The 128,323-nt window shown below is 37.6% G+C and overlaps 2 protein-coding genes across 2 annotated transcripts; both read left to right on the top strand.

The window, feature by feature from the left end:
• Positions 1–8,478: 8,478 nt before the first annotated feature.
• LOC113530281 (formin-H) lies at positions 8,479–45,330 on the top strand. Its single transcript, XM_026920120.3, has 17 exons — positions 8,479–8,650; positions 10,622–10,747; positions 11,964–12,038; positions 12,720–12,893; positions 13,879–14,030; positions 15,058–15,252; positions 15,379–15,931; positions 17,156–17,318; positions 26,044–26,155; positions 30,497–30,587; positions 31,608–31,694; positions 37,861–38,013; positions 40,619–40,748; positions 40,842–40,874; positions 41,307–41,404; positions 42,539–42,622; positions 43,921–45,330. Exons 1-17 carry the CDS (start codon positions 8,618–8,620, stop codon positions 44,023–44,025), a joined length of 2,364 nt encoding a protein of 787 aa, XP_026775921.1. The 5' UTR covers positions 8,479–8,617; the 3' UTR covers positions 44,026–45,330.
• A 5,863-nt stretch (positions 45,331–51,193) lies between these two features.
• Positions 51,194–60,793, top strand: cbln4 (cerebellin 4 precursor). The gene is made up of 3 exons (XM_026920121.3): positions 51,194–52,081; positions 58,532–58,648; positions 59,969–60,793. Exons 1-3 carry the CDS (start codon positions 51,812–51,814, stop codon positions 60,164–60,166), a joined length of 585 nt encoding a protein of 194 aa, XP_026775922.1. The 5' UTR covers positions 51,194–51,811; the 3' UTR covers positions 60,167–60,793.
• The last annotated feature ends 67,530 nt before the right edge of the window (positions 60,794–128,323 follow it).

Here is a 128,323-nt window from a genome sequence, read left to right as displayed (position 1 = left end):
CAAAAATAATCCTAGATTCTTATTTAATACTGTAGTAAATTTGACTAGGAATAAGACTACAATAGAAACATGCACACAGTGATGACTTCATGAATTTTTTTTCAACAGTAAAATTGAAAATATCAGACAAAAAATTCAGACTATTAATTTAAAACCAAACAGTTTTCTAACCTGTAGATAATTATATAATATCAGATCAACGATTAGAACGTTTTACTCCCCTTTGAGAGACCAAACTAATTTCCCTAATTTCCAAAAACTTCAACTTGTACAAACCTCCCCTTTATTTCCAAGATCCTAGAAAAGGTTGTAGCACAGCAGTTATGCTCATACCTACATAGGAATAATATTCATGAAATGTATCAGTCTGGATTTAGGCCTCATCATAGCACAGAGACAGCACAGGTTAAAGTGGTAAATGACCTACTACTGGACTCTGACCAGGGTTGTGTCTCCTTGCTTGTGTTGCTTGATCTTAGTGCAGCTTTTGATACCATTGATGTATTCTCCTTGATAGACTAGAAAATGTTGTAGGCATTAAGGGAATGTCCCTCTCCTGGCTCAGGTCTTATTTGACTGTTCGTTATCAGTTTGTAGATATAAATGGTGACTTCTCGACGCATGCTAAGGTAAAGTTTGGTGTTCCGCAAGGCTCTGTCTTAGGCCCACTGCTCTTTTCTTTATATATGCTACCTCTGGGCAAAATTATTCACAAACATGGTATTAGCTTTCACTGTTATGCTGATGACACACAGTTGTATGTTTCAGCAAAGCCAGGTGAGAGACACCAGCTTAATAAAGTTGAGGAATGTGTAAAGGACATTCGACACTGGATGCTTATTAGCTTTCTTTTACTTAAAGACAGAAGTACTTGTACTAGGATCACATGCAGCTAGAAGTAAGCTTTCTGATTACATAATAACACTGGATGGCCTTTCTGTTTCATCATGTGCAGCAGTAAAATACCTTGGTGTGATTATTGACTCCAGTCTTTCATTTGAAGCTCATGTAGATAATATTACTAGGATAGCTTTCTTTCATCTCAGAAATATTGCTAAGAAATATAATGTCACAACACAATGCAGAAAAATGAGTTCATGCTTTTGTTACCTCTAGGTTGGATTATTGTAATGCCTTGCTGTCTGGATGTTCCAGTAGATGTATAAACAAGCTCCAGTTAGTCCAGAATGCAGCAGCAAGAGTCCTTAATAGAACCAGAAGATATGACCACATCACCCCTATCTTATCCACACTGCAATGGCTCCCAATCAAATTTCGTATTAACTATAAAATACTACTATTGACCTATAATGCACTGAATGGTCTCGTGCCGCAGTACCTGAGTGAACTTTTGGTCTTTTATGATCTGCTACACCTACTTCAATCAAAAGGTGCAGGCTATTTGTTGGTACCTCAAATAGTGAAGGCTACAGCAGGGGATAGAGCTTTCTTTTACAAAGCCCCACAGTTAAGGAACAGCCTTCCAATTAGTGTTTGGGGCTCAGACACAATCTCAGTGTTTAAGTCTAGGCTGAAAACATAATGTTTAGTCAAGTCTTTTGTGAATATTTTTCTCTTGGGTAAAGGAGCAGGTCTGGATGTTTGGATGCTGTCCCCCCCCACTCTCACATGTTCACTCAGGTTTGTTGACGGTGGAGTGGCTGGCCTCTTTATGTCCCAGGGCGCCCTCATGTCTGTGTTACCTTCTGGCTCTTCCTTTTAGTTATGCTGTCGTAGGTAGTCTTGCCGGAGTCCCTGCTTGCACTCTGCATGCAAAGTACATTGTCCTTAAACATTATGATACAAAAGCTTACTTAACAATCTTTCTCTCTCTCTCTCTCTCTCTCTCTCTCTCTCTCTCTCTGTCGAGCTACACATGCTACACCTGAGATATGAGTGATCCTGACCCCTTCTGCTCTCCAGACCTGCCTGATCTATCCCGATGCCCTACTTCTGGTTGGAGTTCTCATCGGTTGAGATCGCTTGCTTCTGCTGGGGGTGGCCCCACATGGACGGCCTGAAGATCGTTGGGATTGCTGGGGATGGTGCCACTTGGAGGCCGTGGAGATGGCTTGGGGACCTCATATGGGGAGGTGTACTGTGATGGCTTGGGACTGCGATTGCTGTGATGGCTTTGGGGCTGCAGTTGCTGTGAGCAGATTTGTACTCGGGTCAATTAATTCACTATTCAGTATTCACTCAATTACACTATTTGTCCATGTAGTACGCAGTTTTAGAAGGGATTTATTTATAATTCCACTTTCCGTTATCACCCAGATGAGTATGGGTTCTCTTTTGAGTCTGCTTCCTCTCAAGGTTTCTTCCTCATATCGTCTCAGGGAGTTTTTCCTTGCCACCATTGCCTCTGGCTTGCTCATTAGGGATAAATTCACACATTTACAGTGTATCTTGATTTAATTTAATTTGAATATATTTATTTCTATAAAGCTGCTTTGTGACAGTGTCCATTGCTTATAGTGCTATACAAATAAAATTGAATTGAATTGAATTATTTTTCTTTCTACTTCCTCTGTGTTGCTGTTACTAGTAATTACTACTCTCAGAGAGTCTAATATTGCACTCCAATAGACAACATATCCCAACTTAACTACAGTCAACTCCAGAATTATTGGCACTCTTAAAACACATTAGGATTATTGTTTGAAAGGAATGTTACAAACACTGATTTATTTTTCACTTAAACAATTGAGAATGCATATTTGTTTCCTCTAATAAAAATTTCTTTACAAGTCATATGTAGCACAATTACATGCAGAGATAAGGACTATTAAAAAAAAGTCAACCAACTGTAAACCTAAAAAGAAAATCTTTATTATTATTATTGGTCTCAGTAGCCAGAAACTCTATTGCATATATACAGAACATATAGTGATCAGCCATAAAATTAAAACCACCTGCCTAATATTGTGTCCTCTTTGTCATGTTCCTCAAACCATTCCTGAACAATTTTTGCAGTGGCAGGGCACATTATCCTGCTGAAAGAGGCCACTGACATTAGGGTATACCACTGCCATGAAGGGGTATACTTGGTCTCCAACAATATTTAGGTAGGTGTTATGTGTCAAAGTAATATCCACATGAATGCCAGGACCCAAGGCTTCCCAGCAGAACATTGCCCAGAGCATAACACTGCCTCCATTTCACATTGCCTCCATTACCTTCTTCCCATAGTACATCCTGGTGCCATCTCTTCCCCAGGTAAGTGACACACACACGCACATCCACATAACGTAATGGCTGTCAACATAATGTAAAAGAAAACATGATTCATCAGACCAGACCACCTTCTTCCATTGCTCCATGGTCTAGTTCTGATGCACACATGCCCATTGTAGGCACTTTTGGCAATGGACAGGGGTCAGCATGGGCACTCTGACCAATCTGTGGCTTTCTGTCATAGCCAGCATTAACTGGGATTGCCCCAGACGGGCTAGCCTTCGCTTCCCTTACACATCAGTAAGCCTTGGGTGCCCATGACCCTGTTGCTGATTCACCGGTTGTCCTTCCTTGGACCACTTTTGGTAGGTACTAACCACTGCATACTGGGAACACCCCGCAAGACCTGCCGTTTTGGAGATGCTCTGACCCAGTCATCTACCCCAGTTGTCACAATTTGGCCCTTGTCAATGTTGCTTAGATCCTTATGCTTGCCCATTTTTCCTGCTTCCAACACATCAACTTCAGGAACTGACTGTTCACTTGCTGCCTAATATATCCCACCCCTTGACAGGTGCCATTTTAATGAGATAATCAATGTTATTCACTTCACTAGTCAGTGGTTTTAATGTTATGGCTGATCGGTATGTATATGCAGTTAATAATACACTAAGCATAATAAAGAAGCTTACAACTGAAATATTCCTAGGCTTTTAGCCCAAAATACAATTCTGGGCTAATAGTGGTTGTGCCTTTAAGGTCATGTATGATTTTGACATATAAGATTATTTACTTAAATTATTGACTTATGAATCTTATAGGAAATCTTGTCAAATTAGCTGAAGTAAGCTAGCTGGGTAGGATTAGCAGTGAAAATGATAACAATCACGAACAATCATCTGAGTGTTGACTTGACCTTTGCTATTGGCTACTATCTAGTGACATTTTAGAGCAACTCTGTAACTGGTTGAGATTTGACCACATACACTCATCCAGCATACAGTCTAGTAGCTTATTTTGAGAGGTTTTAGATGTATATCTGTTTTCAAAACACCAGCGTTGTTTCCTGTGAAGAGATAATATCATTATTTAGGGTTGCCAAGTTTCAGCAAATTTCTAGCGCAACTACATCTCACAAAAAACACACCTGAAACTAGGCAGGAAATTTGGGCACTGGAAAAAGGAGACACATTTTCTTCTTTCTCCATCTTTGTGTGGGGAAAAAAGGTTACCTTGGTGAACACTCATTTCTGATGTATGAACATTATCCATTCCATAATCTCCCTTTTCCTCTCCCAATCTTACAATATATTTTACAGTAGAAATAATTCTGTAAATCATAAGTACACTGTCTGCACTTACACTCTGCCTTTGTTTGTGAAAATATATTAGATTTAATTCCAATTATTTGCTGTAAAACAAGAACTTGACAGCCACAGAGTATTTTTAAACTATCCCACTTTGGTGTAAAAAATGCAACCCTGGCAACCCTGCCATTAACTTTCTTGTCTGCTGATTCTCCTCCAGTGAAAATGCTTATAGAGCGAGCATGGGGCAGTGTGCCACTGGTTAAATTAGCTGAAGTTAGCTATATAACTCTTCACAATCGGCACAAATGGACATCATTAGTGAGTTTTGAGACCCATCTGGAAAAAGGTCTCTAGTTCTTCTGTGGAAAGAAAGGCCACCCAACACATCACTCAATGTCCAGTCCAGTACTACCCAGTACTAAGGAAGCTAAATGATTTGAATGAGAGTGTGAGATCTTTATCTACCTTCCTCACAAGACGAAAAGACCATCATGGTTGTCATTTTTCAAAGTCCCTCACTCTTATTCCAATTTCTGCCTTGCCTACAGTATCTGAAACAGCAGAGCTACTATTTCACCATGTTTAAGATATCTCATCCCAGACGATGTTGTGTCAGACATAGGGCCATAATTTGGAAGGCATTTATGGAGAAGCTAACAGTATCTGTTAATCTGACCTCATCATCCCCAGACTAACAGACATGTTGAGAGATTTCTTAACACTTTCTACCATGATCACTCAGAGTAATAATCCTTCCATGAGCTGAATATGCTCAAAGATTGTTGATGTTCAGAATAATCCACTAAACCACCAAAGTAATTAACAAGCTAGAACAATGCCAGGTCATTACTGCATATTCCCTAGCATTGTGTTTTTCGTCTCAATCCTGTTACCCCACTTTCTTCCGCTGCTAGTCATACAGGGAACATCAGCATATTCTGTCAGGTTCATCCTTGACCCTCATCATCAAACTCCAGTGCCTCAATGACTATTTCCCTTTACTCCTACACCTGTATTCAGGAATGATTTATAATCTCAGTATCTGGAGTTACCTGGTAGAGGATAGATTCCCTTTTGACTCTGGTTCCTCTCTAGGTTTCATTCTCATGTTGACTCAGGGAATTTTTCTTTGCCATTTGCTTTGTGAAACTGTTAAGAGTGCTATAATATAAAATGTATTTGAATTGAATAAAAAGTATACTCTGCTGTTCCTTTCTATATGAAGATGTTTTTGACAAATGATGTTTTTGACAAATGATGTGAGTTCTCACTGTATTTTTAGTGTTGATCCTGGCATAATTGTTTTTTTTTTACATATTTTTTATCACCCAGATAAAAAAAAAAAAACCCACCCTGCATTTGACACCAAATGACACCCTGTACAAAAATTAAGGGGTTATACCTGGTGTACAGATATATTCCCACTTACCAGTGTATGAAGGAAAAGCGTCTCTGGGTGTTTTTCTGTAATACCACCATGACTTGTGGTAAACAGACTCAGTCCTTGCATCAGTACTTTGAACTGGTATTGATGTAAGCTGTTCATGACGGAAAATTATTTTCAGTCTATGTAATTCTTTTTTTGTGTGTTTCTTATTGTCTACACAAAACTACTATAATCAGCTGGTTGAAAACTCAGAGCCTTTGTATAAACTGTTGATAATCTGTGAGTCCTGTTTTTCGTTACGTATCATAGATATACTGTACCTATGATAGTGAAAGCCACTGTGATGTTGTTCAGAGCAAAATAAAAAAAAAATTTAGTATGGTTGTTCAGTAGCTATGTTTTGGTTATAGTAATAATAATAATAATAATAATAATAATAATAATAATAAAGATCTTGGTTAGGTTATTAAATGCTTTAAATGACTTTGAAAACCAAGTAATGTAGCTTGTATGGATATTGCTTATGTTAATATAATTTAATTTCTGTTAATATCTCACTACATCAATCAAAACAAAGGGCAATGGGGGAAAAGAGAGAGAAAATGTAGTGCAACAGCGCCATCTTATGGATACTATGAGCAACAAAAAAAATCAAATGAGACTGTTCTCTGCTACAGTTGAGAATATGTTGTTACATATGAAATGCTATTAATGATTAGATTTATAAGATTCCTATTCTTATTTTTTAATCATAGTGTTTCTTTTAAAATCATACACAAGTCCAACACAAAATGTAACACATTGGTTCATTTCAAGACCAAAATGCACTACATCAATGTGACATCCAAAGCCCATTTCATTTGGTTTTGAACTTGATTGTAAGCACCTTTGAAATAATGCATGCAAACATCTGCAAATTGGGCTGTAGAAATGAATAAATACATAGATTTCCTGGTGGTAGAGAATGAGTGAATAAAAATGTATGCAAGTCTTTTGAAGATTTTTACTGAATGCATTTTGTGTCAAAACAATAATAATAAAAAAAAACCCATATATTTACAGTTTGGTCCACACAGAACACTGTTGTGCTAACTATGTGAAGATCCACCCATCCATTTTCCATACTGCTTATCCTATACAGCTTTGCAGGGGAGCCTGGAGCCTATACCATGGGAACTCGGGGAACAAGGTAGGGGACACCCGGGACGGGGTGCCAACCCAACGCAGGGCACAATCTCACACACATTCACACGCTACGGACAATATGGAAACGCCAATCAACCTACAATGTACGTCTTTGGACTGGGGGAGGAAACCAGAGTACCCGGAGGAAGCCCAGGGAGAACATATACACAGAGATAGGATTTAAATTCCCAATCCTGGGGGTAATCCTAACCACTAAGCCACTGTGCCACCTCTACGTGAAGATATTTAAAAAAAGAAATATCACATTAGCCTACTTTCTCAGAAAAAAAGGTATTAAAATGTACTTTTTCCTGTCGCTGGCATGGTACCATCAAGGGTACACCTTCTGTACATTTAGTAGGTAGTGTATACTATGTAACCTACCTAGAAATTACCTTTAAATTTTTACTCTAGAACTAATTATAGTCCATGTGTGTGCCTTAAATCATTTTAAAGGTATCATGTGAAACATATCCAGTAAAGGTACAAAGGTACGAAAGATGGCCCCAGAGACAAGGAAAGGTAGACGTTATCATGCTCCTTTAAGCAGGTTCAAAGAATTTGAGGTATTTGCATTCTTATGTGCTGAAAAATCCAGTGTGACAACTTACTCACAGAAGGGGCAAAAAAACAAAAAACAAAAAACTTAACTGTCTATAATTTTCCATAACTTCCATAACGTACTGCAAAAACTGACATATTACCAAGTGAAAATCTCTTGAATATAGACAAATTTATCTGAACCTATTTCAAGACATTTTTACTCATTTTCAGCTTTACATTTTCTTATTCTATGGGCAGATAATTTTGCTTCTTTCTAGAAATAATAAAATAATCTGCCAACAGATCAAGACTACTGCAGGCTTAAAATTAGAGCTTAAAGTCTAGAAACAGGTTTAATGATCTTATATTTGGTTTATGGTAATCTTATAATAGGAAAAACTAGATACACTTGAGAATATTCCAGATATTTTCACTTGCTAAGATGTCCTTTTTTGCGGTGCATAAAATAAAAATAATAAATACAAAATATGTGCCTGAGACTTCATTCTTTCATTTGGAATTACATTCTATCATGTGTAACACCCATGAAATGGAAGAAACAGTGACAAGTGTAAGTAACAACATGCCCCTACACTAGTACCAGCACAAATTAGGACTAATAATAATAATGATAATAATAATAATAATAATAATAATAATAATAATAATAATAAAAACACCAGGCACATTTAGAATGCATTTACTGATCATTATTTTGCCAGAAAAGCAGATTTACATTTTCATCTTTTCTCTCCACAATGAGATTTTAGCCTACATACTATTTATACAGTGCCTACTATCCACCTATTTCCAGAGAGTACTATGTAGTAGGCTAGTACGCAGTGCTGTTGTGATAGCTGTAGGGAAAAGCGCGGTGAGTGAATTCACAGCTTGCTTCCTCTACAGTTAAGGACGTTGCTAAAGAAGGCTAAACTAGTCAACCTGTCGGGTGCTTAAAAGCACATCTATCTTTTTTTATTCGTGTCATCGCTTGTAGTGACTTTCATCCCAGAGCATGAATAGCATAAAGATGCAGGATGTCCCTCAGGTAAAGCGCACTACATTCTAAAGTATGTATCAGCTTTAGGCAGGTAAAGTCTGGCATTAGGCATGAGTCTAAGACACTACTGACTTGACAACATTAATGACTAGTTTTGTTTACTAACATAGTTAGTAATAGTTGAACATGGAAATGTATCTCATGGATTGATTTTAGACTAATATTCTATAATAATCTGTTTATTTAATAGTATACACTATTGTTTTGGGTGAGCTGTATAAATGTATGTTCACTCCAATGTATGTAAACTAAATATGAAATGAAGTCTAAACTCATGCCATTAAAAGCAGTCCAGTTTTAGGTTGTTTGAAATGTTATCAGTGTGTTTGTGCTGTCAGAGCTTTTGTATACAGTGTAAGAGGAACTTGTACAATGCAGCAAATCATTGTCACCTTTAAAACACTTGTAGTTCCTGTTATAGTTTGTTAAGCACAGAACTGTGAGTATATCACTGTTTGATATTGGCACATAAAGATACAAAAGAGATTATCTTTGTTATCTGTATAGTTTCTCGTATGCGATTAGATCAAACGGAAATCAAAAAGGTGCTCTGTGCTGAAGTCGCTTAAGTCTTCTGTCTCTAAGCTTTTCCTTCTGAGACGAACCACCCCAGTAATCTCATATACAGTACATCTCCTCTTGAGTTGCAGTAGAGATCTCAGCAAAGTCACACACTCTTCTCAGACACATTCTCTGCCACGTTCATGATGCGTCTAGATCATTCAAATATGATACAGGTTTACTAAACGCATACTACTATATATTTTTAGACAGTACTTTTGTTACACTATCATGTCTATGTATTTCTGTACAGTACAGTACAGTATATCCTTTTAAGTACTAGTGCAGTAGAGTACTTTTTTATGTTTCACTTGCACTCTTCAAGTACACTTGAGAAGGTCTGAGGCAGGTCTGAGAAGAGTGTGTGAGATTACTGGGGTGGTTTGTCTCAGAAGGAAAAGCTTCTTATTCTTATTATTATAGTTGTAGATGTCGTAATGATGGTATAAAATGTAAATGAGTATAAATATAAATGAGTATGTTAAATACTCATATATTTATTTAATGTCCACATGAAGTTTGTAATCCAGTACCATCATACTAATATGCTACAAATACATGTTTACAAGCTTTTAAAATTGTATGCGGAGAAGAGATTTTCAATTTTCAAGTATTTTACTGTGCAGCTCTTCAGCCAAACCTTGAATAATAACTTGTCTTAACAAACCAACCAGAGTTTTTTATGCATCAGTTGATAAATTCCCAAATCATGCAGTAATATAGCATTTGCCTTACGTTCAGGAGATTGTGTTCACGTCCTGATGATGCCAAGTGCGGCTTTTGTCGCTGTTTTCTGAGAAAGATGATTATTTTTATCTTAATCTATTTTCCTTAAAGAATTTTAGGAGAAAAATTTGTGACAGTATTGATACCTAAATGAAACACAAGTCAGAATCTCCATGAAATCCCCTTAGACATCAAAGAGAGACTTTTAAGCAAAGAAATGTTCATCGTTTACTCAAGTCAAGTGGCTTTATTGTCATTTCAACCATATACAGCTAGTTAGTACACAGTGAAATGAAACAACGTTCCTCCAGGACCAAGGTGCTACATAAAACAAAACACAGAACTACAGGAGACATTACATATATTTACATAAAGTGCACAGTGCAAACATGTGCAGACGGCACAAGACACAAGACGGCACAAAGACAAGACGACACAAGATGGCACAAAAACTGTCAAAACAAGACAATGTGTCATCATTTGTCATGAGTTCTGTACTTGTAATTATTAGCACTTCTCAGGTCTTTTAAGCAATTATCATCTTCACTGTAGAACAAAATGAAACAGAGCTTTTTCATCTGTCTGACCCTATATTTGAGCACAATGTGTTAATGAGTTACAGTGTGGATTGGAATAGCTTGTGCAGCCCTCACTGTTTATTGTATTTTGTAGCTTAGTAATGAGATGCAGCTGAAAATTATGCACATGGTGAAGAGTGGAGAGCTGAGCATCGATGATGCTCTGGACCAGGCCAGAAGAGACAAACTGCAGCTGCTCCAGAGGAACTTTGATTTAGAGGTACAGTGGCAAGAGCTCTATATAGTGCTTGAAGCTCGAAGCTCTGAGGGAATAACACCAGACAAGTGTATGTTTTTGCTTCTTTAACTTAATACAGAAATGCAGACTGCATGGTGTTGCAGTGGGTAGCATTACTGCTTCTCTGATCTAGGGTCCCTGGTTTGAACCTGAGCTTGATTTACAGTGCACGATGCAGTTTCGGTGCATATTCTCCTCATATGGCTTTCCTCTGGGTTCTCTGGTTACCTTCCACTTCCCAAAAACATGCCAGTAGGTAGACTGGATAAGATAAATTGCCCCTAGTGTGTGAATGTGTGTGTGCATGGCATCCAGCAATGGACTGGCATCTCATCTAGGGTGTATTCCTGCCTCACTTCCCAGTGTTCCCAGGATAGGCTCTGGATTCACAGCAATCCTGGTCAGGATAAAGCAGTTACTGAAGATGAATTAGATTGTACATCAGTGTCATATAGAGTAGGGTACACACATTTGTAGATTATTTGCTTTCATGCTTATAGTAATGAATACAGTGAAAGGGTATTTTACAATCCATTATCATGAGCACTTTTATTCCAGTAGTGAAAATTTTCATGTAGTTAACTGTCAGATTACTATTAAATTAAAGCATATTATTCACTAACTACACTGAAACATATAGGAAAAATATAAATACTTTATTAAATATCCAGTTTAGTGAGGAAAATGGGTGAGGAATGTCTAGACTAGACAATAGATCCTGAGAATTTAAGGAGTTAGTGCCATTCAGAAACAAAAGCCTCAAACCTGTCTTGTAGTCCTTCAGATATGAGGCTTCTCATAGACAGCAATCACGATAATTATTGTCTCTTACGTACAGGGCTTTTTTTTTTATCTTTTATTTTAGATAAACTGTTGCACAACAGCAAGTAAATTTAGAGCTCCTGTGTGTGTTGAATTCTCAAAGACAATAGAAATTTATGTTAATTTGTGATGCTAAGACGTTTGTTTATGTGTAATGCAGTGGAATTTGATAAATGCATTGGCATGCTTCCCATAAGGAACTAAAGAAACTGGCTAACCCACTTTTCAAGGGACTTGCCCAGCTACAGCTGGAACCAATCACAGGCAGAATACACCACCTTTATTTTTCTTTATTTTTTTGCCAACAAAAGAGGAAGTTGTGTTACTGTAGCCATATTAATGATTATTTTGGCTGTTATTCATTGTTTTATTGCAGGAAAAACAAGCCTCGCAGTACAACTTCAGTGTGCACAAATTTAATTCTTACAGATGGCAAAAAAGGGTACTCCAGGTATGAAAAAAATCATGCATATTTAATGTTTTATTGTGATGTAATGAGAGAATACAAGTAAAAATGACCAAAACGGTGTTTACCATATGGCCAAAGGTTTGTGGACATCTGACCATCACACCCGTAGGAGCTTTTTGGACATCCTCGTTCCACATTTAGTCCGCCTATGCTGTTAATAACCGCCACTCTTCTGAAAGGCTTTCCAATAGATTTTGGAGCGTGGCTGTGGGGATTTGTGCTCATTCAGCCACAAGAGCATAAGTGAGGTCAGGCACTGATATTGGGTGAGGAGGCCCTGGGGTGCAGTCGGCATTCCAGTTCATCCCAAAAGTGTTCAGTGGGGTTGAAATCAGGGCTTTGTGCAGGACACTCGAGTTCTTCATGGACCTTGCTTTGTGCACAGGGGCATTTTCATGCTGGAACATGTTTGGGCCTTTTAGTTTTAGTGAAGGAGAATTGTAATGCTACAGCATACGAAGACGTCCTGTACAATTGTATGCTTTCAACTTTATGGCAACAGAAAAACCACATATGGGACTGATGGTCAGGTGGCTCCAAATGTATGACCATGTAGTGTATGTTGGATCTACAATATACAGTATACAAGCTGCCCTTACTGCTTGTTACTGTGAAATTCCTCAAAGTATCTTTGTTCCATTAGAGGAATGTGTGTCTCCTCAGATCGATTTCAGCACAAAGATGGTTTGCAGTATTGAGAAAGGCATTGTGAAGAGACAGTTTCTTTTTGAGGAAATAAAAAACTGCCATGATGCTGCAGGGACCAGGTTCACAGTGTTGTTCAAGGACCACCATGAATACGAGCTGGAGGCTATGTCTCCACAGGACAAGCAAAAAGTGAGTTCGGACATTTTTGATGTTGCAAAGACACTGGCTGGCCAATACTAATGCCAAACCAATGGTTCTCTGTCCCTATCCTGGACACTGTCTGTTATTAATTATCCAGCTAATTTAAGGATGGGATCCTCAGGATTGGGACTGGAAACCACTGTACAACAATTTCTATTTCAGTTCCTTTCACTATATATTTATGTAAATATTTATAGCTGTAAAACACAGAAGCTTCATTAATTATGAAAGGTGACATCATCTGTCATCCTCTCCACTAATATGTGCTGAAGGGATGTAACCCAATATGAAAACATTATTCAGAATGAACAGATAATATGTTCTAAACAGATACAAATACAGATAAAAATAGGAGGTGTATCCTTTCTAGACAACTTGCTAGAAAGGTCCACAGGGCATCTAGTTGAGACTAAATTTTTTGCATCATGATTGGGCTCATGCTGGACTTGACAAAAAAGTTGCAAAAGTGAGAGGGAAGGTTTTTCCTTCGTGCATGCATGACCACACAGTCATTTTGGGAAATAGAATGAACAAAATTCATTAGAAAATATCGCTGGCAGGAGCAAAATAATTACAACATGAAAAAATAGCCCTGTGCATTACAACATGAAAATTACAACAATTACAACATGAAAAAATAGCCCTCTAGTCAAAACCAACCATGAACTCGTAAGATGTAGCTGATGTTGAGGAACTGTTAGAGCAATAATTCACAGAGCGTGCTGACAGTACTGTATTTCAACCTTTGGGTTTCTCCCAGTGATATGGTTCATTAAAAAAAAAAAAAAAAGAAAAAAAAAAGAAACACGTTTTGGTTTAGGCCACATATATTTGGAGCAATAAATAGATACATATACAGATAGTGGAACTGTGTTACCCCTCAGTGTGCTGGGGTTCGTTTCCAAGTAAACAAGCTCCTTATATACGTATATATATATATTATATATCATTCAAGTATGCTTGCTCTCTCTAGATGCTGGAACTAGTAAATCAGATTATCTACAGGAATATCCAACCTCCAGATGTTTATGAGAAGCCTGAAGAGCCACCAGCGTCCCAGAAAAGGCTTCATGAGGGCCAGCTGCTTCTGCAGCGAGGAGGGCTAGCATCGTTCAAATGGAAGAAGTATGGACATGTTTAGCTTCATTAATTCTTGTCTAATTTAGCATCATTAATCAGCTCACTGGCTTCGCAGCTTTAGTCACACTCAACGAAAATAATATTACTATTGTTTGCTGTAAGTAGTAGAAATAAACTTTGACCAGCTGATGATACTATGTATAGTAAAGTTCATGCAACAATAAGTATTATTTTCATTTAAAACCCACAGGGGCAGGCAAAGACCCGGAGTCAAAAAATAGGTACAGTGACTTGCATTAGTATTCAGCCACTTTGCTGGTTTAGGTATGTTTTCGAAAACTCTGGGGCCTTCCAGGATCAGGTGTATTTATATTGAGATGACGTGGCACTTAATTGCACACATTTAACTAATTATGTGACTTCTGATGGAAACTGGTTGCACCAGAACTTTTTTAGGTTAGAGCAATTTAGGTGAATACTTATGCAGTCACAAATTTTTTTGATTTATTGTAAATAAATTTGCAAATTAAATAGACCTTTAAAAGCCTACAAAATGTGGAAAAATTCAAGCAGGGTGAATACATATTCAAGGCACTGTAATAGTGAAAATTATGCAAAAAGGTAGCACCTACACTATTTAAATACAGTCAACTATCAGATATAGTTAAAGGCATACAAAATGAAGTAAAAAAATAGGCAAGTACTTTTGTGATAAGAAAGAAATGGCTTGAGAATGCAAAGGGAAATTGCAATACTTTGCAAAGGGAAATGAAAAACATGAGGTACCTACACAAGGAAGTAAATGACTTCTAAAGGAGAAACAGGTATAGGTAATAATGGGTAATAGTTTCGCTAATGATACTGACAGTTTTAAAGTGTGTGTGTCTACAAAGCATGACATTGAGGTGTTATAATAATAACTGGCTTATGATATGACATTAATCCATTGTTAAAGCTCTATAATGAAGAACAACTTCAGGGTCAGTAACACTGCTGATGATTCGATACATACTTATAAGCTGTGAATGTTCTGGGCTTTTATGTGATTCTGTATTAATATTTTGTTGGCCAGGTATGAGGCACATCTTTATACAGGACACCTGACCCTGCTCTCGACAGGGCATTGCCAGTATGAGGATGAGGCAGATGTCCCCATGTCCTCCAACCTGCCAATCATCATTCACTTCTCCGATGGCAATGCCAGTGTAGAGAGCAACTGCACCTGTGACTCTCTGTTTATGCTTCTCACTAACAATAATGAGTACCAGTGAGTTTTTTAGATCTTAGATAAAATCTTCACTAAGCTTATCAGATGTGATAGTTTTTTTTGTTCAGCTCAGGATATGTTATGAAGAATCTGATCGGAGAATCTGATTTCTGTTATCTTTTCTAGTTTCCGGATTCCAGTAGATGGACAGATGAGTACAGAGGTCATTAGGAGTGAAAGGGATGCCTGGGTTAAAGCTATTAACAAGTTATGCATGGACTGGAAACATAAATCTCAGTCTGAGCATGTGTATGAAGAACTCACAGAATCTTCCAAGATTGCAGAAACCAGTAAAGAGTGTCAGTCTGAAGGGGAGAGAGAAAGAGAGACTGACAGGATGCAGAACAATCAGGAGTCTGTTTTAGTGCCACCGCTGCCAAGACCTCGTTTATACGCTGCAAAAAGTGTCCCTCTTCTATTGCCGGAGCCAGTGCTCGAACCGGTGTGCCTTCCTGCCCTGGGGCCAGAGCAGGTGCCTGAGTTAAAGCTACCATCCACATCAGTGAAAAATCCAGAGGCAGAGCCAGTACCACAACTTGCAACCGTGACACTACCAGTGCCTACTTCAGCCTCGACTCCTGCTCCTCCCATGCCACCTCCCCTGCCCAAGAAGAGCAAGCCAAAAACACTGACAGAGAGAACCAAGGCCTTTCACTGGGATGTCATTGTGCAAGACAAGGTATTGTATTTACAATACTATGCTAAAGGCATATGTAACAAAATTCTGTAAAGCTAAAAAGCTTCCAAAAGTAATTAAATGAAAAGTTTCTAAATATAACGAATACTGTAAAGAAAGGTAAATAGTAAAAATGTAAATCATATATATGGTGTGTAAACTGTATCAGTTCTCTTAATTCTACTTCCTTTCATTCCGGAGCAATAGGACAGTTTCCTTAGGAGCGAGTATTGCAGTTTACTTGTTCCCTTACTGAGTACCAACAAGAAGTTATGGCAATAACCATAACCTCACGCTACGTAGCTTATAAAAGGTCCTCACTACTCATTCCCATTCTGGTCTTGTCTATGAGTTGAGAAAGTGGATTCAAGATGTTAAGTATTCATTCTAACATTTATTTCTTGCTTATTTTGTTATTGTTAAATCTGAACCATCAAAGTACTATGCATTGATGCAAACCTTGGACAAGCAAAGTAGCCTGCTTTTAGAGGCAACCCACATGGGGTCATCATCATAATATAATGGCTTTGCTGTTGGTACTCTGCAAGAAAACAAGCAAGTGGGAATACTCCACTAATTCCAAAGGAAGTCACCCTGATGAACCAGTTGATGATGAGAACCATGGTTACATATAACCATACATGCACCTTATGGTACATATGTTTTTATATGAGAATTGCTTGCTAGGTTGTTTCAAGACTTGCTCCAGTTATTGTGCAGATTTTGGCTTTTGCACTTGCTTCTGTAGTACATAGATGGTTTTGGTGATGTTTTCATCGGAAAAGTGACCTGTGACTTAATATAAATGCAAACATTTGTCTTACACATTGTTTTAGAAATCTGAAATGTGTTTTTTGGCTGCAACACTAATGTAGAAGACTTTAGCATAGTACTGTGTATTGGTTTGGATACACAACAACAGAATATAGTGTGAGAACATAAAAATAATGTTAGACTTCAGAGTCTCTGCAAGATTATATTTACCTCTTATAGATTTGGAATTAAAATTATTCATAGTCCTGATTCCACACTGGCCCATTTTCTTTGAACAGAACGCTACATTTATTATGTTTCCCACCATGACCGAATGCTTTGTATTTTCCCTGAGCTCATATATTCAAGGCAGAGTGTGTGAACAGCGATTTGGATCGTTCATGCCCATGGTTTATTTATTGCAGGTTCCTGTGGGGAAAATGAAGATATTGACTGTTTTTGCTGCTCTTACAGATTGCGAAGTCATTGTGGGCGCGGGGAAGTCCTCGAGAAATTGAAATCGACACATCACGTCTGTATGAGCAATTTGGAGTCAAAGACTTGGGGCACTTTTCTAGCGCAGAGTCCAGTAATCATGCTGAAATCCTGCTGAATGCGAAAATCGCACACAACTTCAGTGAGTATTGGAGTTACCACAAAAAAACACCTTACACCTTTGTTACGTTGTGCTAAACTATATTTAAATGAGAGAAGTGACCATATATATGGATAGTGTAATTAAAATGATCATTTATCTTTAAACATGTATTTACATTTATTTATGCTTACATAAATGAATGTAAATACATCATAATGTTTAAAGGCATACATATTATATGGCTGCATTTATTTCCACCTTTTAAGATAATGGGCAAAAGTGACTGTCAGTAAAATAAATTAGACATCATGATTTAAAGTTTCCACTCAAACAAGTGGAGCAACTATGTCTGCTTCCTCTAGCAACAATATTTTAATTAGATCGTCTTGTTGACATCATGGAAGATTTTGTTATATCATGTTCCCACAGAAAGACACCTGATACCTGTCATGAAATATGGTGGTGAATCATTGACTGTTTTGCGGATTTGAACCATGTTGAACTCTTGTGGTATGAAAAAGGAAGTCCATGTTCACAAACCTAAGATTATAAAGGAGTGTGAAATGTTCCGCATGGAGTCTCATGTTAATCAATGTTAAACATTACAGGAAGACAGTCAGGCGGTTTTTCTTTCCTTGGAAGGCTTCATGCATGTTTAAGCTTAAAATATGTCACATTCCTTTCATTTCATGAAACTTCAGGAAGCTGCACTGAGTCTTGGTCTTTAATTTAGGCATTAATAATCTTCACAATCGATTAGTTCTAATGCCTGGGAATTGAGAGGATGGCCTGCATTGTATTTTTGGTTTGGTGAGTGAACTTGACTGTGAGGTGAGTATTTGTGTATCTTGCAGAAGCAATCATGGCAGATGTGTTATTGATCCCTCTGGAAGGATTAGGGCAACAGGAACAGCAAAGCAGGCCATTAAAACCCAACGGCGGATCACCTAAGGATAACGTCACATCTCACAAAACTCCACTCAGATAACTTTTCAACATATTGTTAAGCAAGACAGATAAAGACAGGCTTTGAGAGCAAGTCGATAGTTTTTCTGTTTGCAGTTGAAAAAAAAAAAGGTAAACTGCTTAAGCCATTTCTTGCATCAGGCTGATTCTTTTCTGGTAGTTCTGGTTTGTAATCAGCATAGAAGCGCATTTTGTGCACGAATAATTATTTCACACACCAGTGGTCTTGACATTTTAGATATTTTTCAAAGCTTCGAGACCTCCTGCGACTCAAACACCTAAATCATATAAATTATAGTTGCGTACACTATATGGGAAGCCTGAGTAACAGACTTTGTGTCTTGCAGATGGCAGATTTTGTGACTGCCACCAGATGGCATCATATCAACAATGACTGACAGTGTAATGCTGAACAATATTGCAATATTGGAAAAAAAGGTTACCTCTGTGGTTTCAAATGATTACATTTTATGGATTCAGGCTGATAGCACTGCAGGAAATACACTGGTATCTTTGGAAAGGGGGCAAATATTAGAGCAGAAATCTTTTCCCTTTGTGAATTTGTGAATGAGTCACCCCCTTTGATCACTCTTAGATGATGGATTGAAGATGTCATTGTATATGCTACTACACCGCCACTGTGCTTCTAGCAATTTTTTTAGGAAATCCAGGAAGAAGCTTATTGCAGGATAAAACAGAGCCGTGACTGTTGTTATTGAACTAAGAAACATGAAGCTTCTGCCATCAAGCACTTTACTGAGTGGGATGACAGGCATATTCAGGCATATTCTGCTCTTTTCTTGCATCCCTGCGCTGAGCTGTGATGTCTGAATTAAAAAAAGAAGTCTAAGCAGAACCTTGAATTTGCTTTCAGCTAGAATGTACATCACGTAATAGTCACAGTCCTAATATCCTGAACATTATTAAGGCCAGAATATTCTACACACACTTTTATTTTGTGAATAAACATTTTTAAAGCATTGTTGCACTTTAAACATCAAATTACCCATTTCCATTTTATTTATCTGTCTCTGAATTAACTTATAAAAATCGTGTAAAGCTACATTATTTGGGAGCTACTAAGCATACTCAACCATTAGGCTATAATATACCAGATTTCAGGATCGTTTGAACGAAGGCGTAAAATGGAAATTAGCTTTAAAGCAGCATTTTTGTACATAAGCCTCTTCTAACGTATTTGCAGTGTATATGCAGGACAGTTACCAGAAGCAAAAAAAATGTATCACATTTCCCTGTAATGAGAGAAACCCTGAACTCAAAACATGACAGAAAAGACATGACAAAAATATTTTACCAAAGGTGTTCTTATGTAGTTTTAGCCAATACTGAAGCACTTCATTCATTCATTCATTCATTCATCTTTAGTAACCACTTTATTCTGGTCAGGATCACAGTGGATCTGGAGCCTATGCCTGGACGTGAGGAGTGAATACACCCCAGATGGGAAGCAAGTTGATCACAGGGCACCATGCACACGCATTCATGCGCATTCACACCTTGGGGCAATATCGCGTAGCCAGTCCACCTACTGGCATGTATTTGGGAGTTTAGAGGAAATCGGAGAAAGCAAAAATCTGTATTTTGCATGCCTGTACTGACACTCCAACATCTGCTTACATTATAATGGAGTTTTGAGTAAGTGGCTTTTTCACTCTTTTCTCAGTACAGGGAAGCTACTGAGAAAATTACAGAAAATTACAAAATTACTGTTTGTAGAACTCACCCATAAAATTCAGAAGGAGTAGATAGTGATTATATTGAAAACACTGTAGTATTACTTTAGTATGCATGAATAAAGTTCTACTGTGCCTTTTCAGAAGTCCCTATCATGTGCACGTCAAACAGGAGGTTAATCTCTGGCATGTCCAGCCTGACAGTAAGAGCGAGAGAATGCATGAGCCGCAAGTGTCTCCACACCAGCATGGCAGAAAAACTATGTCAGCGCACACAGCACAGATAGGAGATGAGCATGAAAAATGCATGACACCCTCACTGGCCTGTTTGTTGGCCTCCGACACAGGGTATCCCTCAGGCAATCTGTCTTCCGGCAAAGCTGTGAGAAGGAGAACAGCCCAAAGAAGGGTTCATAAATGTAAAAAACATGTCTACCAGTAGTAACTTCACTAACAGGTGTCAGCCAACCATGTGAGAAAAAAAGCACTGATTCACATTATTCATAGAGCATTTGAGGACTATATGAATTATAAGGGTTTTTTTTCTCAGTAATTACTTAAAAGTCGTCTACGCCTCATTCACATGGTACTCCTTTTAATGTACGCCTTTTTCCTTAGAGACTTTCAGTGCACGGTAAAGCTTAATGTTTTGAATGGACACAGATGACAATGTGTTAATTTAATACAGAATAACCTTGAAGAGGTTATTTGAACTGATATATATCTTTTGTGTTGCTTATAAGGCAAATTGTATCAGTGCACACTTGAAGGTAAATGCCAGTCAGTTTGTCTGGATAGTGCTCATATGTTAGATTTATAACCAAGTTGTTGTTAAACAAGCATGGCTCCCCCCATGACTCCTCCTTTCCTTCTAGCAGCAAGGTAGACACCCAAGTACTAAGAGAATTACTGAATGATAAATCAAGCATGTTAATAAACGATAATACGTTTGTCCTTGCATTGACAGAGTTCTAGCTAGCATTCAAATGGATCCTGTCATCCATTTGTAAATCTGCTGAAGGCAAAATATTAAAGCTCTATTATAGAAAAGGACAAACTCTATCAGGGGTATTCTCATTTATTACTTATTTAAAGTACTCATTCACAGAGTTCTAGCTAGCACTCAAATGGATCCTGTCATCCATTTGTTATTCTGTTGAAGACAAAATATTAAAGCTCTATTATAAACAAGGACGAACTCTATCAGGGATATTCTCATTTATTACTTATTTAAAGTACTCATTCACATTGGATTGAAGTAAGCTGTACAGAACACAGCTTAATGTTTTGACACAGATGACAATGTGAAGAACATACAGATGGTAGAATGATCAGGTTTGAGGCACTCTTTTCCACTGGATTGTTAGTTTAACTCTGAGGTCTGTGGTAGTTTCAGGAAAACTTATTTCAAGGCACCATAGCAAGAAAGTTTAGTAAGAAATAAACTCTTACTGTAGGTAGGTAGATTATGAGGCATATGCCTTGTTTCTTAGTTCTCATTGGAATTCTGTAGTTACATGCTTGCTCTATAAATATTCCCCATAAAAGCTTAAGGAGCATGCATGTAAGCTTTAAGCTTAAAAGTGCTCTATGATTAAATGGAGGACCATCAGGGTGGCTTTCTTTTGAACTGGTGGGGTTTCCTGTGTGCTTGTTTCCTTGCCATGCACAAATAACATGTGGGTAGTGGATAAAAGGACTCAGATTTGCTAAATCAGCTTTGGTTATTTTTGTCAGCCTGAGTCAATAAGGTGGTCCTCCAGTTGCAGAACCATGGTTACTTACAGACTCATTACATTCCAGACTGCCAGGGTGATTTTCTTTGGAACTAATCTAGACTGCATATCAAATTTGCCACAAGGGTTCCTAACATATCCTATTAGTACACCCCTGAGACAATAATACCCACAATTAGTGGAGATACCATGTTGAAGAAATGAGAATCACTCAAAATTCTGACATTGTCCTCTACTGAGGTTAATAATTGCTCAAGGTGCAAGGTGACACTGTTCTCTATTGTGGATGAGAATCACTCAAAGTTAGCTCCAGGTTGGCATGTCACAGAGGTCTGAGAGTGACGCTCCACATCAAATTGCATTTAATATGAAGACGACACTTCTTGACAGGTCCAATCTCGGATAGCAAGTCCAAACTATAGGTACCAAGTACAGTGGACGCAACTGTAACATTAACAACAGATTTGACCAATCATAGTAGTTACAAATTAGCTGAACTTTTGAATTTACCATTTTTCTTTTTCCAGCACATCTGTGGCTGTATAATTGTATCAGCATTCTAGGTTGGAAGCTCAGGGTGAACTCAGGGTATTTGCACTTGCTCTGTTTGTACACACTTAGTGAAAAATGCTGGGTGCTAGACCTAGTCCAAAGACCCTGAACTTGTATGTCACTCTGCTTATGTGGAAGTAAAGGAACCTTCTGCACTGTGTCTTAAGAAAATATTTAGGCAGAATCTGCCTCCTTTTCTGGAATCGTAAAATATCAGAAAATCATCTCTATTGCATGGTTTTCCAGTTGCAACTGCACGTCTGCAGTGAATATAACTAGCATTGGTCTTGTACCTCTGTGAGACTGATTCCTGATTCCTGTGTTTGACAGTAGTTGACACTGAAACTGCAAGTGATACCCTGTGGACAGTGTTCTCAGCAACCACCGATGTCATGTTATCAACCTTCAATGTTTCAGTTGCGTAGGAAAAAGCAGCTGTTCATTGACTGCATAATTTTAGAAATGATGCCAGGTGCTTTCGGTGAATTGTATCCTAAAAACTTGGTCATGCCCTGATCTGGCATGAAACCATTTTTGTGTTCTGGGCTGTCATGGTGGCACAAACAAAGCCCACACTGCCACTTGTGTAGCACGCTTCCATCTACAATTCCTTGTGTTTTTCGATTTCTAACTTTGGAGGAATATTATGGCAGTAGACAATGCTGTCTGAAGCTTACCTGCTGCCTAATGATAAGTTTGCTTCTCAGACAGAAGGAAGCAATCATCTAGTGCCTCCTGGGACTGTGCGCCAAACACCTGTCCAGGTACCAGGTGGCGCACAGTATTTTTCCCAGGCTCCAGGAATAGTGTCCAAGCTGGCCAAACTTACCTTCTCATCTGCGTTAACAATCCCAATGATCTACTGCATGCCACTGCTACAGCTCCCATTGCTTGGGGTGCTGCCCTTTGAATCTCATGGTGTGGGCATTATTTAATTAAATTCCTTTTCACTGGAACAATGTTAGAGTGTTAGAGATATAACATACACTTGCAAGAGTGTCATATGCTTTGCAAACCATTGTTAGCTATTTTATATTCCAACTGTATTCAGCTCAGGTTTACTATTCATAAACATGTACCACATGTAAGGCTACTGGTTTCTCTACCAGGTGTACTGATCTCAACTCTGATGCTTCTGCATTTACCACTGCAGCCATTCCACTATGCATGTTTTTTTGTGGAATAGTCTAATCAATTGCTTGGATGGATATACTATAAAATGGGTTAGGCGTTTGATCAGGTATCTCTCTTTATGCAAGCCAGCTGTACTACAAGCTCTGCACTTCCTTATGCTGTTGCATAGCTGTTAACAGCTTTTGAATTTGTGTTATGCCTGCTGTCGACTCCTCTACTCTACACTCCAGCATGGTAAAGGTGCTAACTCTTCCTGTTTCAGGGGACTGAACAGCAACCATTTCTGTTCCTGCTGCGACACAGCAGCAAAGGACTTTTTCCTTCCTAGAGGGCTCAGCTGTTTTTTCTGCTAAGCAGTAGGTACAAAACCTGCAAGCTTCATGCATCACTATCAGCATTATGCTGCACCTAGGGCAAGACTCTATAGGTGCTTGTTGAATGCTGCTCCAGTCCCAAACAATCTGGGCATTGCTCATGCCCATCGTCCAACTCCATCATGGCCTGGCAGAACAAATAGCTCACCATCCTGCCCATCCAGGCCACCTGTCTGTTCTAATGGCATAGTCAGTAGTGGCAAGAATAGTAGTATGTCAAAGACTAGAATTATCCTCACCCACAGTGTGCAGCAATGGACGCTTCTTTGACTGTGCTTTGATTTATTGTCTTTGAAGCCACTTCCTAAACTCCATGGCAAAATGAGAATGTAACAGGATCCTTTTATAGGCTACACAAGTGAGGTCGTGGTCACAAGGTGATGACTTTATTATTTGCACTGGGCAAGTAAACTAGCACACCATCTCAAATGTAAGGAAGACATAAGTAGATGTAAGTAAATGTAATGTAAGTAGAACAGAAGTCACTTTCGACATTTTTTTTCTAGGAATATGTCTAAGTATTATATATCTTTTTAGCATGCAGCATTATATACAGTTATTCCAGAATTATTGGCACCCTTGAAGTCAATGGGGGAAAAATTATTGTAAAAAAAATAAACATTAATTAATTAATAATAGTCTCCTCTCGAACACGTTCTTTCCATTTCCCATATTTATGTGTCCTTGGGGCATGATTGTGAGGTTGCACACATGTAAAATCTCTGTCGTCCATCAACATTGGGAAAATTTTAGAGCTTTCCAGAGACAAACAGTTGTTATGCTCTCCAGTCAAGGCTTCAGAATCTATTAGCTGTGGTGGTACTGATAAGTTTGAAACCAGTGATTTAACTAAGAAAACTTTTAATATTTTTTTAACATTTAAAATATTGTCTTAAAATGTCTCCATATGTCCATTACTTATGTAAATTGTAGCTCATTTTTATGAAAGTTGCCAATAATTTTGAATTGAGAGGTCACTCGGTAATTTAAGGCTCTGTTGAGGCTGAAAAAGTTAAGGTAGTGCAAAGTTCTGCTGGTAATGCATCAGTTGAGTCATGAGCTGAAAACATGAGAAGTTCTCAGAAGTGAAGAAGTGCAATCACACATTCGGGAAATAAACTGTGTATAATTTTCCTGCAAACCAAAGTATTGCACAAAAGGCCAAGATGAACCCCCCAGGGAGGGAATTATGTGTTAGTGCTTCAGCAAAGGATTTAGAAATCCTCCAGCATAAGTGTGGCTCCTTCAGAATGCATTTATAAAACACTATTCTTTGCTCTGACAATAGCAGAAGCATTCTCCATTCCTTGGCCTGAGACCTGTTAAGTGAATCCCATAGCATGTACTACCTTCTAAACTGCCATAAGTGAAACTGAATCTAGGTGGAATGGTGCTTTATAAATGGGAATCAGTATGTTGCTGATTGAAGTTGCAGTTTATTCCCCATTTTCTTGTTCTTGGTAACAACTCTGCCACTTGGTTTACCACAACATCTAACAGTTTTATACACACGTAACATGCTAATACATTTTTGGATTTGTTCTCACCTAAAATTCTCCAGATGTACTCTATGGTATGCTCTTTCATTGAATGATACAGTGGTAGCATTGGATTAGAGTTACATTTTAAGGTATACTGTATAAGCTACAAATTTGACCTTTTTATAAGAATTTATAGAAAATTTATGCTTCTTTACCTCCACAGGAAATGGAGGCTGTCTGTAGAATCTGTTTTGTGAATCTGGTTGTGCTCTCTGGTTGCTCACTGACTGGCCCAGCTGTGTCCTTGCTTGGCTCAGTGAATTAAATAAAGAAAGAACCCATGATTAGACTTCATGCTCAGGCTGGATTAAAAGCAAATTTGTTTCTTGTTTAGTAACCTCTCCATTTGAAATGTGGAAGAATAGAGGTTTACACTGCCTTTCTTGACAGTATCCTTGAACCTGGTGCTGCTGAGGCAAAGCATAAATGTTTTGCCATAATGAGTACTTTGCTTCATTTATTCGAATGGTGCTGCAGCTCAGAATATTCATGACCTGTCTCTGCCTCTCATATACACCAAGCCAAGGTTATTAAGTAAAACAAAATTCTCATCAATTCAGATTTGGTATAATGTAAATCAGCTTGCAGGTAGACCCCTAAGACTTGCATGCAGAGGTAATTATGCTTGGGGCTTTTTTGCCTTCCAAATGCATCTGGAGAGTTTTCATCATGGATAGGAAGATTTCCTGTCAGAAGGAATGCTTTCAATGTGTGTGTGTGTTTCTGTGCATCTGCAAGAGTGAATGTGTGTGTGTGTCTTTTCACAGATATTTTCCTCAAAAGTTTTCCAGTGCAGCCTAAAGAGCTCAAGGACAAATTGTTCATTGTTGATGAGCGGGAAGGCGGCCTCTCTGATGAACACATTGCTTCTCTCAGGAGGTATGAAAAAAAAAAATAATACAACAACACCATGCAAATCTATCACTGCTGACAATACACATACATTTAGATATATAATAATACTTGTGATCAGAAGCCCATCTGTGATTTTCATTTTAATTTCTTATATGCTGAAAAAGCCCACTTCAGCAACAATTTGAAGTACACCAGCCTTGCTAAAACAAAATGCTTGAAATATAGTAAACTATAATCATCTACATTGTATATGATAACTTTCATATTTTTCATTCTCATGATGCGTCAATTCAGATGTTCACTAGTCATCTGTAAGAGCAAAATTCAACATTTATAGTTTAGCTACGACAATCTCTGTGCATGCAGTTTGAGAGAAACTGTTAGCTTTAGGGAAAATGAGGTATACTTGACAGGTCTGCATTGCAATCTGACAAATGCTTGGATCAGGCTATTGATATCTCTGCTTCACATTACAAAATTAATGACCCCGCCTATATCTGCCTTTATACAGATCGCCTAGTCAACATGATTACGAATACTCTAGGCATTATTATTGTTTTGACATTATTCATAACTTTCAAAAAACTTTTTATGGACTTGGTTGTATTCCAATAAATGCAACCAATAGATAGATGTAAGGATAGAAGCAGCCTTTTTAAGAACATGTCCTTTCACAAATACTATAGTCTAGGACTTGTAAGTGACCTTAATGGAACCAAAAGAGGCCAAGTCACTGGTAGCTCATGTCAGAGAAAAAAGGTAATGCAAGCAGGAGTCTTTCTTTAATGTTAATGATAAAGCGCATATGCTGGAACCTTTTATCAGAGTGGCTCAATGATGAAACTTTTATTAGTTGGTATTTGAAGAGACAGAGACTATTAAATAAGCTGAAAGCTGGAATAAATGCTTTCTCTGCTTGGTTGATTTTCATTTTCTAGAAACATCTTCAAAAATGGCTACTGGATTTACCTGCTGGAAAGAAAGCGCACTCAAAAGTACAGGCTACGATATTTAGATCCAAACATTATGTATATTTGCATGAAGCTTTGCGTGGGCCTCAGGAACACAATCCATATAGATGTGTTCACAACATGGGCTGCAATATTAATGGATGTTGACTGTAGAGTTTCCACTGCTCAGTGTAGGTGTGTCCCATGGCTCATGAAATAATTAGATCTTTGGTTTTGTGTTTGAAACACTAAAATGGCTGTGAAATGGGCGTATTTGGGAGTCTGAGTTCACTTTGGGTGTAACATTAGGTTGAAACATCATCAGTAGTCTGAAGGATTTATGCAAGCTGGCGAGGACCAGTGTCCCTACTTTGCTTTTAATCATCCCTTTGTTTCTCGGGCCACTGGAAAAATGAGAAAAAGGGAACAAGTAGAAGAAAAGAAGCGGAAGTATTTTGGCCTTGCCAAATGTAAATAAGGTTTGCAGCATTACAGTACTCTACGCACAAGTCTACACAGTTCTGATTTACTTTTAGAATGTATCAGTCCATTTTCTTAACTTTGTGGACTTGGAGAAAAGCCGTGTCACATCTCCTAAGCTTGGGTTACTCTCAGTGTAGAGTTTGGCATGTCCGTGTGGATTTTTTCTGGGTTCTCCAGTTTTGTCCCACCTGCCAAAAACATGCTGGTAGATGGATTGAATTCTCTACATCGGCCCTTAAGAGTGAATCCAGGGTGTATTTCTGGGCTTGCACCCAGTGTGCTACCAGGATAAAGCAGTTACTGAAGTTGAATGAATGAATGTTTTCTTTTAAATTCTTGGTTGGTGGTGATGTCCCTAAGGGCCATATTCAGAGATAGCTATTTAAGGAAAAAGGAAAGTTATTATGTCTACTTACTCATAAGGGAAATGCAATTGCAAAAACATGTTTAAATTAGTAATCAATCTAATTACCAATTAAATTGAACAAAGTCTGGAAAAAGCGGCTACTTTTTTTCTCTCTCGGCCAATTCCATATTATCACAAGGCAATCACGTGCCTCCGAAGGACATTTCTTTTTGAACATGCAACATCGGGGGCGGCGTAACACACTCGGAGGAAAGCACTGTCTGCCTACTTCCACATGCATAAGCTTACAGACACCCATGATTGGCTAGTGTCACTCTGACTGAGAGCATGACCAATTTTCTCTCTTGGACCCCGGGCCACGGATTGCTTTGGCATCATTGGAATTCGAACTCAAGATCTCCAGAATGCTTTTCCGTTGCACCTCTTAGGAGCCCAATGCTGCCATGTTTTAAAACAAGCATTTGCCCTTAAGACCAAAAGAAATGTAAAGTAATAACGATATAAGAATATACCAAGATTCATTGTCATGAATAGTTCTAGGCTTATTCCTTTGCAATCTCTGCACATTTGTCTTTATTGACTGATAGCATAGAACAGAGCTTTGATACTATAATAGGATCCAGTAGATCCTAAAATAAATGAAGTAAGCAGGCCAAATGAAAGTAGAACACTTTCTCACATGGTGAACTAACTGTGCTCACCAGTGAAATCTCTGTGAAAAAGGTTAGGGCTGCTGCTGGGTGTGTGGATGATTCATTTATTTTCAAGGTTTACTTTATAATGGCATATTTATATATTTAATATTGCATTCAACATGCATTCCACGGATTTTGTGTAAATTCATGGTGCAATATTGTGGTTCTGTGATAATGGGGTGCACTTCCACTTTGCACTGAGTTTTCCTGGAATCGGCTCTGCATCCACTGCAACCCTGATCAGAATAAAGCGGTTATGGAAAATGAACGAATGAATGAATATTATTATTACAAACACTGGACCTCATTTGTCAATCTTTTAGTAAATGTGTGTAAATGTTTATGTAAGCTAAACCAAATTAATATTGTCCACTGGATTTACAAAGTTTTGAAAATGCTGATTTTCTTCGTACACTCCTGCATATATTGATCACTCCTGCATATAAATGACACAGCTCATTTGCATTTAGTGACGCCCACAAAACTCCATAAAAGGTCAAGCACACAGTACTGGGAGGGTTTCTATATGGCAATAAAAATATTAAGCAGTGTATCAGCACCTGAAAAGGTCAAAATCTCGAGACAAATTACAGAAAAAGGTGAATTAGGTGTAAATTAAGTGAGGTGAAAAGAAAATGGTGTGACATGAAAAGGGAGAAGAAAAAAAGATCTACACTGTACCCAGGTGATCATGCACACCAAGCACATCACACAGGGAAACTGCTATTTATAAATGTCTCGGCCGATGTGCTGGAAGTGTTGCACAGTGTTAAAAGTACATGCCGTGGCAAACCAAACCGATTTATAACCTTTCATCCTCTGAAAAAATCATATAGATCTCCAAACATCCTTTCCCTTATATATAATCTTCCATCAGTGGAGGCATTTGTTTACAGTTTACAGCTGTTTTGCAGCAGGCCCGCCCATCCTCCGTTTATACAGTGGCATTTCTTTTGTAATAATTGAATGACTAGTTTTATTTGTCTTAATTTATGGGTTTGTGTTGGCTCGCTTTCTTTATTTTTCATATTCTTTAATTAATACCTCTAATATAAAATGACTGGGTTTCACAAAATTTTCTTGATGGTATCCTTAGTCCCTGTCCTAGAGAACTAGCATGAGGATGTGATAGAAACTATAAGAATATAAATATAAAAAATTATATTCCACATATATAAATGCAGCAATCCATGCAAATTATTTGAAAAAATTATTTGATTTGAAGTCGATCAGTCGAGGTTTACATTAGTTAGTCTACTCATGCGTAAATTTACACATACTCAGGATATGAACGTCTTTTCTGAAATTGTGGGAATTTCATGATTTTCTTGCGTAAATGCTCCTGCAAATGATTTCCAAATAAATTTGTTCATATCCAGCTTGATAAATGAGGCCTATTGTCAGGCAGTGATGTTGGGATCTCCATGCAAGTAAAACGCACTGAAGTTCAAAATCAGGATAACGGATACTGAGACATACCTCTGTTTTGCGCAAACTCCACTCTGTGTGCTCACTTGTCAAGAGTTCATAGATAATTCTGAGATAAGTCTGTCTGTCTCTATCAGCGAGACATCTGACCTCTATTTACTCTCACTACTTCTGTTTAAAGGCTCTGATATTGGTCTAATGGGACATAAACAGATTGACATTAAGCCAAATCTTTTAAGTCTGTATGCTAGAAAAGCTACTGGAGTAGTCATCATTTCCTCTAAACCAAAGCAAGTCTCAAAACTAGTATAGTTCTAAAGAGTTCAGGTATGTTAGATCTACATAAAACTAAAATACAAATTATGTATTGCATGCTATGAGGAGTTTCTCTTTACTAGTCTCTTCTCTTTAGAACATGTATTTTACTTGCATTATTTATCAGGTATGTGCCCACTCCAGATGATATAGAGATGTACAAGTCCTATAAAGGAGATGTGAGTGAACTGCACATGGTTGATCAATACATGATGGCGGTAAGCCTGCTAAAATAATACTCTATCTGTCTATCTTTCTTTCTGTCTGTCTGTCTGTCTGTCTGTCCATCTGTCCGTCCATCCAACCACTCACCTGCCTAATAGGGATATAACCAAATACAAATACATTATTTGGAATGACCAGATAATCTATTCTAAATGTATACAAATATATATATATATATATATTTTCGAAAGGTTCACATGGCATCTGGTTGAGACTAGAGATGTGCATCGGGACTATGGTCCCGTAGGACTAAATAAAAAGGAGCATGAACAGGTGGTTTTTACTTTCATGTGGGCGTGAGTGAGCTCTTAGATATAAAGCTTGTGGGACAAACAAAGACTACGTTCAGGGAGGCATTTACAGCATTTATTTATGACATGCTGACAGTGCTGGCATTTTTACCCCTGAGTATTTTTTTTTCTGAGTTTTTCAGTATTTCCAGCGGCATAGTAGCAGGGTTCGTATTCAATAAAAAAAAAAAACTTCTGTTTTAGGTCACACCCACTTTCGAATTTAAATCTGAATACAGATACAAATACTTGGAGCCCTCAACTGATGCAGATAGAGATACTGGCAATTTTTTTTACACACCTATCCATTTAACTCTCTATCTAAGTATGTATCTCTCACTCTTTCTCTCTCTCTCTCTCTCACACACACACAAACAAACACACACACACACACACAGTGCTGCAGCTGGGGTTGCTTTAGGCGATATCCAATTTTAGGTGATATTCAGCACGTTTCCTCAACACCTCCTACGTTGTTTTTGAAGAAACCCGGTTACACTTCTCCCACTCGGGCGAATGTACCCCTGTGTGCCACTTGTTCACTTGCTTTTCTATTTAATGTAAAGGTTTCTGAACTCATATTTTATTTACTTAGTGTATTTCCACCATTTCATCAGCAGCTGTACTTTTTATGGCAGTGTTTGAGAGAGAGAGATAGAGAGAGAGAGAGATAGAGAGAGAGAGAGATTTAATCTTTTTCACTGGGTGTTATTTCCTCCACAGTTGTGCAACATCCCTTACCTGAGCACTCGACTGGACCTTCTGCTAACTCTCAGAGAACTGCCCATCAGCATTGAAGACCTGACACCGGTCAGTGTGTGCTCCCTCTTGCACTTTTTCTTCTTCTTTCTTGATTCTTTCCTCCATCTTGGGCTACAACTCCTTCAACTATCAGCATGGCACACACACTACACTTTTAGATTTAGTGGTGAAACGCTCCAAAGATGCAATCATTATTCCTAAAATATGGGAAAGTGGTGGAGGGAAAATGTATGCATGTGCATGAATATCAATAAATATTTGTGTGTGTGTGTGTGTGTGTGTGTGTGTGCATTTGTTTTGCAGTTAGTAGTGCATTTCATAGATGATTATGATTGACAGCAGACTCATAACTAGAAATTGGAAAGTTTGAAGAGGATTTTGCTTTTCAAAATCCTAGCAAAACTGTGACCTGGCAAAGAAAAAAAAAAGAGAAACATTCTCAATGATAGAGAATAAAAAGCTCACTAATGCAAAAGCTAAGGCTGGCAGACAGCAGGTTCTCGAAGAAATAAATGAAATGGACTTGTGGGTAAAAATGTAATGCATTAATACATTGTGGCTTTACTTTGAAACAATCTGCACTTAGAGCAGAGTTAGGGGTTTTGTAATGGCCAATCTCTTCAGGGTCCTTCAGATCTTATATTATGGGAAGAAAGCTAAGGTGGGGCCAATGAAAGAATGGCACCAGAAGCGGTTTGATAGCCTTCTCTGTCTGAACAGAAACAAAAAGAAAAGTTTCAACCCCCAATTCTACTTCCATTTCCCAGTTATTTTCAAAGTTAGCCTTTCAGTCTTTTTGTATTCGCCAGCCTTTTCTTTTCTTTTTTTCTTCGCTTTCTCATTAGATGCACTCTCTGCACCAAAACACCCTTCATTGGATGAAAGTGCAATGCTCTGGAAAAGCAATGTGTTGGGGTTTAGTTTTCAGGATCCTCTATACGTTAACAGGTTATGAATCCTTGCAGACAGTTGTCAAAACCCATGTATGTGTTTTAGAGGGGATTTCTCTGAGATTATGGGATACAGCAACGGAAATGCGCTTGACTCAGCATTTGTGTAGCATCGAGGTCATATGTTGTATCCACAGGGATTCACAGTTATTAAAGTCGCTGTGTACCTGTGCTTTTTTTTTTGTGTGTCTTCATTGTGTGACCTATTGACCTCAGGACAGGGAGGTTGACAGTGATTATTGGATCTGTGCACACATGGACGATTTTGTGCCACTGGAGCTCATATAGTTGTGTCTACGGTTACTTAGCATGTATAATTGATATCGTTGTTAATAATTTGAATCAGGTTTTTGAGGCTGTTTAGGATATCAGTCTGAGTGTATGACTGAAAGTGGGCCTCAATTATCAAACTGGATATGAACGAATTTAATCGTAAATCGTTTGCAGGGGGATTTACACAAGAAATGTGATAATCATGAAAATCTAGTTAGTCTGGAAAAATGTTTATTTCCTATGTTTTGCTTCCGAGTTTGTGCAAATTCACTTAATGTGAATAAAGCCTCAAATGATTGGCTTCAAATCATATAGTTGGTGATTTAGAGTTACTGCAATTTTATATATGGATTAAATCACACATTTATTTCAATTACATGTATGAATTTAGTGAACATTTTGTGAAACTCAGCAATTTCATATTAATGACTTGAAAGAAAGCAAGCAATTCAATTAGGACAAAACTGACAGTGTCCTATAATAGGAGTAAGAGTTAGTATATGTCTATGGAAGCAGATACTGAAAGCTACATTACTGGAAGATTTAGTGCACATCATCCTTAGGAGTCACTCTTTCACTGTTTAGTTGTCATTTTGTCACTGTAGGTTCTCTGTGAGCTTTGCCTTTTATGGAGTTTTTTTGGGTGTCTGTAAAAGACCAGTTCCATGCGTGTTTTTTAATCGCAATTCAAAATCGTAGTCTTTAAGCAGGCAACAAACATCAAAACACAAGTGGAATCCAAAGAATAGTCAAATACGGTGTAGCAAAATGTCAAGGCACAGAACTAACAATCAGGGAAAACACAGCACAGACTCGGAAGAGCTCCAAGTCTTTGTGTTGAACAACTGAAAAGCATGGAAAGCAAACAGGAAATGACTAAGTGACTAGAATTCCAGAGAAATTGAGCTCTGTTGTTAGGCAGGGATACTGGGGTCAGTCACTACGTGTACGCAAATCAGCTGTGCCACGAACACGCTTGGTAATTTACACATGAATAGCATTTACCAACATACTCACTTGAATACAACGAAATCAGTGTGACCAAAAGTTTTGTAAGTCAGATAGGACCTTTTTAGTTTAGTTTGGCCTAGGATAAATTTTACACACAAAAACTTTACAAAAAAAATCCTAAATATTTAAGAGTTCTCAGTTGTATGCTGCTATTCCAACTTTTAATTGCAAATGGCTCACGAAAGAGATCAACATACAGGATGCTGCATAATTTTTTACCAAGTTGTGTGGCATTTGCAATGTCAAAGGCAGGTTCAGTAGTTGTAGGTGGAACACAATCTGGCTCCTTGCGAAAGATCTCTGCTGTAAACAAGATCAAGCCAAAGCTATTTTCACCACTGACTCTAAATCCGGAAGGATCGTCCGACATGCTAGACATTTTAAGCCTGCAACATTAAGGTGGATTTGCCTGCCATCTGACAGACAGGGTGTTAGGCTGGGAAATAGGGCCAGCTCAGCTATGGGAACAGCGAGAGCTCTCCAGGTGTGACCTGCTGCATTTCAGTCTCAGCGGCGGCACCAGTGGCAGTTCCAGCTGGGATTGGAAATGCAGAGTCTCACTATTCATAACCCTCATGTTTCATTTACCACCTAGCGCTTACATGTCACAGCTACTTTGATTCATAGCAATATAATTTTAGTGTCTTTAACATACTCAGTATGTATTCAGTACAGTTGTTAGTAATATAAACTGCATTTAGGAAAACAGACATGCAGGTCCTTGTAAAAGCAGGTGTATGTGCTCAGGTCTCAGTACAGACATGGATTAAAATAATCTTTTTCATCTACATATTTTCCAAGGCCAGTCATTCTTAACATGCTTCTCATCAGGTTAAATGACTTCAACATAGTATCTTATGTAATTTTATAATACAATACAATTTTATAATGTTTGGGTTCAGTGGATAAATTGAACAAAGCACATATGGTTTCACTTTTTTTTTTTTTTTTTTTTTTTTAATTACTGAACTCTTTTGAAAGGAACAGATTAAAGATAGGATATGTGGAAGTAAACCGAAGTGGAGAAAATTGGAAAGGAAGTATGAAATATGAAATTTGAAAGAGAGGCATATAAGTCGTGGTATTTGGTCAAAGTATTGTGCAATAATGTATAATAAAACAGCATGGTAAAAGTGTACTAAAGTGCACAGTATATAAGAACTAAAAACAAATTAAAAAAAGAATGAAGAAAGGCAAAAGAGAAAAAAAATCAGCAATATCAGCAAAAAAAAAATTAGACAATGTTAAAATTGCATTTAAATGTTAAAAGAGGAGAACTTTAGTTAAGCCTAAGCTTTATTCAGTGATTTATTTATTCATATTTTCAAGTATACATGACTACAAGTTAAGAGTTGGACATAATGGCATCCAGTAAATAGTCTAAGACCATGATGATTTCCATCTTTGTTTGTCAAAGATGTACCTATACATGCAGTGCATCAGACATGCCTTGTGTTTGATAAAATTAGCCTAAGAATATGTTATATGGATGTATCCAAAACAGCAGATTACACACAAACATGCTACATCATATAATGTTAATGCATAAGGGCATTTCTTACGTTTGGTAGACTGCTGTATATATGCTGTGTATTTGGATATACTACTAACTGTGGCGTAGTGCTGGAAAAGAATGTGCCTTATGTAGTATACACATCAATATACATAATAATGTGTATATTATTTATGGAAAAGGGTGTGCTGTTGTGGAAACATAATGATGGGCCACTGTTACTGGTATTTTCCTGTAAAAGCACATCCCTCTGATTACTCACATTACTCACATTTATTACTCAAATACCACAGCAATTGTTTGTTTGTTTGTCTGTTTATTGTTTTCCGTCTGTCCATCCATCCATCTGTCCACCTGTCCGAGATTCTCATTAGTGCGATATATCAAGAATGAGCGGTTGAATGTTTGTGGGATTTGTATGGAAGTATATCATGTAAATTTATATGGAAGTCTATCACATTACCACCAGATGAACAGATTAGATTTTTGAATTGATCCAGACAGGGTCAAGGTCACAGCAAGGTCAGATGTCTGAAATAGTTTTTCTTCAATAACTTCTTCCCGTTTGTCATACAGGCATGTGAGTTAAACGTTCATGCTCAGGAACTCAAGGCCCATTGTCTGGCTTTTCATGATTTTTGCCATCGGTCTGTCGGTCCTCCTTCTGTTTCTGTTCAATAGCTTCCTTCCTGTTTGAAGTGTTTTCAAGAAGAACTAGACTTCCTGTTGGCAGAGGCATCCTCAGCAACACCCTTGACGTCGAGTTCTACGTTTTTATTCATTAAAAATTGACACAACATACTTTTTATTTGTTTTTAGTTATGTTTAATGTTGTAGAACATTTGCAAAAGTTAGTTCCTGTTATCACTTATGTTATAGCAGCTACAAACAGTCTTTTTTTCTCTTGTCAAGTTCATAAGACAAACAGTCACGTTATTCAGAAAAAGCTAAACGCATCCTGAATTTTGGAGACTCTTGAATAAATTTTAAATATATCCCTCATATTAACAATTATATGTTTTTCTTTCATCCATTTATTATTAGGTTTTGTCACATCATAGCAATCCACAAACTCAGTCTCCTAGTAAGCATCGTGGCCTACAAATATGACTGCTTCAGATTTCACTACCCAGAACACACACACTCCCCCTCGTTCAATCACTGAGCTTCTAATTAAACACACTTGGGTTCAATCAGCCTCACATACACAAGCACCCTTTAAAAAGAGACTTTCATTCAGTCATTTTCTGCGAAGTATACACTCAGCTTACTGTGTGTTCTGATGTTACCAAGCCGTATTTTCACAGTTTGTCTTCTCTGGTTCATAGTTCCTGTGTTTTATTGCCTGACCTTGTTTATCCTGTTTGCCGATCGCCTGGTTTTTTGACCGAGTTTGCTCAGTGTTTTGGATTGTTTGCCACGTTTTCATTAAAATGCTCTACCTACACCTGCATCTGTCTCAACTTCCATTCTGTGACAGGTTTAGAATATGTAGAGTGTCCACCATACAAGAGTATGTGAATGAGTTGTTACTGTAGAGATCATAATATATTAGAACAAACACATTAATATAAAACCTGTGTTATATATTGAATGAATCAATGGTTTTGTATGTTTCTCAAATCTGTCTTTGAGTGATCTGGTAGTGTAATGTTTGCATTATGGTATACAGTAATTCCCAAGACTGCCTTGGTTAAATTTACTGCAATAAAATCCATATAAAACAATATGTACATACCTAATACCACTGCAAAGGGCACACCACCATCAGACCTTATGCTCTGGTCTCCAATCACGTATTTTCCCTTTCTTCTGCTTTACCTAGCATCAAGGAGAACAGCCGCAAACAACATGCTGAGAATCAGCAACGCGAAAAGCATCACCAATTAATGCCCATCGGCTCTGAGCAGCAAATCTAGAGCAGCTGAACCTCTTTGCACCAGTGAAATTGCAGGAGGGCGATCCTCAGAAGGAAAATCAGCTTGTTAGCTGTGGAATTAATATGAATGTTAAACAGCCTTGCTAAATTAATGCAGTGTATCTCATTTTCACTAATTAATTAGAGGTAATGGATAGATATTGCAAGTCTGGTTTGAGGCTGGGGATCCCAAAGTGCACTTTTCGTAATAAGAATTAGCTTCTGTTGTCACTGAAAAAAACTATATAGAAAGTTTCAGAGAAATGATTTTTTCCCCCTCAAATAGCAACTGGATTCTGACCTTTTACATTTTTGAATTATTTTAATTAATTCCCCATGACCAGAGCTTGAGGTCTTAATTGCTTCACATATTGGTGTAATATTCCCTGGTGTCCTCTTTATTATGAAATACGACTGAATGGTCATAAACTGCAGGGTGTGCTGTGATGTTTGAGGGCCCTCATTAACAGCAGTATTCGTGAGAAATCATGGCTGCCTTTTGAGCTGTGGAAGATTACATGCTGTGGTCTCTCTCTGTTTGTCCCGCAGCTGATTAACCAGAAGATTGTCATGTGTCGTCAGCTGTGGGGCTGCGAATCGTTCGTGTCCGTGCTTGAGTACCTGCTGACCATCGGCAATTACCTCAACCAGCATGCAGGCAAAGAAAAGGCCAAGGGATTCCGTCTCTCATCCTTAACGAAGGTATGACCTAAGTATGACCTAAAGAGGTGCAAAGGCTAATAAGACTTCTCATTGGAATATAAGCCTGCTATTTCTATCCAGCTCTTTCACCTCTGCCTTTCATTTTTTTTTTCTCTCTCTCTCTCTCATTCTCGCTCTTATCCTGTGTAATCTCTCTGTTGTTCTGTCACCCTCTCTGGTGGCATTTTCACCCACCTATTTTTATGCAAATTGGACCAACACAACAACTTCAAAATAGGATAACAAACGCATCAAATTAACCAATCTATGGTGGCTTGCAATTTCACAAACTATTTAGTTTGCCCTGTCTGTCATCACACATGGCCGTATTCAACAGCCATGCTTTTGTTTATATAATATACATAAGTTGATCCCTTTTGAGAAAATTCCTTTAATTCACATAATTTCCCTGACTTTTGTGGAAATATGCTGCTGCAAAACATTTGGTAGGATAATGCCTTCTGTCTCGCGCTTTCTTAATCTCTTCTTTCTCTTTACTTTCTCTCTCAATTTCCATTTCTCCTCTGTCCGTCCTCTCTCACCCCAGTCTGCCCCGTGAGTCACTTGTCCTCGACTCTATCTCCAAAAGCACACGTTTCCTACCCTTTCTCTCATCTCATCTCCCCCTGCAAACAAATCTTGCGAGCTCACAACCATTCAGAGCTCAGAGATCAGATAGGTCAGCCTTCCCTTTTCAGCTCCCGTTATTCCTTTCACTTAAAGGGATAGGATGAGAGAGCGAGCATTTTTTAGGTACCCGGCCTTCATTAGCCTCACGGTCCCTGTGTTGTGCATTTGTTTTGGGATTATTTCAGGCCTGGCTGAGTCGTTAGTGCCAAGGTGGTAATTTGTATCGATTGTTATCGGCCTGCGCGGTGCAGATCTACTCCCTCGGCAGCAAGATTTAAGGGCGCTTGCTCCACATGCGAAAAGACTTCCTTCCTGTGTAATGAGACAGAGGAGTTCATTGCATTTGCTCTGTCCTTGGCCCACAATTCCACCTCTGTTTCTGTTTCTGGAGGAACTGAAAGGCGGTGTCTGCAGGAGCCTCGGAACACACTGGGGCAGCTATCTTTCAATATTAAATTTACTTTTGCTGAATGTTTTATGCTGCCGCCAGACTGCTGTTCCTTCGGGATTGACTGACTTTAAATTGGTAAACAACATAAACTAGAAACAGTTCAGGATTAGCCAAATCTCCATTGCCTTTCAATTAGGAGCCACTCTTGTAGAGACAGCTGCATATACAAGTACATTAATAGGAGTGCTACAAATTAATCTGCAGGAATGTAGGAATTTTCTCTATCTATATTGAGCAAATCTCAGTTTATTTGCAGGGTTGATTGCTTTGTATAAGAGGATGTAAATAAAAGAACAAGAATTCTTTAAGCAATTCAATGAGGTGACATTTTCATTCAGTTAAAGGCATGGTAGTGCAACAGTTGGTGTTGCTATCTCACAGCCCCAGGTAAATATACCACATATTCAGATATGATGACTATGCTGCAATCCATTGTACTCAGAACTCGAAAAAAAAAAACCCAACCTGAAATAAACAAAGTGCAATGCAATGGTCATTCATCTCAGAATTCCCAGTCGGGAGCTCGGCCGACATCCACCTCGCCTGAGTTCTCTGACATAAACAATAGTTGTTGTGACAATATGGCAGGACACACAGTTGACGGTAAACAGATTTCCTTTTGCATCATTTTCAACTTGACAAAATTTGATTTTAGTTAATTTGTAGCTTTTGTGTTGTGAAAAGGTGTTTTAACAGCTTTGTAAGTTTAGATTTATAGCGTAATTTAGTTGATTTCAGCCCAATTTTATTAATGCAATAAGACCATTGTGACAGACAAATTTTATAAGCAAAGATGTACCTTATATGTCATCTCTTGTCATTAATCATGCAAAATAATTAATGTCAATCTTCTTTCTATTTTTATCGAATTCAGAGACTAGCCATACAAATATGACCTGGTTGTGGGCATTCATGTTTTTCCAGCCAGAAGCGCTGGGATGCTTTTAGTTTGGAACTGAGGAAAATCAACTTTCTGAGTTCCAAGTATAATGGATTGCAGCATCAGAACCTACAACAACACACCCTTTGGACACATTCTTACTTTGACCTGTCACAGCACAGGGCCACCAAAGCCCAAGGCCTTCGCTGTGTTTTTGCCTAACAGTAATAACAAATAAGGGAGAGTAGTCATGGTGATCTTTGTATAAGAGTAATTCCCTGGACTCAAAAAAGGAAGCATGATTCACTACAAAGACAGAGAAAAGTTCCAATTTTAGTTGCACTGTGACACTACTATGTGTGTAAGTAACATACTGTAAACTTGCAATAGCGCGTGGGTGTAGAATTTTCAAGTCTCTTTCTGTCTTCGGCCTTGGGTTATTTATGCAAAAATGAAGAAATTTTATCTACATGCATGCTTGAATCCTGTGCCCTTTGTCCTGATAGGAGGATGAAGTGGATGAAGTCTTTTTGTGTGTGAGTCATACGTGTGTCTGTGGTTTGTAGTTTCTCAGGTGAAGGTGCAGGTGCATGAAAGAATTCCTCATCACTCATGGCCTTTTTCTTCCTCTCTTCTCCCCATAGCTCTCGCAATTGCGTGGGAATGAGAAGAAGTTCACCTTGCTGCATGCCCTTGTGGAGCAGATCATGTTGCATGAGCCCCGTTTGGCCACGTTTTTCCAGGAGTTGACGGAATTTGAGACAGTCCCTGGGGGTAGGCTAATCAAAACTGCATCAAAATGGAAGTGGCTTGCGGGTTTTTCTGAATGCTTTTTTGACTGTGTGTTTGTGTGCTTTTTTTCATTAGCATCAATTAAAGGCCTTACAGCTGAGGTGGATGGTAAGTATTACACTATTTAAAGAAAGCCATAATTGATTGAGTGTTTTTGGTTATGAGATGTCAGGCTGTTTGTGGTAGATTGTAGAAACCAACTGATTTCCAAAAATGTACCATATTTTGCATAAGGGTTTACCTGTATTGGTTACAAACCTGTTGCTCTTTATTTGAATGTCACTGAGTAAAAGGCTGAAGGCACAAAATTATTGGAATCGCTGATGATTGATGCGCTGCTGTCAGGTTTAACCAAGAGCAATAGTAACATTCTCTGCAGCGATGGGCTCAGATGGCTTGCTTTATAAGCTCAAAGACTTGACATCCGTGTAAGATCTCCATTGTGCCAATGTGGGCCTTCAGAAAGTGGCCATTTAAAAGAAAGGTTCTGCCTCAGCAAGCATGGAAGATAGATGATCAGTACCTTGTCTCACCTTCTAGTTGTGAAGAATGAGCTACAGAAGGTCATTCAGTACAGGAAAACATACAAGTGGAAAAACTTAGGCACCCAGCACTCCAAATTCTCGAAAGACTTAAAGGTAATTTTGCATTGTCTCTATATAATTAAATGTTCAGGCAAGACATTACAGGTAGAAATGATTTTTGTTCAGGTGAATCATTTCCAGATTGCAGATGTCTGCTGTTAAACTGTAGTAACAAAAATGACAAACTCAGCCGTAATATGTTTTTCACCGCTTATGTCCGCTCACAACCACCAAATTATCTGAAAGATTTTAGCAAATTTTAAGAAGGCTTTCGCTTGCCAAAATATGTGTGAATTTATGCGTCATTATTATATACGTCAATTACTTTTATAAACCTTATACACTACACTTACTAGTCTGGAAATACATGAAATCACATTATATTTTTAAACTCATTTTCTCAAAATCAGGGTTTTTTTGTTCAGAACCAAAAATTTCAGTTTCTAGATGCATTCATGAACCTTTACATGTACATTCATATCCCTATTTAGAAGCTTATTACTGAGGAATTTCTCAGAATGTTGACAATTGTTGGACTTATGAAAAATGGCATAAAATCAGTGCATTATAATAGTGGATGGTATTTTCTTTATTAACAATAAATAAATGACATTGGAACAAACTTTTCTGTAGATCTGTCTCTTGACAGTCATAAAGAGAGAAATAAACATTTTAATTCTAACATCATTCATAGAATAGATTTTTGTGCACATTTATACACACTATAGTTACAAATATATCTATCTATATGTTTAAATTACCGTATTTACCTGTAGTGTCTTGCTTTTGTCTCTGTTATACACTGGATTTTACTCTTATAATATTATAATGAAACTTTCCACTGGTTAGTAAATATAGTAAAGTATCCATTCTGGAGTTTTTCTCATACTTGCCTCTGAAGAGTATAGTCTAAATACACCCAATAATTAACCTTTCCACTGAACTAGATGTCTCATGCAACAGGTGCAAAAAGCAGAACTTTGCCCTTGTGGTGACGCTCCACACTCCTTCATATTGTTCCACAAAAGTTTCACAATCACCAAAATTCATCCACTCCCTGTAAAAGCTTCTTGTGGTGCCAGACACTGGGAAACAAGTGGCAGTAATAACAGTCTTAGAGGTCGATGGCACTCAGTGGATGAGAAAGCATTCCTCTAACTCCCGTTCTTCTTTCATCTCTGACTATAGATGGCCATCGAGAAGTATGAGGCTGATCTCAGCCAGCTGACGAAGAGGTGCACTGAGATGAGGAAACTCTACGCTGACATATTGGTAATCCCTGAGTTATTATTCCAATATCTTGTGTTGTGTTGCCCGGGGAGACGGATGGACCAGAAGTCTGCCGCTTTGTCGAGATCGGCCTTCTCAATTGTTTCTCTGCTTATCTCTACAAGGCGAAGATGGAGAAAAAGGGAGGGGTATAATTCAGACAACCGATTCCTCAAGGTTACTATGCTCACCCCCCCTCCCCCACCCCCCCACCCACGACTTAGTGTTGCCGGCTAACTGCTGCTGTGATTTACACACTATTTGGAGCTGATGGCTTCTAATAATTTATGTTAACCGACAGGACTGTCCATTGCTTTATTAGGGATCTATTCACTGTCCTTTTTCCATCTTATTTTTGACTGAGCTTATGGTTTCAATATATTTATGATTTATGATAATAATTGTAATCTTGTTGTTTTGACTCTAACAATGTAGTGGCTTCATGATTACTTTCAAACGCCAAATCAGTGCCATAGCTGCTACAGGTTTGCTTCTAAGTTTGCTAACAAGATCATAATGTGCGATGTGCCTGTTACATGTTTTAAGCTATTATTCCTTATCATAGCAGTACTAAAACATAACCTGGCAAGATGCTAATCAGATCTTCGCTGCTGCACTACGCTTTCTGCGCTGTGTGCTCCCAGAAAGACAAAGGGAACCTTTTTTCCTCAGTCTATAATGTACATTTTCCCCAACTGTCCCAATTTTCCCCAAGACTATCCATCATCTCTAAAAGTATTATTGGTCTTCTGTGAGAATTTGGGCTTGTGAGAGTGAGACAGTGGTGAGTGGTGAGTCCATAGCTGGGGAAGGGAATTGCTTTAGTTCCACAATTACAGCCCAAAGTTTGGTCCCCCATCACCAATAAAGGGGAAGCAACTCAGGTCGGCCAGTGAGAATAAGAAAGAGGCAGAGTTAGAGAACAAGAAAAGACAAGACAGAGAACTTAGGGGCTGGACTGAGCACAATTAGGGAGTACGAAAGGAGAGAAAGAGACAGAGAGAATGATAGGAGTGTAGTGTAGTGACTCCTGCATTATCAGTGACAGACTACCTTGCCCATGTTCCCCTGGGTGTTCAAATGGCTTACTGTTTCATCATTGTACAGGACTGAACCCTTGGCCTTAGATGAGGCCAGGAATTGCCTGACAGCAAACTCCCAGTGTTGATTTAAGTCTTTGTGTTCCTTTGTACCCAACTTGAGAAATGATTTTGACTGAACACACATAATGACGTCATTGTTTAACTATTACGTAAACGGTCACATTAATATGGTCTACATTTATTCTGTTTTCTCCTCAGGTGAAATTTGGAGAGCCCTTGGATCAGGATTCTCAAGAAGTGTTTGGCTGGGTTTGCCAGTTTATCAACGAATTCAAAAGGGTCCAGGCAGAGTTCACATGTTGAGACTTGCCACCACCGGTGTGTCTGTTGGTGTGTGTGTGTGTGTGTGTGTGTGTGTGTGTGTGTGTGTGTGTGTGTGTGTGAATGAGTGTGTGCTTTTGTGTATGACTAAGAAGCCTGACCTGGCCTCTCAAGCATATCAGAGAAGGCGTGTCGATCCAAAGACCATTTGAATGTCACTCTAAACTGAAGAGCAAGGTTTTCGGTGAGCATCCTAATCCAAGGGTTTAGTGAAGGATTTGCTGGATCTATCGTCGATCCGGTGTTTACTTTGATTAAAAGTCTTGGGCAGATTTACTGAAAGCTGAAAGCAGCTCTCTCATTCCAGTCCATAACAAAGAGCACTGCTGGATGCACTGCTAGCTCAGGAGAAACTGCTCGGTTGGAAGCTGATATAGATCAGCTGTTACTTTTTTGGAGAGCTCTTTCAATGGAAGTTACTGGGCTGGAGATGACTAACGGGGGCTGCCAAGCTACCAGCGGGCAAACAGCTGCCCAAGAAGGAGGGAGGGCAGCAGTGGCCAGAGCCAGCTGAACCCCATACACACGTTTCTCCAGACACTCCAACATGAAAACTTCACTGGACTGCTATTGTTCCTCCCCTTCATTTAAATTAGCTTTGCAGATAAGCCATGCTTTAGATTGATTTTTTCTCTGTGACTTGAGGGAGCACGGGGCTCTATGTGTCTTACATTTTAAGCAGCTGTCAAGAGGCAGACAGATGTGTCCTTGATTTTAAAAAGCTAAATATTTTGGGATAATGGAAGTCTAGGCAGCTCATTGCCCACATGTGCCACACAGGAGTATTTCAAATAAATCGATTGCCATTGAAAACATAAGCACTGCAGCATACATGGGAACAGGTCAGAGATAATAAAAAAGATGTGTTTGGTAAATCAAAGTGAGAAAGGAAACCTAGAAAAGTTTGATTTTAGGCAATGTGCACAGTACAGTGAAACAATAAAACTGAACTGATTAAATTGATATAATGTTTTTATTGCATATGTCTCTGGGATGTCAGCAGGCCCTGGAGGAGTTTTATAATACTCAAATCATCATCTCTGTCTGGCAGACAAAAATCCCTCCTTTCTGCACTGTAGATGTGCAAGCTGTAATGTCACAATAACACGGCAGAAAGTGAAACTTGAAATGATCCAATAAGCAATGGAATTTTGGGCAATTTAACTAGGGTGTATCTGAACCCAGACTCTGAGAACAGAGGAGAGGATATGGAGAAAAGGTTAGCACTACTTGTCTTGTCCGTAGACACCTCAAAAAAACCAAGAAACATAATACAGACATATTTGATTATTTGATTCATACACATTGACACAACATATATATATATATATATATATATATATATATATATATATATATATATATATATATATACACACAAATGGGTTTAAGTGCATCAATGCCAGTCAATGCCAGTTTGTATTATGTTCACACCTTTTTTTGAGTCTATTAGGGACTGCGTAAATATTTTCAGACTAACAATGTACATTTGTCTGCTTTCTAGTCGACTAGTTGACTCATGCATTCACTAGTCGTGTCATTGAGGGCGGTGGAAAAAAATATTGAGGCAGACAGTAAGGAAATGCAGGCAGACAGCAAAGAAAAGCAGTGAAATACACTTTGTTAGTCTGAAACTAGTTCAGACTAGATGAAGCCAATTCTGCATTGAACTGCGCATTATCTAAGACTAGGTTTCTTTTGCTCTAATGTAACATTATCACTTTCATATTACTTTTTATGAAGTGTAAAGTTGTTTTTTAAAAGATCCCACTCTCACCTGCTCCTAAAGGAATTCCTCTTGCACTTATATTTGTTGTCCTTTAAAGCTAAATAAAATTTGAATAAAATCCTTGCACTGTGGTGTAATGAAATCTGTCATGAAAGAATGCATGAACAAACAGCTCTATCCAAGAAAGGCTGGTTATTGATCTATATGGAGGGCTCTGTTGCTGGACATGAGCTTCCATGCTGTGCGCTCTCAGTTCCAGAATCAACAGTTTCATCTGAGCCACCAGGTTTAGGAATTGGTACGTCCTTAAACAGTGTAATATGATATACAGATTTATTAGTTTGCACTTTCGTTGTTAATGGTAACAAAAGCACTGAGGTCGATTGTGTGTGGCTGCTTAGTAAATTAAAATTTGACACTTTTCTGCTGTTGTTTAGCTAATAATAGAGTTTAGCTAATAAAATAACAATATCCTGAAGTTTTTGATTTGGCTATGGAAAAGACGACTAGTCAAATACTTTCATCGAATTACTCACTGACTAGTAAAAATGAATAGAGATGCAACCCTTATTGTCTATTGGGGAAACAACTTTATGCCTAGATTAACAGTGCTAACCTTTTCTCCACGTCCCTAACATCCTCTGATCTCCTAGTCTGAGTTCAGAGCCACCACACATGGCCAGCTTTTCATCAAGCGCACCACGCTATTCGTCTGAGAGGATTACAGATGAGAGATGTTATTTCCTGCTGCTTGAACCATCCCACCTGTCGTACATGGGAGCTTTGAGCATTTGCACTGATGCCTCCTTTCAATCACTGCCTCTTGAAATCTTTCCTTCTGTATTGCTCAGGCATTGCCTTGTTTAGAGAACTGACTGTTAGTTTAAACAACTGACTCCTATTTCTGTTTTGTCAAGAGCAAGATGCTGAAATGTGTGTTTTTAGTGTCTTTTTTCCAGTTACTGAATTCTTTGTACTGTAGGAAGAATTTTATAGAAAAACAACAGTTGAGGCAACATGGTGTTCTGTAATTATTTCGTCATAGAGTGTGAAAGTGTGAAAAGTACAGAGTAAAATCAAGGCTTAAGGCTTTTCAAATTTTTCTGAAGGTTAATTGAAATGAATTTATATTCAGAGGGTATAGACATATATAGTAAGTATAAGAGACAAAGCTAGGCATGTGGTCATACATATTTAAACATGCTTGAAGGAATTAAAGTCCCATCCTATTATTAAGTTGTTCATCTTAGAGCATATTATTCAGTAACCAAAATGAATTATTCAGTACCTACAGTAAAACTAATAAGAAAGGTTTGTAGTTATGAGAGTCAGAACAGGCCCTGGGAGTTTATGGGGATAATAGATTTTTAGTTCAAATAAAAGTTTGTAAGCATTTTCTGCAATGGCTCATTGTGCTTATTCCCAATACACTGCTAGAGAAATGTTCTGAAGTAGTGAGTCGTTTCATTTTACGACATGGGATACACAGCCGATAATTTCCTGTCAGTCTGCAATGCCGTCCTTTTTAAGGGAAACTGTCAATCTCTGGCTGGGAGCCATTTTGCATTTGATCCGTCTTTGTGAAGCCATAAATAACCATTCATATTTGTGGACGAGTGCTACTTGTAATAATCTGTGTGAGCTGGTGAGTGATTGACCATATAGCTCTTACATTAGGTATGTTGCAGTTGATGGCATAAGTCTATATGGCCTTAGGATGAAAAGAAAAAGATGAATAGACATGGTGTATAGAATCATTGTAAATTTAAATGCTTTTTTAATATGTATTTTTTGTTGTGGGCAGCATTGCTTCATTGCCTCATAGACCCGGTCCCAGGTTCAAACCTGAGCTTGGGTTACTGAAGTTGGAGTTTCACAAGTTCCCCCTCTGTCTGTATGAGTTTCCTCCAAGTTCTCTGGTTTTCTCCCACCTCCCAAAAACATGCCAGTAGGTGGACTGGCACCCAGTTGTGAATGTGTGAATGAGGGTGTGAATGTTGCCCTGTGATGGACAGGTGTCCTATTCAGATTGTACTCCCACCTTGTTCCCGGTGTTCCTGGGACTCCGGATCCACCACAGCCCTGACCATGATAATATAGTTGAATGAATACATTTTTTGTTTTCACTTGTTGGAACTTCTAACTGTCTAATTGTCAAATTGTCAACTTCTATGTACGCTCTAATATTTATTCATTTTTTACTAGAATTTATTCTCCTCGGTCAGGAAGACAAGACCCTAGCAGAAATCCATATGTCAAAGTGCAATCCCTTTGACCAACATGGCATTGAAGTATTTAGGCTTTAAAAAAAAAACAGCTGTGCTGTGACCCCATTGTATGCCACTCAGATTAAACAATTTTCCGGGCCACTGAGGTTGACGAAAACATGGCGCCAGTGTGCTGCCAGTACGCGACTGGACCCCAAATCTGAAGTTCTCTCTGAGTCACCCCATCTGCAAAGGGTTAACCACTGACTCCAGTTCACTCACTGCGATGTTGAAGTCGCTAACAATCTGACCAAACTCATTATTAATGACTGTCACAACTGTCAGAGGAGGTGCAGGCTCAAAGTGCTATTCATCATGGTCTTTGGAACGTTATTGTATGTTCAGAGCTATTGAACGGGGAAAGCTTATTTTGTTGATTTTTTTAATCCATGGTGCCATTGTAATGTTTCAGTGTTTGATTTCTGATAATAATAATAATATTAATAAATCCTCAGTTGCCTCGGGTGCAGACAGGATCAAACACTGACTTTTTTTTACCCCCTCTCTTTCCTCTAAAGGAAAGAATTGTTAGATACTCACAAAAGCGAGTAACTGAGATAAATTAGATGCTGGAGGCTTTCAGATGAATTTTAATGTCATTTGCTGTTCCGCAGAGAGACCCCTTCACCTGTGTCTACACACTGAGATGTTCAGAACAAAGGCAGCCACATATACATCGATAAATGCATACACTCCGTATGCTAAACGGACAATACGTTGACCGACTACACTATGCAGTTACTGAAGTGGCTTCATGTTTTTCATGGCCTCCGGGCGTGTTGAGCTCTCCATATCCCACTGAATTATAATCACACTCACAACCGAACCCAAGAGGCTTTCCACCACAAACAGTGTCAATAGGTTGATGCGATGAGGCTGTTTTCCCTAAGAACCCCAAAAAAATGCAGGGCACCGAAGGTTGATTCATTTGTGCTGCTCAAAGTCTTGCTTATCCATTTCAGAGTCACCTAAGAATAGACTTTTTGGCCTAGATTATCCTTTGGGCTTTATCCTGAAGAATGGACTGGCAAGAATCCAATAATCCTTCCTCAATCAAATATTAATTCTTCATTCTGACGCTCCCGCTAGGTGTTGTTTGGTCATTGCCCATTATGAGATGTCCAATAATAGAGAAGCTCACAAACACTTTGCCACTGAAAAACAAACATAATGGAATATTATGTGTGTTGGTATGCTGAAATGTTTACATATTGATCTGTAGTGTTTTCTTTATTTACCTTCTCTGTACCTTTGATGGCAGAGAAGACCTGAGAGATTCAGGACGAATGATTTTTTCATTCATTTTCTTCATTCACCGTTTTATCCTGGTCAGGATCATGATGGACCCCAGGAACACTGCGACAGGTGGGAATCTCAGGGCACCATCACATACATTCACACCTAGCGCTAACCCACCTCCCCGGCACGTTGTTTAAAGATGGGAAGAAACCGGAGACCCCGGAGGAAACCCACGTGGACATAAGGAGACCATGCGAAACTCTGCACCTGAGCTCCGGCTCAAAACAGGGAATCGGGAGCTGTGAAGTGGCAACACTATCATACTGCCTCCAGTCAAATTAGTATTTCTGTTTTGTCACTGATCTAAATGGCAGCATTTCAGATGCAGACAACATTATAAATTAATTACAAGCAATTATCACACAAATTACCTTTTCCATCATAATTTTTCCCATCAATATTTTACAAAGCATACAGCAATAACTTCCTCCCACTCTCATTCCCTGCAATCTGTAGCTCTTTTGTGTTACATTTTAATAGCCTGGTGATATTCACACCTAACCCAAGAATTACCACCTTCATGTTATTTTCCTCTGAGGCAGACTGTTTTACAGAAAGATAGAGAGTGTGAGTGTTGAGTATCCTTCCCTGATTTGTGACGTGCAAGCCTCAAGTGGCTCCACTGTTTATTTGTGCTAACAATTGTCAGTGAAATGGTGAGCGATTTTTTTTGTGGTTACATGCCTTGTTTCAAGGACATAGCAGGCAAGAAGTGAGACATTATAATCTGTTTGAAATGCGTTGGGTTTTCCAAGCACTTTCATGCAGACCCCATATTACCGTCTAACAAATTCCGCTACTCTTCCTGTTTTAATCTCAAGGTTAATTATAGCTTTCTTTTGCAAAGGTCTATGTTGCTGTAAAGAATACTAAAGTGATTCTTTACCATAATGATTTAACAGACATCTCACAAAACACCATCATTATATTGTAGAAAGTAAAGCCTTCATGTAGTTCAGCCTATTTTTTAAAAAATTTTTTTGCCTAAATAAATCTAGCAAATGACAATAGAAAAATAACCTGCATTTTCCCACAATTACCTCAAAGTGAGTTCAGGTAGATTTGTAAAATGGATTTCTGTATGCATGACCATATCAGTACAAGCTGAACAACACTAAAATAAATTAGACATTTTAAAACCTTGATTAAACATCCTGCAGTAGTTCTCTGATGTGTTGTAGGAGTAGCAGACTGCACAAATGCATAACATCCATAATCACATATGTGTATATGAAGAATAATTTCCATACAAAAACAAATAGTTGAAATGTATACTATGTGATGAAAAGAGCATTGTTTTTTTTTCCATGCCTGAAGACCACTGCACTGCAAGGTCCACCACTCAAGGTGACTTAGTGATATAATTTCGATGGCGTTTTGCTGCTCATCCAAAAGCCTTGGATCAGGTTTACTAAGTTCTAATGAATCTCCTGAGATTAAAAAATCAAAGCGATTATATCACACTATGTGAATAGCTGCAGAAAAAAAAATATTTCATATCAAATAGTACCTTCAAGTGTGCATACTTTATATCTTTGGTTGGACCTTGAGCATGTAATGTACCTTTATAATTCATTTAAGGATCATAGTCCTTAAAGAGCACTTTTGCATCTTTGAACCAAAATGCACCTGTTCAGAGGAATCCATTCACCTTGACTTGCTGGACAATTCAAGATCACGAACACACCAAGCAATAGATGAGCTTGATGATGGTGTTAGAATGTCTGGAGAATTCCTGTTAAGTTGAAAAGATCTGTTGATCATTGTGTACCTTCTGATTTTTTTTTTTTTTTGTAAATGAAGAACCTTGCTTCATTTAGCAGAGAGTGACATTTTGTTCATGTCATGACTGGACACATGGATGGGGATTTTTGTGCAGTCATGTTTACTCTACACCGCCTCTGTGTGCTGAGATTTCCCATCATTCACATGGTGCATCACGATGAGCACTAAGGCGTTCTGGATGGAATCCTGTGACCCAAAAGTCGCCATGCATTAACGGTTGCACGCGCAGGAAAAAAAAAAAACCAAACCGTGCAGCAACATGGTAAAAGTGCACAGGTTTTCAGTCAAATTAACTGGCCGGTAATTGCGCGCGCACTGCGGTTAACGCACGCGCTCACGCTCTTTCTCTCTCTCTCTCTCTCTTTCTCTGTGGGAAAAAGAAGCTCGTGTGGAGTGATGACACTCAGCCACAGTGCTGAGGCGCGCGTGCCTCTCTCCTGCACCATATTTCCTCCTCGTGGAGTTTGAAGCATCCTCTCATTAGCAACACAAGAAGGATAGGAAGTATTTTTTTTCCTACAAAAATAAATGAATAAAAATGACTAGAGTTCCAGAATCAACACGCCGCGTTTAGAGGAATCCGGCGGATTTTCCTGTGAAGCGCGCGCGGGAAGTGGCGGGGGAAAAAGCGCAAGGCACGAGCGGAACATTTTCGGAAGTTTGTGGTACCGGGATACTGTTTTGCACGATGGCGCGTAACTCAGCGGCTGTGTGGCTCGGCGTGCTGGCGCTGGTGGCGCTCACAGCGGCGCAGAACGACACGGAGCCCATCGTGCTGGAGGGGAAATGCCTGGTGGTGTGCGACTCGAACCCGGCTACAGACGCCAGAGGCTCTTCCTCTCCGCTCGGGATCTCAGTGCGCGCGGCCAACTCCAAGGTGGCGTTTTCCGCCGTGAGGAGCAACAACCACGAGCCGTCAGAGATGAGCAACAAAACGCGCATCATCTACTTCGACCAAGTAAACAACGTCTGGTTGTTGTTGTTGTTGTTGTTGTTTTTTCAGTTAGAAAAGTTACCCAGAACTATTATTTCATGCATGCATATTTCTTTGCAAAACAGATTGCAACCACCAATACATATATGGAATAATAATTTTACCTAAAAGGATATTTACCTAAATATTAAATATTGGGAACTACTCTATCTCTTTGCAAAAGATCAGCTGGTCAAATAACTACAGCTCTCAGAAATAATGGCACTTCTCCTTGTCTCTGGGGTGGTACCATCAAGAGTAGATCTTTTCTACATTTAGTAAGCTATGCATCTCACAACTGGACCTTAAGGACCTCTGATTTAAAGTACCTTTTGAAGCTTTGCTCTAAAATCTAATTAAAGGAACACTACATGCACATTCCCAGGTATAAGATGCACATTAAAGGTACAAAACACATTAAGGGCACTCATCCCAGTGCCTAGGGAAAAAAAAGTACCTTTATTGTGTGACCCTTATTTCTGAGGGTGCAGGAATTATTCTAAATTGATTAACCATTTAATAATATAAAAAAAAACAACAACAAAAACAAACAAACAAAAAGAAACCACTTAAATGATCGGTTGATTGATAGAACAGCCTAGATAAAGTCAATATTTAAAAAAAAATCATCATTATGCAGGTTTAAAGTCATTGATATTATTAATATATAAGCAAATTATCCATTTTTGTTAATGGATTTGGTTAATGACACACACTCCTTATAAATGTATGTGAGATTATTTATAATTATTATACAGTCAACCAGAGAGCTTTAAGATCATATATTTCATATATTTCTAGGTTGATTTTTTAAAAATTTTGTATTTTTATTGGTCACCTGTTTAAATATCCTATACACATTAAGTATTCTGTAGGTCACCAGTTTAAGTGTAATGTATGGTGCATGGGTGTGTGTGTGTGTGTATATAAAATGTAAATGTAAGAGTTATATCAGAGTCAAGGCCTCTCATGTTTCAAAACCACGTTTCAAATCTGGTATAGACCACTGCTTTTCTCCACCGCTGAATAGAGGCTAGAGAAAAGTGTGGAAAAGCGCACACTCAGTGCACAGTATTGCCCACTGTGATGAAGTGGAGTTGTGCTGCATACAGTCAGTAGACTACATAGATCATTACTGTGCACTCCTACCTGTCTTACTTTCTGTATACCCGCAGCAATGCAAATCAGAGCCTTAATCTTAATTTTTAAGTCATACATCACATTGCAACTTGCATAATTTTATTTAACATTTATGGATCACTGATAAAGCCTTTTTTGGATGGTTACACAATATACTGTTACAACCTTTCCAGTACTAAGCAATACAAGGCTGCAATATGCAAATGAACCCTCCAACCGATCACTATTTTTTTGTGTGCTCAGATGCTCCAGATGAGTGTTTCTGTGGGTGTTTTTGATGATTCATGGCTTTCACATAATCCAGTAGGCATAAATTATTTTAATCGAAATGATGCAATTTGTAACCATGTCAACAGACATTCCCTTTTAATATATTGCAAGGTAATATATCGCAATTGCAACATGTAATCGCAGTGTAGTATTTTGTCAATATTGTTCAGCCTTGTATTTGATTGCATTATCACCTCGTTGCCTTCACTAACCTTCTTGTTTCTCGTCATTCAGTTGTCATTCAGTTCTGACACACGCCAACCAGCCAGGGCAAATGCATCTGATAGAGCTCAGCCTTGGCGTTTGGATTGACTGGACCATTCAGGGCTGACATTACTTATAGATTGATCCATGCTGCCAAAATGAGCTTTTGGTAAAAAAAAACAAAAAAAACCCACCCTGTTAAAATCCCTGTTATTCAAGTATGTAATAAATATTCATTTTTGTTAGATTTGTATCCCAATATATATATATATATATATGTAAATTCTTACTAAATACTTTCATCCATTTGAGGGACTCAGATTTAAGATTTGGCTCAGGCTTTAATAAAGTCTTAATGAAGCGCCCAAGCAGATGGACTACAGCATATATTAACTATTAACAAGGCAGTGTGCTACCTTGCACCAAATTCTGTTCCCTTCCAACCCTCCCTTCTGCTCTTTGTTATCTCTACTTCTGCAAAGACAGTGCTAATAACTGTGCATTTTGATGCAGGACACAAAATAAAACTCGGCTGCTTTTTCTGCTGAGATGTGCTGTGTATAGGCCGCCCTTGAGGACCTATTATTCCTTACTCATTACTTTGGCTGCAGGGGCAGGAGGGGGGAAAGTGATAAAAGGAGGTAGCCTGACCAGCTGCTCTCCACCCCTGTTTTGTGCAAAACCTCAATGCACACAAATCACAAACCAACCAACCAACCAAACACACATTCTGTCTAACCCATGGATAGAGGCCTCTTGGGGCCTTTATGTAACTCTCTGGCGGTGGAGCAAGCCGTGCTGGCCTGCTGTGTATTGTGTGAGAGCTCTGTGGATGCTAGCCACGCTCCCAACGGGATGGATACTGATGCCGGTGGTGCTTAATCATCTCAACACTCATTGGAACGAGCAGCCTGGGTTTGGAAAGGACTATTGGACGCCCATTTGTGAGCTATCTGGAGCTCCTAGATATGTTTATGGCAGGTGATTGTGTCTTATCTGTCCCAGATGGTTATGGGAGAAAAGAGCCAGGTGGATGTTGGGTCAGACCTTGGTTAAAAAAAGACAACAACAAAAAACAGAAAATATGTAGGGTTGTATTGCAATTCTGGTCTATTATACATGTTTTCTCCTTTGTATATTTTTCCAGAAATTCCTAATGCCAATAGTTTTGCATAAAAACTATGCAGCCACTGTTGTTATTTCAGTGTTGCCAACAAATACAGTGCAAAACAACAAGTGTCACATACAAAAGAAGTATAATTATTGTGCAACTTGATATACTGGTGAAATCTTAGATCTGACTGAAATATCACATTATCACAGTATTTTAAATGTCAAATGAATTCACAGTGTTTAATTTGTGCATCTATATATAGAAACAGACATTAAACACTGTATAATTTATCCCATGCTGTATATGGCATACAAATATACAAAAAAGCAATAAATCACGAAAGACTTGTTGTCTTTTGCTTGTAATGGGAGAGCTACAAACTCTCTATTTAACATTCTTTTATCTGGCAGCCTGAGCATCTTTGTAGTCTAATAATGGCACAATAAGCACAATAAAGCAAGTGATCTGAAACCCCAAAGGGTCTGAGACAATAGAGTCAGAGGATTCACAATACCTCCTGTGCTCATACAGCAATATCCTAAGACCACGAGGAACTTAAAGAGGAAGAAAATATGGTACGTCCAATACAATGTTCAAATTGGGACGTTCTTCTTTAAACCTTCTCTTTCCACAATGTTGAAGTAAGAACTCATTTGCAAGGCCATTACACTTTACATTTACATCTATTCATCTGGCAGATGCTTTTATGCAAAGTTCTTACAAATAAAGCAGAATCCAATTCAAGCATAAAGCTCTTAAAGAAGCAGATTGCTATACGAGATACAGTGATACAAGGTTTCCACCAGTTTACCAGATACTAGTAGTAAGTAGTGGTAGGAAGAACATTATACACAAAGGGCCTGATTTACTAGGATCCCACAATAACAAGTACCTTTTTTTTGCATGTGGAACGGGATAAATTGTAAATCTTGCTGGGAGGAAACAACATGTAAATGAAGTTTTTGCATGTGCTGTTTGGTCTTGACAGCCACACAGACCCCCGGAAGAATAAAAAGGAAGCTAAATTAACTAAAGGGGGTGATACGTGTTGAAAAACTGTTCAAAATACAATATGAACACAAAATCAAACAGCCTATTTTCTGTTTATAATGTATATGTGAATGAAAACCTTTTCAGTGTCTATTTCAGTGCTGTTGGCCTCAATGTACAGTCAGTATCTAAGATGAAACCAGTAAGAAACTTTCTGATCTTTTTGAGATATCGAGGCATAATCTTTATAAACGTTTTTATTAAAATTTAGTGGATGATATAATTTTGTCTTTAACTGGTGTAAGTGGGCTTTGACAAATTTAATACCTTCCCTTTAGCCGTACTACTTTGCTCACATAATCACCATTCTTGCAGGCTGTGAGGCTCATTGAATCATATTGTGGGTGGAAAATTAAGCTATTTCCATAAACACCACCCTGTATTTTTCACTTTTGATAAAAATGCCCCAAATTTTTATATTCCTCAGGGAAAATGGTTTAAGTGGACATTGTTCATTTGAAAGACGCAAGCCTCCATGCACCCTATCGGTAAATCAGTTTACACATTTTTTTTGCAGGTGCTATCAAACTTGCATGTTTTTACACACTCAAACCTTAAATAAAAATTGAAAGTAAAGGTTTGACTACGAGTGATCATTAGTCTGTGATGTTGGACTGCGGGAGCTTGTTTTCTCAGAACTGTTTTACAATTGCAAATTTTGAGGAATTTGCACAAAGTAACACAAAGTAAGGAATGAGTAACCTTAGAGGGAGGATGAATACAGATGAATTTGTATGAAATCCAACAGAATGATTCTTGCTCATTGGAACGCTTATGAATTTTGAAAAGAGATTAGGTTGTGGATACACTGGGTAGCCAGTTTCGTAGTTACACCTACAGTGGGATCCAAAAGTCTGAGACCGCTAAAGTTTTACAAATGTAATACAAAGTGTTTCATTACAAATGATATTATCAGCAAGAACTTGAGTGAAAAATAATATTGTATAGAATACTTACATGAAATTTCTTCATTTTTGGTATGTGTCCCTTTTGCTGTAATGTCATTTTGCACTTGAGCTGGCATGGACTTCACAAATTTGTGTAAAACCTGATGATTCATGTTAGATCAAAAGCATGGGAATGTCATCCGATCATGTTCTTCAGTGGAAGGGATAAATCTCAAGGAATATCTGACCTTTTGTACAAAGGAGTTACAAATGTCACAAATTTGCTTAAATTTAAAGAGTGACCAACAAATCACACAGAATCTTGAATATAAATATTTAAGATTTTGAACATTTCCCTTTCTGTTTTATTTATTTTTTCTTTAAACCTGTTTATTTCTGGTTATAAATGAAAAAAAAGCACAACAGAATTTCAGTGTGGTCTCAGACTTTTGGACCCCACTGGATCTAGTGTCATGATGCATGTTTGGCCAGCATGGATTAGCTTGGGGATGGAATTTACAAGATGCTGGATGTGTTGTACCATGTCGAAATCACGGCATTGCCCTGTCTCTTGCTCTGAACTACCATTTCCACCTCCACCCAAATATTCTTGGTAGCGTTGACCTCTGGAGGCTTTGCAGACCATTGTAGCAGTGAAAACTTCTTGAACTAGTTACAATACAAACCTTGTTTCATGGTGGATTGTTAGGCTGAAAGTGTCCATATGAGCGTGAATAACACTGAGCACAAATTACTGTGTAATTTAAATATTCTCATCAGGAGTCCTAATGTGGACTAGGAAAACATTTACACAGAATCAACATGCCACTACTGGCCTCTACTCCTGACACCAAACAGGATGGGTAGATAGATGTTGGTTGGAACATAGTTTGATCTTTCCCTCAGGCCACTTTTTGATCCTTTTGTGCCCTCCAGAGATTTTTGTTTCTTTGTAGATAACACTGGTACCTGACAACGTCGGCCATTTGAGGCAGAGGCTAATAAATGGATTGTTCTCAGACAATATTCCGCATACTAGTGATGTAGTGATGACCTTGAGTGTGAGGATTTTTCTGTTTGTGGCTCTTCTCCTTTGATCCGTCTGATTCAAATGTTTTTTTTTTTTTTTTTTTACAATTCTTGGTAAACCCTTGAAAGGATCATGTGGGAAGAGGAGTAAGGGTAAATTAAGGGTCGATGCTAGGACCTACAAACCTACAAGTGTTTTCCTAAGGGATTTCCTAAGGTCTTTCATTTTACCCATTCTAAACAGTTGATTAAACAACAACTGATGTTAGAAATGCCTGTTTATCCCCATGCAATGCAGTCATCCAACTTATTGGACCGTAAAATTTGTCTAAAAGTAGGGCTGTATCTAATGAAGTGTCATCTCAGTGTATATGTACTGCTTGCACATTCTGTGTCATTTCTATCCTTTAGTTGGAAACAGTTTTTGCTTTTAGAATTATTTCAAATAAAGAGCATATCCTGGTTAAGTTTATAAAATCCCGGTTTATAATTGACAGAAACAGAGCATGATAGCAAAGAGGAACTCCTGTTGTGCATGAATACGTATTTCAATCAAGATCTTTATTCCCATCTCATGCTAAAATTTTCCAGATTTCAATCTGGAAAGAGCATAAAAGAGAAAATACTTGACTTATACAGTGTGGCCAAAATATTTTTTATAAAAACATTTTTTATATTTCTTTTTTTTTTACTCAATTTCATGCTTTGATGCCTCTGAAATATATTTTTTCCACCCTACAGGTTCTTGTCAACATAGGAAACTATTTCACATTGGACTCTGTATTTCTATCCCCTCGCAAAGGCATCTACAGCTTCAACTTTCATGTTATTAAAGTATATCAGAGCCAAACCATACAGGTGAGAAGGAATATGAACAATGCTCCATGATAGGCTTGTGCGATATAACGATATTATCATCCCTACACCATATTACATAGGAGCTCTGCAAAATATGCTTGTACAAGATATCATTCAAAAAATATGCTAAAAGAGCAGTGTTTTTCTCCACAATAAAAAGAGAGATGAGCTAACTGACATGTGAATCTGGAACGATTTGCTCAGATGTTTTGAACTCTCTAATATTAACAGCCACTTCCTGGAAGCCCCACCCCTCTTCCCCCATCTCATGCGCTCTTGCTTTCTGACATGGTATATGGGGAATATTTTGAGTACTTTAATGTGAAATAAAAATCTATATATGTATGTTTGTCAGAGCTAACATTAGGCAAGTATATATTTAACGTCAGTTAACTATATTTATTAGGGATGTCTTTTGGTTTTCGGTGAAAGAGAAAAATGAATGATGATTTTGACCTAAAAAGAATAAATACACCTGCAGCAAAGTGGCATATCTAGCACTTTACAAATAATGTTAATGGTGATGATGATTAGAAGGTGATTAAATATGCTGGGATTTTTTAGACTTGCACTCTCCTGTGCTCTCCGAGGAGCATCAATGGTCACATGGACATTAGACAAGGGATTCCTAGAAGGATTATATCAAAAAGTGATGTTATGTTCTTTTTTTTATATTTATGGCATTGGAAGACATCCTTATCCAGAGCAACTTACATTTATCTCGTTTATACAACTGCGCTGTTGAGGATTAAGGGCCTTGCTCAAGTGTGCAGTAGTAGCAGGTTGGCTGTGCTGTGAGTCAAACTCACGACCTTCTGAGCAGTACTCTAACATTATAACCACTGAGCTACTACTTTTTAACTGCATAGCTGGAGAATTACATAAAAATCCACCATCCAGCTGAGTTTTTGTGATTGTCGCAGTTCCTGACTGCACAGCTGGAAATATTTTTACACCTACACTGAACCTGAAATGGTGGAAATGCTCGTTTTCCTGTCTTGTTTAGGACTCTGGATAATTAAATTGTTTTGTAAAATGGAAAATCAATCAATATCGCACAAGCCTCCTCCATGGACTTAAAAATATCAGCTTAACTTTTTAGATTATTGTTTGTGGATGATTACAGAACCACTGTAAAAGCATGTGCTTTTCCTTTAAGACATCAGTTCATTTTTACCACATCTTATAAGACAAGTGCAGTATTGATGAAGTTGCTACCTTGTACCTTGTGCTTGATAAAGTCCACTTGCACTTTGTTTGACGCTGATGTTATTGTTCTGTGCATTCCTTTATATGGACTTCTTATCTGCTGTCTTTTAGGTGAACTTGATGTTAAATGGAAAGCCAGTCATCTCTGCCTTTGCAGGTGACAAAGACGTGACACGAGAGGCTGCTACCAATGGCGTTCTCCTCTACCTGGACAAGGAGGACAAGGTTTACCTGAAACTAGAGAAGGGAAATCTAGTGGGTGGGTGGCAGTATTCCACCTTCTCTGGATTCCTTGTATTTCCTCTGTGAAAAACAGGGCGTGACTGCCAGCTTTTCCATGCGCCAACAACATATCATCATTGTTTAACCGATCTGTCAGCGTTAACAGGAAGGGCCTGGACTGGAGGCATTCCTCCAAATGCTCATTCATTCACTGTTTGCCCAAAGTGTGAAAAGGACCTTTGGAGAAATATCGTTGTGGCATGTGTATTCCTGTTTTCACAATGCAAAGACACATATAGGGACCTGCTGCGAGTCTTTGTTGCCTTCATATATTTAACAAATTCAACTGAAGTATTTAGTGTCTTTCAAAGCTGTGGATTTTTCTTACCATACGTCAACTAATAGTCACTTTTCTGATGTCTGTAGGGTCAGTCGGTGTCATTTGTACCTGATCATGCATTAACTGTTTGATATGATAGCACTTCTTTTCTTTGGAGAATTCAGGGGGCACAAAATTTCCTTTTAATGCTTACACATCATAGGGAGCTCTAGAATAAATTAATAATAATGTATACCTAAACTCAATCTAAGCTCAATAAATATGGGGTCAATAAACCTGATTTGAAGATCTCTTTTCCTGCAGAGTGTTAGTCTAAATCTTATACATGTTATTCAGGAATATAAGAATATATAAATAAAACTTTTATCTTTAAATGGGGCAGAAATATCACTTTATTTATTTCAATAATTTATTTATATATTTATATATATATATAAATAATTTATTTATTTATTTACATTTTTTGAAACATGATTTTTTTAATTTGCTGAAAAAAGAAACAAAAAAAGAAGAAACACCAACCTTTATGTGCTTGTGTTACTAATGAACATATACAAATAATTAAAATACAGGGAAAAAAGCTTTATATTAGCCTACAGAAATGATGTTCAGATCATTTTAACCTGAAAGTAAGGAAGAGAAATAAAAATCTTTGTAACTATGAAACCAAAAGCTTACCTCTATATTATATTTACATTTGTGCCCTCAAACCAGCCAGTGGGATCTCCAAGTATGTAAAGGTATTGTATGTCTACTTCCATAAATTTTGTTAATATGGCTAATTATTGAGATAAATATAAGATGTATTGGGTATTTTGAAAATTTTATTTCACAGTTGTTTTGGTATAAAATCAAAAGAGATGGTCTGGATGAAAAAAAGGATATCCATTGCCAAATATTGAACAGAACATATTCCACAGCTGCCAAGATCTTGTTATAAGCAAAAAAAATCAGAATGAAATCGGATCGATTTCAGCGAACATAGGCTAACAAAAGGAACAACGGTTAAGTGTAAGTGCAGACAGTGTATCTACAATATACATAAACTTTTCTCTTGTGAGATATATTGCAAAGATTGAAAAGGGAAAAGGGGATTATGGCATGGATAATGTTTGTACCAGGGGATGATAAAAAGGCGCACTGCAGATCCTGCAAATCAGAAATGCGTGCGCACTACGGTGAACTTGTTTCCCACACAAAGACTGAAAAAAAGATGACAAATGCGCCTTCTTTTTTCCTATGCCTGAACTTTTTGTGCAGTTGTAGAGATGTAGTTGGGCTGAAAATTTTGCTGAGCCTTGGCAACCCTGGAGTTAAGGGTGGTGCTCAACTCTTCAGGAGCAGGCTTGGAGACGCCGTTCCGGATAGAAACTCACTGCCAGAGTCCTGTGTATTTGCAGTGTTCCTGCTATATTTCAGAATTGCATAAATTTTTTTTTTTGCATATTGTATTTCGTGTTCTGCATTGTAAACAATATCTGGTGGTTTGTGGCAATGAAAAGGCGCTAAACTGTTTAGTGAACATCACAAACCATGACAATATACATAATGACGCTTAGAGAATAACAAATCAGTCGAACTAGAGAAATATACAATTCATACCTGGCCTGTTTTAATTTGTAAGCAATGAAGCTGTTATTGTAGGATTATATTATTATATTAATATAATAAAAGAGTCCACTTTTAAGTCAGTGCTCTGGGCTTCATATGGACTGAGATCAGTGGTGCCAGTTTTGGTGAAATGGGATAATTTTATTCTAGCAAACAGAGTATTTGCAGTCACAGAAAAAAAAAAGAAAACAGAAATTCTGCTGTCTGTGATAAATTTTCCAAAAATAATGTTCGGACATTCAACTATGAATGAACTATCAAACAGATGTAAACTGCAGTAAGCACTTCTCAAACACAAACACCTTACAAGTCTGCCTGTGGGCTGCTTCTTAGGTGTACTATCATCTGAATTATAGTAAATTATAGTAAACATTGGATCGTGTATCTTTTCCGTTGAGGTGTCCAATGAAAGACAAAAAAATATACCGTGTACATGTGCATTGTTACTTGGTTCCACTGTAAATTCAATCAGTTAATGCAATACAATTTGACATAACTTTATAGACTTTCGAAGTGCTTTCATTTCAAAATCACTAAATATATTTATTCAGTTAAGGCAACGGTTAACTTCTATGTATAGACATTTGATCATTAAAGCAAAATGTGTTCATTTTGATAATCCCAACGCAACTCTCCAGGATCCAATTAAATCCAATAAATCCATTTGCACAGTAGAGGCCATCTTACCAACATCTTAGCAATAATAGGGATGATAGTTTATTTAAAAAAAAACAATCACAATCACACCGTAATGGAGTTCAGAGCTCACTCTCACATTGCTTTATTAGTTTATAGGAAGCAGATCATGCTTATGCAACCGTTGCTTGATGTGTAATATGCGAATGTCTCTCTGCCTGTGGCTTCCTGTGGTACTGGCATTTGCAATATCTCTAAGTGGTCTGTTTGCCCCAAAAAGTTTTGCATCTGTGCAGTTAAATAAATGCAAAAAGTATTTTTGTCGCTTTACAGCCCCTTTGGTTTAGAAATGAACTTCAACTTAAAAACAATTCAGAGTCAGCAACTGCATGCCATTTAAAGAAACTCTTGGATTAGTTCGGACTTGCACAGCTATTTAAGTAAACGCTCTCTAGATGACACTGCAGATCGTCCCCCAGAATGCTTTCTCAACTTCTTCTGTCCTATTTTCAGTGTGGGAATCTACACATTGGATAGTGATGAGTATTTTATAACTATTTATATCAAATAAGTCAGTCCTTTGCATTTCGTTCTGTGAATACTCTTTAATCATATGCTACTATTGCCTAGAGTTGCAATGTACTTATAAATGTTTTATGGCTAGATGATATTGCTCTTAGATGAACTAATCCTTTGAAATGGAGAGATGGCAATTTTATGTTTTGCCAAGCATCACGAAGTGCTGTTCACTTTGGTTTGACGGTGAAAGCCATACTGAGCACTTCAGTATTGATTTGTGGTCAGCGCAAATGGGTCGTTTAAAGGAATGATGTTGCAGTGTTTGTTGAACTGACAAATGGGAGAATTGTTTAAGGTGGACTTTTAATTCAATCTGACATTAATGGGATATGGATGAAATCTGAATGTTGTAACTAGGGATGCATCGATACCGATACCGGTATTGGGTGTCAATCTGACACCGTGCTCATTTACCGATACCACATCATACTATGTGATGTGAGCCTAGTGTGTTTTATCACACTAATTAAGAGATGACCCAAAATGACAGCGATCTGGATGTATTTCACTGTTAACGATGACAATTAAAGCAAAACTGACTGTATGCTCCGCTCTGTGAAAATATCCAGAGGAGATACTACAGCATCTTCCTTTAATACAAGTAACCCAATAAAGCATCCTAAACATAAAACTCTCCAACGCTGCAGTAACACTAGGTGAGTGAAGATAACATATCTTACCCTGTATAATGTGCTTAACTATCAGCCGTTATCGGTCACTGAAGGATTCAGACGCTATGGGAAAAAAAAACAACTTATAAGCTGTTACAGAAGCATTTTTCCAAAGGGAAAAATTCTGCTCTTGTCTACTGCAACCCTACGCAATCTAAAATAACTAATGTTAGCCAGCTAATGCACTTCATTTAAAATTACCTTGCTAATGTTATAAAGAACAAGCCTAGTAACCTAAGTGCATGAACACACACGTGTGTGCTTTTCATGGCTACTATGTACAACATAAACAGAGCTAAATAATGTTCCATGACACCCCTGTTTGATTAATACTAAGAAGGTTACTCATATCAGTATCAGTATCGACAAGTACCAAAAAACATGTACATGGTTTTCGCAGGCGAAAAAAAAGATATTGATGCATCCCTAATTGTAACCAATATTATTTGCATAATATAGACAATAATTCCTTTCAAAATAACAGAGGTTTTTGACTAGTATTATCAGTGCACTTTTTTTTTTGGTATGTATTCCTTAAGCATTCTCTGGCAGCACCTCACAGTTAGGAAAGTTAATATGTTATCAATCTATTGGGACTACAACTGTGATTTGTTTTCAGAAGAGGATTAATCCAATGGAAATGCTTTGCTTCGGTAAACAGCGCACTGAATGTAGATGGACATTTATAGTCATTTAGGGCGATGTCAAAGATACCTGCTGATGGAAATGTACTGAATGAATGACGAACTTCTGCTCCTTACAGCTCCCCATTTCAGTGTTTGGTTTTTACATCTTTTATATCCAGTGGAGAACTGAGGATGACCCAAGAGTCCCTGGTTGTGCAAAACGAGAAAATAAGTATGTGCTGCAAATAAGGGTCTCATAAACATCGACGAGGACAGCATCCAATCTGCTACATTATTTCACTAATTGTTGAAATGTATCTGGAGTGTTACTGATGTTTTTTTTTTAAGTCTTGAAAGAATCATCGTATGTTTCTGTCCAATTAAATCAAAGCTTCTGTGATTAATGGTGACCCGTTATTGATTGACAGCTCGATGGGGAAGGCAGTGTTTAAGCCAAGTGCTTTGCATTCTGAAGTTAAGCTGCTCTGACACTATACAGTGTATGGTAACACTAATTGGGCTGAGACCTTGTGCTCCCAAAGGTAATATTCTAACAAATCATTTCATTCCGTGATGTGAAAAGGGTTGATACAGGTAAGATATTTTTATTATGTGAGTGCTTGCGATATCAGCTTGAGAATTACCAGCTGCATGTTTCAGAGAATGAAAAACAGCTGAAAGAAAGAACGTCTATCAGATACCATCTTTCACGTAGCGAAAAGGATGAGCAGAGATGTATTCACCCAAACTGTGAATCTAGCACCCATACACATCATATGTTTTGGGATGATTTCAGACAGATTTTCACATTATTACACATCTCATACCAAGAATTTGTTAACACCTCTCACAGTCCCACAAGAACAAAATCACAAGTTTGTGTATTCTAAAACCTCTAATCTTACAAGAATAAAAGAAAACTTACATTCTGAATCTCCGAGAGTGCGTGAAAGTTCATGGTGACAATGCATCAGATACAATTATAACAATAGATGTTTAAATCAGCAAGAAAGAGCTATAGTGAAGGCTCACAAAATGTTGTTTTAAAACTAATTATTTTAAGGGCAGCACAATGGCACAGGGGGAAGCGTTTGCTGCCTCACATCTCCACGGTCCTGGGTTTGATCCTGAGCTCGGGTTACTGTCTGAGTGGAGTTTTAAATTCTCTGTGTCTGCATGGGTTTCCTCTTGGTTGTCCAGCTTCCTCCCACCTCTCCATATGGTGTCTTATTCAGGGTGTATTCATGCCTTGCGTCCAATGTTCCTGGGATAGGCTCCAGATCCAAATTCACCTTAACCATGATAATTACTGCAGATGAATGTAAATTGATTTTGAATCACTCTTGACCAATCCAAAATGCTACTCAGAGTGCACTTTGCTTTGAAGAGAGGTGTGTATATCTTAATTAGAGGGGGAAATTAAAAATCTATAAGAATCTATAATCATGGCAGATCAATCAGAGTGCATATAAAAAAAAAATGTTACTGAGATATCCTAACTTCAATTACCATTTAAGCCTGTATTATACGTGGACATCCATACTCACTTTGCCATGTGCTCTGTATTTAAACTGGAAAATTGCAGCAGCTGGCTGAAATGGGATTTGAATAGTGTGCAGACAGTCTATCTAGCACACCACAAGCAAACACTTGTGCAGCAATAGAGAGAATTTACTGCCTCGCTCTACCTGACAGTTACACAGAGAGAATCTTATGACATTGACATATTCAAGGTGTGAACTCTGGTAAACAGAGATTCAAGTCCCCTTGAACTTCACATATGAATAATCACACCTTATGTGATTTCACATGTAGTGCATGTTTTTATTGTCATATTTCACACAATTAATTTATTTTCACATGTTAATCTATTATACCCCATACGTAGGATTTACGCAATTATAGGGCATAACATGCTGAATTGCGTCTTCACATGTTAATCACGTATTACTCACATAATCACATATGAAAAACTTCTTATGAAATCTGAAATGTGTGATTTTTTTTCTGTAATGTTCTATTCTTTACTATAGTTTATTTTATTCTTTGCAGCTTATTCCCTGCCAAAAATACTACTCTGGGCCCAATCTACATTCACCAACCACTTTATTAGGAATACCTGCACACTTGCTCATTCATGCAATTATCCAATCATGAGACAGCAGTGCAAAATTATGAGCTTCAGTTTATGTTCACATTGAATATCAGAAAGAGGAAAATGTGATCTAATCTAATGTGATAGGCAAGTTACATAGACGGGCTGGTTTGAGTATTTAAAAAACTTCTGATCTCCTGGGATTTTCTCACACAACAGTCTGTAGACTTTACACAGAATGGTGCAAATAACAAAAAACATCCTGTGAGTGACAGTTCTGTGGGTGGAAAGCCCTATTGATGAGAGAGGTCAGAAAAGAATTTGCAGACTGCTTTGAGCTGACAGAAAGGGTATGGTAACTCAAATCACCATGAGAAAAGCATCTCAGAATGCACATCATGTCAAATCTTGAGGCAGATGGGCTACAACAGCAGAAGACCACATTGGGATCCAGTCCTGTTAGCTAAGAACAGGAATACGAGGCTACAGTGGGTACAGGCTCACCGAAACTGGACAGTTGAAGATTGGAAAAAGACCAGGTGATGTTGTTTTTGTTCTTTTCAAGATTATGTGTGCAGTTTTGGTGCATGAGGTATCTGCATGACTTTATCCATTGCACTGCTGCTATATGATTGGCTGATTGTATGATTGCATAAATGAGCAAGTATACAGGTGTTCCTATTAAAGTGCATGGTGAATGTATGTATGTATGTATGTATGTATGTATGTTCTGTATGTGTGTCTCTGTGTGTATTGCCAGTCAAGTTTTTACATCCTATATGCTAGGTTTTTGGTTTAAATTACCTTATTTCAGATACTCTAAAATAAACTCTAAACAAGGAATAGGTGTGAGTGAACTGAGAAATGTTTATTATTGAATGTTTAATAGAAAAAAAATCTAGAGCTACTCCAAATGGAAAGGCCAAAATCTTTATCACACAAATTAGGCACTTGTAACACATCACATATTTATGTTTTACAGGCTTAACGGCTTTACCCTCCAAGTACCTTTAATAAAGCACTCATTTAGAGTCCCATTCGGATGTAAGAGCCAGGAGTTAATAAGTTCCTCAAAGATTTAGGTTTCCTTATTTAATTGCTATTCTGTAACATTTTTTTGGTCTGTAGCAATGGTGTAATAGTGATTCCACTGTAATATATAAATTAACACATTTGCATTGCCATGCACATAATTCTCTTTCTAATTGTGAATATGAGTGATGTTTTCTTGTGTTAAAGAAGAACAGACAAGGTGAGAGTGACAGAGAGAGACAGACAGAGAGAGGATATTTAATTGATTCAGAGAGAAAAAAAAAGATTTATAATAAGTGACAATTTGGAGCCTGCTGTAGTTCTGTCTAATTAAATCTGTGAACTTTTCAGGAGAGAAAAAAACATTTTTTTCCTTCTAACTATTGCAAAACAATGCAAAAAAACACACAAACAAATAAGCACATGCTACCATATGAAAAGAATTGAGTTTGTAGGACCAAAATATTTCTGTAGTTGTTCTGTACATGTCAGTTTCTTGTATAATTACCTCAGAAGGTTTCGTGCTCCGCGGCTGAACCTCGATACTGTGAACAGCACCAGTCCAATTACTCTAAATATTAAATCACCCCAGAGCAACAAAAGCACGCCAGAAAACGCAGCTATATGAATACCTCACCCAACAAAAGCCACTTCTGCACATTTTGGAAGCTGACATTATGCAGAATCTGCACTTTCTATTTCTGAATAATTGGTCAATTTGGCCATTCCACCACACTGTCCAAGAATGATTAATCTGTTTTTCTCAAGGAAGAACCCATTAGAGCACTCAGCAGCTAAAACCCTTAACGGAAAACCTTAACAGTTAGGATGGATTTGGCTGTGGGATTCCTTCTTAAAGTCCCTGTTTACTGGATTTTCCTCATTTAATATTAAACACGGTTATTGCAGTGACCATTACCGAGGTAAGGGGATGAAGAAAACTTGTTATGTAACAAAAACAAAACTTTAAGCCAATAGTGGGGGAACAGTGCTTCATATGAAATTGCATTTTATCCATGCATCCGTCCGTCTGTCCATCCATCCATCCATCTATCCATCTATTCATCTATCCATCCATCCATCCATCCATCCATCCATTCAATTCTAGTGATATTTCTCAGGAATATGCTAGATTTGAACCAAACTGTATTAAAAAGTACTATCATTAAATAAATCTGCATAAATAAAAAGTGCTTCATATGTAACTTCATCCATCCATCCATTCACCTATCCATCCATCTCAAGTGTCTCACTCGCTTGCATTTCTTTGAGTATTTCTAGGAAATATGCTACACTTCAGCCAAATTGTTTCAAAAAAGACTATCAGTAAATAAATCTAAACATAAATCTATAAATATAAATCTATAAATAAATAAAGCTCTGACCTAAAAAATTCCATCCACGGTCTAGCCTTGATTCAGAGCAGAACTTTAGGCACTGGTCCCAGTTAGTTAGCGAGATGAGCAGAGATGCTCAGTAATTATGTCCATGAAAATAATTATTCACAGCTGGTATAATTACTCAGAAATATACACTATCATTATTCAAACTGTGTTTGCTATGCCAAGCCAATCTCTTGACAGAAACACTGTTTAGGTAGGGAAAAGAATCATTTAGGAAATTCTTCTGTTAAGGCCTATCTCTGTAAGCTATAAAGTGGAAGAAATAAAAAAATGTTGTGTTTACAGGCCAATATCACAAAAGAACTCCCCCCAAAAACTAAATAAGCTAACAAAATAGATAATAAAACTGCAATATAAAAGAAAGGAGAAATAAAACAACAACAAAATGGCCCTTACTCTGCAGCTTTCCACATGCCCTACAAAATGGTTCATTTGCTCAACCTTTATATTACATCAAACCCCAAATTCAACACCATAATTACTCAGCTATAGTACAGAGAACACCATGAATACTCACACCACTGCCCAGTCTGTAGTAGGTTTACACTGAATGATTCCTAGTGTAATGCATATGAGAGCAATTGATAGCATAGCATGCCAAAATGAGTGAAAAAAAAAAACACATTATGACATGTTAGACATGTAAGTCAATGAAATTACATTATATTTAATACTATTTTGTGGTCTTGCAATAATATTATTACTGTTATAAAGGTCATTTCATGATTGGGGTATCATTTATACCTTGTAACTATTTTTAAAAATAATTTGCATTGAATCAACAACATTGAATCTAAGAAAAAAAATAAAATAAAAAATTTTTGTGCTAACCCATCTCAAGCAACTCATTTTTTAACACGTTTTGGCTGCATCTTGCTCTTAATTGCCTAATAGGGTTGAAAGTAACTATATTTAGGATATAATTAGCAAATACACAATACATAGTTAACTAGCATCCATGCTTAGAACATTAAGGGTATTCAAATGATTGAGTTAAAATTAATATTCTAAATTAATAAATTACTTTCAAGAAAAAGAATGAGAGATGTTCATTTTCTTCTTCTCATGATCTTCAGGAAATTGTGACTTTTGGAACATTCCAAATATTTGTATCATAGGATGGACAGAATGTTGTAAAACTAAAATGTACTAAATATTTTTCATAACCTTTAATGGATGATTCATGGAAAAGGCTGTTTCAGGAATGAGATATTAAATGGAGTTACACATTAATGCAAAAATATTTTTTAATTAAATACTTGATTATTCAAGTATTTTAATGGTTATATTTGTGTAGTCATAGTGGAATAGGACAGGCAAAATGCCGTGTACTGCTGGCGATGGATTTTATTATATATTCTTTTGAGTTATTGATCTGAAACATACACATAGGTTGTTGTGTTTAAAATGTCTTTTTTCCTTTACTTTAACACATATTTATTCATATCAGTGTGACACAAATGGTGCCCTAATCACTTAATCATCCAAATATTCTGCATTTCAACCACGCCAAACTTTTTGATTGATTTAGGCGATGGCTAAAAAATTATTAAGGTCTTAAGTGCTGAATATTCTGCCAGCATATTGGCACTGTCTGGCACTGTAGTGTAGAACAAACCCCGGCCAAGGTTACTTAAAAATATTTTACACATCTATCCCTGAAAAGTGCCGTGTCATATTGTCACTTCCAAGAAGTGAATGAAAGGTCAGATTAATGCATGTGTATATATTGTGTTTGATATTTTCTATCCATCAAATAACCGACAAGAGTCTTAGAAAATGGAGAAAGAAAGTGAGCTCTAGTTATAGATCTTCATTAACTTAGCTAACTTTATGCCTTTATTTCATAACACTATTCTTTTTATGATTTCTCAGTGTTAAAACTTTACACACTGGGCCACTGTGGCTACATCATATGAACCCTTGAAAATAACTATTATCAAGAACCTTTAGTTAGATAGTACAGGTTCTCATGTTTAGGAACACTAACTAGACATGAATTTTGGGGATAAAGACATTATTTTGCAAGCTAGTCAAGAGTTCATTACTGAGCACTGAGAATAAATCAGACCTATTTTAATGCTTAGTGAGGTAGTTGTATTCTTCCAGTGATGTTAAAGAAGCTCATATTTGGAGTACATTTTAATATCAAGCTCTAATATTAAGTTTGCAGCAGAACAAGCACTGCACCAAAACTAGAAAGAGTTCATCATTAAGAAATAAAAGTCAACTTTAGTACAAGCATAAAGTGGCATCACTAGACTCAATTTACTGGGGCACGTGCAGCACTACAATCAAATGTTTTCCACTTTAACTTTGATTGTTGAGCTAAACTGGACAACAAAAATGACTACAGACACTACATTTCCCATAGTGCCCCAGCATCTTTTGTTTTTTAAACTTGAATTGCTAACGCTTTCCATAAAATCAGTCTGTACGCCAACTGTTCGGAGCTAGCAATAGTTGGACATGGACATATGCACATACAGTATTTAAGAGCAAACCAACCATCGAGTGTGAAGAGACACAAAACAGAGAGAAAGTGTGAAAGCAGAAGCAAAACAGGCTTGTGCTTTTAAAAGGGCTTCTGAATATAATTCAGGAGACAAAGATGCAGACCCACATCAGTACTTTGGCACAAAAAAAGAGACAACTGCATGCTTCAGTACAGCCAGCAGTCTAGAAACACCCCTGTGCATAAAACTTACAGGTTCAAAATGTAATTGTGTCCTATTACAATGTTTGTGATAGATTTGTGATATGTTTGGATGCCACTTAGTAGCTCTGTTAAAAAAGCAGGTTTTTGTGATGTTAAAAAAATGAAACCTAGACAGACCTTTTTCCACCTTTAATGTGATATAGCAACCAACAAAATTCAAGTGCAAAACAAATAGAAAGATTTTTTTTGGGGAAAAAAAAAACTTATAATAACCTGGCTGAACAAATGTGCACACCTCCTAACCAATATGTTGTTATGAATAATACATCATTCAGTCTTTTTGGATAAGAGTCTACCAAATTAGCACATCATGATTTGGCAATTTTATTCCACTCTTCCTTGCAAAAATGCTCCAAATCTATCAGATTGTGGGGGTTTTCTCCAGTGCACAGCCCTCTTCAAGTCATTCTTCAGGTTTTTAATAGGATTTAGATTTAGGCTCTGACTGCACCATTCCAAAACATTGATCTTCTTCCCCTCAAGTCATTCTTTTGTTGACTTGGATTTGTGCTTTGAGTCATTATCATGCTGGAAGGTGATATTTTAAATTTAATCTTCAGTTGTCTAACAGAGGCCTGCAAGTTTTGGGGAAAAAATTGAAAAAAAAAGATCTGACCTGATTTATGTTGGTTTTATTTATTTTTTTTTTGCAATTTTAACAGGGACAGGGGATGTCTAGATGTTTATATCCACTGGAATTATGTCAGTAATATGTGAAAAAACATCTGAAAGTACACTTTTCAACATTATATCCTGAAATTGCTTATGTGAATTCAAGTAAACACTTGTGAACATTGTGTGATAAATGAAACCACATGTCCTACATGTGTAAATTTTTACAAAAGATTGTGAAGACTTTTCTCTAAGGGAAATTTGAGAATTTTTGAAAGCAAAAGCTCATGCACTTTAAGTAATTTTGCAGAAGCAATTTTGTACTTAATTTTGTTGTATGTTCTAAGTTACATAACTTCCAACAGCCTCAGATGGATTCTTTAGCTAATTTTACGAAAATGCTTCAATGCTCTTCTTTCTGGTCCCGCAGGCCAACCTACTGTAAGTACAATAATAAAGGCAATGGGTTGCTGAATAAGAAATGTATATTTAGGATACCTTCATACTCACACTCTAGGATAACTAATTAGATGCTTTATCTTTTTTGATCTAATCTCCTTAACACAGAACAGCTTGATAAATTTGGAAATACAATTATGTTGTACCACAACAAATGAAAATTGTATTAAATCTAACATTACAAAAAAAAAAAAAAAAAATGTGGTGTGTTCCTAGGTGTGAATTGAGAGCAGATGAACAGAGTTTTTCCATTTCATTGTGATTTACATTTTAGATCTTAAGTCACTTAAACTGCTCTCTGAGATCAGGAGAAAGTGAATAGATAAGGACAATGAATATTACATATTATGCAATATTACACAAGTGACTTAATAAAAAAAATTAAAGTGTAGTGGAGGTCATCCAAATTTCATATTCAGTACTTTTCTCACCCTGACACTTCTGTGCCATTTCTTGGTCTCATACTATTAAGACTAAATATTAATTTGCATTGAAATGACTCAATATCAAAAGTGCATAATCCCCAAGTACACAAATAATTCAAAGCTTTCAGAACAGCTTGGACCATCTGCATGCCACCAACGGACATCCTACAAAACAAACAGCTTATTGTTGATTTATTGAGGAAGTTACATCAGTATAGAATTTTTCTTTTCAATTTTAAATACTTACAACTAATGCAAAACATAACCTTTTAACTTGTGTATCTAGCTGTGTTGACGCATCTGTTAGAGTTTCAATGTGAATGACAGACTGTGCAGCAATCCATACTGAAATATTGTAATCATTTTCTTACCTGAAGCCATAATTTTTCACTCATTTTATGCAGCAACAATACTTCTCTGATGTTTACTGCTAAATCAGGAGAGCTGGAGGCAGAATTTATTAAGAATCTTGGTTCAAATCTATGGCTGGGCTCAAAACATAATTAGAGACAAATCCATATTTATAACAGAAACTTACAAGATACGGTCAATAATCAGAAACTAGTCCACACACATAGCTTGGAGAAACTCTAAATGAAGACAAGAAATCGAGGAAACTAGGAGAGTAGTGGCGCTGGAACAAGAACCAAGCAAATATAGGAAGTAATAAGGAGAATGTTGATGAATTATTCAACACGAGTTACGTTACACTTTTAAACACTTTAACCCGTTAAACTCCCAGGACCTCTCAGTGGAATTAGACTCATCCTCATAAATATACACTGTTCCTATTAATTCCATTGTACTTACTAATTAATTCATTGTAGATGCTGAATTATATGCTGTAATTTGCATAACTGATTAGGACAGGACTTTTCCACTAGCTGATGAGTTAGTGGTCACAAAGGAACACTCATACATTCAATTCAATTAAATTTTATTTGTATAAAGCTTTTAACAATGGACATTGTCACAAAGCAGCTTGACAGAACTCAATACATTCAAACATACATAGTATCCAACATTAACAATATCTCAATATTTACTACTGCACACTCTGCACATCTAAGCCATATTTCTATACTCATATTTCCCTTGCAATTTCTTTTACACTGTAGTAGTTTTCTCTCTCTTGTATTTTTTCCTCTCCTTTAATTTTTTTCTGCATACAATGCATTCATTCCTGTTTTGTTGTCAAACTGCGCTTTGCTTTTGATTCGATGATGTGCACATGCACAAGTGCTTAATATTTTAAAATGAACAAAATTTCATGTGTTTGATGATAAAACTTCTCATGGGTTAAAATGAGACAGTCCTAACTAATATCACATAAACAATTTTTTTTCTTCATGTATCATGAAAACTTTCAGATGCATATACAGAACCTTGTGGTCTGTTGTTACACATCCGTAATATATCCATGCACTTGACTCTCGTCTGAAGAGAAAGCCTCTTGGGAAGACAAACCTGACACCTAATAATCTAGCATTTCTCATCAAACTGCCAAACCAATAAACACATGAAGTGCTGCATTTTCAAAACACACACTAATACAGCCCACCAGACGAGTCCGCATGAATATTGCTCCGGACTTCTCATATAGTGGCAGACAGAGATGACTGACAATCCTGCTGTTTTCCTGCTCTCAGAGGATTCTGCATAGCTTGGATGTGTCAGGGTGAGCAGGGATATTTAAATTGATTATAATGAAATTGGTCCAGTCTGATGGCTTTGCCAATCAGGATGGAGAACTTAATGGCCACTGGCAGGGTAGACTTGACAACTTGACAATGTAATATAATATATACCAACATTGCAAAAATTCCTATAGGATCCCAAAATCATAATGACATATACAAAGATTTAAAGCACTATAAGGTAGGACTTGTGGAAATTGTAATACTGTGAAATACTGTGCCAAATTACATATTTTGTTGATTTTGAAGTGAAAAGAATGAAAAACAAGCTCTGCAGTAAAGGACTGTTAGGGCCAAAAGTTTCTTAAAGTAGTTCATGGTGGATTTTGAGGTATGGTTTGGATCATTGCCCTGTTGTAGAAGCCAGTCTCTTGTCAGCTTCAGTTTCTTGAGAGACTATGTCCCATTAGCTTCCAGAATCTGTGGAAATTTACTCGAATCCATTCTTCCATCTACCTGTGCAATGTTTTCTATGCCCCTGGCTGTCACACAACCCCAAAGCATAATAGATCCACCCCTGCTCAATAGTTGGAAAAGTGTTTTTTCATCAAATGCTACTCCTTTTTTCCCCCTCCAAACATACCTTTGGTGATTGTGGCCAAAGAGTTCCATTATTACTCCACAGTATTTCTCTCCAAAATGGTTTATACATCAGATGTTCACTTTTATTTCTGATGACTCTTCCATGCAGATCATATTTGTGTAAGCAGTGCTGCAGAGTAGAATGGTGCACCATCACTCCTGTTTCAGCTTAACCTTCCTGCAGGTCCTTAGTGTCGCTTATATTGGGGTTTTGCTTTGTCTTTTTGGTCAGCATATGGACAATTCTCTCTGAGAATTTTCTTGGTCTTTCAGATCTTGGAAGCCTTGACTTTCAAAGTTCCACTTCTTAAAGATATTTCAGAAAGTGGAAACTATGAGCTGGAAGTGCTTTTATATCTTTTTTCTAGCCTTCCTCTGCTTCATAGGAATCAATTAGCTTCATTTCCAGATCCACAGTCAGCCTAATAGAGGAGCCTACAGTTGTTTGAGGTTTGAGGAGTCAGAAAATTTATGATGCTCTGGAATTGTTATTTCTAATATCAATTCTTGACCTGCCTAATGAAGCCTAATGAGTCATTGAGTCATAAGCCCAAACTTTTGTGCATGCCACAATTAACATATATATATTTTATTTTTTAGGTTCCGCAAATATAAAATATGTTAACATTTGCATGTTATTTTATATAAAAAATTTTGCTGCAAGTGTTCTGTTTACTTCTTTTCAAAAGCAAATGCTTTTTTTTTTGTTTTGGTTTTTTTTTGCAACAAATCCAAAGTCTCAGAAGCATCACTCATGATGAATAATCTTCATATTCACACCTGAATATACTTGCTTGGCACTTTAATTATCTCTGTCTGATTTCCAGATGACTTTTTCCTCCCTACAAAACTAATAATAATAGACATTTGATCATGGGAGATTACATTTGCCAGAGTCTGAGAAGACAGCCTGTTCTATATTCACATTACTAGAGGCAATGCTAAAAAAATACATTTTCTTGCAAGATAATTAAAGGACACAATTCAACTCAAGTTTTTGGTTAATTATTTTTAAAAGTTTTGCTAGAGACAATACAAAAAGCTTGTAAGACAGTTAAAAAGGACAAAATATACCCTCTGGTTTTTGGAAAATGTCAAGCATGTCTTATTGTGTGTAGTAAAAGTAGCCACCCTGACAACTGGTGAAGATGATCTGTTTAGCTAATAACACTCTAATAATGATACATTAAATATGCAGTGTTGATGATCATTTATACAAAATAGGAATTTCACACAAAACGCTCTAGGTGACATGCAAACACTGACAGTAAAACATATCTGTTAATATCATGAATAAAAATATATAATGAGGTGTATTGTATTTTCTGTCAGCAGTGTACAGAGGTGTTCTTTTTTGCTGGCCAGAAATATAGCCAGCAAAGAACCATTAAGCATCACTGAGTACAGCTGACACCTTCAGGATACCTTCCAGAGATGCTCTTATGCTCTACCTCTTTAGTATATAACAATGAGGATCCAAGTCAGCAACCTGGAGACATGTTTTCCGGATCTGTAGATAAAGTGCAGCATGTCAGCTTGGTCTTCATTAACAATAGATGTACACTATATGAAGTACTGACTGAGGTCACTGAATAGGGGAGTAAATTAAAATGACTGAACCTGTAGTATAATCCTGGAGACATTTTAACCACTGACTTATGCAAGAGTTGCATCAGTTCACTGGACCACAAGTTTCAGTCACTTTGAGTTACTAGGAGCAGTATTCAGGGCTGAGTTAAGTGCATGAGGTGAGGTGTTAATACTGAAATTGCACAGATTGGTATTCAGACCTTAGGCATAACTACAGAAGTGCTATTCAGAGGGTTGTGCAATAATTGTATATGTCATCTAAGCATGATTATGACAACTGCAAGGAGCAAGTATTAAGTCCACGTCACTGTCTGACTGGTTGATGTAACCACAATATGTCACATTGAAATTTTGTGTAAATACAGTAAAAAAAAAAAATGGAATGCCATTTGAGAACAACATTAAACATTACACTATTAATTAATTAATAGTATTGTCCCTTTAAAATCCACAATTTCTTTCCACACACTGATACTGCTTTCCTAACCTCGATTTATTGTCTCATGGCCAGATTAAAGTAACACCCTCTTTGGCAGACATCACAGCTTGCAAACCCTTTTTTGTAGCCAGCTAAGAGTCTTTCTATTCTTGTTTAATGAATTTTAAATCACTCTTCCTTACAGAAAATTTCTGGTTCTGAGATATTCTTAGCCTGTCTTGCATGTACAGCATATTTAAGATGTACTGACATATTTCCAATGATGTTCAAGTCAGGGTACATTCCAAAAGTTTCTGGAACTAGTTGGCTCATTGCCCTGTTGTAATCTCTTTTCAGCTTCAGTATCTTGACTGACTGTGTCACATTTGCTTCCAGAATATGGTGCTCTTTACTGGAATCTATTCTTCCGTCTACATGTGCAATGTTTCCTGTGTCACACAACCACAAAACATAATATATCCACCCCCATGCTTAATAGTTGGAAAAGTATTTTTTTCATCAAATGCTGCTGCTTTTTTCTCCAAACATACCTTTGTGGCCATTGTTATTGTGGCCAAAATATTCCATTATTACTTCATCAATCCACAGCAATTGTTTCCAAAATTCCCTTGGCTTACCTAGATATTCACTTTTGTGATGAGGTCGCAGGTAAGGTTTCCTTCTGATGACTCTTCCATGCAGATCATATTTGTGCAAGCAATGCTGCAATGCTGCATAGTAGAACCACTCCTGTGCCTGCTAAAGCTTCCTGAAGGTCCTTTTGATTTGCTTTTCTGGCCAGCATGCAGGCTATCTGAGATTTTTCTCGGTCTTTCAGATCTTGCCTTGACTTCCACAGTTCCCCTTAAATGTGTCCACAATTAACTGTGTTCACTGTGTTTAGATTATTTTTAATTTAACTGTCAGTGCATGATATAAACAATAAAATGCAACATATCAGGATGTATTCAATCAAGTGCTATTTTATAAGCTGCCAAATAATAAGTATATTTTTTAATTAAATGTGAATTAAAATTTGCTGTGATAAATATGATAATTGTAACTAGTACTTAAATGCAGAAATATTTTGGCAATATATTACACTCTGATTACGTGTTTACTTTAATGTAAGCCATCTTCTCTTTAATATATATTTATATTAGTTTTTTTTCATTTTTAGACTGTCTCTTGCTTTTATGTTACATTTATAACATGTCACAGCAAAGAATTTCCTTGCTATTTCCTTCTTCAGTCCATATTTTCTATCCATGATTTATTTTGAGGGTTATAGTGCTTGTGTTATTTCAAGCTGTGACCTATATGCTGTTGAAAAAGTCTGTTTTTGATGCTTCTACTCAAGAAAAAACTACACACATGATTTGCATAATCTGAATGCACCCAGATGAGAAGGCCTACTTGGAGGAGATTAAAAGCCTAGAGAACAACCTCCTCCTGAACGTCAGCAAGACAAAGGAGTTGATAGTGGACTTCAGTATGAAGCAGGAAATGAGCTACCACCCCTTTAAGATCAACAGAGCCCCAGTGGAGAGAGTGGATAGTTTGGTACCTTGGTGTCCATTTCACGCAGGACCTGTCATGGTCCTGTCACATTAACACCCTGGTGAAGAAGGCCCGTCAGCATGTTTACCACCTTAGATGCTTAAGGAACTTTGAACCACCCTCTAAGGTGCTAAGGAACTTTTACACCTGCACCATCGAGAGCATCCTGATGGGAAGCATCACAGCCTAATTTGGGAACAGCACCAGGCAGGATAGGTGGGCTCTCCAGAGGTTGGTGCGATCAGCAGAGCGCACCATCTGCACTGAGATCCCTGACCTGCAGTCTATCTACAGCAAGCAGTGCTGGACCAAGGCCAGGAAGATAGTGAAGGACCTCAGCCATCTGAAAAAATGGAATCTTCTGTCCGTTGCAGTCAGGGAAGCACTTCCGTTCCCTGAAGGCCAACACAGAAAGAATGAGGTGGAGCTTCTTCCCACAGGCCATTCGGGCACTGAACCAGGACAACACCTAGAACTAGACCTTGAATTTGTCTGCACAACACCCACACCCACTACATTTCTGTTAATATACTCATATTACCCCGCATTTATTATATATCTTGCTATTTCACTGCAACTACGTCAGCCTGATATTTCACAGCACTGTATTGCACATACAACTGAACATATCTGCACCTGACGTGACTAATAAAATATAAATTTGAATTTGAACATCAATTTAAGCAGCTGCAGAACCTGGGTATGAATACAGGTGAATTTCCCCACATAAATATTGTCAGGAATTTTGGACTTAAGTCACCAACAGCCCTACATGATCAATTGCAGAGCTGCAGTTCAGAGAAAAGTTAGAATCTCAGACAAAAAAAGGCCGCTGTAAATGGACTCCATTCTGTTGTGTGATTAATTTGCAAAAGGTTTCTGCAGTGGAATGTATGCTTCTGCTCTTTTACAAGCTATAATGTTTCCTGCTGTGTTATTTTCCTTTCAACACCTTCATGACTATGCAAAAAGCTACAGAGAACAAGCAAGCGTGTTCTTGGTGCATGAAGCACCATCCATCAAATGGCCTCTCCTCCGAGATCCACACACGAAAAAAATGCCAGACAGGAAAAATCTCTTCTTTACTTTAGGAAACGGTGTGTGAGATTCAGCAGGAGGCAAATGGTATATATGTGTATGTCACTGTTCTTCACTGTGTTTGGTAAGTTTCAAATTTGTGTAAAGTTTAGGTTCTTTATAAAGGGCTCTATTTTTGGGATAAAAGCATGTGCAAAACAAAGGCATATGATTGTGGCATTGTATATTTTTATATTATTAAGGTGTGGTTAGGCAAGACATGTTGGTTAAGGTATGGTTAAGGTAAAGCGTGTCGATATCCAATCAATATAGACATAATGACGCAGAGTTCATTAGCCACATGCTGTGGTCACTTAACAACAGAGTACAAATGCAAAAAATTTGCTTGTGCCCAACCAAATTAGCAATGTGATGGCATTAACCAGCAAATTACACCTGCTCTCTAAAGAAAATAGAGCCCAGAGATTTTTTTTTTCCCTCTGACTGGTCTTTTTTAAAGTGCTGCACTGAAATGCTGCAATGAATAAATGTCTCCTCTAAATGCTAATTCCTGATATATAAAGGACAACAGATTTTACTTAACAGATTTTATTAAAGTACATACTGCTATAAGCCTTTGTGAAAATAAAACTACATATTCTGCATAATATATAAAACTACATATTCCTACAGGCATCAGCTGTCTTTCACCAAATTTGACTTATGTTGATATATGACCATGTTGTGACACATTCTGGGCTGATTTACTGACACTATTTGCACCTGAATCTGTTTACTGCTCCAAATATCTAGATCAGTATTTATATTCGGGTTAAAACCCAAAGTAAGAATGGCTTAAAATATTTAAAATAAAATATACCCAGCAAATGCTGGAAAATCTTGGATGTAGAAATTTCAGCACTGTCAGCATGGTAATGTGAATTCTGACTTTGACAGTTCCTCAACATCAGCTACATCTCTCGAGTTCATAATTTTTTTAAGTTTTAACTAGACTGTGTTTTAAATTCTACTCTTTCAGTTATTATTTTTGTCTGCCCACGATATTTCCTAATAAATTTAGTTGGTTCTGTTTCCCAAAATATACACAAACCAGTGGTATAATTTAAACCACAATGATCAGGCAGTTACTAATCTTATTCTAAACGTGTTGTGCAGTGCTGCTGGTCTTTCTTTGTCCCATGAGCTTCATATCTGACCCCTAATTTATGCCTGAAAATAAAAACTTCCCATTTGTGTGACTTTTTTGCTGCGTCCCTCAGCATCCTAGTCCCAGTGCATGCTCTTTGGTCTCAACAAGATGCTCTGTAAGCCTTTGGAAGCTTTCTTAATTCTTTAAAAAAACGAATAGTCCCTCTCCTATTTATTTATTTATTTATTTATTTATTTATTTATTTATATTTATCTCCTCTATTTGTATCTGTTTAGAACACGTTCATTCCGAATAATGAATTCATATTCGATTACATCCCTATTATACTGTAAATCATCATGACATAAGAATTACTGAATAAAATCTTTATCACTACATGTATAAAGCTTTACTGACTCAGTAGAGGCAACATGAATACTCAGACTTTTTGCAGTGTTATTAATAACTGTGTGATTGCTGTGCGTGTAAGGTAGTAGTGTAGGATGGGAACAGACTGGTCCTGGTTTGCAGGTCCTTGTACTCCTTCTTGCAAGAATTTGTTCTCATTTCTCATGTTACAGCAGAACAGGAACACCAGGATTTGAGGATGGGTGCAAATTAAAAACAAGGCAGAATGCACTTTTTTCATGTTCTAGCAGGTGAATTAGGAGGTGTCTTAGTAACAAGAATAAAAATAAAAAACTGATAGGCTATTACTTAAGAAAGAGATAAAGCTAGAGCAAAATTCTGAATATAAATATAACCTCCCAAGAGAGATCTTTTAGGGATTTAAGTAGCAGTGAACATCAGTATTACCTAAATGCCAAACATTTAGAGTAGCCATAACCCTGCCATAGTCAACCATTTATAGTAACTACATCATAATTTTTGTTGTCAAATAAGTAATAAACTCAACAGGGCATGCTGTTATAGGAAAATAATCAATGTCGAAGTATGTACTGTTTATTTACAGTGTTTATTCTTCTTATACAACAGAAATTTGCCAAGGCAAACAATTTTATGACAACTGACACAGTCTTACTGTATGTAAACATTTATAAAGGCTTAATCCAAAAGGCATCAATTGTCATAAAAACGGCTTCTGCCAATTTTGAAAGTTAATCACCGTCATATAGCGTGCTAAATCTGCCACTAATCCTGTGTCGTGACATAGCTAACTTTAACTGAGCTACCACTGAGCCTTTCTGCAGTTTATTTGATCAACTTCATTTGAATTTTTTTTTATCTTGAACATCAAGCAATTAAGATAAATCTTCTACAAACACCACACTCAGGAAAGAGATGGAAATTATCCATCATGATATGGCAGATATGTCATGATTAGAGAATGTTTTTCCCATAGAAAACAGAGTCACTCTTTAATTGTGAGAAGTTGCTTGTAAAATTGTGAAAGTGGCCAATATTTATGTGTTTGGTGGAGTTTAGATCAGGGATTCCAAAACGGCTGTTTGAGCTGCTTCAGGCAACTACAACACTTCCATCCTATTTTATTTCCTTGTCTTGGCTTCCTCTGTATAAGAGATGAAGCAATCAGTAATGATAGCATTATAGTAGTAACATTAGTCTGTGTCTATTATCCTGAAATTAGATCAGGGCAGAACTTTGATCAGAATGGGTAGAAGTGTCTAAAAAAAAAAAAAAAAAGGACAGTATTTGTGAGAAGATTGGACTTCCAAAATAGCACTTTTCTATTTTCCATTGCCCCTGAATATTGGTAAGTGTGCTCAATTCCAAATAAGGGCAGATTTACTGTGATGGAAGTAGTACTGCACCACTGCCTTATCTTAAAAAGTCGTCCCCAGCCTGGTGGAGAAATTTGCCCAGCACACACCATGATAAATTAGCAGAGGTTCAGGTGAGCAATGAAGTGAGCAGTGTGTTCTGTTGTCTTCTTGAATTTTTAGTTAAATATGGCCTTGTGTGGTCGGCACAGCTCTGCTGATACAGCAAGAACTTCTGAAGTTCGGCACCAACTGACAGCATGAACACGAAGAAACAAGCAAGCTGTTATTCTGCTGGTAAACAACTCTCTCCCACACACACACTTTTAAATTCTCAAGAGATAATTGAACTTAAAATGAATATAACCCTAGACTATATGTACATTTATCACTGTAGGATTTCATTTAATATCCTGAATTGAAAAGGTACGTGTGTATTTCCAGAGAATAGATGAAAAATGCACCATAAACAACGAAGATAAAAGATTTGATTAACATCAGATGTACGTTACAGACATTAGACACACTATCTCTAGGGACAGATGGTATTATTTAACTTAGATGGTATTAATTATATTAGCTAATGCCATCTCTAAGCAGGGACAGATGGTATGATTAATGGCATTTATACCACAGTCCTGTTGAATGCTTGATTCTGATTGTTCAGAAGATTTCGGATAACAGCAAAGCTCAGATAGTAGTTTTGTCTGCAAGGTTTATATAAATGCACTCCTTCTAATATGTTATCATTTCTATAGGAACAACTTACTCCATGACTTGTATATAGTATATAGTGAAGTCTTCTGTGAAGAGCCATTCATTTAATAGTTTATTCAGCTCTATTTTCTCCCAATTTGGTCATTTGCCATTTTCCCACCCAGTAGCCAGCTCTTCCTCATCACACGACATCTACCAACCAGGGAGGGTGAAGGCTAGCACGTGTCTTCCTCTGAGACATGTGAAGCCAGCCACCATTTTCATACTGCTGCATCCCACACTCGGAGGAAAGAGCTATCTACCCTCTTCCGCATACATAAATTAAAACATGCCTATGATTGGTTAGTGTCACACTGATAGACAGGGGAGAGTATATCGTCCCTCCTGCCCTGAGATCATAGCCAATTTTGCTTTCTTGGACTGCTAGCCAAGGATGTTATTTAGCATTTTTGGAAGAAGTCTCCAGTATGAGTGCTTTATAATACTGTACTGGAGCTTTTCAGGATGGAGGACTTTGTGTTTGCTCAATAACAAGCTCCTTTTTTTGTCTTTTGATGAATTTCACAAGAAAAAAAAATGATGACAATGTGTCATTCTTTATTTAACAACAAATTGTAATTATTGACAAATTGCTGTGGGATAAGGGCAATAAAAAAAACTTCAGCATGTCCTACACATCAAGCCACATCACACCACCATGTCACTGATTATTTTCTTATACCAGCATGCTCCATTGAGTTTTATTCCAAAATCAGAAAAATTTTTGCAATGATGATTCACCACTGCCAATACAGTGAAGTGCAGGTACACGTAAGTCAACAGCATGGATACAGGTCTAACAGTATTTCACGGCAATATACACCACGTCGGCATACAGCTCTTTTTTTTTTCTAAGAAAAACAATTATGCAGCATTTTCATTCGCGCCTTTGGAACATCTCTGGTTTCGTGGTTTTGCATGCCAGTGCAGCAAGCCTAGCAAAAAAATTTGATGAATATAAATAGGGGAATGAATTTAAATTGGAATAAGAAATATAAAACACCTGTGCATATATAGAGGATATTTCTGTGCAGAAGTGGAACGCCTACATTACGTGCAGTACTGCCTCTTACTGAATCCAAAAAAAAAAAAAAAAAAAAAAGTTATCATGTAAGAATTCATAAAATCCATTTCTTTTCAGTCAACTGTAACAAGGTGATTATGTGTGCAGAAGGATATACAATTATATATTGCAAAAGTACAATTCCTCTACATGTTTGCATTGTAAGTTTTATTATATAGTTGGACTCTCTCCGTGTATCCTTTTACCAAATTATACTGACAAGCAGCAAATGATGATTTTAGCGTAGCATTTTATGTTACCAGTGTCTGGAAGGCAAACTCTAGGAATGTATTTTAAAACGGTTCTAGCTGGAAAGTATCTTGTTCAGGAGTAAAACCTAGTATCTTATCCAGAGGACATATACGTATATATTATCAGCGTGATAGCATATTATTATTACACAGACCACAATAATGAATGCAGCAATACAGAACAACTTCAGAAGTCTTAACTGAATTGTGCAGTTTTTTTTTTTACCCAATATGATGAAGTAGTCAACTGACGTTTGATGTAGAGCACTTAAGCAATTAAATCCTGATTTTATGAATTTTTGCCACACAGATGATGAATACTTTACCAAACTGTTCCCTGCAGAGTGAATCTGCATGAGAGGTTTATTTTTTCACTTATGCCATGATTTTGAAATGTAATACTCATTAATTAACTTGACGAATTGATGACTTGATTGTTTTGTTTGTGTGTGTGTGTGTGTGTGTGTGTGTGTGCACGTGTGTGCGTGCAGGTGTATGTGTGAAGTAAAAAAACTTTGTTTCAATTTTCTATGCCAAGAAAATTCTATGTATTTTCTATTTGGAAATGTCAATCAGCCTACAATGCATGTCTTTGGACTGGGAGAGGAAACCCTCGAAGCACAGGGAGAACATGCAATCTCCATACGTGCAGGATGGAGGCAGGATTTGAACCACTAACCCCGGAGGTGTGAGCAAATGTGCTAACCACTAAGCCATATGTAATGTAATAAATGTAATAATGACACAATGTTTTTGTAATTCATTCAGACTCTTAGCAGCATATAACAAAACAATAGCTGTGCTGAATGTAACAAAATGAAACATGGCTAAGCTTTCACTGGTGTGACTCACAAGGCGGAGTGCCCCATTCATCCGTTAGCTAGTTGCGCTTTTAGTCACGTAGCTCTTTGTAGCCGTAGATGTATTTTCGAATCCTACATTCTTCAGTACTGAAGATAAATGGATATGGGGGTGTCATGGTGACATTTGTGGTATTAGCGCCAGTGTATTGTAGACGTAATCGGTATACTGTAATGTTTCAGTCCAACACTCGCTGGCTTTTAGTGAGAAGTCAAAGTGCTCCCATACACCAGATGTTAAAGATTTGTGGGAATCTTCCAGTTCTTCTTGCTGCTGAACGCAGCCAATGGTGCTTTTTCAAGCTAATACACTACTATGCCAGCATACTGGCTCATGAAAACAACGTGCTTATGAGAAGCAAGTTTTTTAAACCCCCTGTAGCCTTTCCTAAATTGAGATAAAGAAGTAGCTACTTTTTCAGAGGCGGGAGTGTTGGCTTGATTAAGTTTAAATGTTTATTAGACCTTGTGATATATGTATTATTTTATGACGAATAGCTTACTTTATTATGCAGTCTGTTAAATGTATTGTTCAGTTCTCAGATGTATTGAATTGTATCAAATAATACAATACAATACAATACAATACAATACAATACAATACGCCATACTGTTTACAACCCAAATATCTACAAGATGTCTCGCAATGTACAGAGAGTAAACAATTGTGTTGTTTAAAGAGGCAAACAACTCATTCACTAGAGCTACAGGAATAGGGTGCATCACAAAATCTCAAAAAGCATCCACTTAAGAGCTGCTCAGGTCTAATGTGGAATACCGCTGAGCTCTGTGGAGTCCTGAGAGAGTGGGTAGCTATCTTTGTAGGAAAAAGAGCTCAATTTTCTGTAATCAACACAAAGATGCCATGACCCATTTTTAACAAAGGAAACATGAGTTGCCTGAGAACCGATCACTTCATGGAACCTGTAAATAATCAGTGATTTCACCAAAAACCGCTTTGCACAGTTTTCAGAACTGTATCAAATGCCTTTGGTGGATAGGATAGGGCATCACCTTGTCAGGTAGAATTTTGGGTCCCATGACAGGTTTGTTTCCACCACACTGCATCCTGGACAGTTTCCATTCTCAGAGGTCTTTTTCAGCCCTTTATCAACTCAGGGCTCTTGGAAATGTCTCCATTTTCACCTCCTGTGCAGCAAGAACAGGATGAAAGCAAATGGAATTTACACTGCTTTTCAACCCCTCAAAAAACACATTTGGGGCATTATTTGTTTGCACCTATGCACCTTTTAATTACAAAGCCATAACCTTAACCACAAAACTACCACTTCCCATATAGTATTATGGGCAATATTAATAATAACTTAATACTCATCACTAATAGCACACTAACAATTAATACTAATGATGGTCACATTAAAATCCAGTAAGATATCATACTACTTGGGTCCAAAATTTGTGTCATTGCCTCCAATATTTGGGCCATGGTGCTAGATCAGGGGTTCCCAAATGGGGCCTCAGAACTCACAATCTCCTCTTTTGTTTCATTTATTTATTTTACAAATAATTATATTAGAAAATCAAAGTTGGATTTTGTGTGCTAATATTTGAAATGTTACTGATAGTCACATTCAGACAATCCACATTTAAATGAATAGGAGACATATTATTATATCTTCTTCACTATCCACTATCCTGACACACAGCACTAGCGTAATTCAGCAATAAAAATGGACAAAGTTTATTGGCCATCTACCTCCACTAAACAAACTTGCATTGTGTTTCAAATCGCACACTTATGTACTATTCTAGACCATGATTGAGTAACACTAACTGGGTGTCCTATTACAGTTAGGTGTTTGAATTGTCACCTTCAAACCTACTGAAAGGTCCGTTTTACACATCAGCCTTCTTGATTTTCTAGATTATTAAATACTTTTGAATGTAAAGTCAGAGTTTCCGATTTGAGATACATGTCCCAAGATCCCTGGGATAGGCTCCAGGCTCCCCTGTGACCCTGTGTAGGATAATCGGTACAGAAAATGAATGGATGAATGGATTTGTCTGTAACTAATATAATATAATGCTTAAATGTTGCAATATAAACTTGGAATTAAAAAAAATGTAGGGTGGTCAAGTCTTGGGATCTCAGAAAATTCATAATGTCCATTATGATTTTGCCCAAAAAGTTTGGGATCACTTGTGCTAGATACAACCTGAATATCCACAAACCAGGCATATTGGCCAGTCTCTCATTCATAGACATCAGTCTCTCTAATTAGGTGGTCCTCACTGCTGCAGAATGCCTGTAGGTTTGTTTAACCATTATGGCCTCCAGTGGAGGCAGATAAAGATGGATAAAGAGACCAACAACACAACTCTTGGTCTACTAGCTCCCTGTGGCCTTAATTTCCTGACAGCTTTAGATATAAGCTTTACTTACAGGCATCTATCTCTCATACAAGACAGTTTGGTTACTCTACATTCTAGTTTTCTTCTAGTCTGTCTGCTTATCGTGGATTAATATGGTACCCTAGACAGTTCTTCCTCTAGGCCAAAATCTAAGTAAGACTTCTTGTAGATGTCACTCCAAACTGCATTAAGCCTAGGACAACCTGGTACAATAACTCAAGTACATCATCCTTGTCAGCCACTACTTAATCCATCCTTTACTCATTGGGCTGATGCTTTTATCCAAAGCGCCTCCTTCTAATGAGAGAGAATGTATCTGAGCTGTTGAGGGATTTGAACTCATGACCTTCCAATCAGCAGTCCAATGCCTTATCTACTGCCCACCTGAAGCTATCTATAATAACACTCACCCTGGCACAAGATGAATGCTCAATGTCTCGTTCTTTTTGTTAACCTTCTTCTCTAAGATACTGAAAATGAAGACAAATTGCTAATATACACTCAGGCCTTACCATGAAGCATTGCCTTTACTGATTTATTTAACTGGATTTATTTAACGGAGATTTTGGTAACCTTGCTGCACAAACAAACAAACAAACAAATAAATAAATAAATAGGTTAATTTAATGGTTAAATTAATAAAGACAATGGATGAGCAACTTCATATGATGAAGGCGCCACTAATACATTAAAACATTCCTGTTTCTGAGACCCAGATGCTGAAGCCCTCTTAACAATAACAGTTTCAGGATCTATCTTATAGGCATGACATACACACCCAGGAAGTGTGTGAAATACAATCTTGATTTCCACACTTCACTTAAAACAGTAAATCACCAGTCTAAACTGAAGGCAGAACTAAAAGGATAATAACCAGAAGAAAGAAAAAAGACAGGAAAGAATAAAACAGGAATAATAAACCCAGCAGGAATCCAGAAGATTAGAAAATAAATAGATATGTGAACTAAACCGTAAAAAAGAAAAAAAAAAAAAAAAAACTCAAACCAACAACAGAATTAAAAGTACAGAGGGAAAAAACAATTCCTCATAAGAAAATATTAAAACGCACCTGCTTCCAGTGTGGATTCTATGGAAAGTATAGTTCAGTGAGTCTTGTTTTGATGTTGTCTTGCATCATGGACATTTTTTCCTGTTCCCTAAGATTATTAGGAAGACCAAAACAAGTTTATCTTTGCTTTTTACAGAAAAAAAGCAATTTGTAAGTAGAATATATTCATACTTACATACAGTACATACAATACACAATACAGGCAGCCAATAATTAAGAGCAAACAACACGCGTTTCTTCATCAAAAAACATCTAGAGCACACAGGAAATCTTATAATTATTCCCTTTTTAATTGCCTAGTGAAATGAGTAATTTCCTGCAAATCAGAAGCTGAGAAGTGGTTACTTCTTTTTTATTTTTATGTGATTGTTGCAATCAGCTGAAGTTGCTCAAGCAGGTACACAGTTCGAGTGGTCAATTACGGTACTTCACAGATAATCAGCAAACAATCATGTCAATGCACTTCAAGGAGCTGTACTGTTCTGTACTACTGCTGCTGTAAGACACCATGTGACTTATTCAAGGTGATAATTCAGACGCCGATAATAATTTGTATGAACTATTCCCAGAGGTAAACTCAGGTTTGATTCTAAAATAACAGAGCTTTTGAAACTTAAAACAAAGTACATGCTGTTCCAATTTGTGTAAACACTAATAGAGAAAGAACAGGTGAATGCATGAATGTATGTAATGCCTTGCAGAGGACAACAAATTATCAATGAACTGAGCAAACTCATTCAAAGATACTTTCATTACCTTCAGTCCGGTCATAAAACCAATTTTTTTTCAATAATGCCAAATGTTCTGAAGCTATATCTCTTTAGGAGCACAAGCGTCATATGGTATTGACATCACTGAACTGAAGTGACTTTTTTTTTTTTTTTGAAAATCAATAAAAAAAGAAGCAATATGGTCAGTTCTTGTCCAGACAAATAATTTGTACTTGAATTTGGTTTATGATTTTAAATTACATGTGCAGTACTGTGCAAAAAGTCTTAGGCACGTGTAAAGAAATGCTGTAAAGCATTTGAATGAAATTATGAAATAATGAAATGTTTACTTCATTTGAAAAATCTACTATAAAAAGCAGTAAACATCAATAAAGTAAATATTGATATATTGCATGACAACTCTACCTCTGAAAATGCATTAGTATACTCAGGTACATTTCATACAGTTTTATGAGAGGCATCTTGGAGAACCTAATACAGTTCTTCTGGAGACTTTGACTGTCACACTTGCTTGTGATTTTTCTGTAAAATTAAATTTTTTTGGGAAAAAATATTGTTTGTAATCCTCATTTTTTACTGATTCAATTATCTAGAAGATATCAAATAAACATCTAAGACTAAATTTGAATTTAAAAAAAGCAGTGCCTTTTGCACAGAACTATTTTTTTTTTTTCGTGAATCAGCGCAAGCTTGGTATGACATAAGAATGGCTGCGAAACCACAAAGTCCTCTTCTCTTAGACTTAAAACTTAAAGAATCAGCTCTTCCTCTCACTGTTACAAAGTGCTGACACTGGAGACTCCTTCTATTAATGTTAAATAATCATCTCCTTACAGAAAACTTCACCATATCAATAATTACACATTTGTTAAATAACAACACACATATATATATTTTTTACATTTGGTATAATAATAGTAATATTAATAATATTAAGTCCCTGTAAATTAGCTGTTACTATAGAAACAATAATGCATTAGAATATTAATTTAAACCTGTGATTTGCCTCAGGACCAGCACTATTGTCAGAGCTACTGTTAAAAATGAATCAACATTTTCTATAAATAAACATATATTGTTGTAACTATACCAATAGACTATAAATGATCGGTAACTGAATGCTAGACTAGATATTATACAGTGACAGACTGTGTCTGAGTTTCTGCTTTGAAAGACAAGTAACCCAACGCATCAGACCAAAGCAGAAGTCTATAAAACTGCTCGAAGTCAAATAAGAAAGGAAAGTGAACTTAAAATATTATTAAATCTCTATATCCTTTTCAGAGACGGCAAAATTCATAATTGCAAGACGAAGTTGATTACCATGTATCCTGATTCTCAAATGTGTAGAGTCTACCTCTAAATGTTGTTTGTGGAACTTGTGTGGTCTTTCCAACTTCTGGTAAATTTAATTACCGTGAAGACTCTAGTGCATTAACCCTCCTACAAGAAGGCTGGTGATGTGTTGACTTTGCAGATGTGTCTAAGTTTTCATCTTTGGCTAACAGATGTCAGCGCTGCTGTGCATGCTTGCGCTTTTTGTGCAAAACTGAGACAAATTACTGCTTGGCATGGATTCGTGCATCTGCTATTTGGAACAGGTGTTGGCAGACCTGGAGATGCTTTTTTTTTAAGTCAATATCAAAGGAAAGGTCTGATCTGTGCAGGTTTATGCTGGGGACTAATGTAAATTAATGACCATGTTTGGGGGGCATTTTTCATAATACTGTCTGCAAATCTTTTGCAGCAAGGCACAAGTGAGTGTTCTGACAGTGACACGATTATTTCTATCAAGTATCACATGGTGTAAATCCACTCAGCATCCCTCGAGAAGCAATTATTCCCAACACTAACTTAACTAATAAATGATGCAGGCAAAAGAAGGGATGTGGTCTCTTGAGATGTCGCCTTGACTATCCATCTGACTAAGTGCCAGTGTTTCCTTTCCACATGTGCCTGATCACTGCGCTTTTATGGTACTTTGGGCTTTAGTTATGATGTTTACACAAGCAACCAGGTAGCATTCGTCAGTTCTTTAATTGCCAAGATTCTATGTAGCCCTCCAAAACCCTATCTGAAAATCAGCCCCAGCTCCAGCAGGAAGTCTCAATGGACTCTGCAGAAGCCAGAGAGAATGAGGGAGAGAGGGAAAGAGAGATGAGCATGATCATATATGCAGTGGCTCAGTTCACTTTCCCGAGGCATGCCAAGCACCCGGTTCAGCGCAGGCAAATGAGCTTTTCATTTCCCATTCAGAAATCAGTGCATGTCATGCTACCCAGCCACCCGTAGTGATAGCGCTGCATTCTAAACCAGGTGGTGCACTCTCTCCTTCTTTCACCTCAGAGCAGAAACGTGGCTTCACATGCATGCCAAGTCCTCTGTATCTCTTATCTCTCTGGATGCAAATGCAGGGTCCTTGTTAGGCCAGCTGGTAATACAACATTAATGATGATTTAATGAATGGACGTGTAGCTGAAATTGATAGGGCCGTAATGCAGTCACCTACTCCCGTTTAAAAGTTTCTTTTTCCTGGCCTGCAAATGATGGAGATACATAAGACTCACTCCTGTGAGTCTCACTGCAGGGACTGCAGTCCTGAGGCTAAGAGCAAATAACCAAGGTGACAGCTTCAAGTAGAAGTGGGAGTTATGGGGTGGCATTGCCATGCTTAATTCTGTCTGAAATCTGTGTGTATGCATCTTGTGTTCTGGTTAGTGCAGAATAAATACCTGCTGGGGATTAGCACGTACTGCTAATCTGTACCTGCATTGGGATTTCAACCTGAAGTGGGCATGCTTAAACCGGAAGTTTTATTTAAAATTATAATAAAGTATGAATCCTGCCACTATGCCCCCAGAAACACTGAAAAACACTAAAAAAAAAAACATTGGTAGAAATGCTAGCACTGTCAGCATGCTCTGTGAATTCTGTGTTCTTGAGACTGTTTTTTAATCCCACTCATGCACTTATTATTTTTATTATGATAAATTTTATGAAACAAACTAGTAGCCCAATTTAAATCACTGCAACCCTGACCAGGCAGTTACTAAGGATGAATAAATGAATGCTAAATGCATTGCATAGACTTACATTCATGTTAATAAATGTGGTATTTCTTTGTCCTCCAATATCGGTCATATCTGACCGCTTACTCATGCAAAAGTAAAAGAAATCCTCTCACTTGTGCATTTTTTCACATGATGCACACCTGGAGATGCCATGTGAACCTTTCTAGCAAGCTTTCTGATATCCCTGGAGTTACATTCCTAATGCGAAGACAAATTGCACAAAATGAATTTGCTTTGAGGTAAAATCTCTGACTGAAGTTATTGGGAAATAGCAAAGTACCTCACTAAGTAAGCAGTGTGACAGCCAAAAATGACATGTGTGCGGTATGTGTGCATGTCGGCATGAGAGAAAAACCTGCGGCTAGCACAGTCATAAAACATATTCACTTTACTGATTGGTGTTTGGAATAGAAATGTTGCGTCTCTGCTCTTTTCATTTAAAACATTCACAAGTGCAAATTCTTCTTCAGACGGTCAAAAGATGAAGTGCTCTGTATTATGTGCTTTGAATGTTGAACATACTGTAATTATTATTATAGTGCTCCATTTGTACACAGGCAATCTGTAGCCTATTTTGTGCATATTACTCAAACTGAAAGCAATATTGGACATGCCGTAAAATTATTTATCAACATTCCTTTCTATCTCATCTAAAAGTAAAACTGATTGTTGGAGAAAAAGAAGTGTATATTAGTTTATGACCACCAATTAGCATCATGCAGACTGTGTATTTACAGCGAGAGGAAATCATTCAGACACTTTTGTTTTTGTTATTTAATATGCTTCCAGTGCTTATTAACACGTCATATTTACACACATAATACTTTTGACTTCACAAAAATATGTATTCATTCATTAAGCATAAACAATGATAGGTTTAAAAATAAAATTAATAGGGGATAAATGATTTGAGCACTACATTAAAAATATATATAACTGTATAAACTGTATATAAAATATAACTCTATATGTAAAGGTTATATAAAAATAAAACAGGTTGTAGGTATAAATGCTGTAAAAATGTTCTTGTTCAATTTGCACATTATTATAAAAGACATTGCCATTAGTTGGGAAGATTTCACACAACAAATAGCAATCATGGTGAAGGTGAAGGAGCTTCCTAAAATTCTCAGGGACAACATTATTTAAAAAAAAAAAAAAAAACACTCGAATGGAAAAAGCTACAGAGCCACAGCAAAGACCTTAGACATCCGTGTCAGTACAACTGGTTCAATACAAAACACAAATAGAACTGTGGAAATAATTCAGTTCATCATGTTTGGAGAAAAAAGGGTTGTGTGCGTGATCCCATGAACACCATACCCACAGTGAAGTATGGAGGTGTGAGCATGATGATATGGGGCTGCCTCTCTACAAATGGTACCGGGGCCTTACATGCCGTTGAAGGAGTCATGAATAGAACGATGTACCAGGACATATTAGAGGAGAGGATCTCATCAGCCAGGAAGCTGAATCTGCAGAGAAGATGGATGTTTCAACAAGTCAACAACCCCAAATATACAGCTAAAATAACTCAAAAAGGACTTTCATGGCCTAGCCAATCCCTGACTTGAATCCCAATGAAAATTTATGGAGGATTTTGAAATTGTTAGTCCATCAGAAGGGGCCCTCATAACCTTGGGGAATTGAAGACAATTAGCTTTTCGAAGCAATCGTGGCCAAAATTGAGCCACAATGCTTCAAAAAGTTAATTCCTTCTCACCGTACTGTAGATGTCTCAAAGCTATAACCACCAACAACAGCTTCGGTACAAAGTACTAATGTTAATGGTAAAGTGTGGTGTACTGAATACCTTTTCCTCTCACTTTAGTTTTTTAAAAACATATCTGTGCTTATGAATACATACATTTTTGTTCATATTTATAAGTACAAAGTCAAAAGACATTATTTGTGTAAATTTGAAGTGAATATATGCACTGGAAGTATATTAAATAACAAAAAATATTTCAGAATAAAATAATGATTCTAGCTTTAAATTGTTTCCACCACAGAATTTAGTTAAGAAATTTACTTTTTTATTTTTTAATTTTTGTAGACAAAAGTATTTGAAAAAATCTGAATGAATACATGGTGCAATTTACACCAGCTTTCATCACTTGTTAGATCCATTAGCTTTATAGGTCCAGGGTAAAAGTAATGTAGAGAAAAGTGAGATTTGGACTTTGAAACAAGTAGAAATTTAACCAAACCGTTCAGTCCAAGAATGAACTAACTAAACCAAGAATATATGGCAGTTTTTTTCTTCATATTTTCAGTTTGCAACAAAGTTCATACGAACAGCACGGAGGTGCAGCATGTCACATTCCTGCCATACAGCTCCAAGGTTCGATCCTGAGCTTGGGTTACAGTTTGTGCAGAATTTGTTATGTTCTCCACATGTTCGCCTGCATTTCCTCCATGTTCTCTGATTTTCCTCCCACATACAGGTAGGTGAATAGGCTATGCTGAATTGTCCTTAGGTGTGAATGAGTGTGTGAATGTGTGTGTGCATGGTGCCCTGCAATGGATTCATGTTCTATCCAGGTGAATTCTAGTGTTACCAGGAGATCCCAGGATTCACTGATCAAAATAAAGCGATTACTGAAGATGAAGAAATAAACATAGTTACCATGGTTTCTCTTGTAAATTGACAATATATCCTTTATGGTATTAAGATTTAACAAATTGAAGTATGTTGTTTGGGGGAAACATCTAAGGATTCATTTTAGTACCTCAAAAGCTAAGCCCTGCATAAACATGTATTGAGAGCACAAATTACTTTTCTGGGCTTAACATAAGGAAAGTGTGTAGGTGTGCAATAAATTAGAAAACTGCAGTACACTAATTTGGCAGTTCTTGAGTGATTTGTCTCCAAATGTTTTGATTGCTTGCATATAAATGATTACGCAAGAGAGGTAGTGGTATGCAACAGATCTAAAGAATTCAAGTGCTTAAATGCTTCTTTGCAGTTCATTTTTTCTTTTTTGTGCCAATCATATTATTCAAATATCACCTTACTTTCAAAAAAACACAATGAAGCCAACACACAGACACATAATTAGCTTTTTTTTTTTTTTTTTTTTTTTTAGTGTAGATAAGTGTTACATCTAAGCAGAGGTACATTTAAAGCAGACACCTAGACAGCTAGCCCTCTAACATTCCAGACACTTTCAGGTAACTGACTGCAATATTTGCTATAACACTATCTGATGTTATGCTATTGAAGTTACATCTTGACTGTTTGAAAGCTTGTGTTGCTTTATTTATAGGTTTTGATATTTGCAGTGAGACATGTATGAAAAGAAAACCAAAATCATATATTGGCATTTTGTTGTTAAATAGTGCTTAATTTTTATTACCATTTCTTAATTTTAAAGGATTTGTGTTGTAGCAAGTTATTGTTATGTTAATGGTGTCACTCTAAAAAAAAGTACTAAACTATGTCTTTCCTTAGCTGATGTTGTGATATCCTCAAGGGTACATGATTTGCACTTTATGCCTTGGAAATGCATATACCCTTTACTCATAAATCTAATTAAAGTTAAAACACTGGCCCTCAAGGTCCAATTAATTATCTTAAATCATTTTTTTAAAGACACACTATATTAATGCTTCCAGGTAAAAACATACATTTAAACTTTTTCATTCAGCTACTGTATACTTGGAAAATTTCAAGGAAAAAAAAATTAAGACTGTATTTCCTGTCTAGGTCCATGGGGGTTTCCTCCAGGTTCTCCAAAGGAACTACATACTGAATGGGATGCCAATCATTCCCAATGTTCCCAGGATTGGCTCCGGATCCCTTGTGACCCTGCAGAATAAAACAGTTAATGGAGACGAATGAATGAATGAATGAAGTTTACAGCCATAACACAAGGCCATAACTGTTTACAGTGTATTATTACTCTAAATGTTATTCTAGCTATTGGGGAAAGTTACAGGAGCAATGATAAAGTGTTACATTGCCACTTGCTAACACTCCTGCCATCACCAGCAATGTTGTTGAATTATAGTAGGAGAGAATACGACTATCTAGTGAACAAGTCACATGCAGTGGAGGCTTTTAGCTTTCCACTAACTCTTTCTACCATTTCAGAATCGATTCCCTGTTCCTGTTCTGTGTAAATTAGTGTGTGTACAGATGTGTACACATACTTATATTTAGGATCCATTTAAGATTGTGTCTTCATCCAAGTAACAATATGGTGAATAGTCATTTTATAAGGTACATAATGATCTACATAAAATGGAATATTTATTCATTCATTCCTCTTCAGTAACCATTTTATCCTGGTCAGTGTTATGGAGGATCTGGAACCTACACACACATTTACACACGCATTCACACTTAGGGGCAACTTAGAGTCTCCAGTCCTCCTAGATGGCATTTTTTGCCAGAAACTTGAGAACCTGTAGGAAACCCCTGCAGACACAGGAAGAGCATGTGAAACTCCACACAGACAATGACCCTGGAAATGTGAGGTTGCAATGCACTGTCCCCTCATAAATTGGAAAAATTAAAAAAAAGAGTGGTGCAACAGAAAAGTGTTCACTTTATGATTGAGAGATCAAGTTGGAATCCCACCACCATCCATGGCCAAGAGCCAAAGGAACAAAATCTGGGTGGGAGGGATGTCATACTCTCTCCCCTGTCAATCACAGCATCACTAGCCTATCGCAGGTGTCCGTGAGCTCAAGTATGTGGAAGAGGGCAGATAGCACTTTCCTCTGAGTGTTTTACACTGCCTTGTGATGCAGCATGAACAACAGGACTGATTTCATGTGTCCCCAGTTGGTATTTGTGATACAATAGGAAGACTGGTAGGTGGGAATTGGCAGGTGACTAAATTGGGGAGAATAAAATAGTTATATATGGCACTAAAAAGGGGTCAATGGACTATCAGTGTATGTCAACAGTGTACACACAGAGGTAAGGGGTTAACCAGGGATCCAAAATGTAACTGCAAGTTACTGTTATGTGCACTACAGGTAAAATACCCAAGTATCAGGCAAATTGCATTAAACACATAAACTATGACACAGTTGTTCATTATGCTGAAGCAGTGTAAGGCTTTGGGCTATGGTACGTTTGCCTCATAGTGTGGTTAGAAACCATGGTGCGTGTCTTACGCACAATTTGATGTTCATTTGTGTCCCTTTCACATGAAATGAAATGAAATTTCAGTGAGCTCGTTTCTAATCAGCATTCTGCCCTCCTCTGCATGTCAGTGTGTGTTGACAGTGTGTAAGCCTGAGGATGAGTTCATTAAAAAGAATGGCAGGTTTATAATCAGTGGAATAGCCTCTATTTCTCTGCTTTAATCTCTTTAAATTATGATGTTTTGTGGCACGGCTACCTGCCTGATAGTGTCAAATTTATCCATCATTTAGAATAAAGTGACTGCAGTGTGTGCTGGTGAGTTTTCTTTTTCCTACTGTAATTATTGCATATTTTCATTCTATGGTACATTGTCTAAAAATAATATAAAGCATTAATGATTGAATATTATAAATATTTAAAATAATATTTAGCATCTATAGAGTTGGACGAGGAAACGTTTGAAACATCATTGCTTCTGACCAAGCAAAATTATTCAATATTAGCAGTTCTGTGCTCATTGTTCTTGACTTCATTATCTAATATGAATGTCCTTTGCCATACAGCATACCCTGAAGCCATAATTCACAATTTAGATCTCTAATTTACAGGCCACGTTTATGCATGTGAGGAATAGCAATGGTCTGAGTCATTACCCTCAACTAATTTCCATCTGAATTGGATGACAACATGCTGGACAGACATTAAGGCAGAAGAACCCTGGCTGGATACACACCTGTGAGCTGGCCACCAGTCTAATACCATCTGACAAACTCAACAGGGGTGATTGATGTCTTTGGTTTGTCCAGTGGAGTGTGTGCATTTCAGATGAATACAGCACATTTCTAAAGGGAGAACTCTGAATACACTTCAAATGAGCAACGTTACATTTCCAAAACAAACAAGCAAAAAAAAAAAAATCGTACCCAAACATGAGCACACATCTAGCTTCTAAGCTCTTTTGAACTAGCTGCATTATCTGTAGTATGCACGTATTTAATGTAGAACACTATTGTGTTGCGCTTATGTGTCCTACTTCAGGGTCATGGATATGCACACACCGTCACGGTGGATATAAAGTGGCAGCCATGGTGATAATACAGCTTTGCGTGAATTTCAATGCAAAGCTGGTGGATTTAAAATGTTAGCATTAACGAAGCAATGGGATTCAAGATCTCCCTGAAAAGAAGTGTATAGTACATTTTATGTTTCCTCACCTTTATAGCTTTTCCTAAGCTAATTTATATTTCTAATAAAGGCTTCTTTGACAGAGAAAAGCAATATAATGTGTACCGTATGTAGGTAATTACTTGAACTGTTGACAGGTTTGAATAATAGGTTACATGTTGAATGGACTCAATGGACCCTGCATTTAGATTATTTTAGAAATCAGTGTGTCTTTGTGTCTGGCTATTGATATGAAATGTGTAGTGACAAGGAATTCATCAGGAACTTCTCTCGCTTTCTAGTATTGCCCCCACTTTGTTATTGTCTGCATTTTCAATTCAAATTATACATGATAATTTGGTAATTTTGAATTAGATTTCCACACAGGTATGGAAATCTAATTCTTCACACAATATAACAGTCATTTGTCATACGCAGTGTCTGAAATGGCACACTTTGTGAACTTTCGGTGCAATTTCATTGAAATTCATTGAGATGTAGTAAAAGAGACAAAAAAAGAAGAGTGGAACACTGGACACTGTTTGCACTCAGCAGCCATAGCCTGATCTACATAATGGAATGGGTAGTAGAAATTGTTATTCAAATATAAGATGTCACTCCCATACGAAAATCAGGTGACGCATACTCATGTACATAGTGAATAGGATGCGGTACATTCTTGAGCCATTTGAGACTCTAGGTCCGACATTCCCAAGCTGCTTATTTTTAGAGGAACTTGTCCATGCCTAGTACGCTGATCTTGGCAAGCTTGGAGATGCATTGATGATTATGTGGCAGGAGGTCAGAAAAAACCCCTTGGAACAGTATGATAGCTGCTGACTGACAAAAGGGGATATCTACAACCAGGCATGGAAGGCCTTGCTCCTTGCAGAACTCAATAACTTCGCCCATCAGCTTGGTTCCTAAACACATCCATCTCAGGGGGAAGGATCCCACTATTTGAGGTGTTTCCCCTGCACTTCCTTCCACAGCTCTATTCCAGATGTCCCTTCTATCATTCACAAAGCTGCACTGCATTCCTGCCTGATCTCCCATTCACTTCAGCCTCAACCACTCAGAAATTATTCACCACACTGCCCAGGAAGCTGGACATCAAATATATCCTTCTCCATCTTCCTTTGGAGGTATCAAGAGTAGTACACCAAAGAGGTCCAGACTCAACAAACAACAGACCCAAGCAGTAGGAACTCCTGCTGAACATACAATAAGCCACAGAGTAGAGTATTATATGCTCCAAAGAGTACAGTTACTACTATCTATATGCTAGATATGGAATAGTGAGACCAGGGAAGCCTTATCTGAAGCCCAGTACAGTCTGACTGCACACACAACTACAAAAGTGAGTAAGCAAGATAGGAATTTCAGGCTCAACACTGTCCAATCTGGCTTTAACTGAGAAAATCCTAAAGTCTTGCACCATGGGCATAGAAGGAAGGAATGCTGCATTCAGTGAAAACAGACTTTCATAATGCTACAGCACAGTAGTGAAATAATGAAAAAAGAACATGAAAAGATGTGAAAAAACATGTGAATAACTAGCGAATGCTTGAAGGCAATAAACAAATACAGGCAGTAAAAAACCCTTCCATTATAGCTACCCATTTTACCAAATTTCTAATATTAGAAAAGGTTAAAACAACGATCAGAAAACATCCAATTATCAAAGGTAAGAAATGAAAGGTAACAATAGACAACACCTTCTGTTAACAATGTGCAAAGCCTCATGACATCCAAGCTCACACTTTGGATGAGATGACGAACACATTCGCTCAAACAGCTTGCTTCTCACATATACAAAAAAGACTGACTGATGACTTACTACTACGTTTGTGCTTCATTTCGTCTGGTTTTTCGTCGCTCTCAGTTGGCTTCTCCACCTCAATACCTCCCGTTGCCCATGTGAGCTTGTGTCAGAGTGTGTGACACATCACAGTGTGCTTTTTTTTTTAATAAGAACATTTTTGATATTCAAACATAAGCTTAAACATGTAATATATGTATAGTATATATAGTAACACAATATTTCATAAAAGTTTTCATTTTTGTTCCTGAAAAATGCTGTTTTTTTTCAGAAAAACAGCACTCATGCCTTTCCTGTAATGTCTAACAAGGATAAGGACACTTGTCTAAGAATCTTGGACCATTCTCCATGCAGACCATTTCAAGTTCCTTTATAAGCTTAGGATTCTGTATGTGGACTTTCCTCTTCAATTCAGACCACAGATTTTCATTAGGATTCATATTTTCAATTCGAGGTTGTCATTGCACTTATCCACTTATTTTGCCTTCCAACAGTCATTTCTGTCTTGATTTGGATGTATGTTTCAGATCATCTTGTTGAAAGAGTCAAGTCTAAACCACCTGGTAGAACTCCAGGTTTTGGATTTTAAAAATCCTGGTATTTAGTGAAATTCATGTTGCTATTAATCTACATAACAGCGCCAAAGTATCAGTCATGCACCACCATATTTACAGTGAATACTACTGGAAAAAGAAGTAATTTTTCATTCACAAGTGATACCTTTATTATTTGTTTGTTTGTTTGTTTGTTTGTTTGCTTGCTTGCTTGTTTTGTTTGTTTTATATATTATCAGATAACTTTATTCAACTCTGGAATCAAATGTCCTGTGGAAATTTCTGGGAAGCTTTCTTTTATCTAATGTGAAAGAACTATGTTTCAAAACAACAGTGTCTTTCCCAAATCAAGAAATGAATTACAGATGACAATAATAGCCATGTAATAACATTTTATCAAATTGACTTCAGTTTTTGGCTTTGGTACATTCCAGAAAGATCAGAAAAATTGACTGGACACACTGATTAGAATCTCTTGTATAGCTGGAAGGACTCAACGTGCTTCTGGGTCCTTTAAGCAGCATTACATTATAATCACTATATGATTTTCCATTATTTTCTAATAATGAAGGATAACGATCATTAAAGAATGGCAAAAAAAAAAAAAGAAAAAACAAAACCACATGCAATAAACATACCATTTAATATTTTTAAATTTAATTAAATGTTCTTTAGGAGAGCCCAGCACAAATACTGCCTTGTGCACAGCACACAGTCATAATGAGCTATATGAAGCAGCGGCTCTATAAATTAAAGCATTTCTATCGTTTTATAGAAATATTCTAGAAATATGGTTTTACTTTAGAGTTCAGGAAAGCAGTGTTTAGGTCAAGCTACTGGAAGAAACCACTGACGAAAAAACAAATAGTGTATCTCTGATTCATATGATGTTAATTAACTTGATCTTTGTTCTGTGAGCAGGGTTGCCAGGTTGTGTGTATAATACCCACATTGCAGGTTGATGCTGCAAATTAGAAATTCGTACCAGTGTTAACTAGTTTTTCACAGAAAGACTCACAAAAAGATGAAAAATGTGTTTATCTTTTCCTATGTCCAAACAGTTTGGGATAGTTTCAAGTCTTTTTCTGAGTTTTTTAAAAGTTAGAGCGGTAATTTTTTTAACCTGGCAACCTTCCCTACAAGCTTCCGCAACAACTGCATATTTAAGTAAAAACCACACCCTTATGCAATTTTTTTGTTTCCTCCTGCAGGATCCTGATGCACACATCAATTACTCCATCTACAGTTCAGATTTGTATTCGTATTCATATTTGTTTAGGATGCCTTATCTGTTCAACTGAAATGCAGACCCTTTTTTTTTTTTTTGCCAAACATGCAGATGATGTGCATGACCAAGTTTTTGCACCTATCTGACCACATCACCATACAATTGTAGTTTCAATTATCCTTAACGTTGTTGCCTGGGCCACAGGGTCCCCTGTTCACTCCTGAGCTAGAGTTACTCTTTGTATGTTTCATATGTGGATTTCCTTTGGGTTCTGCAGTTTCCTCCTGTCTCCCAAAAACCTGCCAGTAGGCGGACTGGCTGTAGGTATGAATGAGTGTGTGATGTGTGTGTGTGGTGCCCTGTGATGGACTGATGTCCCATCCAATGCTATAATCCTGCTTCATGCCCAGAGTTCCTGGGATTGGCTCTGGATCCACCACGACCCTGACTAGGATAAAGCAGTTACTGAAGATAACTCAATAATTAAACAATTCTTAGTAAAGTACGTTTCCTCCATTTTGTGGATACTCATGCATCCAATAATATAATTGTTCCAGACTTTTGAAACTTTTTAAAAATATGGCTGTGTTATACCTAATCAATTACTTAAAAACTTCTTTTTTTCATACTGGTATTTTTTTTTTTATATCCATTACCTGACTTAAATATGTGAAAAGCTCCTTGGTTTCCTTGATGGTAAAAATAAGGTATCATATTTATACCCCAAGAAAAAAAGGAAATGGCACTCATCTCAAATAGGTTTAGGAGTGTGAATCATTTTCATGTTTTGTGACAAAATGCTGTTCTTTAAAAATGTGAATTATTATATGTAATGTTTAAATGTAAATTTTTTTTTTTTGCTCATTTTTATGAAGGGTGCCAATAATTAAAGCATATAATTATACACCCTCCCACACTTTCTCTTTCTCTCAAATGATCTCTAATCTGACTCTGTAATGAGGTCTGCCTATGCTTCGCTGGACCAGGCATGAGCCAGCATATCTTAGAGGCTAAATTCAGACTTGCTGTCGCACTTGTGACCTGAGTTTTAATTATTCACTTCAGTACAATTATGACCTGAGTTTTAATGACAAATTTTTCAGATTATATGATATAAGGTCTTAAGATATGCCTCTAGCTAATGATGAGATCTATTAGCAGATATATATTCTAATGAATTTATCTTTGTCTACATCAAAATAATGGCATTTTCTAATGAATTATCATAACAACATGAGTAGATTGATTGCCTGAATATGAATGAAATGAATCAATGAGTCAGTGAAAGTGTAATAAGTATGAAAATTAATATGAAACTATGTTAGCTATAACATTTCCGTTTCAGTTAGCGCCATAAATATGGTGATAACGCTGACTATGATGAACACACTCTCTAAAAATCATAAAAATACATCAGAATTGAACTGAATTCTGTCAAAATAACGCGAGTTCTCCAACACGTATCAGCGGATGTGCTTTTTTTATCGGAGAATATTTTGAGATGTAGTGTGTACAGCCTTATAACCAAGCATATGAAAAAAAACTAATCTTGATGTATGGTTGAAGATAAAGCTGTAGCGGTCCAGGATATATTCCTTTAACAAAATCCCATCTACAGTTTATGTATTAAATAATCGTATCAGAGCAGTGTTCCTTCCTCTTGCTTCATACACAGATAAACACTCTGACTGAGTATTAACAATCTAGACAGGTTCAGGAAATTCAAATATATCACATATGATTAGATGAGGCCTCAAATCTTTTTTTGTGCCACTCTACACCCAACAAGATCCCTATAATGCTCCCTATATTTCATGTCTAGTTATTTGATTAGATTGTTCAGGGATCTCAAGATCTCAAGAATTTGATCTATCCACTATTGCAGAACCTAATGAAACTTCTTCATTTCCTTAAATTCTTATTTTCCAGCATTTCCTAGTAAACTATTATGACCTACAGCATATATTCAAGCAGAACCTAAAAAAAGACACCATCTTATATAATTAAGCATTTATCAAATTATACATTTGGCATTTTATAAGAGTACATTTTAATTAATATTATGTTTTTATTACTCGGTACATTTGAATAATGAAAGACGATATGATATACATAAAAAATACGGTTTAAATTCCAATTTAATCTAAAAAGCAGGCTGAACACAAGCTAGCTACAAAGTCTAGACAATATATTGCAAAAGAACAGCATGAAAAAGCATTTTATTGCTAGACATATAAACAATATGCTCCTAAACTAGCAAAGAATGGAAGAGGGAGCTATATAGGCAGCTCTGGCCTACCCCAAATTCATCCCAGATGCATAATCATGGCAGTGAAACTAATGACTAAAAGTACTTCAGTGACAATGAAACATTGGAGATAGCAACAGCTGAAGTATTACAACACAGTTCAATGAAAACGTGACATGAGATATTAGGGCTGTGAAAAATTGCCTGTGTGTCTCTTTTGTTGCTATTTACTAGTAACATTATGCAAGAACAGGTTTCGCAATCATGACAATCATAAATCTTTTTAGATTATAACTTTAAAAAAGTTAAGTGTAGGCTATAGAAAATTTTATTTCATGTTTATATAGGAAGCCCCAAACAACAATCCCTCTCTCCACCCCACCTCACCCCACCCCCAAGTACATGCCCATACTGTATGATAATGAACACATCTGTGAAAGAGTTATCTTATCAAGTGGACCTCCAGCCAATTGAAAGACCAACACATCATCCACTGTCTATTTCAGACAGATCACAAATCTCCAGGCCATGATTCAATTCAATTCAGTTTTATTTGTATAGCGCTTTTAACAATGCTTTGTATTTTGCTTTTAACAAAAGATATATTGTAAATATGTGAATTTATCCCTGTGAATTTATCCCTCATGAGCAAACCAGAGGCAATGGTGGCAAGGAAAAACTCCCTGAGATGATATGAGGAAGAAACCTTGAGAAGAACCAGGCTCAAAAGGGAACCCGTCCTCATCTGGGCGCAATGCATAGTGCAATTATAAATAAATCCCTTCTATTATTGTGTACTATATGGACAAATAATGCAATTGTGCAACCAATAAATTCATCACAGTTTTTGCAAGAAGACCGGTTGGTTAAAATCTATCCACTGTCCACTGATGGAGTCCTGAGTACGAAGGTGCTCATGGCAACTCCAACCAGAAGTAGGGCATCAGGATTGGTCAGGCAGCGAGGAGGAGCAGAAGGGGTCAGGATCACTGGCATCTCAGAAGTAGCATGTGTAGCTCGACAGAGAGTGAGGGAGAGAGAGAGAGATGACATTTGCCTAGCAAGTTTTCATCATGAATACTAGTTCCAGTGCATTTTCCTTTCTTTCCCAGTTCAATGACATATATGAACAATATGACAGAATCTCATTAAACCAATAATTAATAGCCACAGCACATGGTCTTCCACTAACATCTAATTGTTTAGAATAGGTCTATATTCTCTTTCTCTTTTTTGTTTTCTCTTAGCAGTTCTGCACTGACTGTGGTTAATCAGCCCAGTGGTTAATCCATCCTTGCTTACACATGATGTGAATGTTTCAGTCAATGTTGTGAGGACTTCATCTCACAACAGCACATGCGCAAACACACTACACTCATCAACAGAGCCAATGAGAGCTTGTTCGCCAGTAGGAGTTTCTTTCCATACCCTGCATTGGTAGAGGTGATATATGTGAGTGTCTTGAACTTACATCATCTTTTGTTTCAGGTTGTAATAATGTTATCCCAGACATGTAACCTTTACCCACTGCTATTATAGCTGCAGTTCATCGGTGGTGTGATGTACACCTCCCCAAGGCATGCTAGCCCTGACTGCCAGATGGTACGACAGCCTCAGCGGTCTAAAACTATGAATAATAGGACAATATCAGTTTTTTTCCTAAATGCAGTGCTCCTGTTTCTTCCTCTTCACCTCAATGTAAACTATTGTTTGAAAGTGAATAGAGAGACCCCCTGATGCACTTTTCATGAATACCGCTGTCCTTCCTGCTGTGCCATTTCCAAAAGACAGACCATGTGTCAATGCATTTCTGTATGTGTGTAATGAACGATTATTCTAGTCACGATGCCAGCACACTTTAAAACTGCATTTTATATATAAGAAAGCATAATACATGCCTCTTTTTTTATTTATTTCTAAATTATAGCATTACTATTATAGCATTATTATTTATCTATTGTGACCTGTCGGTATTTTTTAGTCTTTTGTTATTTTATAATTTTCTTCTTATGTATGTACAGCACTTTGGCAAATATTGTTGTTGTAGACATGCTTTATAAATAAAAGAGATTTACTTACAAGTGAGTGAAGTGACATGTGGCCAACTATGGTGACCCATACTTGGAATTTGTGCTCTGCATTTAACCCATCCAAGAGTGCACACACACAGTAGCGAACACACACCCAGAGCAGTGCCTTGCTCGAGGGTCTCACCTCAGTCATGGCATTGAGGGTCATTCACTCCTCCCACCTACAAGCCCTGCCAGACCTGAGACTTGAACCCATGACCTTCAGGTTACAAGCCTGACTCTCTAACCATTAGTCCACAACTGCCCACCTTTGAGAACCAGAATTTTCTTCTCTGTCTTTTACAAAAAAACTTCGATTCATTATTCAAATTTGCATAATGAAATTTAGATCATAGCATTGTTCTTCTTTCAGGTGCTGAGTGCTCTTGATGTAATTGTGATCAGCCAAACAGGAAGTCCACCATTTTGAGTTTTAACACATTTTTTTTTAACTTCTTCACATACAATTTTATCCATTCAGCATTTGGCACAATTTGGATCACAGAATCATGAGCACCCGAACAAAATTTATTTCAAACAAATTTGACATCAAAGTCACCAAACAGGAGGGCCAATTCTCAGCAACACTCTTATGCATTGTCATCACCCTTGGCACACACGTTTAGCAAAATGACCTGAAGTTAACTTAGGAGGGCTACTGAAAACAGGAAGCAAGGCAATATCTAAGAAACTAATTGACGTATTGCCTTCAAATGTAGTATATCACCTTGGGAACAATCACTGATGTTCCCAATGGCTTCTGGTCTTCCTCCATCGCTAAGTCACAACTCACCGCTTGCAGCTATATTCTCTTTCTTAAATTGTTCATATGATGTAGTCTGCGAGGCTAAAGGACCCAGAATGCAGTGTGAACTTACATACATCAGTTCTACTAGTTAGAAACAGCTACAAGCAGTGAGTTGGCTTAGACTTTTAACATTCAAATGATAAGAGTACTGAAACTTTAGATATTAGCATCAGACTATTAGATCCTGGCACTTTGCTCAGTGTCCATTATTTGTTAGAATACTTTCTCATTTCAAAAACTCTCCTTTCAAACACCAGCATTTGGAAAACATCCAGTGTCATTTTGCTTGACATGTGAGTGACTTTGGATTCAGTGACAGTGTCTTGTGCAATGAGCCTACGGACTTTGGACAAGATTCAATTTAAATCTGCACTCCGAGGCCCTGTAACCCCTGTTTAAATCAATAAAGCTGCCTCATGAATGGCAGAAAAGGGAAGGTCAAAGGGATCCAGGGGCTTGCTGAAATCTTTTAAAGTGCATATCTGCATCTGGATCAGATCTGGATCTTAAATCAGATTAGTTTATTATATGCTTGGTGTTGTAGCCACATTTTCTGTGTCTAATGGTTATGCTCTATGGTTCTTATACATGACTACATTATTTCTGCATTTTTTTTGTGTGTGTATCCTCCTTTCTAACAATCCTGACTCAGCTGTCTTGGGCTTTATAATTACCTAAAGAGATCACTGTGGTTCGTTAGACAAAAACATGCTGGGGGTGGGTCTGCCACTAGTGTAGCGCAAAATTACATGGAAATTTTAATTGTTTTTTTTTTTTCTTTTAACCATATATCTATAGTAAGCTTTATAAAATCTAATTGTGTTTGAGAAAAAGAACCAGGTGGGAGCTGATTATGTTTCTGAGCAAAATAAAAAAACTAATTAGTTTGCATATTGCCAATTTTATATTGCTTTCAAATGCAATTTTAGGGTATATGCATTTTTGTCCTGGAAAATAATCAGCACATTTAGAGTCCATTTGCTTTTCTGTGTTGCTAGAATTACTTAATAAAACACAATAAAAGTACAAAAAAGTGAACATCTCTGATGTTTCTCCCCCAGTTATTTAATTATTTTAGAAATTACTGTGAAGCGTGAGAACACTTGACCATCGAAATGTGTTGTAGTTTGTTTTTTTCCTCACAAACATGAAGCTAATCGATTCTTTGAAACTTAACTTGATCCAGGAAAAGCACAAATATGAAACTTTAATGCCACTTTTCTAAGCTGACCTTGTCATAGAGCGAAACTGCAAGTGACTCTAAATAATTCAGCATACTGCCTTTAATAACTAACTGTATTATGCATTGTCTGCTACGCCACTCCTGATCCCCTCCCATCCAGCAAAATACATTTTTCTGCCAACCTTCTGAAGATGACAGGATCCAAGTCAAATTACATTATGCTGAGATATTGAATACTTTATATTTTATCTGAATCTTTTATTGCGTCTGTATGTTCACCCATTTTGTCTGTAATCCCCTATGTCTGTGGTGCAAAGTAAGGATTCCTACAGAATCTTATTCTTATTTTAAAAATCTAATTATCTAATGGTTTTTAATACTTCTGAAAAAATTCTCTAACAAATTTGAGGTCTAATGATAAATGAAATTTTGGTAACTCTCAGCTGATTTAAAAGATTTATGAGTCTTGACTGATGTATAAGCATAGCTTGTTTGATATCTTTTAACATTTTACCATCACTTTCACTGACATACATTAGATTTCTTATTTACCAGTCTTTCCCTAATTTATTTCAAGAGGAAAATGACAGAAAATGCTGTAAACAAACTGTGATATTATGATAATCTAAAACTGTTGAAACAGGTCAGGACAGTTTAGCATTGAGAGGAAACACAGTGCTTGCCAGCCATCCCACACACATTGAGTACTGAATATCAGGTCTCTGAGCATCATGAATGAGTGTATGTTTATCCAAAAGGGACAAAAGTTCCTATGAAATGGACTTACGCTTGGTTTGTTTCATTAGAAGTGCTTCTGAGAGCCACCGAAAAAAGAACTTCTGGAACTTCATGGTGTTTCCACAGTAAGAGGATCTTAGCTGCCCATCAAACACATACCCATGGAGTAAACAGTAATTAGTAAAAGGTGAAAGAGCACTTTGTATAGTTGTGCGTTCAAAATAAAATGGCGTCGCTTCCACTGAGATGAAGATGTTGCAGTTTTCAGTCTGCGTTTAACTGTAAAATAAATTCTATGAAACCCCCTTATTACAGACTTCCTTAACGTTATTTAAATGTGTACTATAATATTTGGTTTATTAGAGCCATAGAGATTTTTATTCCTGAACTTTATACTAACAGAACACATTTCTGTCATCCTGAAGTTGCCATTTTTTAAAGACCTACTTGTTTTTGTTATTGAGATTTCTTCTTTTGGCTACTCCTGTTAGGATTCCCACCAAGGCATGGTTATGCACCAAGGCATAACCAATAGTCCTCCAGGGACCCTTAGATCGAGATTTGGATTAAACCTATTCAGTTGTAGTGTCAAGGCTAATAACCGTAAGAACTCAATAATAATGAATGTAATATCTTTGATAATGGTGGGTTCCACTGCTGTAATTAAATTTTAAAAAATTATGAACCCCCTGGCTATGCTTCATGCATCCCTGGGGTTTCCTGGACCCTAATTTGCAAACCATGGATCTAAAGGAGACTTTTGAAAGCATGTTCTGACTAAACATTTCATAAACTGTACTACAGTTTTACATGATCAGGAGACTATTCTGTGATTCAATGTCATGTATTTAATTTAGCAGTCTTTTAAGGCATAATGCATGTATGACCCTATATTACGATTTCACCTTGAATGGGAAACTACTTTAAAGTGGAGCTGTTAATCTACAAAAAGTCACTAAACACTGACTGAACTGAGCTCAGGAGAATGTCTTGTATCCTCTTGTGATTCATTTTCCTGCATATTCCCGGGTGATTGAGTTGTGACTCTTATTTAACTGTAATGCTAGTAAGCATTGTTGTTACTGACAAGAGATTCCTAGTCTTAAATATTAGCTAGTGTACAACACTGTTTGGCCAAAAGTTTGTGGACACCTGACCACATCCTTATGTGCTTTTTGAACATCCCATTCCAGATTTATCCTCCTTTGCTGTTATAATAACCTCCACTCTTCTGGGAAGGCTTTCCACTAGATTTTGGAGTGAGGGTTTGGAGATTTGCTCATTCAGCCACAAGATCAGTTCATCCAACACAACGGTGTTCTGGGATCTGTGCAGACCACTTGAGTTCTTCTACTCCAACCTTGGCAAACCATGTCTTCATGGAGCTCGCTTTATGCACAGGGGTATTTTCTTGCTGGAACAGGTTTGGACCTCTTAGTTTCAGTGAAGGGAAATTGTAATGCTACAGTGTACAAAGACATCCTATACAATTGTTTGCTTCTAACTTTGTGGCAAAAGTTTAAGGAAGGCCCACATATACTGTAGGTGATGGCCAGGTATCCACAAACCTTTGGCCATATAGTGTAGCTTGGTCTTTTGAGTTGACCAAGCAAACTTTGCTAAGCTTGGGTATCCTATCTATAACTACGGGATGCATTTAACATGTTGTTTTTTCAGTCTTCACCCACTGTATGTGTAGTGTATTAAGAGAGATGTCCTGTGAATGCCGATCCTCTCTGCTCCAAAAATTTATAGCAACTTGATTGATCCATAGATGGCAAAGATTATCTTGTTTTTGTGTCATTTGTGCATGAATAAGAGGGAATTTAACTTACCCAAATCCCATTTTTGTTTTTATCATATACTGATCTTTGCCATTAAATCAGACTTGTGACGCCATCACCACCACCCTCCATCTAGCACTCACCCACCTGGACAAAAAAGACACATAGACTTTCATAGACTTCAGTTCAGCATTCAATACAATCATTCCTCAGCACCTGATTGGAAAGCTGAACCTGCTGGGCCAGAACACCTCCCTCTGTAACTGGATCCTGGACTTCCTGACTGGGAGACCTCAGTCAGTCTGGATCGAGAACAGCATCTCCAACACCACCACACTGAGCACTGGGGCCCCCCAGGGCTGTGTGCTCAGTCCACTGCTGTTCACCCTGCTGATTTGCGTCTGCCAAATGCCAAATGCCATAAATGACTCACGACTGTGTAGCAATGTACAGCTCGAATCATATCATCAAGTTTGCCGATGACATGATCGTGGTGGGTCTCATCAGCAAGAACGTCGAGTCAGCATACAGAGAGGAGGTACAGCGGCTAACGGACTGGTGCAGAGCCAACAACCTTTCTCTGAACATGGACAAAACTAAAGAGATGGTTGTTGACTTCAGGAGAGCACAGAGTGACCAATCTCCGCTGAACAACAGTGGCTCCTCCTTGGAGATCATCAAGAGGACCAAATTTCTTGGTGTTCCCCTTGCGGAGGACCTCACCTGGTCCCTCAACACCAGCTCCATAACAAAGAAAGCCCAGCAGTGTCTCTACTTCCTGCGAAGGCTGAGGAAAGCCCATCTCTCACCCCCCATCCTCACCATGTTCTACAGAGGGACTATCAAGAGCATCCTGAGCAGCTGCATCACTGCCTGGTTTGGGAATTGCACCGTCTCGGATCGCAAGACCCTGCAGCAGATAGTGAAGACAGCCAAGAAGATCATCAGGGCCTCTCTACCCTCCATCACAGACATTTACACCACACGCTGCACCCGCAAAGCCACCCGCATTGTGGATGACCCCACACACCCCTCACATAAACTCTTCACCCTCCTGCTGTCTGGCAAATGGTATTGAAGCATTCGGGCCATCACGGCCAGACTGTGCAACAGTTTCTTCCCCAAGGCCATCAGACTCCTCAATACTCAGGGACTGGACTTCAAACACACACACTCAACTGAGCAACACCCCCTCCTCTTTGCAATTTTTGCACACACTTGTATTCAATTTCTGCTGCTATAAATATTTATTATATACTGTATATTTATACTCTCTACATGGCTGCTACTCCTTATGTTTACTTTCAGCAACTTATTTTGTCAATCTTTTGCACTACTGTCATAAGATTGGCTTTTTTATTAGTACTGTGTGCTAGTCAGCGCTGCACTGTAACTTATCATGCCCATTGTCTTGTTTTGATAGTTTTTGTACTGTCTTGTGTCTTGTGCCGTCTGCACATGATTGCACTGTGCACTTTATGTAAATATATGTCATGTCTACGGTAGTTCTGTGTTTTGTTTTATGTAGCACCTTAGTCCTGGAGGAACGTTGTTTCGTTTCACTGTGTACTAACTAGCTGTATATGGTTGAAATGACAATAAAGCCACTTGACTTGACTTGACTTGACTTGTGTAGAAATATATCCAAACTGTATACAGATATTACTCCGTTTGACCAGTTGACTTTCCATAATTGAAAAACTGGAAGCGGTACCTAGGAATTGAGTTTGTTGAACTGAACAAAATACTTCAGCATTTGCTCCTCATCAATTTGTATGAGGCATGGTTTTTTGCAATTCAAGGTTGTCCACTGCCTGCCTGCCTTTGCCAAGCACAGTTACTACACCAAATGTAAAAAAAAAAAACATGCTAGTCTGTCCCATTCATGCCGGTCTTTCCCAGCTTTACTGAGGATCCATGTTTGAAACCTATTTATAACTGTCAAAGTTAATGTTAGAAATCAATCCCATAGCTGGCTTTTTTTAGTACCACATCGCTGTGATTTGGCCAAATTAAAATAGAACATAGTGTATCATAGTGTATACCTCTCTTCCTACAAGGTATTTCATTCACTGGAATTGTTTTTGAGAAAATTTAATATTTTTATGGGTCTAGTGAAATTTTTACTGTTTCGAGTTCTGTTAATTTTGCATGTGGAAGGCCTGACAATGTCCCTTCCCTTTGCAAATTATCATTGCTCTGTAACTCTGTAACCTTGTGTATAATTAATATACTATTAGTATGTGTATATGGCAGGTGAGTTTATAACTTGACCAAATGTCCTCACGAGGATTGGAAAATCTGGCCATTTTGACATTTGTTTTTCTTTTTTTAACAAAAAAAAAGAGCTTTTATTAAAAATCATGTTGGTTACTGAGATTAGGATTAGGTGCAGTAATTATTATGCCAGTGGAAGGTCCTTATAAGGATAGTAAGACAAACGTTTGTGTGTTGGGATGTGTGCTCTTACTATAACTTTATCTGCTTGTGTTGTTTTTCTCTATTCTGTTTTGTAATGTTGCGGAAAAATACAATAAAATATTCTTATTGTTTTCTGTTTGGTAGGCCCAAAATGACATCGGTTTCTTTATACAAAGGAATTCCAGTGTTCTCTACATTCTGATGGACTCAGAGATGAGACGAGTGAGTCTTATTCAAGGTCATATTTATTAACACCATACACACCTTTTGTCGTGAGTCCCTTTCAATACTCATGGCACACCATAGACATTAATCACAAGTAGACATCTAAGCTGTTGTTAGAAGTAATCGTCTGTCCATATTGTGGCATTACTAACTCCAAACAGTGTGTGTATGGAGTCTCATAAACAGCTCAGCTGCAACTTGTGTATCTTGTGCCTGGGAGAGCATCTGTTTACGACATATTGATGGAGTTGCTTATGCAAACCCCACTGGACACCTTTGCAGAGATGAAATACAAACATGCATTATCGATGAGACGTGAAAGTTTTCAATCACATCACTGCTTGATTTCTGGGGAGATATTTGGGAGCCATGATGAGTATTATGAATAAGAGAAATGATTTAGTATTATATGGTGAGATAGTGTTATATTATACCACAGTGATGTTGGATGGTCAGAAGGCATTGATTAATTTTCTGTAACAGCAGCTCTGATGATAGTGCCAGCTGTAATTCAAATCACAGGTATATATTAATGCGCTTGCTCTCATACGTTATCGCTTCTATAGAAACAACTAATTCAGCAGATGCTCTACATATTCTAAGCCTTATAATAAATGGATAAAAACGTGTTGCATTTAAGATAAGATAATAATATAATTGTTGATATGGAGAAATTTTCTGTAAGGAGACATTTATGGAAGGGGTGCTCATTGTCAGCATTTTGTTACAGTCAGTAGGTTTTCCACCACAGGAAAGTCCTCAGGACACGGTATCATGTATGGCTGCCTTTTTTTTTTTTTTTTTTGTCTTGTTAACCTTAAGAGAGAAAAAAGAGAGGCTGGTGAAGGAACAACTGTATAAAGTATAATTTTTTAAAATATATTTTATATATAAAGTATAAAGGTTAAAAATATGCATGCATTCTTTAGTAAACTAAAATTTTTAATCAATGACAAATTGCTATGGTATAAGAGGAATAAAACATTTTGGGGTTGTACTATTATTGGAAAATAATCAACTTTGGGGTTATAATGACTTTATGTGAAGCCTGGTGTTAATTATTTTCCTATAACAGCATGCCCTATTGGGTTTTACTGCTTTCTTAATATATGGGCAACTCTGAGGTAATCTATTTAAGTAGGAAACAAGAATGAAGATGTGAGGTACTGTGTTCCTCCAAAGAACTCTGAATTTGCTGAGAAAGATCAAAGAAATATGGTGTAGTAATTGAAGGGAAAAGCAAATGATAGCCTTGACGTTCTTGGTCTCAGGCATTTGTCCCAGCCAAAAGCAAGGTAAGAAACCAATAAAAGTATGGAACATTTAAGTCAGTGCAGATTGAGGGAAAACAAAAGCTTGCTGACAGAACTATATTGCAATGCCTGTGCAGGCTCTCCTCCGCAGGGACAGCAGACACACAAAATGAAACGGAAGGCGAGCTTTAACGAAACGCCATCTATCACACTTTAAATACACTGCCCAACTTGAGCTGCCCAGCAAAAGTCCTGAGACTAGCAAGGATTATGGGCGATCTCTGGTCTCCTATCAGTCACATGGCAATCGTTATGATATAGGGGAATACGAGTGCAAATAACCATTCACTCTTTTTTTCATTAGGTGGAGCCTCCTTTTGTTCAGGGATAATTATCAGCTAGGGACGCCAGCACACTTGTCAGGTTGTAACCCAGGCTTTCGCTATATTAATAAGTGATGGTGTTGAGACAGAATGGACTCTGAGGATGTCAACAATGGTGGTGTTTGTAGTGGATTGTGTGGCACTGGGGTGGCCCAGGGAAGGTTTTCTTCCACACACAATGATGTCTCAGCTTCATCAGTATAAGGTTTTGTCATATTCAGAACAGTTTAAAGTACATTGTAACGTTGCATTAGCATTTGGATAAGGCAGCACATTTCAGTGGGACAAAAAGAGGAACTATAAGAAAATCTCATTAACAAGTTTCTGATATAATTTCTTTTTTTTATTGCATTAATACAAAATTGATTTTCCCTTCCTTCATTTCTAATTTAGATCCCATGCAATGTATTTCTCAAACAGTATTTGGTAGCTGTTAGAATTTGTCTCTTTATTCAACTCAGCTTTTAAATATTATTGTAAATAAATCCAAATGCATAAATGGTCACTTGTGTGGTCAAAGTAATTATGTGGACATTGTGTTCTTAGTAAAATGGAACAATATTTGGCAATTTGGCACTTATTATTCTTTTCAACTGACTGATTTACAGTCCTCTCCACTGAGTAGGTCTTGCAGTGGTTTATAAATTATTTCAAAATTGATCACGTCCTCGGTACTATACCAAATGAAAGGCATAAAAAGACTAATTAATGCAAGTTAAAAAAAAAAAAGATTGCTTTTATAACTGTGAAATGAATTATGAAGCCACACGAACTGTTCACATGGTATATTATTAAAGGAATTAGAATAGGAATATGTGCTCCCTGCTGTGATTAGCAAATATGTTTTCTGTTAAATGAGGAAGGAAGTGCGTCTTTTACAAACTCACAAAGCACTGTTGAACATTAATGGGGGGTGGTTTGACTTCATCTGCCACCAGCTCACAGACATAGGCAATGCCAGACACCCACAACAAAAGCAGTGCATACAGAATCAGTGACCGATGCTGGGTCAGACACAAGTGGGTCCTTGTTGCTTGGATATAATAAATTTGCAGCATTTAGAGTTGTTTTGCTGAGAGATAAACTGTACCAACCACATCATGTCATTTCATGCACTCAGACATTTCAGTTCAATCACAGAATTTGCCATTACTTTGCTGCTTTATTTTTTTCTATTTCTGCCTGCGCTCTGTTCTATTACCAGCACTTTTTAATACGCAAATGTATCGCACAGTTCAGACGCATTTAGCAAACACGTACACTACATTATTACAATGCAGTACACTTTGCATCATTTCACATTACTGGAATTGGTCTGTAGATCACATTTTCTGTCAATTCATTGTGTGGGAAAACTCATCACAGAGGGCAGTTGTGGTGAGTAGGGAAAATAGTAGCGAGGGAGGAGTTCCAGGTGAGGTCTTTCTCCAAAACTTTAGACATTTCATAATGCAATAGATAATATATTACAAAGGACAGTGCAGGATTTTTTTTTTTAAAGAAACGCACAATTCTGTGTGTTTTCCATTATATTCCCTTATCTCCAAAAGCAACGTTTAAGAAAGAACTTCTAAGCTTTTAACTTTAATCATCCCCTGAGCAGAAATGTATTATGGTTGGATTGGTGAGGGAGAAGCAGCCTTTACTTTTAGTGCTGGTTGCTTAGTTTTGCATTAATGTGTGTAGGCAGTTCAGACGCAGGCTTAGAGAGTGAGAGTGGCATTCCAAATGAAGCCGTTAAATAGCACTTTCCTGTTTATTGGTAGGAATGAAAAACAATTAATGCGGCATTCAACATTTCCAGTTGGATAAAATGTTAAGTCTGTGAACAGAGAGTTAGTAGTGGCTCTGTGATGTGTCGTAGTGGGTTGAATAAGTAAATAATGTATCATTTTTTTTGTCAGTGCTTGTCTTTGGATGATTGAAACAATAAGTCATGGCCATGGCCACTGGAAAATAAACACTTTGCAATATGACTCATAAAAAAGTGTGAGGCAATTCCAGCCAATTAGTGCAGTCAGCCTTTATTTTGGCCACGGTGGGATTACAATTAGAATGGCAAATGAGGCAGCAGATGTTGCAGCAGGCCGTCAGATGTTTGAGAATATTGAGGTTATGAGCCAATCAACATTCTCACATTGGTCATCTATTGGTCAACAACTGGCACAGGCATTGTAGCGCCTACAAGTGCACATATGTAAATCATTATAGACTAGTATTAGACATAACATTTATGTTTGGTACAAGAACACTGTGGAACATACTGGATATTACAGTATGTCTAGACATTGTTTGTGAGATATATAATTAGATGCTGCTACAGTATATCAATAAGCCAGGCAAAATCTGTGACAACAATCTTTCAACATTACCATTCAAGATTCAAGAGGCAATAATGCATTGTGTTTGACAATGTTTTCTAGCGGTATGTTAGATGGCATTGATTTATTTCACAAGTCCATGACCGTAGGTCAAACCTGTCACACCCATTATTGATTTAAGCACCAAAACACTAAAGAAATTGCTAAGGACAAGGTTTTTTCCAGGAAGCATAGTATGTAGCATAGTCTCATATTATGAATGCTCAAACTGTGGGGGGGAAAAGTGCAATATTATTGTGGTTGCAGTAAATTGTGTGTTGTCTATGTCTTGCATTGTTGCTGTGGTAGAGAGCTGGCTTTGTCCTTCAGAGTAAAGTGGTCCCATGTGGTCCATTGGCCTTCAGTACAGACAGGTAGGAGCTGTTCACTGTTTATTTTACACACCTCTTCTGTCTCTTCTCCCTCCTCTCCCTTCTCTTTTACTTCCCTAAGCACCTTGTACTTGAAGTGAGTCACCAGTGATAGCACATTTAAAATATTGCTAAATTTACCATTTTACTCCTTGTAACCAACATGGACAGTGAAAATCGCATGGATACCTTCTTTTGTATATGCGCACACAAAATAAAGTCATGAAGTTCGACTCAGTATTTGATATTAATACCGTTCTCAAACAGCCATCATCCCCTTTCCATCTTCTCACCTTGTACACATGACAGACCTCTTCTACATCTTATAGAGCTATCTATCTATATAACAGCTCCTACAAAGCTGGCAATAGATGCCTATCATCTCTTATAATCTCCTTTCATCTCTTCATGGCTCTGGTGAGTGTATTTTATACCTTTTGGGGCCATCTGGAACTCTGCAGCTGCTAGGTTGAGTTGGGTTCCCTCATATATGGCACAAATAGGAAATTCATTAGCCATTTTGCTGCTTGTATTGCAATGATCACTCCAAAATGCAGCAAAATCCTCTGTGATGGAGATGATCAAAATCTTGCTCTTGGCATTGGAACACCTAGGCCAGGACACAAGACGGCTTTCTGCCTGTCCAAGTGTAATTGGCACAGTACACACTGTTGGACATGTGTAAATCAACCCCATGTGCCAGGGTTGCCAGTAACCCCCGTCCTGTTCTGTATGTTAATTCTGTATGTTATCATTCCTAGTACCAGTAACCTCCCTAGTACCAGTATGAAGTTGGATTCATTTAGAATGCTTCCCAGCCTGCCACCCCAACTTATACTTTTTCAATAGCTGACACTATTGTGCTCACCAATTGAATTCCTGCTAAGGATGCTCTGTTAACTAGCTGTAACAGTACTCCCCTTGGGCCTGTTATAATTCATGAGGGTTCACATGTGCGTTATCAGTCTGTGCATTATCAGTCTCATTTCCATGAGGATTCTCTCTGGAAGTGGTGCCCCATTGGAGAGATCCCTCCCTCACTGGCTAGGGGTCACTGTGGTGCCACAGAGACTCAGGAGGCATGTGGAGCCCGAGTGTAATAGTAGAAGACAGCAAACAGCTGGAAGTGAGGCCGGTCTATCTATTTTCTAATGGGTTCTGAGACACCACCACATGCTGCTCCATTCAGGCAATACTGTGATGGTAAGATACATCAGTCATCAGGGTGGAACAAGATTAAATGGGACTCTCTGACTTGCACAAAAACTGATCAGGTGGGACCACTCTTGGCTAGCTGAGAACCATTTACTTGCTGAGTCAGCAAAAAGGTGCAAAGAGTGCATTGTCAAGACAGTGTTTATGGCCAGGAGAGTAATACCTTCCCCCAGATGTGGTGTCCTAGATCTGGGAAAGTTTTGGCAGGGCATAGGTGGACTTCTTCGTGGATGACAAATGAACTCGCTGTTGATTATTTTTCTCTATGGCTGAGCTAGATAGTCCACTAGGTCAGGACACACTGCTTGTGGCCCTAAAGTGGCCTCTGATGCCTTGGATGGGACTCATTGGCATCTTTCTCCCTGAATACATCGCTTATCCAAAATGGACAGAATTTGGCACACTAGGCCAGGTGACCTATGTCTGTGGTTGCCGGCTCTGAGCGAAGAGCAGGTAGAGGCCCCTGTAGTACAAAAAAGACTCCAGAACTCAAGAGCCCCTAGTACATGTGTGATGTGTGTTCTTTGGTTTTGCAAATTGTGAGCACTCCATCATTTGGATTCAGTGCACTGCCTGGTTCCTAGAGTACTAACTTTCCTACAGGGACTGTTTGATAGTGAAAGTCCAATTATGTTGAAGGTGTATCTCACCTGGGGCTCATAAACTTGTCACTGCCTTTGTGAAAGGAGTAAAGTGTGGGATTTCTTCCTTTTACTGGAGTCCCATAAGATCTTCCTTTAATGCATCCATTCAGGATGCTAAATTGAAATGGAAGTCTCAGAATAGAGCATATAAATGGGCCGGCATTAGTGTTTACCTTCTCTAGGTTCTACAAGGTTAATATTGCCCTTCCAAAGGCATGAGTGTGGTGGTCATCTCCGAACACCTTTTCAGATAGTTATAGTAGAAGTAGAACTAATTGTGTAAGTAACTGTAGTTCTTTGAACACCGGATAACCTCCAAGGGCAGTGAGAATCACATGGTTAACCTATGCTACAAGGAACTGTCCAACCTTACAGGTGTCCTGTCATTCAGAAACAGCACTGACACTGGAAACTCAGCAAGAAGGTTCCAGTCTTTAACAACAGTATTTTCTATAACATTTTACATCATACACAGTTACATACATAACTAGCATTTTTAATAAGACAAAATGCAGCCAACAATCTCTTTTTAAATGAAAATATTTTGCAACCTTTTTGATACTTTCTGTAATACCGATTTGGGGAGCCAGTGTTGAATGAACTTACAGTGCCCAGTTGGCCTCCCCTGGAGATTGAGTAAAGGTTTCAGTCCACAAATTGTAGATGTGAGTATATAGAGCAAACAGAAACATATTAGTAGGTCCTCTTGAAACCAGCTCTGTCTGAGCTTGTGGGAATAAGGAAGAAAGCACACTCACGAAAAGAAGATTAATGGTTCATCCCATAAGCCCAATCACGCTCTGTCTCTGTGCGGAAGAAGAAAAAGAAGAAGTAAGATAGTGAAAGTCTTTTGTGGTTCCCCTGTAATCTGCTGAGTTTGTTACTAATAGTGAAAGATGATCATAACAAGAGAGAATTTTGATTTATTAGTCAGGGTAATTTACCAAATGTGTTTATATGAGAAGCCTCTGATTCATCATGAATGCAGGATGCATGAGAAAAGTCCGCTCAAGTGAGACTGATAATGCTTAATTCATCACATTCAGCAGAGGATGGTTTATGTCTTTTATGGCACTCAATGCAGTGTAACCTATATGTTCCCTACCTAGACTATAGGTGTGCATATCCAGGCAGTTGACAAATTAAAGGAAAAATCAACATAAAAATAAAATGTGCTGTGCCACCAAGAGCCACCAGAGCAGCATAGCATAGATTCTACAAGTCTCTGGAACTGTACTGGAGGAATGAACCCCTTTCTTCTAAAAGATATTCCCTCAGGTGGAGTTTTGATGATGATGGATGATGCAGAGCGATGTCTAACAAAATTTCCCATGGGTGTTCAGCAGGGTTAAGAGCTGGTGACGGTGAAGGCCATAGCATATGATTTTCATAATTTGCATAATCCCTAGTGTTCCTGGGATAGGCTCTGGATCCACTGTGACCCTGACCAGAATAAACTGGTTACTGAAGATGAATGAATGAGTTTTCATTTGTCAAACCATTTAGTGAGTCCTTATGCTCTGTGGATGAGGGTGGGGTCATTCTGGAAGAGAAAACTCCTATCAAGACAGTAAAATTTCTTCATAGAACAAATATGATAAGACAGAATATCTTTGTATTGATTTGCAGTGACCCCTTCATCTACGGGGACAAGTGGGCCCAAATCAAGCCAGCAAAATGCCCCCTACAGCATTTTGTAGTCAATGCTGTTACTCCTGCAGCATAATTTAATTGAAATGTTTCCATGGAAACCTCTTTTCAACATCTGAGCTGTTTGTTAATGTGACTGGTGAGGAGTATGTTTGACTATCAGCTGTGCGAATGAAGACAGAGCGGATCAGCTGCACTGAGGTCAGGTGCATTAGGGGTGGTGATTATGAGTATAGGGGTTCAATCCTGAGCTCGGGTTAATGACTTTGTGTTGTTTTGTCTGTCTGGGTTTCTTCCACGTTCCCCAGCTTCCAAAACTTGCAGGTAGGTTGATTCACTATGATAAACTGCCTTTAGGTGTGAATGATTGTGTGTGTGTGTGTGTATGCTGCCCTGTGATGGATTTGCATCCCACCCAGGGTGTATTCTCCCAATGTGCACCCAATGCTCCCAGGATAGACTCTGGATCCTCTGCAGCCCTGACCATGATAAAGCAGTCACTAAGATGAATAAATGACGAATTATCACTATCAACATTAACATTAATATCAATATTAACGCAAAGATTAACATGCGCGTACTGCAAGCACATGTATAAAACTTTGCTGATTTAATATTTATTTAAATACATTTTATGAAATCCACTGCAAAGTAATGTTATAAGATTTCAAAAAACAGTTTCAGTGAGTTAACTCTTATTGGTGAGCCGAGCCTAATGATCTGACTCACTGAAAAGAGCCGTAATTCCCATCACTAATATATGAAGCTATTACAGGATCTATGTGTATCAAAAGTTCATTACAGTCTAAAATTAAACAAATGTTCTGCTGTCCTTCAAGCCTTGTGGAACACAACTGATCCCGTGCTTAATCCAGGAAGTCAAATGTGAGGGGAAAAAAATGAGAAACAGATCAAGAATGAGAAAGATAAGAAAAGATGTGAAGATAAGAAAAATAGACACAGCAGCAGACTTCTACTTTACTAATATATATTGCTGTTAGCTGTGTGACTGACAAATGTGTATTGAGTCATTTTGTTGGTTTATTATTTGGATCTGAGAAGCCAGTGAAAGCAATTCATTATGTAATAGAACAACCTTAACCTCAATCACTACAAAAAAAAAAAATGTCTGGCTAATACCAGGCCACTGATTCAGCAAGTCCATCTGTTATCCAAAAAATAAAAATAAAAAAGATTGTGAATGAATTTGCGTCAAAGAATCAAAGGTGAATTAACTGCACAAACCAAAATATTCCCTTCTCATCCTACTGCCCAGATAATCAAAAAGCATCTTTGTGTTGATGCTGTCGCAAATGAAAATCACTGTGCGCAGTGTGTTCGAAGTCTCAAGAGCATGCCTCATTGAAGAGGGACTACAAATACCCCTGGATGTGATATTGATGTGCTGTTCCAATAATTCATGCTGTGTGATACACAAATCACAACACACAGTAAGCTGAATTTCATTGACCACATCTCCATCCTGTTCGACTGGTTTTTTTTTGTGTGTTTTTTTTAATTTGGGCTGCATTGAAAATATTATTTCAGAGTCTACGCCCTGCCAAGATCAAACCCTGCTAATCTCCATTCATATAGCACACTTTCATCAGGCTGGCATTCAAGTTGCATGGATAAAACTGTGATTACTGGAAATTTAATTAATTTCCCAAAACTCTGGCAGTGATTGTTCTTTAGGTGTAGGTCCACCCAGAGAAAAGCAGCCTCTCTTCCATGTTACAAAGTCAGTAAGCTTATTCCTTTTGCCTGTGCGTGTCATCATGTCAACAGACCCTGATTCTCGTTCCCAGTCTTGGTGGTCCCTTGTCCACTAGTGTGCCTTGTAGGGCTGTGCTCATAATCCCAGAGCAATGCTGTACATGTCAAATCGTCTAGATATCTTCCACAAGTGAGGAATCCCGTCATCCCTCAAGTGCACTAAGCTTTTAACTCACCCCATGTACTAATGCGCATACTGTATTCAGTCTTGTTATCCTACATAAAGGGGACTTTATTCATTCAGAGAAAGGTTAGCTCACTCAGATGAGTTGATATTCATAACCCACTTCAATTACATCCCAAATTCTCTCTTGGAGAATCAGATACAACTTCACTCAGTTGGGGTTAACGGACATATTAATATACATCAAGTTTATCTGAATTTCTTTTAATACAGCCTGCGTAAACCCTTCAGGACAACTGATATAAACCTACACAAACATTTAAAAAGACTGTCGTAAGGATTGCTTTTTCATAACACCTGTGTCAAGTGAAAGTGTTTTACATTCCATACTTACAATTCAAGTGCCTTTAACTCCTTTTACCGGAGGCCAAATAATGGAATTTCTGCCTGTTTTGGGAGTGCCCGTGTTCAGCATTGAATTTAGTCCTAATGTCACACTCCACAGTAGTGGTTAATGGCGCATATAAAAGTAGACTTTTTTTTTTTTTTTTTTTTACATTGGCCTACTAGGCTTAAATGTTATAATTTTATTGTGGCAGCTGTATACAGTGTTTTACTATCAAAAAAGCTTTAGCTGTGCTGTCTGTTTTATCTCTGATATCATGATACTCTACACACAGAAACCCAACAGTGTACTGACAAATCTTATAACAGACGTGTGGCGATAAAATAATTAATATTTATATACTGAAAATGACTGAAAATGTCCGTTAAGTCAATTTCCATTCTGCCGGTGGAATGGAATGCCAACGTTCTGTGAGAAAGGGTTAAAATACTAAATAAATAAATAAATAAAGTGCTAAACAAATACTCAACACTGTGACTTATTTACAAGCAAAATGCAGCCATTGGCAGTAAATAAACCTTGTAGAAATAAAAATAAAAAACTTTCTAAAAAAATTTAACTTTATTTTTATAATCATTTTCAACAGTGATATAGGAAAATAATTAATGACAGGAACAAATTATTTATTTTCCTATAATATCACGTCTGAAAGTGTTATTCCTTGCAATTTGCCTCTGATTACAATTTTGAGATGGTAAATGATACGTCATACATTACCATTACTATTTATAGTTAGACTGTAAAACCAAAAGTTTGTGGAAACCTGACCATCACACCCATATGTGAACCTTACTCAAACTGTTGCCACAAAGTTGGAAGCACACAATTGTATAGAATGTCTTTGTATGCTGTAGCATTACAATTTCTCTTCACTGGAACTAAGAAGCTCAAACCTGTTCCAGCGTGGCATTGCCCCTGTGCACAAAGCAAGCTCCATGGTTTGTTAAGGTTGGTGTAGACGAAATTGAGTGGCCAGCACAGAGCTCTGACCTCAACCCCACTGAATACCTTTGGGATGAACTGGAATACCGATTACACCCCAGGCCTCCTCACCGAGCATCAATGCTGACCTCACTAAAGTGAATGAGCACAAAATCCCCACAGCCACGCTCCAAAATCTAGTGGAAAGCCTTCCTACAAGAGTGGAAGTTATTAAAATAGCACAATGGGGACTAAATCTGGAACGAGATGTTCAAAAAGCATGTCTATGAAACATGTTAGTTCCTGTTATCACTTATGTTATAGCAGCTATAAACAATTGTTCCCTTACCAGCCTTCCTTTTTTTTTTTTACAGGGAAACCAGAAAGCACAAGTCCTCTCTACTGAAGACGCTACCCTCCAGCATTCAAGTCCATGTGAATGAGTTGTTATTATAAAAGTGATAACATATTTAGAATGAGCACAGTAATATACAGTAAACCTGCAATTCTCTTTGCAGACTTTACTATTGTCAGAGCTGCTGTAATAGAAAATTCATCAACACCTTCCGAGCGATCAGATTTGAGAATTCAGCAGCAGTGTGGTATAAAGCCTTTTTGAAAACTGACTATCAGTGTTGCCAACTTAGTTACTTTGTCAATAGACTTTATTTTTTAAAAAAAGAAAAGACCCTAGCCTCAAATCTAGAGACTTTTTGACTGTCCTGCACTAATACAGATCTTCAGCTCACATCAGCTGCTGGTCATACAAGTTACGAGAGCAGGTTTGCTCTTCTCAAAGCCTTTTGTTGTTCTTCGCTTTAAACTGTCTTATATTTACGAGGAAAAATGTGCGTTATTCCATCTGTAACCGTTTCCTTTGTATCTATTTCCCAACTACTTACTACAACTGCTTGCTTTGTCTTTGTTCATGATAAAAATTATGGTATTTTTGAAATAATTTTTCGTGACATGACCATAGATGACTTCTTTCTATTAAAAAAAATTATTTATGTAAGGAATAACACATAACAGGCCTTTTAGCTACTTTCCCCTGAAAAAGATTTCGCAACACTGCTACCCTTAAAATAAAGTGTTATCCTGTAGACAACAGAATCACAACCTGTGGAACAATGCGCTGGCAGTCATGTGATTTCCAAAAGCGCATTATAATTTAGTTTGTTTATTAGGCATTGAGATTATCACTGACACAATAGGGCCACAGGTGAGAAGTACGTATGGCAGATGCACGGTGAGAGGGTTGTGTATGAGTGTGAGAGAGGAGAGAAACATGCAGGCAGTTCTGTGCAAGCATTTTCCCAAAGGGATCCGGAGAACACAGAACGCTAAGCTTGCCATCTGTTCATTGAGAAAGCTAGTGCTAAAGCTCCATAGTGAAGGCACAAACAGTCTAAAGTGCTGTTGAACAACTTAATAAAAGAGTGACCACTTTCAGGCTTCTAGTTTGTGTGAACGCAGATTGAACTCTGTAGCTACCACTGGGTGATGGAGGGACTGAGATTTGAGTGTGTTGTCAAGCTGCTGGACCGAGCACAGAAAGCTGGAGGAACAGAGCCACCTCGTGGAGAGATTACTACCTTACAGGTGTTGTCTAAAATCCATCTGAAATACTGCATCAAGAAATCTCTTTGGAGTGTGAATAGACTAGCACAAGCTACATGCTCAGTGTTCACCATATGCACTGGATACCATGGATGCTATTTATTCTTTCATTCATCTTCAGTAATCGCTTTATCCTGATCAAGGTTATGGTGGATCTGGAGCCTATCATGGGAACACTTGAGGTGTGTAAGGTGGGAATACTCCCTGGATGAGACACCAGTCCATCACAGAGTACCATACACGTTCACACCTAGGGGCAATTTATTATGGCCAATCCACCTACTGGTGTGTTTTTGGGAGGTGGGATGAAAAAGGAGAACCTAGAGGAAACACAACACCTAGGGGCAATTTATTATGGCCAATCCACCTACTGGTGTGTTTTTGGGAGGTGGGATGAAAAAGGAGAACCTAGAGGAAACACAACACCTAGGGGCAATTTATTATGGCCAATCCACCTACTGGTGTGTTTTTGGGAGGTTGGATGAAAAAGGAGAACCTAGAGGAAACACAACACCTAGGGGCAATTTATTATGGCCAATCCACCTACTGGCATGTTTTTGGAAGGTGGGATGAAAAAGGAGAACCTGGAGGAAACACAACAGACACTAGGAGAATATAGGAGAATAGGAGAAACTCAACACAGACAGTAACCAGAGCTCAGGATTAAATCTTGTGAGGCTGTGTGAGGTTGTGAGGCTGCAGTGCTGCCCGACGTGCATGTTATGAGATGTCATATTCCATTTGACATTTGTCTTTGGTTACAACTACGAACACATGAATGAATGGTAGTAGACCAGCATAATGGAAGTTTGTAGTATTGTAGATATTAGAATGCTGAATCTTCCTATGGAAAATAAGAGTGCACATGATGTGTATTAAAGTGAATCTTACAGACTGTCACAGTGTGTCCATGAGCCTCACGTCCTTATCGCCTCAGTAAATGTTTAATAAATATGAGAAAAGCATAAGAAACCTATTGATACTTACATGCATAACTATGTCTAATAAGCTAGACATATTCTTACCTCAGTGAGTGTG

This window comes from Pangasianodon hypophthalmus, chromosome 16, assembly GCF_027358585.1.
Source record: "Pangasianodon hypophthalmus isolate fPanHyp1 chromosome 16, fPanHyp1.pri, whole genome shotgun sequence".
NCBI classification, from domain to species: domain Eukaryota; kingdom Metazoa; phylum Chordata; class Actinopteri; order Siluriformes; family Pangasiidae; genus Pangasianodon; species Pangasianodon hypophthalmus.
This window is presented reverse-complemented; position numbering and strand designations above follow the sequence as displayed.

What these genes read in the sequence shown, in the direction of transcription:
- LOC113530281 (XM_026920120.3), top strand. Translation starts at nt 8,618, where the DNA reads ATGAATAGCATAAAGATGCAGGATGTCCCTCAG. An exon ending in CCTTACAGCTGAGGTGGATG is followed by an intron (nt 40,875 to 41,306) that starts GTAAGTATTACA and finishes CTCACCTTCTAG; the next exon opens with TTGTGAAGAATGAGCTACAG. An exon ending in AACTCTACGCTGACATATTG is followed by an intron (nt 42,623 to 43,920) that starts GTAATCCCTGAG and finishes TTTTCTCCTCAG; the next exon opens with GTGAAATTTGGAGAGCCCTT.
- cbln4 (XM_026920121.3), top strand. Translation starts at nt 51,812, where the DNA reads ATGGCGCGTAACTCAGCGGCTGTGTGGCTCGGCGTGCTGGCGCTGGTG. An exon ending in GCATCATCTACTTCGACCAA is followed by an intron (nt 52,082 to 58,531) that starts GTAAACAACGTC and finishes TCCACCCTACAG; the next exon opens with GTTCTTGTCAACATAGGAAA. An exon ending in ATCAGAGCCAAACCATACAG is followed by an intron (nt 58,649 to 59,968) that starts GTGAGAAGGAAT and finishes GCTGTCTTTTAG; the next exon opens with GTGAACTTGATGTTAAATGG.